The following is a 142,306-nucleotide window of genomic DNA, read 5'->3' as shown; positions in this document are numbered from 1 at the left end:
AACAGTTGAAAACAGTCACAGCAGAATAAAGACCAAAGGAAACACATACAGACATAAATATTGGCAATTAACAAAAAGTACTAAGTACAAGCGACCAAGACATAAACACAGAAACAAGCGAGAGAGGAACAGAGGGGACCGCACTGAGGGAACACAAATTACTCAAAGAAGGAAACAATGCTAAATACAAATCAATAATGAGGACTCGGATGTTCATCTAAGCAGGCATCCAGAGCTCAATAAAAAACTACACATGAAAAAGAACAATAAAACCACTATAAAACTGAAGAATAACAGTGGAAACACGAACCAAAACACGGGTTTGCAAAACAGCTCATTAACAGGAAATCCAGGGGGGAAAAACTCACTTTGAGAATGATAAGCTCCAAATAGGAATCCAAAACTTATAAATATATATATTGGGACATGCCACTGGATGGTGCTGTTTCTTAGGGGGTACCCCTGAGAGCGCAAGGGATGATGGGGATCTACAGAGACATTCACGGAAGTGCTAGCTTGCATTGCTGTAACGTGGGCGTGCAATGCCATGTTTTCGCTGTGTGGTCTGTTTAAGCACGAAGTGTGGAACAGTTAAGACACCAGGTGTTGCTACGACCGACTTCGCCGTTCATCTCATAGGAATCTGTATTCCGTTTTTCTGCTGGATTAAGGCACTGTATGTATTTGAGTTCACACCTGTATTATAATATCTCTGTGTGTAAGAGGGAAAATGTACTGTTGTTAACTGTTTAATTTTGGCTCTGTATTTTAGCAGGAGAAGCCACTACAGTTATTTTTGCACTGCTAAGTTTGTTTTGTTTCTGGATGGGTTTACATCAGTCACGAATTGACACCCTGAAAAGTTGGGATAATAACCTGAAGTAGCAGTGGGTTACCAGTGCACAAAGCTGTTACTGGATAAGAACTGTCTGTACAACTTTTATTTCCTTATTTTTATAACCTTTTTATTTTCTTCTGAACGCTTACTTTATAATTCAGATTAAAAGAACCCCAAAGATAATCTGTGTTCAACGTGGTTTGGTTTTAGGGAAAGGTTCAAGTTTGGCCTGATTAGCCTCTGAACAGCCATCAGGTCACAAAACTGTTTAGGAGTAGGGGTGAGGGTAGGTTAGATTAGCATCTACCACATTTCTATGTCATTTCTTATATTTGGGAATATCAAAATGCAGTCTCCAAAATCTAATGTAATGATAGCTGCGGTGTGCCATTCTTGTTTAGCATTTGCCTGAAATGCAATCCTAACCGTAAGTGGGACACTGATGGATTCAAAGTCATTACGATTCTTCAAGGAATGAGTATTTCCTTCATCAAGTTGTTTCCCATAAATCTCTCTCCCTCACCTGTGGTAGGTTACTGTATAACTGGCATCACATTAGAAAAGTCCAATTAATCATTCAAATCAGTAGCATTTCTGGGCAGCAACGTTTAACCATCTAGTGGTCCCTAGCACCCGTGTAAACAAAAAATATCCACCCCAGCAACACCGTGCTCACCCTGATGCCGTCTGGCAAGTGGCACGTATCTATAACTGCTGTACCAACACACTTTGGAACAGTCAGGTTTGCCTCAGGTTGCAGGGCTACATATCTAATCCTCCACACTTCAAATCAAATTCAAATTCAAATTTTATTTGTCACACACACACAACCATACACAGTATGACATGGGGGTGAAATGCTTGTAGCTGTACAATGCCCGACCATTAAATGACAGAAAAAAAGTTTTACAATATTTACAATTTACAGTAAAGAATGTGCAAATAGCAGAAGAGATTATAAAGATTATAAAGGTTATAAATTATAGGAATTATAGGATTATAGGAAATGTGTGGTGGTGCGTGTGGTGATGTGATGTGTGTGAGAGTCCAGTCTTATAGTGATGTGTGTGGGAGAGTCCAGTCCTACACCTGGTTCAGGGCCCGAATAGCCCGGGGGAAGAAGCTCCTCCTCATTCTCTCTGTTTTGGCCTTAAGGGAGCGGAAGCGCTTCCCAGACCTCAACAGTGAGAAGAGTCCATTGTTGGGATGGGAGAGGTCCATCATAATCTTCCTAGCTTTGGACTTGCACCGCTTGGTGTAGATGGACAGCAGGTCAGGGAGCTCTGATTGAATGATGCGTTCGGCTGAGCGCACCACTCTTTGCAGATCTCGTCTGTCCTGCTTGGTGCTGTTCCCAAACCAGGTGCAGATGTTTGCCGTCAGGACGCTCTCGATGGTGCATGAGTAGAAGTTCTTGAGCACCTTCAGTGGCAGATGGAAGTCTCTAAGTCTTCTGAGGAAGAAGAGACGCTGACGGGCTTTCTTAACCAGGGTGTTGATGTGGCAGGACCATGACAGGTCCTGAGTGATGTGGACACCCAGGTATCGGAAACTGTCCACTCTCTCCACTGGCGTGCCACTGATGATGAGGGGTTTGTAATTCCTCGCCTGCTTTGTAGTGAAGTCCACGATCAGCTCCTTAGTCTTGCTGATGTTTAGGAGGAGGTTATTCTCCTGGCACCAGGTCTCCAGGTTCCTAATCTCCTCCAGGTAGGCCGTCTCGATGTTGTCGGAGATCAGGCCCACAACAGCAGTGTCGTCAGCAAACTTGACAATGGAGGTGGTGTCTGATGTGGCTACACAGTCATAAGTGTACAGTGAGTACAGCAGGGGGCTTAAAACACAGCCCTGAGGCGCTCCAGTGCTGAGTGAGATGGAGGGGGAGACTTGTTTTCCCACCCTCACTGATTGGGGTCTGTCTGTGAGGAAGTTGAGGATCCACTGACACAGTGATGAGCTGAGTCCTAGATCCGTCAACTTGGTGAAAAGCTTAGAGGGAATTATTGTGTTGAATGCTGAACTGTAGTCCACGAACAGCATCCTAACATAATTCCCTCTGCCAGTGTCCAGGTGACTCAGGGATGTGTGGAGCAGGTGAGATATGGCATTGTCTGTGGAACGATTAGTCCGGTAAGCAAACTGAAGTGAGTCGATGGTGGCAGGAAGTGAAGAAGTGATGTGATCTCTCATCAGTCTTTCAAAACACTTCATCACAATTGAAGTCAGTGCTACTGGACGGTAGTCATTGTGGCAAGCGGGCTGTTGTTTCTTTGGAACAAGAACAATAATGGACTGTTTGAAGCACGTGGGAACCACAGCTTGGGCCAGGGAGAGGTTGAAGATCTCCGTGAACACCGGTGCTAGCTGGTCAGCGCAGGCTCTCAGGACCCGGCCAGGGATTGCATCTGGTCCTGCTGCCTTCCTGGTGTTCACCCTCCTGAAGGTGTTCCTCACGGCATGCTCTGTGATGATGAATGCATTTTCTTCACTGGTGCACTCCGAGCGCGCGCAGCTGTTTGTTGTTTTAATTGCTGCGGCATCGAAGCAAGCATAAAACGTGTTCAGCTCATCAGCCAGTGAAGCATCGGCATTCATCACTGAAGAAGGTGGTCGTTTATAGTCCGTTATAGTCCGCAGTCCTTTCCACAGGCTCCTAGAGTCGCACTGTCGTAGCTGTGACTCTAGTTTTTCCCCGTAGCTCCGCTTTGCCTTTCTGACCGCGCTGCGCACGTTGTAGGACGCAGCCTTGTATAGGTCCATATTACCGGAGACGAGCCCTTCATTGTAGGCAGCGGTGCGTGATCTCAGAGCGTCGCAGATGTTTTTATCCACCCACGGCTTCTGGTTGGGAAACGTTCGGATGATAGTTCTTTCTGCTGTGTCGTCCGCTAGTTTCCCGATAAATCCCACAACCACTTCCGTAAACATGTTGATGTCATCAGAGCTGCGCCGAAACATGTCCCAGTCTGCGTCATCCAGTGCGTCCTGCAGCGCGGCCACTGATTGGTCTGTCCAGCGAGTGACCTCCCTCCTGATTGGTGGTTGCTGCTTTAGCCTTTGTTTGTAAGCAGGCATGAGGAAGATGGCGGCATGGTCCGATTTTCCAAATGCCGGCAGGGGCTGAGCCTTGTAACAGTTCTTGAACGGGGTGTAGCAGTGGTCTAATGTCCTAGTGCCCCGGGTGGGGCAGTTGATGTGCTGGTGAAGGTTGTGAAATGTCCGTTTGAGATTCACTCTGTTAAAATCTCCCATAACAATGAGTGCGGCATCTTGGTGAAGATGCCGCACTTCATTCCACTTCATGGAAAATACTTGTTTTTCATGACTAAATTATACATTCTTATTTAGCAGCATAGAGGGAACTATAGCTGCAGCACTGTTGGTCAAGCTTGTGTTGCATAATAATAAATTACCTTGAATGTTTGATGTTGTCCGGTAAGCTTGCTATATAAACCATAAGTGTTTAAAATCAGAGTGAGTGGGAAGTCTTTTCTATCTTTTCCCAATGTAAGGAATCCACAGAGCTCTTTGAAAAAACATTTTTATCAACTCACTGAAAGTGATTGTAGAAAGAAAATAGCACTGACATTCAGGATGATCTAGATATTACTAAAAGACCTCAAGCAAAAACTTCACCCATTGAACCCGTTGCCATAACAACCTTTATTACCTCATCCAAAACCCTAGAGAGCGGTAGCGTGTGCACACACACACACACACTCACACACACGCACATGCGAAGCCTGTGTGTGCACAATTTCATTATCATTCGCATGCTCACGCTCCATCAGTGACATCCGTCCCATTTCTCAGGCACCAGCACCACATCAGTGTTTGAATGTTGCAGAATCCATCATCCAATCAGCTCTGCTGGCCCAGGAAAGATCGGAGCAGCTCTACAGAGAGCCAAATGATGCCATCGCAATGAAAATGACTGCAGTTTATCTAGCAAACGCTCATGAGATAGTCTTTAATGAATAGCTGTGAATGGAGTAAAACAGCCAACAGCTATGACCTCTGGTTTTACTTACAGTGAAGCTGATGTGGTCGATGACATAATAGCATTCTGCTTGTTTCTACTAAATGTTAGCCATTTCTGAATACTAATAAAACAATAATTAAGAAGCAAAATTAACAATTAAAAAACAAACTAATAATTTCTGTTAGTTTAAAACAGAAATTCTGAAACATGCTACTTCAGCAGGTTGCGATGGTTAATGGCAACTGCTTGCTGGATTTCTGAGACGATAGTTTGTGCCTAAGGGGCTTATCCTTGTGATCAAATTCAGTGGTCACATAATGGGATAAAATGAGTGGATATGTAGATTCAAAGTCAGAACAATCAACTCGGCCCTAAAAAGTCATCAAAAAGATAAACTTCTACTACACACAGAGTTTCACGATAGTCTCATTCATTCAAAAACTGTCAGTCCAGTGCAGGTTCACGAATGATATATCTCCAGTCCATGCTAAATCACTGTTTTGTTTTGTTTTTTAAACAGTGCACGTTCACATAAAAGGGAAGGTGATGTTTAAAAGATGTTTAATTAACTCTGAGTTCATTGACTTTGGTTTGGCAGCTCTAAGTTTTCAGTTCTGGAACAGGTGATCAGAGTAAGTTTAATCAACTCTGAGTATGTTCCTCTTGATAACATGTGTGAGTAGCAAAAGAAAGTCATCATCAATGGAAGCCAATACCACAAATCAATATAATGCATAGCAACCACTTTATATGTGTGTATATATATATATATATATATATATATATATATATATATATATATATATATATATATACATATATATATATATATATACACGGAATACTGGAAGAGCATATGGGAGAAGGACACAATCCATAACGGCAATGCTCAGTGGCTAGTGGATCTGAGGGCAGACCACAGCAACCTCCCTGAACATGGTCCAGTAACCATCACAGTGGCAGACATCCAAGAAAGGGTCTCCAGTATGAAGAGTTGGACAGCACCAGGCCCCGACATGGTTCATGCCTACTGGCTGAAGAAGCTGACTGCACTCCATGAGTACCTGGCAGCACATATGAACCAGCTGCTAGTTGACGAGAGACACCCGGAATGGCTAACCGAAGGCTGGACAGTCCTGATCCTCAAGGATCCCCAGAATGGACCAGTCCCATCCAACTACCGGCCAATAACCTGCCTCAGTACCACATGGAAGCTCCTGTCAGGCATTATAGCAGCTAAGATGAACCCACACATGGGTCATGAGTGGGGCACAGAAAGGGATTGGGAAGAATACCAGAGGCGCAAAACACCAGCTACTGGTAGACCAAGCAGTCGCCCAAGACTGCAAGACTAGGCTGACCAGCCTGTGCACTGCATGGAATGATTACAAGAAGGCCTATGACTTATGATTTATGCCCTACACCTGGATCCTGGAATGCCTAGAACTGTACAAGATCAACAGGACATTAAGAGCCTTCATCAGGAACTCAATGGGGATGTGGCGTACAACACTAGAGGCGAACTTCAAGCCCATAGCACAAGTCACCATCAAGTGCATCAAATCCCCACACCACCAGGATATACAGCAATGACATCAGAATGTCGTTCGGACTGGAGAAGTGTAGTCAGATGATAACAAAGCGAGGGCAGAAAGTCAGAACTGAGGGGATTGAACTACCAGAAAGCAACATTGCAGACATAGAGGACAGCTACAAGTACCTGGGGATCCCACAAGCAAATGGAAACCACAAAGAAGCCGCTAGGAAAGCTGCAACATCTAAGTACCTGCAGAGAGTCAGGCAAGTCCTGAGGAGTCAGCTGAACAGTAAGAACAAGATCCGGGCTATCACCACCTACGCCCTCCCCGGGATAATAAACTGGCCAAAGGGGAGATAAAAGCCACTGACATCAAGACCAGGAAGCTCCTGACCATCCATGGAGGGTTTCATCCATACAGCACCCTGAGGCTGTATGCTAAGTAGAAGGAAGGACTGGTGAGTGTCAGCACCGCAGTCAAGGATGAGACAACAGACATCCACAAATGCATCAGGAAGATGGCCCCAACTGACTGCGTGCTCAGTAAATACCTCAGGCAGCAGAAACCCAAGAAAGAGGAGGAACCATCATGGAAGGACAGGCCCCTGCACGGTATGTACCACCGGCAGATAGAGGAGGTGGCTGACATCCAGAAATCCTACCAGTGGCTGGACAAAGTTGGACTGGAAGACAGCACAGAGGCACTAATCATGGCAGCACAGGAACAAGCTCTGAGCACAAGATCCATAGAGGCTGGAGTCTGGAGTAAGACCTCAGGTGCAGGCTGTGTAAAGATGCCCCTGAGACAATCCTGGACATAACAGCAGGGTGTAAGATGCTAGCTGGCAGGGCATGCATGGAACACCATAACCAAGTGGCCGGCATATTATACAGAAACATCTGTGCCAAGTATGGCCTGGAAGTCCCAAGGTCAAAATGGGAGATGCCCCCAAGGGTGATGGAGAATGACCAAGCTAAGATCCTGTGGGACTTCCAGATACAGACGAACAAAATGGTGGTAGCCAACCAACCAGACATATTGGTGGTAGACAAGCAGAAGAAGACGGCCGTAGTGATCGATGTAGCGGTTCCGAATGACAGCAACATCAGGAAGAAGGAACACAAGAAATATCAACGGCTCAGAGAAGAGCTCAAGAATTTGCATTTCAGCTGTTTCACATTCAGCTGAAATACACAGCAGTCTTCTGAGTCTTTAATAAATGTGAAGTTTTATCAGTAATGGTAAATGTATTAAAAGAAAGGACTCAGGATTTATAGAGCTAGCTTATATATATTTAGCTTAATTTTATCTGGAAGAATGAATTGTTTTGAATAAGGAAGACTCGCAGCAGCTGCTTTTAAAAAAGTGACTTTTAAATTGATCCAAATGTACGAGAGACACAAGTCTTTAAGTTATTTCAGCCTCATCATCCCATCATCTCCAAGATCCAGCTGTGACAAATATTTTCCATCAGTGTGACCGACTACAACGCAACACAACAAATGACTGATTAGTAATAGTGTGTTGTTGTCTAAAGCTTTATATAGCTTTATATAGATTAGTTAACTCTATTTCTGGAACAGAAATAGAGTTAACTCTATTTCTGGAACAGAAAATCTGTTTCCTTCATCTCTGGCTTAACAAAATCTGAACTGTTAGCTAAACCTGCTTCTTGAAATAGGTCCCAGAAATTCAGTGTGCATGAAATGAAGTGACAAATTAAATTCATAATAGCCAACACACCAGCAGAGAACACAGATGAACAACAATAGATATTGAGATAAAGACCGAGGGGGAACCAGTGCTATTTATACACCGATGGGTAAATCAGGAAATTGGATGCAAGAAGGTAATGAGACACAGGTGAAGATATTCAACCATCATCATTTCCAAAAATGTCCTTTTCTCTACCTCCAGAATTTAGGGCTACAGTGATTGCATATGATGACCTGAGCTCAGAAGGTTAAAGCATCCATGGCTGTGCTCAGATGGTAGGAAATGTTCATGAGAGCTTCTCTTGACTTCATAAAAATAAACTTTTTGGCAATAAGAGTGAGCCGGTGGATGCAGGAAGCTAAAAGAGTTTGTTCCGCAGGGTGCTGGGGTCAGCCTTAAGGACGGGGTATTAAGTTCAGATATCCTTATTGCCTTCTTCCACACCCTGAAATTGCCTGTTCAGTGACCCAAACCAGAAGGGCCCAGAGTTGTGCTCTTTGATGGCTGTGAAAACACAACGGACCCAATCAGAGGTTTGTAAGAATGAGCAATTTTTGTGCCACAGAGAGAAAAATAGGAAAGGAAAAATGTTCCACGGAAAGTATGAGATGGGGAAGCCACACATGTTGCTGTATATCCGTTTATAGAAATAAGACCTCTGAAATTGATTTTTTTTTTTTATAAAGATGATTAATATGAAGGTGACTCTGTTCCTAGAAACCACACACTGAGCAGGACTACCTGCCTCAGCTCACCACTACTGTTAAGAAACTGATTAGGTATGAATAATTGAGTGATAACCCCGTTACTTAAGTAGATTTGTGTCTTTTCACCACATTTTCATTCCTGAAGCATCAGACTCTGCTGTCTCACCTACAGGGTCCCCTTTGGCGTCTCTATAGCAGCGCACTGGGTTTGCAATCAACCCCGACATTAAACCACCTGCAGCAATATCAGACACTTTGAGCTCTGACATTCCCACTGGGAGGATTTGGTGTCTGGAACTGTAAATTCCACTTTCAGGGGTTTCCTTTGATTATGCCATCAATTCTACTCAAGACAAAAACACAGGCCTGTGACAGGGTTATACTACGGTCACCAGGTGCAAATATTTCAACTGAAATTATAACAGTTTAAAGAAATAAACAATATGTGGAGTCCCCAGTGTTACAGTGGCACCACTCGGCACTTTTATTATAACATTAAACAACAACAACGTATTAAGAATCAATAAAGGTGTAAAATGTAGACTAAATCCAACAGGAAGCTCACCTGATATAAGATTATAAGATATAAGAGTATCTTGGGACATATAAGGAAATATTTTTGGTTAATTCACCAGAGAGACCCTGCATTAGAAGGTCTCGTGTTTTATCATTCACATCCCGATTGTGCAATCATGCATTCAGACATCAATAACAGTGCAGCAGATAACTGAAAAAAAATCTTTCAAAAAGTGGATACAAGTGCCAAAATTTGCAACAGAATGAGTTAAAAAAAAAAATCTTATGCACCACCTCTGGTAGTTGTATCCACTTCTGAGAGACTTACTTGTAATGTTAACTCATCTGCTGCACAGTTCAGCTAAGGAAGAGTTATCGGTTAACATTTTAGACAGCTAAACAAATATCAGCAAGCACACAAAATGTTCCTGTGCAGTTTGGATTAGAGTCATACTGAAAGCTAAAGGCATAGCTGTTGTATTTCTCATAATAAATAAATAACATAGTGATAAAAATGTGTTACAGATTCACTCTTAGAAGTGAGAAAGCAGTAAGAAGGAGAGGCCTGAATGAAATGAATGAAATAATTTTTAAAGGTAAGCAGTGCTCATTTAAAGCTGACGTGTGTTGTCTAAATTCTTGGTAGATCTGTTAAATCTCCACAAAAGAGCAGCACAGTGGTAAAAATTATCTAGTTATTTCATGTTTGTTTGTTTTTTATAAAGTTTTATCCAAATTTTATCCTAATACTGAACAATGCATGCAAGCTAAACTGGGTAGCTGCAGTTTTGTGGTAGAGTTTGCAGTGATGGACGATGTTAGAGTGCTGCAGGGCAGCCTGTGGTCTCCATGCAGCTGACTAATAAAATCCTAGCAGAGCAGAAACTCCTTGAACATGCTGTAGCACACAGCAAGCCAGAGTATTTGTCAGATAAATTCATTAAAAATGCTCCAGAAGGCACCAACGGCACAAACGCCATGCAGAGGTCCAGTTCAGGGACTCCAATTAGTTGAGGTGAAGCCTAGCAGACAGCTACAGCCGTGTCAGTCACAGAGGCTACACACCAGACTTTGTGCACTGACAAAATCCAAATGGGTGAATATAAAAAACATCCCCCATACAGCTGTTATGAAGACCAACACCAGTTTTTGTATCAGGCTCTAAACTTGTTTATTTTGCTGTAAAGTTGGACTTTTCAACATGGAAGTCTATGGGGACTGATTCACTGCCTCAAGTGGGCGTCAGAGGAACTGCAGATTTTTGATTTTCGGCTCTTGAGGTTGCTCTTTGATCTCACCTACGACATTCATATTAAACACATTCAGGTCCTACGTGTATATTCTGATGTTGACAGTTTTTGAAATGTTTACCAAAAAAATGACACAAGAACACAAGGCTACACACAATTTTCCTACAAATGCTTTCCATCAGAGTGTTTTGAAAGATGCTGTAATCACAAGAAAAGTTACTATATAATTGCTAACATTCCCAGACGTCTGCAGACAGCCTTTTACCTACTGTCTGTGCACTGCCTTCTCCCAGAGAGCAGCTATCAGAAACCAAAAGTGAACTCGTCACTCTTTGATCGCAGTGACACTGATCATATGATAATTATTTGTGTACTCAGCTGGTCATGTCATTACGCAGCAGCACTACACTCTCCTGTGTGTCTTCTTTATGTATTCAGTTTGTTTCTTGGTTTTGATGTTTTCTCGTTATTTTCAGGCTTGTTTTAAAGGTTGCAGTGTTTGTTAGAAAAATTCCTCCAACATTCATCCGCCGTCTGCTGTCTTTAGGAGCTGTATTTCTTCTCGGAAAGCTTTAATCATCTGTTTCACTGAACCAAACGCAGGTTAACCGAGTTCCTTTAAGTCAGCGGTCTCCAACCTTTTTTGCGCCACGGACCGATTTATGCCCGACAACATTTTCATGGACCGGCCTTTAAGGTGTCGCGGATAAATACAACAAAATAAAACTAGTACCGGTACCGAAAAAAAGAAAATTTATTCATAACACACGTGAAAAGACCCAGGAAAACCGAGTAAACGCTAAAAACGATAACAAAATAACGCTGAAAACCGATTAAAAACCCTGAAAACTATACATTTCACACCTGAGCCTCAACTCTCGCGGCCCGGTACCAAACGACTCACGGACCGGTACCGGTCCGAGGCCCGGGGGTTGGGGACCGCTGCTTTAAGTCATCTTACATGACATTAATGCACATCTCTTATGCCACATTTTTTAAAGTGCTAAGTGTGATTTAGAAAGAGGAAAGAGGACCCAGCTTTAGGTGTAAATCAACTGTGGTGCAGGGGTGACAGAGGAAACACCAGCTCAAAGAACTATATTTCCCAATGACAGATTGGGAAATGAGGAAGACCGCAGAGAGGATTCATCGATGTGGTGAAGGAGGACATGCAGAGGGTCAGTGTGACGGAAGAGGATGCTAGGGACGGAGTGACATGGAGCAGCTAAAGGAAGAGGAGGATGGTTCTGAATCATCGTCACTGGCATTTTGCCCACCATTGTGTTGTTTTTTGGAGTGAAACCATATTCTGATAAGACACGAGGGTAGTTAGCGAGCTGCATCCATAAATCTGATGGGTGCAAACATACAGATGTGTATGCTAATAACTGCTTAGTAACTGACTAATAAAATCCTGGAACTTCGCTCACTGAGATGGGAGGACAGATTATATCTAATTATTTTTATTCATATATATATTTTTACATTATTAAGCTGTGATTTGGTATTAAGTTCCTGGTGTTTTCTGTCACAATGCATCATGCACATTTATGCCGCTTTGGAATACTTCACATTTTATGAATGCAAATATGATATTAAATTCATGCCAAAGCAGTCAGTCTGACTGTCTGAAGACAACAGCTTAAGCCCCCACTAACCTCCACTTCCTCCTCCTTCTGTATGTGTCCCAGGGTCAGGCTGTCTATTTCAGTATGAAAGTCCTGTTGGTGGCCTGCTGACCCTGGAGGTTCTGCTGCCTCAGAGATACCAACCCTGAAATTAACAACCTGCCCTCCCGTCGTCTTCCTCCCTCCCCTCCTCCTCTCTCACCCCTCACACTTGTTTTTAATCACTCCTTCTTTCCGTTTCTTGCTCATTGTTCTTCATCCTCCACTTCCTTCTCCTTCTAATTCTCTTTATTATTATATTTCTTTTCCCCTGTCTTGTCCAAACCTTCTCACTCCCTCTTTTTTCGTCCTTCATCACTTTTTCTCATCGACCTCCTGGCTTTTGTTCTCCTTTGCCCCTGCAGATGATTCATCCTTAAGCACAAACACAATTGAGTGTCTTTAAACACGGAGCTGTTTGTTGTCTGCAACTGCAAATTTAGCTTGAGATAAAGTGAACAGTTTCTGTTTTTAATGTGCAAGTCATCAGGATCACAGCCATGCTTTTCTGGAACCTCTGTAGTGTTGATGGTAATATAAGGAGGGATTTCTTTTCACTCTTGGCTCTCAGCACCAAGGCAAACCTAAGTGCTGGCAAGCATGTCAAACGCTGATCATGATGTTCATGGCAGGACACCACAGGGGAAGCTACTGCCAGCCCAGGCCGAAGTTTGCCAAAGAGCAGCCTGACACTTCACTACACTGCTGGGAAAATACTTCATGGATTAATGAAGTTAAGGCTGAATTATCTGGAACAAACAAGCAGCACTTCTACATACATACACATTCAGAGAGCTGGAACCCAGAAGCTTTCACAAATACAGACATAAGATAAGATATGCTAAGATGTACTTTAGTCCCAAACATTTGGAAATTAATGTGTCAAATCAACCAAAATACAAAAATAGCCTAAATAAAGTCAAATTGCTCAAAAAAATAAATGTAAATATTTCTGTAAGGTAAAACTAACAAAAAATGAACAAAAAATAAAATGAAATGTATATTTTTTTTAATTATTGAAAGTAAAATAAAAATGATAAAATAATAATAATAAAACTTAAACATCACTGCAGATATTGTGGTGTGAGTTTCATTATGGGGATGTGCTGAAACAAATGTAAGAGAAATTCTGCAGCTGCATGTCCAGTAAGAGAAGCAGAGGGTGGTCAACAGCCATTAATAATCTGTAGCCAGTCACTACAGCCAGATGGAGAAAGCCAAACGGGGTGTTTATCATTCGAACTGGATACAAGCAGCAACAGCATGCAGAGTTCCCCTTACGAATCCACATGGATGCATTCCAGATCAACTCAATATTCAGGCCACAGAAACATTGCTTCATATTAACATGTCTGGGATTACACCACCTTTCAGTCACAGTGCAATCCACCCAAATAGTCCGAAGCTTAGTACAGTCGTGCTGCAGTCCAGTCTCCATTAGAGACATCAAATTGCACTCACTCTCTGGGATTTAATAAGCTCACAGAGCTCTATCTTATTGTCCAAACACCTCACATTCCCCATGATGAGAGTTTAGATTTCCTCCACTTAGCTCCACCTCTAAAACTCCACTGTCTCGGTCTCCACTGTAGTTCCACCAGGATTTCAGGCCTCACTCATATCAGGTATCAGGTGCTGGGAAAAGGCTTGGTTGAAGAAGTTATTGCAGAATCTCAGAGTGCAGTTGGCATTGCAATGCATCATGCACATTTATGCCACTATGGAATACTTCACAGTATTCCATTGTGGCATTGCAAACAATCTGTGTGCAGGAAGGGTGTGGTACTGCATGGTGGCAGCGTGTCTGTGCACAGGCATAGAGTGACGTAGGTGTTCAGAAGGCTTCCACTTCCAGAGTTCCACTGGAGAAGGTGGTGAGGATTAGTGACAGAGGTCTAGCTTTCTTTAGTCTTTACAGGAAGTGGAGCCACGATTATGACTCCTTCGCAACAGAGCTTGAGTTGGTGGATCAGGCGAGCTTGTTAGTGATGTGTACACCAAGGAATGCAGTGTTTCTGATTCTCTGCTGTTCACAGTATAACGAACACAAAAAAATGTTTACCTTTAGATTTTGGTTTCAGGTTTCTCTCACGTGAACTTGAAGAAGTTTCAAAAGTCTGTCTCGGGCACAGCAGATCTCCTACACCTACATCACCCCATCCTTTCTGTCACACCAACCCTCTGCATATCCTCCTTCACTACATCCATGAATCTCCAGCCTGGCAGCTTCATCTACAACATCCTCTGTCTAATATATCCACTCTCCTTCCTCTGCACATGTCCAAACCATCTTAGGCTCGCCAGTTTACATCACAAAAACAAAAAGCAGACTCGTGCACATCACAAGGCATGGTGTTGTCTTGCCATTATGCATAAGCTGTCTTTTGCTTGGGTTCATTGATGTATTGGACACAGCAATATCAGCTGACAAATGTTATCAGTCCTGTTATAGAGACCCTACAAAGACCACCTTAAGAGGTCAGAAGAGTAGAGGTGCCCATTTATCAGCCTGGAGGCCCCCGCTCACTCTCTTTTTGTCATGATGTCTTGGTTTTGTGTTGTTTTTTTGTTTAGTATACCATAATGCCAAAAGTATTCACTCAACTATCCAAATCACTGAATTCAGCTCCATGGCCACATGTGTATAAAATCCAGCACCTAAACATGCAGACTGCTTCTACAAACGATGAATCAGAGGGGAGACTGCGAGACAGACCTGCTCGTCCAACATCAGTGTCTGACCTCACAAACATGCTTCTGGAAGAATGGTCACATATTCCTATAAACACACTCCTTCCCAGAGGAATTGAAACTGTTACAGCGGCAAAGGGTGTGCTGACATCATATTAAAGTCTGTGGGTTGAAAATGTTATGTCACTCGAATTCATTTGTGCGGAAATGCAGATGAACATACTTTTGGAAATATCGTGTTTTATTGAGTCTTTTATTGTTACTGTAGTGATGACTTCCACGTTTAGTGACAGTGGTTTTGCTTTATTGTGTTTTTATTTTGTTCTAGTCTCCTCTGTGTTTTCCTGTCACTGCTTCCTTTTGTCTCGTTTCTGTGTTTCTGCCTCTGTTCCTCTGTCTCTGTGTCGTTACCAGTAAGAGTCGTCTTGTGTCTGATTGTTTCCATCTCTATCTCATCCCAAACCTGTTTCAAATCCACAGTTACTCCTCTAGTCCAACCAACCCAACCAGATGGGGTAAGGAGAAGGAAGGCAGAAAAGAGGAGACCATTAGCAACAAGCAGAACAAAACAAACCACAGGAGCCAGTAACTAAAGCATTTTGGTATTTAGTAGTGACATAATGTGTGGGGAGTGAAAAAGAAGGGAGTGAAGATTCAAAAGATCTTATCACTTCATCACTTCAGGGGTCTTTACATGACTTACCTTAGCGACCAAACTGACACAAACCTGACTCTAACCTCTAAATTAATCCTAAACCCAGTCTAAATCCCCTAAAATCAAATGATTTGCACTGACAGGTTTTGCATTTTCTCTGCATTATGACAGTTTCAGGTGACAGCCGCTGCCCCCAACACCTCTAATACCCACAGAGAAGCTGTGGGAGTTGAATTGCACTTCACTTTTTTCAGCTCAGCCTAGTGGACCAAAACTCATCATCCCTGACATCATTCCTGTCTGGCCTCACTTGCTCTCTGTCTCTCCACCTCCCTCTCCATCCGTTCTACTCCAACCAATCAGTGACACAGAGACAGAGGTCACCGTCTGTGTGCATGCGCGTGTGTGTGTGCGTGTGTTTGTGTGTGCATGCGCGTGCGTGTGTGTGTGTGTGTGTATGTATGTATGTGTGCCAAAAAGCCAGAGTCATTATTGAAACTGTTGGATCTGAACTGAAGTCTGAATTTCCTCACGCATCTGAAAATGAATCACATGTGTCCAGGTTAGAGTTCAGAGGTGTCTCCTCACACTTTCTGTGTCAGTCTTTAATAAATAATTGACTCATTTATCGATTCAGAAGATATTTCACTGTTATAAATCCTACTTGTTGCCGATGTCCTACCTCGCTGTGTTTCTACTTCTGCTTTCTCTTTAGTTAGACTCTCATTTTTTCACTTTCATTTTTTTAAACTATTTTTTCACCAAAACACCAAAAAAATTTAATCACAGAGGGTCTAATCTTTTGTGGATTCTCATAAATATATTTTATTAGTTTGTTATTTTTTATGTAAGGACCTTCATTGCTCTCTTGCTCAGGGTGACGCTTACCTTTCTGTAGAAAAGTCACAACGCATGACCTGAAGCTAAATGTGGACCTACACTCAAATCCAGCTTTAGCAGATTTACTGCTATATTGTGAGTTCATCATGCTTTTACTTTTCTTCAAGACCGAGTGTTAAAATAAGAATCAAAGGTTGTCTGATATTGATATTAAGCCACTGTACAGGCCCCATGTTAATACCAGCATCCATGTTTTAGACCTAATGGCTCCTCTACTGCCCAGTGGATTTATAGAAATCAGTTTAAAGACATTTACTGTCACGATCTGAGGGGACAGACCGTGCGGGGGTGTGTGTGGTGGACCCAGGTGCGAACACAAGAGAGTGGACCGGAGTAAACTTCAACTGAAAGCGAGCCTTTATTGTGGCTGATGACAGGTCTCAACACAAAGCAGAAACACCGTGACTAAACTGAACCTAAACTAAACTGGGAAACAGGTACTGATAAACTAAGGAGACTCAGAAAACCATGACGATGTTGTACAGACTGACCGGGAGGACATAGAGGGTAGGAACACAGACGACGCGACACAGACTACATGAAACACAGAGACTAAATACACATGAGGGATGATCAGGGGAAGTGGCCACACATGGGAGCACAGCTGACACACATGAACCCAACGACAGGACAGGAGAGGTGAAACTAAATACACTGACATTGAATACAGACTTTCAAAGTAAAACAGGAAACATGGAGATTAGACATGACATGAACTAAACATAACCACGCAGACATGACGCATGAACCGGGGAGACTTAGTACAGGGGGAGACAACAAGACTAAACAGCAATCTAGAAATTAACTAGGTGAACTACGCTAGGCACAAATGAATACAAAAGATACATAAAAGTCAAACACTGGGTCGCTCGACCCAGGACCATGACATTTACTGCATATCCTTGATTAAATTCATCATTCATTTTTGGGGTGGTCTGAAAAGTGAACCTGTAACTCCTTGAAATGGTCAGCAGCGGGTGCTCGTCTGATTACAAAACAACAATAAATAAACAAGTAATGATATTTATTATCTTTGGGTTTCGGTTGCACTAATCAACCATGAAAAGTTAGGAGTTTAGTTTAACCAGTAGGTACGTTTAGTTTTAAGCCTGTTTGTTGTTAGTCAGAATGTCACGGTCCAACGTTTGGAGTTTGTTGTGGACTCATGATTCTTTCTGCTGCATTTAAGAATTGAAAGAAAGTGCTAGCTCAGTATTGTTTAGATTTTCCCTGGTGCATCTGAGGTTATTTCTAGTTTCTGTTTTTTTGTTATTCCTAGTCTCATGTCTGTGTCTTGCCATCATTGTTTCCTTTGTAGGCAGCCTTGTATCTGTGTGTTTTGTCGTTCTTTCTGTCTCGTCTGTCTGTTTTCTCTTTCATGTCTCCCATCTCAAACTGGTCCGGACCAAATCATTATGCGTTCCCAGGCCTTGAAGTCCTGCGATTGCTCCTGACAGCAAACCTGACATGAAATTAGCAACCCTATGAAATACAGATGCTAATCAAACTAGTTTTGTAGCATTAACATTAGCTCACCTCAAATTTCTCATATAATCATGGCCATGTCCATGTGTTCACACAGTCTGCTTGATAATCATGCAAGAGCAGGAAGATAAAGGAGAAAGAGGTCAAAACTACAAAAACCAAGTAGGTTTTGCTTTTGAAATTTAAGTGCATTGGGTTTTGTTTTTTTTGTAATTTTCCAACAAATCTTATTATGATCTTGCCTGCCCTTGTTGTGAGTCATCATGAAACCAGGCAAAAATGTGCAGAGTAAATCATGCCTAAAAGTGACTCCCCAGGGAATATTAAATAAAGCTGAGGATAATTATTTGAAAGTAATACAGAATGCCCAGAACCCCCACTGCATTATAATCCAGTATATCTGTAACTGCCACCTGGTGCCTCATTCTTCTATTTTCTTTACATTTTCACTATAATTCGATACTTAAAATTTAAGAGCTGTTACAGCTTTGCTTCTCTTACTATAAAAAAAGAGTAGCATGACTTTGATGTTAACTTGAATCCATGGTAACTATATTTCATAAACCACCAATATTTGGCACCCCAGAGTCCCACACAGGTGTTTCCATCTATTCTGGATAATTAAGTCTGCCCTCAGTTTAAAGCAGAGTGAGCATGTGCAGAGACGTCAGGAACTAAAAGAAAAGACCCACCCTATTTATGGCCAAAGCTAGGAGAAAAAAAAACAAGGAGCCAGTCTATGGACCCCTACACACTTCTAATTGGTTACATTAGGCAACGCAACTGGAGACTTCTGACTACATTTGTGTGTGGGTGCCTTTAGAAATGTCGTAACACAGTACGGGCGATGCTTCAATCAGTTAGAAGCATTAAGGTGTGAGAATATTTTCAAATAGTTTGCGAGTCTGATTACTCTCAGGTCTTATGAAACCAAGACAAACAAAACAATCGATCAGTTTAAAGAATGGCTCAGATGTTCAGCAGGGACTCCCACACACTAAATCTCTCTCTGGATGAGGATTAAATACAAACACATGGACAGGTTTTAGTCGTAGCCAGTATTTGTTTTAGAAACTTTCAGTGTTTGCTTCATCTGTGATTAACAGGACTGTTGGCTCAGTAACCAATCGCAGTCCAGCCTGAAGTGATTGCTGGAAATGTCCTAATTCAGGAAGATAATGGATGAAGGTAAATCAGCTCCATTATTCTCTGTAACGCGATATCTCAGCGTGATTTATCGCTGTCTTTAACCAAGCTCAGAAATTACCATAGGACATCTGGTTTTTTCTACATTTCTTTTAATTAATGTGCCCAAATCCACACAAAAAGTTAACTGGAGATCAAACTGTCTTTGAATGCCATCCACATTTCCATTCAGGACGGGTTTCAAGAAGAATCGCACAACAAAAGGAGCCAGTTGAGGTGCTTTAGACATCTGACTAGTATACTTCCTGGGTGCCTCCAAGGTGAGGTGTTTTGACTTTGAATCTGGACCTTGATAAACAAAATGGATGGATTTTTACTTCCAAGCTAGAGTGCTAAGCAGTACATGGAAATAACCATTGTCTGGTGTGCCCCCGGTGTTAATTAAATGGAACAGTCTTGTTAAAGTCATAAGAAAGGGGTAGGTAGTAACTGGACTGTTAAAACAAGCTGTTCTCAAGATTTTATCGGACACTTTTGGAAATTATAAAACAAGACCAGATGTTTTGCCACCACTGATTGATCATTTTAATTAGATCAAAGTGGCAGACTGAACTGTCAACAGGCTTACACCCCCATTCATAGAGCAATCTGCTAGCAAGGCTAAAAATATACACCTTTCAACAGCAACCTCATTACATGTGACTAGTGATGTGACGTTCTGTATCGAGGCTTCGAAGCTTGTGTCGAGTAATTGAGGGGGCGTTTCCGCGATGCGCGTATCGAGGCTTGCTTCATTTATGGGAGGAGCTGAAAATGATGACGTCCGAAGCCTCGCTGCCCGGCTGTACCACGTGACTGGTTCATGAATTGGTTCGAACTTTGCCGCGAGATATGACAGAGATATATACCCCTCAGACTCCATTCAAAAATGTGGGTGTTTGATGGAGAGTTGCGGTTAGTGAGAGTTTGGAGAGAGTTTGGAGGTTTATGAGAGTGAGGAGAGAAAGTCAGGAGAGAATGGAGCCAGCTAAGAAGAGGAGGATGTCCTCCCCTGTGTGGGAACATTTTGATTTTATTCCTCCCAACAAGGTATGTAAATCTCTACAGAAGATGTATTTTCATAATACTGATGGTGCAATACAATTTATGTTAAACTGTCTGTACTTTTGTACAAGGTGAAGTGTTTGCTATGTGCCAGGGAGCTGGGATATAACAACAACACCTCATCCATGCTTAGGCACTACAGAGCTTTGCATGAGAATAAGGGGAACACCGATTGTGGAGCAAGACCAGGTGAGCCATCAAATGCCATGATAATATAGCATGCAGTAATGTTACTAAATGATATAACAATATTATACAACTGTTATAAGTTACGTGTGTGATATTTATATTTGTGCTTTGTCTTTATTGTCTTTCCTCAGAACAATCTCAAATAGATGAAGACCTGGTTAGCATGGTGATTGAGGACTCCCAGCCATTTAGCATTGTGGAGGATAAAGGATTTAAAAGATTTGTTAAATCATTAAATCCTAGCTATGTTCTCCCCACTAAAAAGGTCATAAAAGCAGTGAAAATTTAGTTTTTACAGAATAAAATGTGAACAGGCAGGACTGAGGCTCAAAGCCTCAGTGTGTAGCTGTCCATACCTCAACGTTACAAAAGCACAACTACTGTCCACACCCCAACCACACCTCACCTCACAGTAAATGATCATTTCCATTTTAAGCATTTCCAAATAATCATTTTCCATACTGCCAGTATAAATATACACAGTATACTGCATCACTACAATATACATGTTTTACACACTCCTTTTGTTGTTGACATTTACAGGCTGTGTGCAAAAGGCCACACTCTTCAAATTCATGCCAACTAATATTTTTACGTCCAGTAGATGTCCTACTAGAGCAAATGAAGCTTCAAGAAGCTTTGTGCTGGGGTGAACCAATTGGATGAAAAGCTTCAGTGCTTCATGAAGCTTCATCTGCCCATCACTACATGTGACCTTAAGAGTTGATGAGGATTGTCTGGATGTGCTATTGAGTGAGTGAGTGCTCCAATTGATCCAGGGATATTGAGGACCTAATGACAGAGTGCTTTTCAATATATTTCACATTAAAAAAAGCTTCATCTCTTTGACCTTGTGAAACAGGATGGACGGCATCATATCATCGTAATACTCTAATTGAACCACAAAAAGCAGAGTACAGAAAATTAACAGCAAACTGATGACCCAGTTAAATAATAAGTACTTGAGTCTCTTTATTTTTATCCATCTATCCATCCATCCATTCCTTTTCCTTCCCTTATCAGTCCAAATTAAGTCTTATATATTAATTTTGGGATTACAGCCAAAAACTATAAAAAGAACTGGATTCATAACTTTAGTCAGGTCATCGGAGACTTGCTGGATCTTAAGAGAGATTATTATTGCAGTGAACAGCAATCTCACTTTTTCCCCTTACCTTCTTCCACATTGGGGTATTTGGGATGATTACCTCTAAATTATGCATGCATTCTGTGTTTTTAACTGACTATACTTGGTGTTGTGTGTACAGGCAAAAAATATGATGAGATTAATTAAATTAGAAAGAAATGTAATACATCAACAGCTTAACAGGAGAAGTGTTTTCTTCAGTGCAGTGCTGGGAAAAATTGTAGAACTTCACAGCTGTGTTAAGATCCCTCTAACATTGTTGTTTACACCTTTTTCAGCTGCCTCTGGGCCTCTCTCTAGCTCTCTCCCTCTCTTTCTCTCTTACTGATAGATCCATTCTCATCTCTCTCCATGTGCAGATTAATTGATCCAACTGCCGTCACTTGGCCTGTTGATTAATTGCACTCTTTACCCGTGTTTCAGGTTTGAGATGAGACATTGAGAGAGGGGCGCAAGCGAGGGTGTTTTGATGAAGAACAGCCTGAAAACACTAAGTGCAGCGAGAGAATTGAGAAAGTTGGTGCGATAAATGGAGTTCAGGAACTCCATTATGACTGTGATTACAGCTCTGTATGATAAAATGCATCAGAATAGAGCTAGCAGAGAGACAGGCAGCTGCTGTTCTTTCCGTAACACAGGGTCTCTTTGAGTAGTGTTAATGGCATTAGACACTCAAGAGAAAGAGCAACGCCACTCATGAAAAATACACAATAAAGAGAAATTGATGCAAGTGCAATTGTGATGACGAATTAGACATATTAAAGGTTCTCGTGTTTAGGTGCAGTACTTGCTCACAGTTAGTGTTCCTGCTGGCCCAGATCCTAAAAGTGAGACTGTATGTATGAGCCTGTCATGACTCATATGTCACGTGTGTTGTACTTCAACTTAGGCCTCAGTGGCATGGGCCTTCACAAGCCACTGGCAGGTTATCGACTGCCAGGAGAAAAATGTCTTTCCCAACCATTTGGCTAGTGCTGGAGGTTTGCTGTGTCACCAGGTTAAATCAAATGCAAAGGGGTGGCAAACCACAAAAATCTTTGCAATTGCTCTGATTGCTAGCCGATTGGCATGGTTGTCCATAGTTTATATGGAAGATGTCTGCAAATACTTGTTAACTATTAGCTGGGCAGCAGTAAACCTTGAAAAATTGTGACAATGGAAACTAAAGCTAATCACCTTCAAAGTCAAAGTTTTCTTACTGCTGCACCCAACCCATTTTAAAAGACATAACTATTATTTTGAAGGCAAACATTCTCTATATCCAGGCTCTGGATTGTGTAACCATGAACCCAGCCTTTTGTTTTATGTAACCCATTATTTGTTGCACATTTGGATCTTCATATCTGAACCTGGAGAGTCACAGCATTTTCAGCTGAGCTTTTTCAACAATAAGAAGGAGATTCAGCAGCAACTGTGAAAATTTTAGACCAGCACAGACATCATCATGAGGGGTGTGTTTGTTTTCTTGCTTTTAATGACTGTGGCCAGCGTTAAATCTTCGAGCGCTGTGACTGGGCCCATAAGCTGAAGGCAAGCAGGATGGACGGCTATCGTGGTGTCAGCCTGGCTGACTGTGAGTACCAGCCTTTTAATTTAAGAACAAGCAAGATGACATGACGCTTAATGTCTAAGTCACCAGTGACCCATATGGTAGAGTCCTTTCTACCAGTGGAATGGTATGGCTAATGCATGGTTCATATCTACCCATTTATATGGGTATTTGGCACAAGTAATTGGAGATTATAAGGCCAACCATGTAAGAGAGCTGGTTTAAAAGCAAAAATCTTTTTTGTTTTTGAAACTATGCTTGTTTAGGTGGGTAAAATGCAACCATAGGTCTATCCCGGAGTGGTTCTCTGGCACCAGTAAGATCACAGTTCATGTCATCTGTGGTGCTGGCTGTCATGAAGTCAGCTTGAAAGAAAAAACAGCAGCAACTATTTCTAAGTTTCTGATAAGACCCTAAAGAGAAATGTCTCACTTTTGCAATCCAAGTTTGCTTATTTAGATTAAATGCTTCATCAATCCTTACATGCTTCTCACAGCTTTCTCCTCTCTTAACCATTAACTTTGATGCCAGCTCTTTCCTTTTTTTTATTCTCGGGTGAATTTCTATTCTACTGCTTTTCACAGAGTTAACATCAGAGTTATAGATATATATCAGAGCTCAGGTAGAGGCAGGATTCATACAGAGGAAGGTTGCTTCATTACACATTACTCCACTCTGTAAACTTGCAGTCTGTGTTACAGCTGACCTGTATGGCGTGCAGAAGAATACACAGTAAAGGTCAAATCCAGAGCCATCCACATACTGAACTTTCATAGTAACTGTGTCACGTACATAAATGCACAAATTGCTCTTTTTTTCCTGTATGCTATACAACGCTAGGAGTGTGTGTGTGAGAGAGAGACCGAGTACGTGAGTTGGGGTAGCTGGTTCTTGCTTTTGGCATCTGTGTGATCTGAGATGGTGACCCTGACCCTGTATTTTGGAACAATGAATAGTTTTTCATGTATGTCAGCTAAGAATGTGTTTAAAACAAATATTACATACTCTGATTGTCTATGCTTAGGATTATTCACAGATGAAAAAAAAGAAATCAGAGGGTTAAAATATGACAAGAAGGGACCCTAACCAAGTGTCAGTATGTGAAAAGTGGTTAGTTGAGGACAGTGTTGGGAAGGTTACTTTTAAAATGTATTCCACTACAGATTACAGAATACATGCCCCAAAATGTATTTTGTAACGTATTCCGTTGCGTTACTCAATGAAAGTAACGTATTCTGAATACTTTGGATTACTTAATATATTATCGTGCTTTTTACAACTACATGAATGTACTATTGCTGCGTGATTTATTACTATTACTGAAGGTCTGCGGCTCCTAACCGTAGTAAAGGGACCTCTGGCTAATACGTCAGCTTTACTTTGTTGTCTGGGTCAACTTTGCTAGCGAGAGACAAAGAGAGGCGTTGAAAGGCTGCTCCAACTGAACTTATTGTTTCGGAGGAAAACACAAACACAATGTACAGTCGAGTCTTAATAGCTTACTTACAACTGGGCTCGTCAGGCACTCTTCTTGGCTGCAGTGGTTATTATTATATTTACATGCATCCAGCTCCCGTTTCTGCTCAATGACAACTCTACTTTTCCACCCTCCTTTTTCTCCCTCCTCGCGCTCACAGACACATAATGGGTATGGCAGTCCATTCTCCCTGCAGCACGGACTACACTGCCCATGAGGCTACATTCTTTAGGGCTATGCCTGTAGCATTCTGCCTATTAGCTTAGCACAACAACAACAACAACAAAAAGGCGCTCTCTCACCCAGGAAGCACAGTCGCAGAGAGAGTGCGTCATCTTGTAACCATGGCAACCGTAACACTGCCGCCTGGAACAACAGAACATAGCTCTCAAACAAAACCCAAACAGTCCTGACCCGTGACAATATGAAACAGGAAAATACCGCCGTGTTATCCATTTATTTCAGCAAAGTAACTGTATTCTAAATGCCACCTTTTTAAACGGTAACTGTAACGGAATACAGTTACTCATATTTTGTATTTTAAATACGTAACGGCGGTACATGTATTCCATTACTCCATCAACACTGGTTGAGGATGTGTGGGTTGACACTTAAAATTTAGCTTTCGGGGATCTGCACGTCCGTCTCTTCTTTTCAGTCTGCAAGGATTAGCCTGACCAGTCAAACTATAACACAAAGGCAACAACTGTAACTCTGATGGATCCACTGACTTCAGCATCTTTCATATAATTAGCCGCTAGTGGTGAAATGACCACAGCATTCATTCAGCAAATGGATGCAACATCGACGGCAACGGTCAGTGATGAAACTCGATTTATTGTTTTAAACAAACTGAGGTTTTCATTGGACTGAATTTTTGGTCTAGTTTTAGGGTTGCCTGGCACAATCGCTGACAGAGCCAGGATCTCAGATCCTATTTGTCTGAATATGATGTTTGAGCAACACATACAAACAGGACGCTATCATCTACAGGCACGTGCTGCGGGGGGGGGGCAGTAGGGGCTTGAGCAGCGGCCCCAAGTTTCCTTTTCTGTTTTTTTTTTTAATAAATGTGTGTGCGCGTGTGGAGTCCTACCTTTGTCCCTCTACAATAATAACAACATTAGCTAGTAAATAACAATTAGTTCATCTTAAATGACCGTTCTGTACAGAAATGAAGCCCAACAATCATGTTTTACAGTCCTGTGGTCTCAGCCTCAGATACTTATCAAATCACACAAAGCTCATGTAGAAACAAACAAACAAATGAACAAAATATGTTGTCCTTCATTTCTGTCAAACAAAGCTGTATGACACGTTTCCAGCGGTTAGTATCATGGTTACTTGGCAACCTGGGCAGCGCGACGGAGGCTAGACTGTCCCATTTCACAAGCCTACAAGCCTCGCACTTCCGGCCTTAGTGGTTTGGATTAGTAGTACTGCTGTGTTTGAGTACGCGACCCTTGTGGACCGTTAAGGCTGCGTACTTTAAGGCTGCAGAACCTGAATTGGGATACAGCCTATAATACCCAAGTAAAGACTATGTGCACCTTAGCATATGCTACTTCCGGTGGGGAAACTCCTGTAGGGCACTTCGTTTCCGGTGTGATATTCGCGTCTTGTTTATGGTCGGGTTTTCCAAAAAAAGTCAACCAAATTGACGAATCAGGCGGCAATTTACATTTCTCAAGATGTCCTGGGCATTTACCGAATATATCTGTAGATGATGTTCATTGACTTGTCGATGTTTTTCCCTCGCACCTCAGAGCAAAAGAGAGAAAGGGTTGAACCAGCGAAGTGAAATCTGCGAAGTAGCCAGCTTTAATTTTTAAAAATATTTTAAGGCTGTAAAACCCGTCACTACACTATACACTTTTCTCAGACAGGCATGAACAGTTTCACGCTTTTCTCTCTTGTTTAAACACTCTCAAAGTTCAAACCTTCGTAAAAAAAAAAAAAAAAGTCCATTATAGAATGAAACCAAAGATCAAACCCTGTTTTCAGTCCCAAACATTTATTTGAGAAATAAACCTACAGCATATTTGTTTTTCTATAAATAATAATGACAGATTTTAGAACTAATGAATTTAACTTTAAGCTTAATTGCTTAATTTAAGCTTAATGCACCTCATAATCCGGTGCGCGGATTAAAAAAAACCCCGTAACTTCTACCTTCCTTTAGTATGTCCAGAAGTCCCACTTTTTCTGCATGGTGCTACCGCAGGTGCCTGCGACGGTGCAAAACGTTTCGTCTGGATTGTTGTGTTTGGTGGGGAGAAAACTTACAAACATACACTGTAAAATCTAATTAGTTCACAGAACTCAAAAAAACTATGTAAACTCGTTGCCTCAAAAAAATTGAGTAATGTTTTACTTAAGATGATTAAGCCAGGGCAACTTACCCATTTTGAGTACACTGTACAGCCTCATTAGTTCCCAGAACTCAAAAAAATGAGTAAAGTTTACTTAAGATGACTAAGTCAAGGCAACTTATTAACTTTGAGTATAGAGTAAAAACCTATGTAGTTTCCAGAACTCAAAAAAAATATGCAAACTCGTTGCCTCAAAAAAAGTAAGGAAAGCTTGATGACTGTTAGGACAACTTATTAATTGCAAGTCTGCAGTATTAAGAATAACTTGATATTTCTGACTGTACAATACTAATTGTTTACTTACTGACAAACATTTTAAGTTCAACTAAATGAAAAAACAATTTGTGGTAACCTGAATGTGATTAAAAATAATTAACAACACTTTTTGTAATGATGTTAAAATGAGCCCAACCTTTATTTTCAAATGCAAAAAAGTATAACAGCCAACATACTGGACACTGTTCTGCTGAACAACAAACAATTATATTGCCATCACTGTTATAATCTTACAATGAAACAAAGTCTCAGATGTAATTATTCTGAAAATAAGTTTAGGCCTACCACAAGTTTGTTTACTTACTTATATAATCAAAATAAAATATTTGTTGTTCTGTCACAAGTGCAGTCTCTGATTTAAACAACACATTTGTTTTGCATTCCAACACAGGAGCTGAAATGTTGTAATGTTTTAAGGATGGCTTGTTTCCAGTCCAGGCATTACTGCCTGAATGACTATCATGGATCGAGGTGATCCAAATGTAGGTGCAGAAGAAAGTCTTTAACTTCCCTTCAGTACAGTGGCAGTGGATGTGGGTTGGAGATGCAATGAGCTTGAACCTGCAGGCAACCATCTTCACTGACCACACCATCTGTGACGGAGGACTCATCTCTCCTGGTGTCCTGCAAGCAAACAATCATATTTTTTGGAACATGAACTTAATTGCTTTCTTAAAACATTTTTTTCTGCATTTGGTATAAAACAGACTCCAATTTAGACAATCTCAGGCTCCGTCCCCACCGGAGAGGTGACATTCAATGTCCTACTTGTCAGTCTGGATAGCCCTGACTACCACCCAACATACAATAATGTCATGAAAGCATCATTTTAAAAAGGGCTATGCAAACATGGCCAATAACTTTCATTCTAATGATGTGCAAAATGATTTGGGAACAAAACAAATTTTGCTGTTAGAAAACTTGCAGACTTCACTATTTACAGTGTAGACCCTCTAAACTAAGTTTGGGGGATGTGATCTTTCAAGAAATGCAGACCAAACTATTGTTTGTTTACTTACACAGCATGTCTTGTAGAATTAACTGGCGTCACCAGCAACAGCATCGTGCAGTCATATCTCAAGTCTAATAACAGAAGACAGGAAAAGATCAGTGAAGAAACAACTTCCCCAAACCAAAGCACAAATAAAACAATAAGTAAAACAGGCTGATCTAAACTATGATTAAAGTTCAGCCTTATTAATATAAATGTTACTGACAGTTGCTAATATATTGGAAAACCAAAATACTTACTGATGTCTTTCTGTCCAACAACAGGAGTGCTGGTCCCGAGCCTCAAAGACAGTAAGAAGCAAGCAGAGGGAGAAAAAACAGAACATTTTTCAGAAACCGATTTGATCCTTAATGGCTGTGTAATCATTGTAACTTACAACACAGAAGGTCAATGTAGACCCCATTAGGGATGGGTATCGAAAACCGGTTCTTGTTGAGAACCGGTTCCCACTGTTTCAATTCCTTGGAATTGTTTGCCATTTTTGCAAACGATTCCCTTATCGATTCCAGTCGCCCCGAATGACATCACCACGTTGCGGAGCGTCATTTACCTGGCAGGAAACACGACGCCTAAGCGGCTCAAACGCTCAAAAGTTTGGTTATACTTTACGAGAACGGATGACAACAGGGCAACTTGCAATACTTGCAAAGTAGATATTTCATTTAAGGGAGGAAACACTACGAATATGCAAAAGCATTTGCTCACAAAACACGCGATAACCTTAAATGGATGTCGTGATTTTAATTCTGCTCCGGACTCGTGAATCTCAACCCGGCAGCAGCGGTAACGTTTGCACGTCCTCTCCCGTTAATGCGGCAGGTAAATAATCAACTAACAGTGCATATTATGTTAGCGCGATCTGCCTTATTACAAAACCTGCCATTACTGTGCATTTAGGTGACCATGATGAGAGAGACAGAGTCTGGCTGGCGCTCGCTGGCAGTTGTCGCTGCAGTCTACTGGTAGCGTCTCTTTTCAGGCCAGGATAGACGAATGTCACCAAGCAGTGACTGAGTTTGTGGTAAAGGCTTGCACCCATTTGCTACAGCAGATGCCCCCGATTTTCGGTAAGTGAATGTGTTTAATTGTAGGCAGGGACATTACTGGATATTCTTGTGTAATTGCTACAGAATAATTGATGTTATACTTTGTTATTGCTACAGAAGAATATTTATTTTATTGTTTTACATTTACAATTTTTTCCCCGGGGACCCTGTGGCACCCCATTGAAGAGCCGTAGGCTGGATCTCTTAAGATCTCACTGTTGGGTTTGTAAGGCCATGTTACTGCTAAATTACTATCTTGTTCAAAGAGAAGATATAAAACAAAGTTCTAAGCTAATCGACCTTAGTGTTCTCCTTTTTTTAAAAAAAGAATCGATAAGAGAATCGATAAAGAATCGAATCGTTAAACAGAATCGAAAATGGAATCGGAATCGTGAAAATCTTATCAATACCCATCCCTAGACCCCATACAACCAAATTAGACTAACACATATAGTATTAAAAGCACCATCTACTACTGTGTCTGAATGTGTGGTATTGGCACTGTCAGTTTAGGCCTAATTTAAATATAATCATTACATGCTTGTTAAAAGTTAACTTCCAATATATAAAGTTTCTAATAAGCAAAATGACCAGATCTAACATAAGGCAGGGTTTATATGTAACATAATGTTTCTTATGATTCAACTGTGGAATTTAACTTAATTCTTTAGAAGGACAAGCTATAATACTTTATTCTCAAGTATAAAGCCAACCTAGACTTTAACCATTTAACAGGCCACTAATCTGGATTATAGCTTTCACAACAAAACTTGTTTTTAAACACATTTTTTAACCAAATAAATACTATTGTTATTATTATTATTATTTAAAATGTAATAAAACAGAAAAGTCGGTTAAATATAAAAGCAGTTTGCTTATGTTGTTAAAGAAAGGCTAGATTTGACATTAATAGATGCCACACATGTTCAAAAGCTGACACAAAGCATGAAAAAAATAGACGTCTCCAAAAACATTGGAGCATTTTTGCAAATGTGATGTCTTGATAAATCGAGCAGATATTTTAACTTTACACAGCTACATTCTCGCCTGAAGATATCTTAAAAGTTTATTTTGTGACCCAGAAAAAGTAATATTTAAAAGTTTTTTAGCCGCGCTCCTCCGCCATTGCTGCGTTTACAAGTATGCACAGGCTCCGACAACTGCGGCCAACAAATGCAATCCTCCTTTTCCCCAGATTACCCTTTCTGGGTCACAAAATAACCTTTTAAGATATTTTCAGGCGAGAATGTAGCTGTGTAATGCTCAAATATCTACTTAATTTATCAAAATATCACATATTTGCAAAAGTGCTTCCACATTTTCGGAGAGCTCTGTTATCCACCAGCGCGATAGCTGACCGGGAGGTCAAGGCTCGATAGAGCCGGCAAGCACAGCTTATTGTTTTCAACCCCCCTGCGGTCTTTTGCTACTCAGGTTAAACATGATATATAGTTAGTTAGTTAGTTATGGCTATGGATTGAAAATACCCCCCACACCCCACCCTACCCCTAACGGCTGCACCTCCCAAAGAATTTTGTCCGGGCTCTTATCTCACTTTTTTATTTCAAACAATCAACAGAAAATTTCACAGACATAGTTTTATGTAAGGTTTTTAAGGCTGTGATGTTAATTTTTAAGTAACATGAGCCCAGCGGCAGCAGCAACGCTAGGCTAACACTAACTAGCTAGCAAGATTATAAACCTGGTGCTAAACTAAGAGAAGCCACAAAATCAGTTTGAATAAGAGTAAACATTTACTCACCAAGTCAGTGTATCAGGTAAAGATCCACAGCAATGACAATAATCTCTTGAGCTGACGCTTCTCCAGATTTGATTAACATATTCCATAACAAATGCTGGCACCATGATATGGGCTCAAATTGTGGTCATAAATATTATGTACTTGTAAATCAGTTTTGTACTTGTAAATCAGGATTTGTATGTGTAAAAAGAATTTGCATTACTGCATTACTGCATGCAGTAGACACGTGTCTTCTGCATGCAGTAATGCAGTTCTGCTTGTGTTGAGTGATGTAAACAAACAATCGATCTACGCTCTTCAAACATCAAAACTGATTATTTGATTTTTTATGACACAGCAATGGTGAGTGTTCCCACCCTCTGCTCTTTATAACTTAACGTAATCTTTCCGTTTTCGTATTTTGGACAAGATTGTTGAGTCCGCCTTCGCAGTAGCAGTTGACATTAGGTTATTACGTACACGTTTATCAGTTATCTTGTGGCAACTGACGAATTGAAACAAATGAGCGTGCTGTGTGTGCCACAGCGCAACAAACATTACCTGTCCTTTTATTAACTGCACAAGTAGTGGTGGTCATTAGCTGCTAGCTAACTGGGTAATGGTGTGATGAGTATGTAGCTTTGCTCACTGTTTTAGGGAAGATATTTCATTTTAAATTAAGTTACAGGGCTTTTCCTGCCTTTCTGGAGAGCTTATATTTCACTAAAAACTATCTAATATGCATATCCACATAATTATGTATTATTATAATTATGATATAAAACATACCCTGTGTTTTAAAGAAAATACATTAAGAAGCAGATTATTATAGATTTATATTTCAAATATGACAAAATGATGATTTTACCACAGCAAAATTATTGTATCTCGACAGTTTAAACATTTAATAAGCTTTCTGCCTGCACAGAGTGGATAGTCAAACAAAATAAATCATCATAAATACATTATTTTATATTTATTACTTTATTTTTATTCTCATTACTTTACAATTATAGGACTAGGACTACACAATAAGGAAAGGATTCTGGATCAACACCATGCTGCAAACTTGTGGCCATAGTATGTACAGTATTCTGGAAAAGGCATAAAATGTCACTGTATGTGTGTGTGTGTATGTGTGTGTGTGTGTGCGCATGTTTTATTTTTATATATATATTTTTTTAATTATTACTCATGTTATAACATTTTCCTGACATGCCCTGTAAGGACATGAGGAGAAAACAGTGACAAAAGGAGCTGTGTGAGAACAGGTAATAACAACATATGTACTGCGTGTGAAATGCAAGACGATTCAACCTACCTCATTTCTGTCTGCCGTTTATTTACTTTCCGGCTCTTCGAAATGTTGCGGCAAAATGTTGAGGAAAAGCACCGGGTATTTTAAAATGGACTAATAATGAGGTGGACAAAAGGAGCTATGTGAGGCTGCTAAAGGCAGTGGATCCCTCACCAGCTGGAATAAAAAGAGCACAGGTAGCAATAACACATGTACCAGTTGTTGGATTGCAGAGTTACTCAAGTACAAAAACAATAATAAACAATGTTTTGGTTCTATGACATTTTTCTATCATTACTTTTTTATGGATTAGGTGCAAGAGTTGTTAAGTGTGGATAATTAAATAATAGATTAATGCAATAGCAAATTGTGCCTTGTTCTCAGATGGACAGCAAGTGGAAAGTGATGGATGAGATGAGGAGATGGAAGGAGAAAGAGAGGCAAAGAGTGATTCACAGGCACAGCCTAGTTTATTTCCCACAGTTTTTTTTTTTTAAATCTGTTGCCTTATGGTTCCAAGCGCTGTCACCAAACTTTGCGTTTTATTATTCTCTCATAACACTTGTTTAATAAGCTACCATTTCTCCTATGGACTTTTGAATGCCTGCAGTCTCAGATCAACACAGCCCTGCCCTCCAGCACTATCAGCAGCAGGAGCAGCAACAACCCCACAACAGCAACATTATGTATTACCTGATTGGGTACAGTCTACGTTTGCTTTGCATTGTCCCCACCTGATGATAATGATATAGTGCAATGTGATTCCATATTATTATTCTTGATGAATGTGGATTGTTGTTATTCAGCCTATGTGTCCCTTCAAACATCTCTGCATGGCCCTGATCATTGACAAAATGTCCCCATCTTTCTCTGCAGCAGATGGAAACATTACAACTGTTTCTCCTTTTAAGGAAACACATTGAAATTAATAATGTTAAACTCAGTTAAAATCTCTAATTTCACTGTTTATTATTTCAAAGATTGAAGAGAGATTTTGATAATTTTCTGTTTTTGTGGTCATTTTAAGGAGCTGATAGATTAATTTAAAATCACTGGTTGAATGTTTAAGGCTACTTTAGGCTTATTGAATCAAACATGATGTTTGTTTGAGGAAAATGTGGTCTCATGTGTTGCAAAAACAAACGGAAAAACTTTCCACAACTCTGGAATCTATCTCAACTTGACCAATATGCTTTGTTTGTCCAGCTGTATTTTTTCATTCATTTCATTTATTTGTTCATTTCAGGCACAACAAAAATACATATATTGAACATAAAGTGCACAAAACAAAAAACAAAAATTACCTGAAAAGGAGTGGGACGAAGAAAACTCATTAAATCCCACCCCTATACTCACTCATCAACAAAAAACAATAAGCTTCCCGCAGCTACGCCCATCGTTGCAACCAAACAAACCATCAACAGCCCCGGGCACATGCAAGCATCTCAACGGCAGCTCGCAAACAACAAATAGAACCTTCATAACTGAATACAGAATATATATTAATTATAAATTGTGTTACCACAGGTAACAGGCAATAATAATTACATAGTGACAAACACACATACATATACATATATATATATATATGTACATACATACGCACACACTTTTTTTTTTGGAATCCATACCAGCAATGGTAAGAGAACAGACATTACAGAGCACACTAAAACCATCATTGAGTATACTGTGACCAGACCAACTGTTTGTAGAGGAATTTAAATCTATGAATATTTTTGCATTGTTTCAGTTGTAAACTCAGACTGTTCCAGATTTTCACACCACATACAGACACACAAAAACCTTTACGGGTTGTTCGAGTTCTGGGTAATTTGAATTCCCCGAAGCCTCTCACATTATAAACCCTTTCTCGAATTTCAAATATAGTTTGTAAATTTGCAGGTAGAAATTTATTAAAGGCTTTGTATAAGATTATGGATGTATTGTAGTTAACCAGATCCTGGAATTTAAGTAACTTTGCCTGAAGAAAGAGTTTGTGAGTATGATCTAGATAACCAGCCTTGTGAATAATACGCAGTGCTCGTTTCTGTACTGTGACTAATGGATTAGTTGTATTTTTATATGCGTTTCCCCACACTTCCACACAATATGTAAAATATGGAAGAACCAGGGTACAGTACAGAGTACGAAGTGCATCTTTATCAAGGTATGGTTTCACTTTGTTCAAAACTGCGAGGCTTCTGGAAATTTTGGTTTTTATGTGTCTGACGTGGGGTTTCCATGAAATTTTGTTATCAATTACGACTCCCAAAAATTTGTTTTCACTCACATTATCAATTGGTACACCTTCAATGATAATTGGTAATTCTATATTATATTTTAAATTACCGAAAAACATTGCTTTAGTTTTATTTATATTTAATGATAATTTATTTATATCCATCCATTTTTTTATTAATTTTAGCTCCCTGTTTACGGTCATTACAAGATCAGTGTAATCATCGCTACTGAAAAATATGTTGGTGTCGTCTGCGAACAGTATGAGTTTAAGTACTTGAGAAACATCAAAAATATCATTTATGTATACATTGAAAAGTTTTGGTCCCAACACTGACCCTTGGTGAACACCACATGTAATACCAAGTTTCTCTGAATGGTAATGCCCTATGTTAACATATTGTTCCCGACCCGTTAGGTAACTTTTTAACCAGTTACCAGCTTTCCCTCGAATACCATATCTTTCCAATTTATCCAATAAAATTGAGTGATTGATTGTGTCGAAGGCCTTTTTGAGATCAACAAAAATACCAACCAAATACCATATTTATTTTTATCCAGTGCATTAGTAATTTCTTCTACTGCCTCAATTATCGCCATTGAAGTGGTTCTTTGCGTTCTGAAACCATACTGACCAACATTTATTATCTGATGTTTTTCAAGGAATTTTTCTAATCTTGAATTAAAAAGTTTTTCTAAAATTTTTGAGAATTGAGGCAGTAGAGAAATAGGCCTATAATTGGTAAAACTGTGTTTGTCATTACTTTTGTATAGTGGTATTACTTTCGCAATTTTCATTTTTTTTGGAAAACAACCGGACTGAAATGATAAATTACAGACATATGTTAAGGGACTAGCAATATTCAGAATAACCTGTTTAACTACAGACATATTTATGTCATGATAATCCATTGAAGACTTACTTTTACATTTTAATGTGATATTTATTACTTCTTGCTCATTTGTAGCTGAGAGGAACAGTGAAAAGGGATTTGATTTTATATTACTGATATTTTCATTTTTTTGACACGGGATGTCCGCTGCTAGTTCAGGGCCAACATTTATAAAAAATTTATTGAACCCATCAACAATGTTACTCATGTTGTGATTTTCACCATTTGCATCAATGAAACATTCAGGATATGATGTTCCAGAAGATCTTTGTTTAATTAAGTTATTTAACACATCCCAAGTTCCCTTTATATTGTTTTTATTTTCATATAATCTTCTTCTATAATGAAGTTGTTTACTCGTTCTTATAATATCAGTCAATTTATTTCTATATGCTTTATATCTTTGTTCCACTTCTTTTGTTTTTACTTTGATGAACTGTTTATACAGATTGTTTTTCTTTTTGCAAGCATTGATAATTCCTTTTGTGAGCCAAGGACTTTTTACCTTATTTTCTTTGTCTTGTGTTTGTTTACAGGACAATGTTTATTGTACAACATAGTGAAAATATCTAGGAAATTGTCATAAGCCTTGTCCACATCTGACTCTTCATACACCGAACTCCAATCTTGTTGTGCTAAATCGAAATTGAAGGCATGAATTGCTTCTTCATTTATTGTTCGCTTTGCTATCGTAATCTTGGTATCTATTTTTTTTAAATCACAGTCACACAAAGTAAAAACTGGTAAGTGGTCAGTTATGTCACAGACAAGCAGGCCACTATTAATTTGGAAATCCATGACATTAGTAAAAATGTTGTCAATAATAGTGGCGCTATGTGATGTTATTCTGCTTGGCTTTGTTATTGTTGGATATAGTGATAAGCTGTACATCGTGTCAGTAAAATCATCAATGGCTTTTAAACTTGTTGGGTTTAGCAAATCAATATTAAAATCACCACAGATGAATAGTAATTTTTGGTTCACCGAAGCAAACATTTTTTCTATCCATTCATAAAAAGTGTCAATACTTGAACTGGGTGTCCGATATATGCAACTTATTATAACATTTCTCTTTTTTTCATTCATGATCTCAATAGTCAAACATTCCAAAATTCCATCAATAGCCATAGACATAGTTGTTACAACATTATATTTTATAGAGTTATGAACATATATAGCAACCCCGCCGCCCGCCTTATTTAATCTATTCATGTATTTTAAATCATATCCATTCAAACAGAAATCTATTCCTTTATTGACATTGAACCAAGTTTCAGTGATGGCTATAACACTGAAGGGGCGAGAAAATTGTTGCAAGTAGTCCTTAATGAAATCAAAATTAGAGTACATACTTCTGCTGTTAAAGTGAATTAATGAGAGCTTCCCGTCTAGGTTGATTTTTTTTTTCATATTGTTCCTGTGTGAAATAATTACAATTTTTAACAAAGGAAGAAAGAAGTTTATTTTCAGATCAATTACTTTCTGTTGGAGAATTGATTTCAACGTGTCCATGTCATTTCCTGGTGTAATTAGAGATGTTGGTGTATTTATCATTTGATTGTCATTAGAGTTATATATTACCTCGATACATTAGTGTCAGTTGTACTTGTCCAGATCCTCCATGTTCCTCACTATCAATACTTTTGCCACTTCTGGTGTCCTGTTTAGCTTAATGAAAATCTTGCAGTTTGTTACCCATGTATGTTGTATTTTACCGTTCTTCTTCAGTTGCCTTGCCTTCCTCGCGATGTCTGCGTTTTTTCGTGTCAGATGCTCATTAATGAAAACGTCCGTGCCTTTCAGTTTGCGTCCTTGTTTCAGCAGTGCGACCTTGTTCTTCCGATTGACGAATCTCATAATGACGGCCGGCGGTCTGTCGCTCCTCCTGGGGAGTGGGTGACATGCTTCTACGTGCTCCAGGTCCATCTCTATCCCCTTGCTTTGGAGGAAGGAGGCCACCTGTTGCTCCACCGAGCGGGTCTCCTCGTCGCTGGGCTCCCCAATGCTCCTGGCCACCGCGCGCGGCTTGATTTTTATACCGCTAATGACCACGTCGTTCGTACGGGTGTACTGCTCCAGCTCATCCACCCGCCGCTCGAGATCCATAATTCGTCTGTCCTTCTCGGCATTTTGGAGGCGTAGCTGTTTTACCTCCTCCAAAAGCCCCAGAAGCAGCTCCTGCTGCGCCCTGACTGCGGCCACGTCTCCGCACAGTGCTCCGAGGGAGGTTTTTATGTCCTCGACCTCCTCTGGTGTTGGGCCTTTCTTGGGTGGCATACTGTCTTTAGTTTGTGTTACTCGTGAAACTCCAATAAAATATTTGTCTTAACCAGCCATTCCAGTCCAGGGGTCCTTTCTTCTTTTATTTAACTGGCGAGCTAGCAGCTGCTGGTAGCTAATGCTACCGTAAACTTGCTAGCTATCTCCCGGTTGTTTATTTGAAAGTACCGCCTCGGGCAGCGAGACCTGCAGACCTTTTAAGAATAAATCCACCATTGCTTGCTTTTCCACTTTCACTTAACCGTTCCCTTGTGGGTATTTGGGTCCTCTTATCTAGTTAGACCTTTTTTTTAAATACACTTTTCAGAGCTTTGGGATCCTTCTCAGATGGATCGATATGCTTTGTTTGTCAAGCTCTATTTTTTAACCATGTACCCACCATTGCTTGCTTTTCTACTTTGATGCAACCCTTCCCTTATGCTGTCCTTTGGGGACCTCTTATCTGAGCCTGGAAATCAACACCATTTGCAACTAAGCATTTGTGGACACATTCGGACAAGGAAAAATACCATCATGAGGAGTCTGTTGGTTTTGCTCTTCTTGGCTGTGGCCAACGCCAAAATCTTCGAGCGCTGTGAATGGGCCCGCACGCTCAAGGCTAACGGCATGGACGGCTATTATGGAGTCAGCCTTGCCGACTGTGAGTACCAGCATGTCAGCTTAGGAAAATGCAAGATAATTCTTAACTTGTACATTGTTACCAATGCCATGTTAAGGGTAAGGTCATGGTTACTCATATGTGGAATTTTCACCTACTTGCTTTTTAATAATATTGGTGCGCAGAGAGTCCAACTTACCGATCTATCTTCCAACTTGTGTAACCTTTGTTTTTAAAATCTGTCAAGAATGTGATTCTGACCAAGCATTAATATATGAAAAACAGGTAAATTTTAGTTTACCTGACACTTAGCTTTCAAGTTGTCTATACCTCCAGCTCTTTTTTTCTGTCTGCAGGGGTTTGCCTCACCCGATGGGAGTCAAACTATAACACCATGGCCAAAAACACCAACAATGACGGATCCACCGACTTTGGCATCTTTCAAATTAACAGCCACTGGTGGTGCAAGGACTACATCATCAACTCGCATAACGGATGCAACATGGACTGCAGTGGTCAGTCATGAGCCTCAATAGGTTTTTAGCTCAGGTCCTCTTGCTGTCTGAGTGATGGCAATCTTTATCCTTGTGAGGTGTTTGTCATCATAGGTCCTAACACTTACCTTATACTTTAAAGAAAAGCTAAATAAATTATTTTGGGGGGAAACAGAATAGTTTCTGATGGGTGTTTCCTGACTGCCAAGGATTAGGAGAACTTGGGAAATTTAATAAAACAAATATTACATTTTCTGCTTGTCTGCATGAGTTAAAGTTGAAAGGGTTTAGGGTTGGGGACACCATCAATGATGACTTAGACCTAGGGCTGGTCATCACTGATTTCTATAACTGATTAAATTCCAATTCGCAAGATCCTGATTCGATTCAATCCCCAATTCGATTCAGTTTTGACTCAGTCAGAAATATTATAATTATGATCATTTATCAGTACATATCCATATTGTATATCTATGTATAAAAACAAAGCTGACACTTGTTAGACTTCATTAGAGGTGTAAGCATCACACCAGATGATATCTGAGCATAAAACACAGAAAAACATGAAGAAGATTTTCCTGGCCTGGCTTTTTATAGCAGATAAACCTTAAAAATATTCTGCAACTGATCAAAAACTGAAGAAAACCATGAATCAACATATAAACATTACCTGATGATGCTGAAATGAAGCAGAACAAAGTTACAGAGGTTTTATTAGAGACACAGCTAAGCATTTTGCAATTTGACATAGTTTGTAAAAGTTTAAATTTGTTCTGTATTGAACATCAGACCGGTTCGTAATAAGCGACTCATGCAGAAAGTAGAGCTTTTTGATGGTAAATGGTTTCTCAGTACACTGAGAGAGAGAGATTTTTATCATGGTGGAAGCAAAACAGCCAAAGTAAGAGGGAATTAATGACAATGTTTTTCAAACATGAAGCGTAGTTTTGATCTTCTTTTGCTGTTGGTTCAGTGAATTTTGGTCAGAGAGTGACGAAACCTGAAGCTGCAGAATCTGTGAGATGTCAGCTTTCAGCACCCAATGGGGTGTCTGCGTGTGCCATCGGGTGAACGATCCACACTTTGTGTTTACATCTTTGTGCGCAATCGTTTTACCTGTTCTCATTGCCTGTTTTAGCCGTTTGGCAGCTGTTGAAACAGTTTGCTGAGCTTCAACCTAAGATTCTGACATTTCTGGCAAAATACATTTATATTTAAAAATCGATTCAGGATTTAATGAATCAATATTGCATTATTCGAACTAAAATAAACCCACCCCTACATAGACCTCAGAGGGTTAAAGCATAAAGCTAATACTTTATAAGTTGCGTATCTGGTAGTTTTAAACTCCTTAAATGTGATGCTTTAAAGATCAGGAGGCAGTCAAGACCCAAACAGAACCAAAACTCCAATGGGATGCTCTGTGTATGCCGGCTACAGAAGTAGACACTTTTGTATACCCTCTATCCCTCCAAAAACGCTCTTACTTCTCAAATACTTACCTCTGTGCATGGGAAATTACTCTTAGTAAAAAGCAGCATGTTAAGTGCAACATTGGTACTGTCCATGATTGGTCCTTTCTGTCACTTGTATCTGCCTCTATCCTTATAGCAGCAGATACAGGTGGTTATAAACTGCTGCACAGGAGATAAAAAATGTTTATGTTAATACTCTATTGGTCTGCGAATACTGGTCTTAAGACCACTTTTGCTTTGTGTTAATTTTTATTTTAGATTTGAAGTTTACTACTGCTGTTGGAACAGCTGAGGGTTACAGGCTTTTGCCCTGATTTCTTCAACATTGCTTTTACAAGAGCAATAACATCGCAATTAAATTAAAATGAGAAGAGTGTACACTTTTCAGAACAGTTTTGCATTCAAGCTAGTTCAACATTGGTTAATTCTTAAATTCTTGACACAGATTATTAGTTATTTAGGTTGAGAATGTAAATGAAACTGTACATGGACATTTCTAAGTTTGGGGTACTCTCCTTAATGGCAGACCAGTGCAGCATTCACAATACTGCAAGAAACTGCTTCAAACCACCTAAAATCCTGTCTCATTATGTCCTAAGTTGACTAAATTTTTAATATTGCACAGACCGGTTCGTAATAAGCGACCAAATTTTTCAGTGGTGCGACTAAAAAAAAATATTTGGTTGCACCTGTGCGACCAACTGTTCGGGTAGCAAAAAAAAAAAAAAAAAAATCTGCAACCTTCCCTGTGGTCAACAACAGACACACGTTATGCCCCTATTGTGGACTAAACCAATCAGAGATAGTAAGGGGCGGGACCTCTCTGATTGGCCGTGGTCCAGTTGAAAGTGCAGGTGGAAGTGGGAGGTGAGTAGCTTGAATAAAGCGATATCAATTCATTAAATCCTGAATCGACTTTTAAATATAACTGTGTTTTGCCAGAAACGCCAGATTCTCAGATCAAAGCTCACAAAACCATTTCAACAACAACCAAACAGCAAATGAGAGCAGGTACATGGATTCCACACAAAGACGTAAACACGGAGCGGAACCGACACATCAGAATCAACTTTGTCTTTCTCGGCTTTCTCACCCGACGGCCCGTAGACGGACACGCTGTCGGAGCTTAGCGATTCTGATGCGCCGGTCCGCGCTGTGATTACGTCTTTTTGCGCTGATTCTGAGCTGCAGGTTTTGTCTCTCTCCAACCAAAATTCACCGAGCCAGCAGCAAAAGAAGCAGCAAACTGCGCTTCACATTTGATCAATGTCGTCATGAATTTTGCTGTTTTGCTTCCACGACTATTAAAATCACACTTCATGCACAGCTAGCTCTCTCTCTATCTCTCTCTGTACTTCAAGAACAGTTTCCCGTCTCCAATCTCTGTTTTCTGTATTACTCATTCGCTTATTACCCACCAGTCTACCGTTGTTTACAGCGCTGTCGGCTGCTGTCTTTTTCTTTTCTTTTTCTTTTTTTCACTTAAATGACCTCGGACAAGAAAGCCTATTTTTTCTGTTGTTCAATACTGAAGAAATTTAAACTTTATATGCAGAACATTGTAGAATATTTTTAAGGTTATCTGCTAATAAAAAGCCAGACCAGGAAAATCTCCTTCATGTTTTTCTGTGTTTTATTCTCAGTTACTTTCACACAAAGGCATCTGCTGTGATGTTCACAATTCTGATGAAGTCAGTACTGATAAATGATCAGAATTATAATATTTCTGACTGTCTGAGGCTAAGTTGAATCGAATCGGGACTTTGAAAACCGGAATCGAATGGATTATAGAAATCAGTGATGATACCCAGCCCTAGTGAGCAGCTCAGGGACGACAGAAGTGGATGTAGCTGTAATAGGAAAAGAACTATTGCTAACTTTTCTGTTAAGTTAAGGCCTGATCCTTCTGAAATTCATAGCCAGTGCTCTGACACGGTGTCATCAATCTTTGAATGCTGAAAAAGCACAGTGTATCCAGAAAAACACATTATATTATATAAATTATTATAAAATTTGTGTGCACCTAACTTTTGTGCCGGTACGCCCATGGCAAAAAGTTAGTCTAGAGCCCTGTATTGTCATTTGACTCACTTTTTTCTCAGTTTCAGCAATGCCAGCTACAATTTTGATGTTTTACACTTTGGATTTTTACGTTGCTGTCCTTTTTTCCCATTTTTGGTCACAGCGTTTTTGAGTGATAATGTCAGTGCAGCAATCACCTGTGCCAAACGTGTCGTGTGGGATCCTCAAGGCATCAGTGCCTGGTAAGAACGAATCACATAACTGACAAACAGTTTCTGACTGACTGACCTCTTACTTGGTTAATCATACTTTTGTCTGGTTTCAGGTATGGCTGGCAATATAACTGTGAGGGTCGTGACCTCAGCTCCTATGTGAGTGGATGTGGTGTTTAATCAGCCCACGGCAACAGGAAGGTCTCGTCCACATAATAAGATGTCCCCGTCTTCTTCTGTTTCTGTAATTTCTCAAATTAATAAATTGAATTAAAATCACAGCTTTCATTCTTTTCATCTACCTTTTTTAGGATTTAACCCTGAAAGTTATCATCAGTCATGACCCCAACCCTAAAGTATTCAATTGAAATATATAATAATCACGGCGGGATACGCCGGTGTGTTTTGTTGAACGGACCGAAGAGCAGACACTGAGAGAGAAGTTGCAGGTGAAACAAAAAGCGAGCCTTTATTCGGCTGGTGGCAGTTGATAAGCATGAAAACTATGAAAAAACTATGACACACTATCAAAACACTATAAAACATTACAACAGACTATGGTGGGGATAACAGACGACCTGACAATGACATACAGAAAACAGAGGACATAAATCCACACAGGAGGTGATCAGGGGAAGTGGGAACACATGGGGAAACAGCCAGCTGACATGAACCTAATGACAGGACAGGGGAAGTGAAACTAAATACAATGAACAAAGAACACAAGATTCCTTCAAAATAAAACAGGAAACATGGAGAAAAATACAATCATCAACGAAATAAAACTAAAATACACACAACACTGGGCCGCAGACCCAGTACCATGACAATAATATTGTATTAGATTGTTCTTCCAAGTCCTTACAATCAGAGAAAAAGAAAATAACATAATTATTATAACTGGAATAAATAAAAATGATTTAGATATTACAATTCTGCTTTCTCAAGTGGGTAGGATTATCACCAGTGATGACTTAATGATTTCTGTCCATGTTTTAGCTACAACTGGAGACCTGTTCATGACACTAACAAGTGAAGAGGTTTGATGGGTGTCTGTTACTTTCTTTGTTCTCTGACTTCCAGGCTTGGGAGAGCTTGAGAAATGTAATAATATTCTAATATTTAACCTCCTAGGACCTGGCGTCCACATATGTGGACATCACATTTTGGGTTATTTAGACCAAAATACTCATTTTTGCTTTACAAGGGCCTGATATCCTTTTACGAGGACATTATACTGCTACTGTTCTATCAAAATTTTAAACGAATATCATCACATGTGGCTCTTATTTTTCTTAAAAACAAAAATAAGGTAAAAAAAAATAATCTGGTAATTCTTTGTTTTTACATTCATATGCCCCAATATGCCCAAATATCAAAGAGAAATTAAAAATGTATGCCGTGGAAGAGTTCGGGTCTTAGGAAGTTAAAGCACACAGTAGTGTTGGTGTCGATACCAATGACGACTAAGATCTCAAAGGGCTAAAGCTGTTATACTCTATGATTCTCTATTCAGAGCAACTTCTTATATACTGGTAGTTTTGACCCTTTTCTCCCTAACTGTGATGCTCTCAGCAGGTTTTGGATACCCAAACAGAATGTAACCTATGTACAAGAGAATTTACTTTTAATTTATAATAGTATGTTTTAGTACAACATCTGCCACTTCTACCTGCAGTATGCTGCTTATATATGGATAAATATGGTGACATACTTGTGAGTGACAGCAGGATGGATAATTGCATTAATGATGCTGGGCACTGATTGGTGGGTAATTCCTGTGAATAGGGGTGTCAAAACTATGGTCTAACAGCCAGAGCCTGATAGATGGTCTAACCTGGCAATCTAAAGGAGCTGGCAAGCTCATTTACACATGCAGCCAAGCTAGACTTGGCTGCATGTGTAAATTGCAAAGAAGGATTTCAGGCTTCTAGACCTTGTTGATAGAACAATTGGAGATTATGTATCGGAATTTCAGGAGCGGGACCACATGTCACGGGTTGCCAGGGCAAGTCGTGTGTGAATTATTTAGGACCCAAGAGGCGGCAGCTCTGGTGCAAGTGAGTTTATTAAACAAATGTAGATACAAACAGAAATGGCAAGGGTGAACATGAAACTAAGAAAACCTAAACTGGAAAAAACTAACCAGATGCAGGGAGGCACAGGGAAATACACAGGATGACGGACGGAGAGACGCAGACGAACCAGCAACGAGGACGCGGGAACACACACTATAAATACACACACCAGCAATCAGGGGATGGGAAACAGGAGGGAAACACACCTGGGAGACATCACAGCTGACGAGGCAGGGGAAACGTAAACAGAATGCACTGACATCAGACAGAGACCTTCAAAGTAAAACAGGAAACGCATACACATAATGACACAGACTCAGAGACGTGGACTAAACACAGAGACCTTACTACACTAAAGGGGATACACAAGCAGGGATGACACCAAACAGAGGGAACACAACTAAACCCTGGGAAACCCAAAACAACAGTCATAATACATAAAACTATTAAAAGTAAAAGTACACAACCAAAAACACTGGGTCACAGACCCAGGACCATGACACCACGCCTCCAAACATGCTCCTTCCGGTTGTCATCTATATGGGTTCCCCCACTTCTGCAAGCTGTTCATTCTCTTTACGTGCCCCGCCCTCCCTCCCTCCTTGTTCTCAATTCTTTAACTTCTTCACTCCTATTTAGTACACGGGGATCTGCCAGGGAGCTGTTGCCAGTCCCCTTCGAGGCCTTCCCCAAACCGCAACTCAATTCATGTCCAAGCATTCACCTTTACCTACTAAAACGCTGTCAAACCTAAAATGAGGACGAGGTGAAATTTTTCATCCTGAAAGTTTTGCCAATGACCTGGTTAAGACAGGATTGTGTCATTAACAGAGGTTGTTAAAATTTCACCCAAAAATAAAGCCTGAAGTGTAATCAGTATTAAAAGCATTTTTACTGATATCTGTAGGTCTTAACTTATACTGATCCAATCCACTGGTGAATACAATAGGATTTATCTGGCCGATGAAGTAAAATGAATTTCATTTTTCTGCCATACAGAGTGTCTTAGCCCTCTAATCTTGGCTAGTTGAGCAGTGTTAACCCTGTGAACTCTGTGAAGCCATCACTGGTGATGACACCAATTCTATCTATCCATTCATTCATTCACTTCTGCTTATCCTTTTCAGGGTCGCGGGGGGTGCTGGAGCCTATCCCAGCTGTCATAGGGCGAGAGGCGGGGTACACCCTGGACAGGTCGCCAGTCTGTCGTAGGGCTAACACACAGAGACAGACAACCATCCGCGCTCACATTCACTCCCACATTCACACCTATGGGCAATTTGGATTAATCGATTAACCTATCCCCACAAACTGCATGTCTTTGGACAGTGGGAGGAAGCCGGAGTACCCGGAGGGAACTCACACAGAAAGACCCCGGCCTGGAAATTGAACTCAGGACCTTCTTGCTGTTCAGCAACAGTGATGACACCATTTCTAACCCTATGTTTTTGGAGAAATATGTAACTGGAGTTAGAGTTGGGATTTTTTGATAATAAAAAATGCAGGTCATGTGATCATTATTAATTTGCCTCTGATTGCCAAGACTTCTCATAACAGAGAGAACAGAGGGTTATCACCACAGTTAACTGAGCTCATGTTTCCTGTTGTACTAGCTTAAGCTATGTAACTTCATTCTAATTATTAATTACTGAATGACTACTGTTTACCAAAACTTCATGTCCTGTACTGGGGACATAAATATGTGTGTTAGTGTTCTTGATTCATTTTATCTTATCTCAAATATCTTGGTTTCTGCATAAAAATCAGATGTTGACCTCTGTTATTTCCCCAGTGTCCAGGTAAGGGTAGGAATATAGCTCAACCTGTAAATGGACAGTTATCAAATTAAGTTCAGCTCACCATTAGCAGTTTATATGGATTCATTTACAGCATCTTCCCTTATTTTTATACTTGTTGTTCTCTCATCTGTACTTTTGAAATTCCTGTCACACTTAACTCTTCCCCAAAGCATACACCACACATGATGTTCGATTTGGGCAGCAGCCCTTTTATTTGCCCCACACAAACACACTGAGGTTTTGCTTGTTCAGCCTGGGACACAGACACTCCCCTGGTGGCTCATTGCTCCCTTCTGTGTCTCTGCTCCTCACTGTCAACATCAAACACAACTCAACGCACTGCGTCACCCTTCCTCTGCAGCAGGCCACAGACCACGCCCCCGCCATAATTCCCTTCATTTTTTTCTTTGTTTGAACAAAGTGCTTTTGAGAGATGTCAACATGGCAATAAACTGTGCCAAGCAAGTTGTTAGGGATCCTCTAGGCATCAGAGCCTGGTAAGAATGGATCATATGATCATCTGATGTGATGTGATGGTGCTGCTTCATCGGACTGATGATCCTTGTGTCTGGTTCCAGGTTGGATGGCGTGATAACTTTGAGGGTCATGATCTCACAAAGTATTTGGCTGGATGTGGTCTTTAACCAGCACATAGAAAAAGGAGGGTGTCATCAACATAATAAAATGCCCCTGTCTTCCTCTGAAGCATTTGGGCTGTTTCTGTGTTTTTGAGCTAACTGGAGTGAAACACACTGAGATACTCAAACTAATAAACTGAATTAAAATCTTGATTTTCAGTTTGTGTGATTTATCGTTTCTAAAATATAACCCTCGATGTCATCATTAATTCATCATCAATTAAAATATGTCATTTTTCATCCATCCATCTTTGACATTTATCCAGTTCAGGGTGACAGTGGGGCTGGGGTCTATCCCACCTCCCAAAGGGCAGAGTACACCCTGGACAGTTCTCCAATCTGTTGCAGTGCTAATACAGAGAGACAGACAACCATTCACCTCTGTGGGTAAGAGAGAAGCCACACAGACACAGAGAGAGTATGCAAACTGCACAAAGAATAGCCACAGAGTGGATCTGAACCTAGAACTGTCTCGGTCATGGGTCGGTGACCTAGTGTTTTGAGTTTTGTACTTTTACATTTGATTTTATCATGGTTTATGACTGTTTGTGTTTTGGTTTCTGTCCTAGTATTTCTAGCTCCCTAGTTCTGTAGTACTTCCTGAGTTCTAGTTCTTAGGTTTTGTTATTTGGTTTCTCTGTGTTAACTCTGTGTCTTTCTGTCCCACATTTCAGGTCTCTATATTCTGTCTCCCGAGTCTCTGTTAAGTTTACGTGTCTAGAGTTCAGTCGGTGTTTCCTGTTTTACTTTGAAGGTCTGTGTCTCATGTCAGTGTTTCTAGGTGCTTCCCTTGTCTCATCCTGCCTAATTACTCCCAGCTGTGCTCTCCTTTTGTGTCTCATTGCCCTTGTTATCCCTCAGTGTATTTAAGCCCTGTGTTTCTCTTTGTCAGTGTTGTGTTCTCCCTCATGCTGTGTGTTCCCTTGTGTGCTGCTCTGTGATGTTTAATTTATATTTTCCCAGTCTAGTTTAGTTTTGTATAATTTCCTTGAGTCAGTAAATAAAGCTGTATTTTGAGTTTATTCCCGTGTGTTGTGAGTCCTGCATTTTAGGTCCAATCTCCTGCCTGCCACACAGCAATCCTTGACAAGAACCTTCTTGTTATGAGGTGACAGTGCTAACCACTCTGTGTATGTAATTTTTGTTGTATTAAATTATCCAAGTCTTTAGAGTCAGAGTTCAAAGAAAATAATCCATCAACTGAATTTTTTTCAAAAAGTTAATTTTCCTTTTCTCCAAACACTTTGGGTTATCACCAGTATGAAAGCCTGTTTCCACCACTTAAAAAAAAAAAAGAGAATTTTGAAATTTCGAGTTAGCGCTGCCAATCAGTAATCTACGTGAATGACGACGTCATTTCCTTGTTACCCCGAAGCTGAAGCCCTCAGCTACAAATGCTACAGCTAAGCTACCGGTATTGCAGCCAGTCATGAACGCACAAATTGCTGAGTAATTTCAACATGGCTTCACAAATGCTGAAATCCTTGTGTTATTAGCTGAATCACATGGTGTTACTATCAGCAAACGTACTCTCGAAATCTCCAATTTGTTGCGATGCGGTTTTTCACTGCGCCATATCCTTCCTAACAAGAAAATGACGTCATTCACATAGATTACTGATTGGCAGAGCTAACTCGAAATTTCGAGTTACTTTTCTCAAAATTTCGAGTTAATAAGTTGAAATTTCGAGTTATGGATACTTTTTTTCTAGTGGCTTAAACGGGCTTCCATACACCAGTGATGACTTAATGATTTCTTTTTTAATTCTTTACATTATTTTTCACTGTTTGAGCTATAACTGGGTAACTACATAAATGCTTGTTATTTTTTGAGAAATATCTGGAAATTTGAATAAAATTTGACTTACATTTGGACTGAAATGTGGCAACTTCAAGTTGTATCCATTATTGTGTTCAATTTTAAAAGCATTTTATATTTTAGTCTTTTTTTAGTGCAATATTATATTCATGGTATGATTCATATGGTCCTGTGGTGTAAAATCAATAATAAAGCTTTGTATGCTTTGTTTCTGCCATTAATTAGAACTGCTTTTTAAAAAAAAAAAAAAAAAAAAACCTTCCTCAAACATCAGTTTGTCTCACTCTGATTGATCTGCTTTGTTGGTCTGTCTGGAATTTGTAACCATGAACCCACCATTGCTTGCTATTTGCTTTTGCGTGACTCATGCTCAGGTCCTCTTATCTGAACCTAGACAGTTACAACTCAGAAAACTCAGCAACAGCTCTGGACAAATTCAGACCAGCAGAGACACCATGATGAAAAGTCTATTCTTTTTGCTCTTGGTGGCTGTAGCGAACGCTAAACGCTTCCAGCGCTGTGAATGGGCCCACAAGTTGAAGGATAGTGGAATGGACGGCTACCGCGATGTCAGTCTGGCTGACTGTGAGTATGACCTGTCAGACTGCCTGGTCTCACACACAAGAGCTAAATGACTTCACATGTGAATCCCATGTTAGGCACTTTACGATCAGCTTGTTATGATACACACACTATGTGTGTGCGAATGGGTGGGTGACTGGATGTGTAAAGCGCTTTGGGGTCCTTAGGGACTAGTAAAGGGCTATACAAATACAGGCCATTTTTACCATACTTGTTACAGCTTGTTACTTTACGTTACGTTCAGTCTGTTGCAAAAACACATCATTTGTTCCCATTTCTTTGGTCGAATTTACAAAAATGCCAGAAATGACCCAATTAGACAGCATAAAATTGAACTTAGTTGTATCATCTAACATTTGCTGACGACCTATCAGAATTGGTCTCAGTGGAAGGGTTGCTGCCATACACAAAACAATTTTTAGAAAGAAAAGCAGGGGAAAAGGCAAAGATATGCCAAATTATAACTGGCCTGAAAAGAAGCGAAAACAGGTCTTATGGATCAGTGTTAATGTAGCTGTAACTAATTAAGTTGCATAGAAGTGCGGGACAAGCTTGGAAGTGATCCAATCAGAAGTTATTTCCTTGTGCAGCAAGGTTAGACCAGTGACAGTTTAAAAGTATATTTGTTGGGTTAGACGTGAACGATTGAGCTGCCCCTGGAAATGGAACAGGTTTGGAATGGGCATCCGTAAAACATGGTAGAGGCTTTGTCATGTTTGATGGTACTTTTCTGCATTCATGATTCCATCCATGTTGACAAACTCTCCAACACCACTGTCCTCAGAGTTTAATCTGCCATTAAATACCATCTGGAAGAACTCTGATTGGTAGGGCTTCAGTTTTCAGCATGATAATAATCCCAAAAAAACTGCCATTGCACTGAAAGTGTACCTAGTTAGAAAAAAACACAGTGGAACACTATTAGTTTGGTCTTCAAATATGATAAAAATGTGATTCTGATGAGAAAAGTGGATAAATGAGAAAGTGTTGGTTTTAACACCTGACGTTTAGATTTCAGGAGTCCATGTCTCCTGTTTTGTCTGCAGGGGTTTGCCTGACCAAATGGGAGTCAGGCTACGACACCATGAAGACGCACCACAACAACGATGGATCCACTGATTTTGGCATCTTTCAGATTAATAATCGCTGGTGGTGCAATGACAAAATCATGTCTTTCAGAAATGGATGCCAAATCAATTGCAAGGGTCAGTGATGAGCCAGGTCTTGTTGTGATCTGAATAATACCAAGGTTTAAGATTGGTTCATGGGATGAGGGGTTGTTAGAACTTCATCCAAGCAAAGAACCTAAAGATCTGCATAAAAAGCATTATTACTGAGAAAATCACATCTTTTATCAGTTATTATGCAAAGGTTATACTGGTCCAGCCCACTAGAGATAAAATTAAAGTTTTTCTTTGTACTTCACTGTTTTCCAAGCTTATACAATAAAACGTGTGTCGAAGTGGATGGATTAATACCTTTTCTCCTGTGTTGTACTTGTTTTACGTCAATCACCACATCTTAATTGCCATCATGTATTTACTTTTTTTAATCACAGACCTTTTAAGTGATGATGTCACCGTGGCAATCAACTGCGCCAAACGTGTTGTTACAGACCCCCAAGGCATCGCAGCCTGGTAAGAATGGATGATGTGATTCTAAAAACTGATGGTCCTGCTTTTTCTGGATAGACAGTCATTTGTGAAAGGATTAACTGTGTGTCTGGTTTCAGGTATGGATGGCGTAATCACTGTCAAGGTCGTGATCTCACACCCTATTTGGATGGATGCGGTCTTTAATCAACACATAGAAACAGGAGGGTGTCATTGGCATAATAAAATGTCCCCATTATCTTCTAAAACATTCAAACTGTTTCCATATTTGATTTTAAAGAAGTAAAATATACTTAGTTACTAAAACCAATAAATTCAGTTTAAATCTTGACTTTCAGTTTGTGTGGCTTACCATTAGAAGATTAGAACTATGTTTTGTTTTGTTTTTTACATTTCATTGTTCTCCTAACTCTTTACAATTAGGTTGTCTTGTTCTAGGCTAGTAACACAGACTGGAAAATTAGCCTTATGAAAACTTAAGTACAGTAGCTTCAGTAGCTTGAATCATTAATCATTCTCTATCTGAGTCTCAGTCTCTCGCATTGTTGTGGAGAAATTTTGGCCCTCTCTTCTTCACAACATTTCTTCCGTTTATTTAGGTTTGTGGATATTCGTTTATGCACTTAAGGTCCCGCCTTTGAATCAGGTTGGACTTTATCCTGGGCAGTGTAACATGTCAATTCTTTTCTTTTTCAGTCATTCTGTTATAGACTGGGTCAGAGGAGTTCATGGTTAATTCAGTGGCTGTAAGTTGCCCATGTACTGTGGCTGCAAAACAACCCCAAATCGTTACTCTTGTATCACCGTAATTCACGCTTTATATTAAGTGTTTGCGCCGATGTGCTGTGTTTGGTTTTCATCAAATGTGGTGTTATGCAATATGGCCAAACATCTCCACATCTAATCTGTCGAAAGAGCATTGTTCCAAAAGTCTCATAGATGGTTCACATGCAGCTTGGCAAGCCTAAGTAGTGCTGCCATGTTCTTTTTAGAGAGAATGGGCTTTTTGCACTGTCTGACCTTGGGATGAATTTAGTGGGATGTCTAGTACTGGGGATGCTACAGACCAGCAATGTGCAAAAACTTTTGCTTTGACAGAGGTGCTCACAAGAGTCTTGTTCAAGGCCACAAAGCATGTTGGGAAATTCTGTGAAATTTGTGTCCAGAAACACAAATCGTTAGATTAACTGTTGAGACTATTTCACACACTGTTGGGTGAGAAGCAGTTGCACCCTGGATGGGTTGGCGGACTGTAGCAGAGCATGTGCTTAAGCAACACCTATCAGCTAAAATCTTTAATAAACAACAACAGTTTTTAAAGTAAATTTAAAGATGTTTCCCATATGGAAAAGATATATATATAAAATCTTATAAAGTTTGTATCTGTCTTGTGTGAAACTTGTATGAAAAGCATACAAGAGTGAAAACAGATATAAGATCCCTAGAAAAATCATATAAATGAAACTTGTATGTTTTGGATACTTACTAAAACAATATATGAAAGTGGGCACTTTCATGAGTAAATCATATAAGCCTTATATGATTCACTATATGAAGTAGGCCACATCTGATGCATCTGATAAGTTTTTTCTATTTCTTTTCCATATGGGAAACAATTAGTGGATTTGATTATTTGGATCTTGCTCAATATGATGGTTCAAAATCAGATTTCACAAACCTATAGTGGAATACTTTCTTCTTTTCCGTCTACAGTCTGCAGATACAGTCAGTAGCGATTTTTGATACGGGCGACACGGGCGGTTGCCCGGGGCGGCATCGTGGTGGGGGGCGGCATCACGGGCATCGGCAGAAAAAAAAAATTGCTCGTACTCATGCTGCCCCGACGTCATGCCAGCGCATACTAGGGATGGCATAGGCACCAATCAGTTTCTATCGCCCATTTGCTGGGAGTAAGGGCGCCCTAGTTTGCGAGGTGCGCCTGCTGCTTGCGGCACAGGGAGGAGAGGGTGGGGCGGCGGGGGATTCTCTGGCTGGCTGGAGCAGCGTCTAATAACCAACTCGCGAAATAAAACAAAATAAAAACAAAACAACAAACACGAAAACACCAGTGTGAAATGCACTACACACAGGTACACACACGCACAGGTCTTTGTCTCCAGATGCCACATTTATTTATAGTTTTCTGTGTTATGACCGACCACAGTCTGACAGCTGTTGGTCTCAGCTGATTTCCCGCTCTCTTCCGCTCCTCTCCCGTCTCACTATAAAAGGGAAGGAAACCATCATCAGTCCAAAACGCCATCAGCTGTTTTCACCTGCGTCTCCAGCACCGCCCCGTTGAGCTCACCGCACCACTCCTCCCCTGCAGCCGCGCCCGGGACCACACCTCCGCCACAACCAGACATTATGATACAGACTTATAATTTGCACCGATGTTTTTTCGAAATTTTATACGTGAAAAGTGAGCACGAGAGCCCTCGGTGCGCCTGCTTGCTGCTGAAGTCAAAGTAAACTTTATTCTCATCTTTGCTACATACAGTCCAGTACAGGGCTTTGGAGCGTGATGTCACGGGAGGGGGCCACGCCCCCTCTCGCCATGGCAGTAGGCCAGACAAAGCACACGGAAGCATCAGCTGTGGTTCGTACGCACTGTGTTGTCGGTTGCAACGGTAGATCACACGATAGGGAAGGCAAGAAGCTGGAAAATGGGCTCTCCTTTCATTGTTTCCCCTCCTGGAGGCAAAAGGAGGGATCTCATGTATCCGATAATACTAAACGAAGACGTCAGGCTTGGATTGCAGCGGTCAGACGAGCAGATATCAAGTTCTCTGCCATCCCCAAACGAGAGCAATTGCCCACCTGAGAATTCATGTTGAGCGAGTAATAGGTAGTTTGCGTAACAAGTTCAAAATGCTACACACTACAATGCCAATCCGATTACTCATATCATGTGAGGGTGAAGACACAGCACTGCTTGATAAGATTGTTAAGGTGTGCTGTGTTTTGGTGAATATGTGCCCCCTGGTCAAACCAGGGCCAAATGAAACTTGCTCTTGTTGAATATTCATAAAACTGCTGTGTTGCATGTACAGTTCATTGTAAATAATTGTACTTTCTGTAAAGTGGTTTCAATGAAACAGAAAGAAAAGTATGTTGTTGTTTTTTTAATTCAAGATCTGTTCACATGTACTTAGCAAGTACATACACATGAAATGCAAACTATTTACATGGCAACACACAGCTGGCATCAATCGTGAATCGTTCATCTAGACCAAATTTTGGGGCAGCTGCTGAGGAGAAGTCAATGTTATGTGCAACCTCTGGCTGTATCTTGGTCATATGGTCAACGTACTCACAACGTGGAGGCTTAAAAACGGCCAAATCTTGTACCCAACAATTTGTGAATCAGATGTGCGCCTCCAGGGATTTATAATTACGAAAATGATTTCCCTTATGCGCTGACTCCACAGACAAGGTACGCGAAGATATCGGGATAGGACAATGGTGGTAGGCTGTCTGGGTTTCTACTCCACTGCCTTATTTCATACAGGTCCACATTACCGATGCACGCTATTTTTTCCAAGTACCGTCTCTTGGCGTCTGGGCGCAATCGGTCGCGATACAGCCCTTTGTCTTTTGCGCTGACTTTAAGCATGGTTTTGGCAGTAACGCTTCCAACACAGTGTGTTTGTTTTGATTTGTTGCCTTCTGACATGGCACATCCCATCCCACAATGCACTACGGCGTGACGTCAACTCCAAAGCCCTATATAGAGAGACGAGACGACGAGGCTCCAGTTACAGCAGTGCAAGTAAACAAATAATAAATATAAGAAGAGTAAGAAAATAAATATACACTTTAGGACCAGTGGTAAAGGGATCAGAGGGACTGTTCGCCCAGGGCGCCAAACAGGCTAGGAGACCGCCACTGGATGCAGTCTTGCCATTTCAACCAATCTGCTTTTCAAAAGTTTTTTTAAAGTTGCAGTAAAAGTCATTGAAAAGATGAATCCCTAACAAGAAAATAGCAGTTTCACAGTGCTGAGGAATAAACCCAGAGTATTTTAAAACATGTGACAGCCAGTTAGCATGTATTGAAAACACATTGGCTTCACTCATTTCAGAAATGCTTGGCTAACAAATACACATGACACTGAATTTATCATGTTGTTTATGTCAAAGCTCTGTAGCGGAAGGAGATTTAGGCACCTTGAGAAGACTAGTGTTGTGATTGGGCACTATGCAAACAAAACTGAATTGAACTGAATTGGAATGGATGGATAATTAAAAAACATAATAGGCCAAAAGACGTTTGAAATTTTTTTAATGCACTCTGCTGCTGCTCATTTGCTTTCCCATAAAGTACACTTAGGCTGTGTGTGTTGTGATGGAAACAATCAGATGTGACATCCAGAAATAACCAGAACAAACGACGACTGCACAAACACGCACACACAAGCTTGTGTTTGTATTGACATAATAGATTCTCTAACCCCTAACCCTATATCCTTAAAGCCGCTCTCATGAATATTCATACATTAAAAACACAAACAATTAATTTGTGTACGTGAAAGGGGTCGCTCGTGGTGACAAATACCCTGATAATTATGCTCTGCAGCTCTCCTCAGCGCTGGAGCCTTTTTCTTCTGCTTGTTATTAATTTTATCTTTTTGTTGCTTTAATTCCAGAGGAAACAGCTGGTTAAAGACTGAAAATGCTGATGAACCCACTGCATACTCATAGATTCAGTTTTATGTTCAGATTCATGAAATATGCAACATGAAAGCTGCAACTTCTCTCCTGTTTATCTTACACTTCTGACTGTTAACATGCAAGAGGAGGAGGGTGACATTTTAAAAACAGGACACAATCGAGTACTTTTATCCACAAACTGTGCAGAATGTTTTTTTTCCATACATCCATCCATGCATCTTCTTCCACTTATCCGGGGCCGGGTCGCGGGAGCAGCAGCGTAACCAGGGAAGCCCAGATCTCTCTCTCCCCGGCAACTTCCTCCAGCTTGTCTGGGAGAACAACAAGGCGTTCCCAGGCCGGCCGAGAGATATGATCTCTCCAGCATGTCCTGGATCTGCTCCGGGGTCTCCTCCCATCGGGACATGCCTGGAACACCTCACCCAGAGGCATCGTTATCAGATGCCCGAACCACCTCAACTGGCTCCTTTCGGTGTGGAGGAGCAGCAGCTCTTTTCTGGCCAAACTCCTCGCCCTTTGAAGGAAGCCCATTTCCGCCACTTGTATCCACAATCTCGTTCTTTCAGTCACTACCCACAGCTCATGACCACAGGTGAGGGTAGGGACGCAGACTGACCAATAAATTGAGAGCTTTGCTTATACACTCAGCTCTCTCTTCAACGCGATGGACCGGTATAGAGTCAGCATCACTGCAGCCGCAGCATCAATCTGTCGATTTCCCGCTCCCTTCTCCCATCACTCATAAACAAGACCCCGAGATAGTTGAACTTCTCCACTTGGGGCAGGAATTTGTTCCTGACCTGGAGTGTGCACTCCACCCTTTTCCGGCTGAGGACCATGGCCTCAGATTTGGAAGTGCTAATTCTCATTCCTATCGCTTCACACTCGGCTGTAAACTGCTCCAGTGCAAGCTGGAGGCCATTACCTGATGAAGCCAACAGAACCACAACTTCCACAAAAAGATGAGATGAGATTCTGAGACAAGCAAAGTGACAGCCTTCTGCCACCTGGCTACGCCTAGAAATTCTGTCCATAAAAATTACCAACAGAATCGATGACAAAGGTAACTCCAAACTCCGAACTCCTCCCACACCAGGGTTTTTCCGTCAGCCACTGCCTGAGCCGCGTTCCGCTTGGTCTGTCAGTACCTATCAGCTGCCTCCGAAGTCCCACAGGCTAACCAAGCCCGATAAGGCTCCTTCTTCAACCTGGTAGCTCCCTTCAACTTTGGTGTCCACCATTTGGTTCAGGGGTTATCACCACAACAGGCACCAACCACCTTGCGGCTGCAGCTCAGTGCAACGGCTTTGGCAATGGAGGTGCTGAACATGGTCCATTCAGACTCAATGGCCCCAGTCTCCCTTGGAATGGTGTTAAAGCTCTGCCGAAGGGTCTGCATTGAAGATCTCGTTAAACCAGGGCCTCTGCCAGGCGTTCCCAGTGCACAGTCACTTTCCAAGTCTGTCCTGCATCTTCCCCCGCTACCTGATCCTGACAGCTCAGTCGCTCTCTTTACACAAGTGTCCAGAAGATATGGCCGCAGGTCTGGCGATACAATTAGAAAATTGATCACTGACCTGCGGCCTAGAATGTCCTAGTGCCACGTGCACTTATGGACTCTCTTATGTTCAAACATGGTATTTGTTATGGACAAACTGTGGTTTGCACAGAAGTCCAACAACAAAACACTGTGAACTTCAGATCCGGGAGGCCGTTCCTCCCAATCACGCCCCTCCAGGTCTCACTGTCGTTGCCCACATAAGCATAGAAGTCTCCCAGTAGGACAACAGAGTCTCCAGGTGGAGCACTCTCAAGCACCCCACATTGGGCCCACATTATGGTTAAGTGATATGGGATATGTGGGGGTTTGCCCTGCCCACACAGCCCCACAGTTTACCCACACTGATCTATTGTTTGCCCGCATGGACATTTCTTTATTTGTTTGTTTCTTGAAGGGCGAGGGGTTGTAGTGGTTTACATGTTTGCCATATGTGACTAACAAGCAAGAGGTCCCTTGTTTGAGCTTGGAAGGAGATCAAATCCCTTGATGGTTGTGTCAGGAAATGTATCTGGTGTTGGCTGTTGAGGCGGGTAAAGTACAAACAAAGAAAGTTTAAGTTTGAAAGCACAGCAAACTGGAGACTCTAACCATTTGGAGATACTTCAGTGTTTTAACAGTTTTAACGGAGTCCTGACAAAGACAAAGGTGAGTGCAACATCACATTAGTTCTCTGGTCTCTACACCAACTTTGAGTTTTTTCAGAGGAAAAAGTTAGAAGTCTGGACTTGCCTCTATAAATTTCCAAATGGCTAAAATCCAAAACTTGTTTCTTTTTCACTGTGTGAACCCTCCTCCAGCCTCTCAGGTTATAAGGTAAAAGGGTTACGGTTCCCAGACATGCAGCAGCAGCATTTACTATAGAGTACAAACATTTCCAGTGGATATCAGAGGTATTCTGACTTTCACCTCCTTTAAATCCACATTAAAAATATTTGCTCTACATTGATTCCATGTACTCAAAGTGAAGATTTTCCACTTTTAAAGAGTTAAAAATTTCATATTTGATATCTGGAAAGGTCAGTGATGGTTTGAATCATTTTGAGGCTCTCACCAGAGACCAGAGTACCTTTATGGAACAGATATTTATACTACTAGGATGTGCTGTAGGTATGAACATGAGACCGGACATTTACAGCACACAGCATTTCCCTCTCAAACATAAAACATAGAAAAAGCTTAACACATCCTCTTTGGATGTGTTAAGCTTTTTCTATTTATGATATGAAGTTTTCATGCTCTCATATTCTTCAAGAGCCCCCTCAAAGACAGAGACTTTTCACAACCTCTCACTGTGCTGTAAGCATCTCTGACTGAAGTGTTCTTGTGCCTGAATAGAAGCAAAAGTCTGCAGCTAGCTTCCTACACATGTAGGAAGCTTTCACAGCAGCAGCATAGTAATGCTCATGGTTTTAAAGTGGCATGCTCACGGTTGTAAAGTTTGAGCATAAATCCAGATTTATCACCTGAAATCATCATTACTGGTGCTGCTTCCTGCCTCCAGTCAAACCTCAGCTGCTGTTTTCTCATGCGGAGCACGGACGGAGCTGCTGTTACAGGATGGAAGCAGGAATCCCTGAACGAGGCAGAGGGAGAGAGGAGCATCTGGCACAGAAGCAGGATTTTAAATGTGTGGTTGCAGTGATCAGAAACCGGCATCATGGAGCCATTAGCAGATGCAAATGAGGGCAGAACTGGCAGGCTGGTTTGTCTCACTCCGTCTTTAACACACAAACACCACGAACACCAATACAATCACACACAGACTCCAACATCTGGACTGGGAGCAGTTTGTGCCAAATGTCTGACAGAACAAACTACCCGCTGATTACTTAACTTTTCTTTGAGCTCCAACAATGACTTCTCATTCCAGGTTTTTCCTCATAATTTATTTCCAGGAGCCTCCTGGTGGCTGTACCTTGATTTACCTGCCACAGCAATAAGCACCAAGAGATAAAGGCCCCAGATCTGCTAACTCCTTACTGTGAAATTAGAGGGATGGCACTAAAATCTACTTGTATAGGTTTACGCCGTCGGTATACACTGAAAACCGCATACAGCTAAAGTGAAATAAAACTTTTTTAAAAATCAGATTCCACATTATTAATTCAGTAGTTGATATAAATCCCTTTGGCAGCAATTACAGCTTTCAGTCTTCTTGGGAACGTCTCTGCTGGCTTTGCACAGCGGGATTTACAGAGGTTTATCCCATCCTTCTTTGCAGATTGTTTCAGAGAAGGAGATTTTCATGTGAGACCAGGTGTGTGACCATTCAGGCAAAACAAATGTTTAGATGCTAGGCGAAAATACCACTACATATCAAGAAGGGCGAGGTCTGCACAGTGTTATTAACTGTAAACCTTCTTCAGCTCCCTTGAATTCCAGATATCTGACCTATTTAGCCTCAGTTTGGGGAAACAGCCTCCATGCTCAGAGAAAAACAAAAAGACAAACATGACTCTGAATATAATTATTTATTCCAGTCCAGTCCAGAAAATGTACACATATGTTCTCAGAAGGTATAAAATTTGTCTTTAAATAAGTAATTGTTCTATTTCATATAATTGTAAATTCTCATTATTTCATTAAAACCCCTGAAGCTGACATATGACACCACAAAGGAACCAAAATCATAAAAGAGCAAAAAATGAAAGTTAGTAGAGTTAGCAAAAGCCGTCCAGCAGTTTGCAACCTGACTTTGGGTCTTTATGAAGGACTTGCTTTTAAGTACATTCTGGTTTTTTTTATTATTATTTTTATCTACTTTATATTAAAAAGAAAAACTGCAATAAAAGAAATGCTTGTAAAGTTTGCACAGAGAGAGGATTAAAGGCTTTGGTTGCTTCAAGCTGGTTCAGGCTCCACTTATTGCTACTGTAGCCTCCGATGTCAGAGGCATTGTTGCTGGTATTGTGTCATTATTGCTGTGGTTGTTGCTCCCACTGTTGCTACTGTGACTCTGGAAAAAAAAAAATTGTTTCCAGATGTTTAGAAATGTCAAGTGCAAAAAAGGCTCCACAACAGGAAGGTTGAAGCAATCATCCACGGAAACAATGGATCAGAACGGGTGACGTTTGGGCTGTGGGAGGTCTGGTTTTTGGTTTGTTGTCTGGATTAAGATGAAGGCGGTGATAACCCTGAGGCTGGTAAACAGAGGAACTCTAGAGAGACACAAAGAAAGAAGAGGAGTTACTATGACAGTTCACGTCTGAGTTTGAAAGATCTTTAAAAGATGGGCTGTTCTGTAAAACAACCTTCAAGTTCAGTTCCTATTTGCTTAAATTAAACTTTAAAAACAAAAAAAAAATTAGCACTTCATAAATTCAAGAAGCATTTGGTTTCAAATTAACTCTACCCCAGCCCTACAGCACGCTTGACCTTAAGTGGGCCAGGCCCTTTCTGTTAGGTGCTTTTCTGCCTGAAATAGAGATGATTAGATCATTAGTCTATATGTCATGTTATATGTCTAATATCTTTCTTTTAAATCACACATTTTATAACCTGTAGTGAGCAACGCTCAATCAGTGAACTGACCGATGTGCCTCATTAAATGTTTATGTGAGAGTGAACAGAGACCAGAAGCCTGGATTACATGAAAAAAAAGTTACCACCATTGTACTAGCCCTTTTCTGTGACTGGGGCTTTAATGTTTGTTCAGCTAACACAAAGAAAACCCAGCTTTGTTGAACGTGTTGCTCAGCACACTCACTGATCCTGAGATTAAAACCTTTGGATCGTGTGTTTCTTAACCTACATTTTTACTTGTGGTTACATGAGATAAGCCTATTTTAGTTTTTATGATAATCAGGCCTCCTTTGTCCATCTTTTTGCACGACAAGACAATGCTCTTGGGAAAAGTGAAGATATTTTAAATCTTGGAATTAGTGTTTGAGTTTGGTAGGGATTATTTAGAAAAACTGTCCTAAAAATATTTAAAAAGCTGCAACTTGTGTGTAGGCATTAATGAAGTGCAAGCAAGCACTGATATCTTCCCAACAAATAGATTGTGAGGCTCTGTGGAGACCTCTGAATAAAACTCCGCCTCCCACTTCCTTCTCTATAAACCCCAAATTGACTCATTAAGTTCATCTTAATAAAATCCCCCAAACTAACTGCCGTGTTTCTCCCTCCTCCTGCAGAATAATAAACATTCGCCTCTGTACACATTGAAATATCCAATTAATGCACTGAGCTTCCATGTTAATTATTAACTCCTCCATTAACCCCACCCCACCTTCTCCTCCTCCTCCCTGGTACAATAACGAGGAGGGTGGAGCTACAATTAGGACAACTAGGACCCTTTTGCCTGTACAGAAAACATTTTAAATATATAAAACATCAGAGTGAAGCGTTCGCTCAGCAGGAGAGAAGAGGTGATATCACACACATCATATGTTCTACTCCTGCTCCTCCTCCTCCTCAGCCTCCCCGTCTTCCTCAGCCTAACAAAGACGTTTGACCACACTGCTGACCATTAAGTTTCCAATTTTCCCAATGTGCCATTGTGAATCCCCATTTTTCTAATACAGAACAAAATCCATTTTTATTCTCATCCTTGAGCTTTCAAATGTGTAATTAAGCCATTGTTAATCCATCATTGTGGCATTTTCAAATCCTTCCTCCTTCATTTCATTTCCATTTTCCATCATAAATCTCTTTTGAATCCATCATCCTGCCGCTTTGAACCCCTATTGATGCTTTCACTTTGCCACTTTGAGCTCTAACTTTAGTCATCCCTGTTAATTACCATCCTGAATTATTTATTTGCCATTGTAGTCGCCCTCTGTACCTTCTGTTTTAAATATTTAATTGTGCCATTTGATTCCCTCCTTCATGCAATTTGTCATTCATTGAGGCCTGTTTGAGTCCTCCCTTGTTTATATACGGAATCACCCCGTTCTTTCAGTTCTCAGCCCTATACTGGTCTCACTATTCCATTTAAGCTTACTTTTCCATTTAATTTAATGATTAATTTGATTACAGATGATTACATTTTTCTCTATTTGAACTCATAATATGCCATTTGGAATCCCACCTTCTTCCCATTTTAGATGTTTCTATTGTATTGAATCCAATTTCTTTCTCCAGTTGGTATTTTCTTTTCACTGTGCAATTTACAATCTTTGGTTTCTAACGATTTTGAATCATCTGTTTTATGACGAGCCTACTTAAAAAGGTTAATTGTGCCATTCAGAATCCTTCCTTCGTCTGTCACGGACCCGGCTCTGGAGGACTCAGGGGTCCGTGAGCAGTGGTTATTATTATTGTTGTTATTATTATTACGACTATTATTTGGGGTCTGTGTCGTCTACTGTTCTGTCCACGTTTGTATGTAGAGTGCGTGTGTCTGCTTCTCTCTCTCTCCCCCCGTCCTCGGGGCTGTTGACGGAAGCGCGCGTCGTGGGAGAGGCGTGTCCGGGCGACTGTCGTCATCGGGAGTCCCTCTTTGCTGTTGCAGCTGATTACCTGACCAGCTGGTGGTAATCATCCCTCCCGGCTAGGAAGAGGTATTTAACCTGGACTCGCGACGACAGTCGACGTGGGATTATTACTCTTGACCGGTATAGTCCGTGCTAGGCGTGTGGTCTTGATAGTTGGCTAGCGTGTGTGGCTAATTGTGGTTTTCCCTTCTTCCTCCAGGAAAGTCGAGCGAAGAAGCGAGCACACAAACTAAGGGAGCGACAGCACGGGACGCACTGGGAGCAAGGGATGAGCACCATTGGCAAATTACATCTCTGAGTTAATTGTTGGACTTACCTGTCTATTCACTGTAAATAAAGTGCACTGTGGCATCGCAGAGTCCTGCGTTTTGGGTCCTACTGTCCTCATCCCCACGGTCTGCCAGCCAGACCGTGACATCGTCTCACTTTGAGTCAATCCATCTGAAGTACTCAACCTCTGTATTTGTATTTTTATTGTGCTGTTTTGAATCCCTACTTTGTATTTCTTTTCAACACTAGTTTATATGTTGACGAATCCTTCATTAGCTTACTTTGAATGTCTCGTCATGACATTTATAATCCCCTCACCTCTTTTTTTGATACGTGTAGTACTGAATTTGCAAACTGTACTCTCTTACTGCACTCGTTTTAACTCCTCAGTTTGACTCCTGTAACTGTAGCTGAGTCTGTAACCTGTAGTCTCTTACTGCATCTAATCTCCTCCTTTAAATGGTTTTAAATTTTAAACAATCCCATCTCTAATTTTATGTTTTTCATTTTTTGATTACACCATTTTTTTTATTCTTAACTATCCTTTTTTATCCTTCGTTAGCCTAATTTAAATTCAAACTGTACTATTAACCTATGCAGTCCAGTAGGCATTTTTATTTCTATTCGTTTACTGAACCATACTGAATCCCAACATCTTTACATTTTTAATAATTTTGTTATTTCACCTTCCCCTTTCTTCCATTTTTTTTAAATCTTTCTTTCTGAATCACTAGCATCTAAATAGTTTTTGAATCGATGGCTATTCCAAGATGAAATTGGCTTGCTTTAAATCTGTCTTTATACCATTTAGAATCCCTCCTTAAAACTGTTATCCGTGTTGCTGTAGTACTGAATATACAAAATCTCAAAATATACAAAATTAAAGCTGCATTATTTTGTTGGTTTTTTTATTGTCATTTATCTTTTTAGTCTTTTTTTCATCCCCAGTTTCTACTTCTTTTGAATCATTGATTACATGATGACAAATCCGTTGAATCACCTAGCAACTCATTCAGACTGCCTCCTTAATTCTGATTTTGGTTCACTTTACCTGTAACTGAACCTACAACCCCACAGTTAAACATTTATTTTTAGACCCTTCCTGTGCCATTGTGCATCCTTCAGATTTGCTAGTGTTTGCCAAATCCAGACTTAATGATGAACTCTTTGTTGTGCTGTGTTAGTGTTTCTTTGTTTTACTGTTTCAGTATTAATGCATGTGAATGTTTTCTTCCTTCACTGTTTCCATGTTTCGGTCTGATAATCCTCAGCTCACTCTTAATTACTCCCTAATAATTAGAAAATCCTGATAATCTGCTGCTTAATCGAGGCAATTCAGCTAACTGACAGCACACGGGCACACACACTCAGCAGTTATCAGCCTCATGAATGACTTTGAAGAAGATAATTCTCTGTGTCTCAACATGCACTAATTACCAGCAGCTGAAAAATGCTGCAGGAGTCTGAATCAGCTCCTCTGGAAATTACAAGATACACAGCTAATATTCACACACACACACAGAGAGAGAGAGAGATGCTGGTGTGTGTTTGTATCAGTCACAGTCTTTCCTCAGTCAGCAGTGTGAATCTTTAGTCTCGATCAGATAAAAACGGCAGTCTGCTCATTTTAAAGGAACAGTTCAATGTTTAGAGAAATCCTCTTCCTTCGTGTCTTCCCCACAGTCACACGAGGAGATGGATATCAGCTTTATGTCTGTGGAAGACCTCTGAGTGGAGAAAGGTGGTGCTGAAAAGGAAGCTCTTTTTGGCTCATATTTGCTCAGAAATGGGATCGAAAGGTCGAAATGAGGATGATAATCGCACATTAATAACACAATTTGACAAATTACACTTCAGCTTAAAAGACATTTTTAAAAAATTAAATATAAATATAACAGCTGATGAACATGCATGGTTCTGCAGTCATGTAAAACTTTGATTACAGTCCTACATCAAAACTCAAAATCAAGGCGGTTGACAGACTGCATCATTGGTAGGTGTTTCAGCCACTGTTTACTTTTTTTTAAAACACCCAAATGGAGAAGTTTTTAACAGAAAAAAACTGTAAAGCCTAAACAAATCTATGACATTTTACTTGAAAGGTAACATTTTCTAATGCCTAAAAATGTGCCAGCATGTAGCTAAAATGGACCCAGGCCTAATTCAAACCCCGACAAGTGCAGAAATGCCAATGAGAAATGTTTCACCTCACACAGAAACTCTTACACTCTTAAAAGCAGTACACAAAAAGCCCACATGAAAAACCAGCGCCGCTTTTCAGTCTTTTCAGGCTATGGACAATAGCTCCTAATGCAATGAGACTGACCTGTTAATATTTGGCCAAATTTGGCTAACAGCTGATCATTGAGCTTAAACATAGAAGCAAGAAGCTATGACCACTGACCAAAGGTTTATTAGCTTTAAAAGGATTGTAGAATAAAGAGTGAGTTAAACCTAAACCCATCTGTTTGCACAAAAACTGCTTCTTTATTTTGTCACCATCTTTAAATTTCCTGCAGACTAACAGCAGACACCCTCTTTCTCTCTTCGTAGCAGAGATGCCAGAATGCAGGAGAGGGTCTAAAGTGGGCCTCTTCCCACCTGTATTTACTATAATTACTTTTTAAGGCTTTTTAAGGTTTTTTGTCAATTTCGATTATTCATATAAAATATACATCTCCACCTAAATCATTCACATTACAATAGATTAAACCACACAATAATGTTTTTCCTGCACATAAAGAATTTTGTGTGGTACCAGTACTAACATAACTCACATCAACACTTCTGGTAATGAAAACTGATGCATTCAAAGAAAAGAATACAGCACCGTTAGACGTGTTTGCCCCCATCGTTCATGGCAGCAGTATTGTAATGTGTTATTGCCACCTAGTGTAGCATGTTTCTGAGTAAGGGCAGAATATAAAGGGTCGCATAAAAGATAGAGAATGGCAGAAGCCAACTCAGCCAGAAAACCAACATAAATAAATTAGCAGGACGCTACAAATAAGAGTCAGAGCAGCAGGAAGCAAAGCAAACAGTGTGAGAACTCGACAAAGATTTAAAAGGGTTGTTTCAACAGCTCCGAAGCAGAAACACACACATATACACACACATGCACACAAAGAGAGAGAGAGAAGCTGCCCACTGCCCCCTCTCTCTGGTCCAGCTATAAAAACCCATTAGTAATCACTCCTCGACTCTCAGTGGCTCTTTTCGCCCAAACGACTTCCATCCAGCCAATCTGCATAAATCTGCATTAATGGACAATTTTCCCTCCACAGAAAACAAATGTGCTTTAAAAAAGCCTCCTTATCTGTCAGCTTTTAGAGGAAGCATCAGCACACACACTCACACAAAGACACACACACATATACGTAACTGCAGCCTCTATTAACAACAGATAAAACCCAACAGACATATCATGACACGCTTACAAAAGCAATATAACACGAGTGCCGGACAGAAGAGCGCCATGATGCTGATGCTTCAGCTGCTGAATCCTCCCACAGACCGTACGGGAAACATGCATATGGCCACGGGAACTCCACTCCAGCTTTACGCCCTTCGCCATGTTGGTTTGTTTTCTGGAGCCAGAGGAGCCGTTAGAAGGTCAAGTGCTACGTTAATGAAAAATGCTAGGAACCTTTGGTTAGTAAGGTGACATTTACAGTTTAGACACATGGACTGCAGTACTGGACTTTTCTAGAGGTGCAGGTGAAAACATGCTGTCAGGTTGGACTTTAGCCAGTCTTTAACCTGCAGCTCCCTCGCAGAAACGTGTGATGTTGGACTGCACCAGTGCAATAATAATCCAGTTAAGAACAGTCTGCAGGGATCGTGGATGGTTTAAAACATGAATGTAGATGCCCTGTCATCACCCACTGGCCTCTGAAGTACGGCTCTGAAGCCACGAGTTGAGCGTTTTCACTGTCGCCACATTTGTGCTTTAAAACTAATATAAACTAATATAACGGATGAGTTGTGGTCATGTCCTCCTCATGTGTTTATGACCCAGAACGACTGAGTCCATAAACTCACCAGGAAAGTGTTTAGAGGTCAAATGCGAGATCAGTTATACTCAAAGCATAATCTTGAGATAAACAGCATAAAGCAAGACTGTCTGTATTTTGAATATGTTTTACAAGGCCAGCAGGCACCAACAGTTCAAACATGTTCATTAGTCCAAACTAACTCAGGTGACACCTGCCTCCAACACCAGCAACCAACAGTCAATCAAAGCGGAAACATCCCAAACTTTAAGTAGTGGTTCAGGTGGCAGAGGGGGCCGTCGACCAATCGGAAGGTTGATGGAATGATTTCCGCTCATGCAGTCCTTGTGTTGAAGCATCCTTGGTATCAGTAAGATACTGATGCCGAGGGCTCAAACTGAGTAGAAAGGCACTGTATAAGTACCGGTCCATTTGATGTACAGAGCAGAAATATGACACAGAGACTCAAACAGGCTGTAAACATTGACACCTCACATCTGTAGCCAGCCTCAAGTGGACATGAGAGGAACTGCAGGTTCATTTTTATGCTCCAGAGGTTGCACCCCACATGATCAACTCGTTTAACTCATTTGCTCTTTAGCACCACCCTCAGGACAAACTGCACTTGAGTTTTACCGACTGACTCAAGAAATCACACCAACGTTTAACCAGCCAGGTCTGTTCTCCTCGAGTTTTCTTTGTGGGTAAAACCCCTTCGAGGTCTGAAACTCTGCAGCGAAAACCTTTTCATTCTGAAAACAGCCTCTGGTCTGCTGTGCCGTCCCGTTGCCACGGCGACCTTGACCTGGATAAGCAGCCGGAAAATGGGCGAGATGATGGATGGCTGTGTGAACTTCTGAAAGTAAATGTTTTTTAATCTGGATTTGTTTACGGGCTCCGCAGAGTGAAACATAGGCAATAACCAAACAAACTGCAATACAACACATGCATTAACCACCGAAACACACACACACACACGCACACAACCCCACGGCCCATCAATCACACACACAGACACACTGCTGCGCTGCTACATAGCTGAGTTTCAATCAGACGCTGAGAATCTCATCAGCATTCACAACAAGTCTCACCAAACACACACACACACACACACACACACACACACACACACACACACACACACACACACACACACACACACACATAAGGTTCTGCATCATTCAAGACATTTAAAGGTTATATATTATTCTATTTATTCCTTGTTCCTGTTTGATTCATGTTGTTTGCTTTGTTTGCTTTTTGATCCTAGGGGTTTGTTTGCCAGGCAGATCATGTGACTTTTATTTACCTATCTTGCATCACAGAGTGAGATAACTTTAAAAAGTCTCTAGCACTTCTTCACGTGGCCACCAGAGGTTATTAAAACTTAACTACACACTGTAACAAGCTGCTCACAGCAGTGACCTGTGACACTGCTTAAAAATCACTCCACAGAAACTTTATTTCCTGTCTTTCACAGATATTTCACCTCCGGCTCTCCTATTCTGGAAAGCACGTTGAGTTACCATGACTACCAGTTAACGTCATCTGTCCAGTCCTATCGGCAGCTCATGTGCACATTGGAGACGACGCCTTTAACCCGTTCATACTCATTTCCCCCACATCTCACCTGTCTTGTCTTCAGGCCTTCTTCCCCTCGAGCAGCTCTTGGGTGTTTTCGGCGGCCCGCGCCAAACTGTCAGCCATCAGTGCTTCCTCCAGACTCCTCCTGGCCTGGTACACTTTCATTTCCTGCTCCCTGCACGCACACACACACACACACACACACGTCTTTTTCTATTAAGATGTCTTTACTATTACTCGTAGTCCACAGTCTGCTGGTTTCTCCTGACAGTTTTAATTTCATATAAAGACCATTTTTATAAAATACAAACCTTAAGCAACTTTATTAATCAGAGCAAATGTATCAAAGCCTGCAGACTAATCCTGCACCTGAAGCACTAAATCTTAATACAACAATGATGAACAGAAAACATAAATCATAAAAAGTGACACCTACATTAAAAATGAATAAAATTAGAGTACACAGTTCTGATTTTGTGTCCAGTCCTACTGGCTGATTGGATGCATGTATCAGCCTACAAGAATTGGTCGCGTCCATCACAGTGTTTTGGTTTTTGTTTTATTTTTTTCAGTTTTTTGCTATTTCAATAGTATCATCTTAACCTTGTATTTTGTGTCATGACTGGATATTACAGTTGCACATAGCTTTTGGATATGGAAACTCGAATTATTTTGCCTCAAATATGCATCCTTTTTATCAGCCAGCAGGGGGCGACTCACAGCGCTGCAGCTGTGTAGAAGTCTGTGAGAAAATGGCTTCAGGTTCACTTGATTTATGAGCACTGCAAGCACTTTCCTGCTGAGTTTATGGTCTCAGTTGCTAGGTCAAGTCTTACTGAACATGACACCAAGTTCATTTTGTAAATTGTGGTCCCTGGTGTGGTGTGCTCACATTAAACACGAAGCAGTTACACTCAAAGTCTATGCAGAAAACTGTAGGACTTCTAGTGAAAAACTGAAAGTAAGTCTGTTCCAGTTGTCGGATATTTAAAAAATGCAACGTGCTTCTAAGTTTATGGGCTTGGTTATGCATTATTCATACTGAATAAAATGCTTTATCCACTTTCTACATTTTGATCATTCTGGTTCAAACAAGAATTATCCAGGACACTTATCCAGAATACTCACTGGTTGTTGTGTTATTATCCAATGATCTTCACTGAAGAAGACAAACTGAGGACATATTTATCACTTTTATATAAAAATACTGTTGTAATTAAATGTATTTGTGCATGTAAACACCAGACTGTAAAACCCATTCTGATGTAATCAAAATGAAGACATTATGTCTCACATGGTCACGGTGATGAATCTCTGGCTGTCCACAAACTTTTGCAGATGAATTCTACTCTTGATTGAGCCATTAATCAGACTGAGTTTAAAATTCAAAGTTACTTTAAAGCAAACGTGGAAGCTTTTCTCTCTGTGCTGAACCATCCTTTACAGAACACAGACTCAGCCTCATGTGTACATCTGAGACTGAATCTGGATCAAGAAAGAAAACACAGTCAAGTCAATCGAAAGATGCTTTTCGTGGGATAAATAAGACTCTTAATTAAAAACTGAGATAAAAAAAATATATAAATTGTGTCAAACAGCGGGAGAAAAATATGAATAAGCTGACCAAAATGAAAACGTGAGATTTCAAAAACAGAGCTGTGTCGGCCTGATGTGCCACAGGAGGAAGAGGTGGTGGAAAGATGAGGAAGAGGAGGGAGAGGAAAGGAATGAGAGCAATTTAAGATGACAAGCACATTCAACTGGAGAGAGAGAGAGAGCGAGGGAGAAGGAAAGAGAGAAAGAGGAGGTAAGAGGGAGAGAATGGGAAATTAATGGAGGGGAGAGATAAGGAAAGGAATACGAGGAGGAGGGATGGAGGAAAACAGAGGAGGAGGAGGGGTGGAAATGGAAATGGGATGAAAGATGAAGGTGGGAAAACAAAGGAAGAGGGGGATGAAACATGGGAAGGATACTTATAAAGTAAGGAAGTAAGGAAGAATGAAACAGTAAAGAAAGGAGAAGTGGATGGAAGAAAAACATCAAGAAATATAAGAAAGGATTACAAGGGGAAAAGGAAAGGAGCACAGAAAAAATGAATGAAAACAAAATAAGATTAGGAAGGAATGAATGGAAAAGAACGAAGGGAAAGGGAGTAAAAGAGGTGAGAAGAAAATAGGAAGAAAAAGGGGGAGGGGAGAAGATGGGAGGGAAGGATCTAGTGAGGTATTCGAGTGATTCTGCTGTAATGGCTTTGGCCAGCTGTTCTCCCCAGTGTTTTCCACTGGACACACACACATACATATATATATATACAGCCAGATGTGTGTCCCCACAGTGCCTCCTGCTGTCAGCATGTATTAATTGAATTCGTGCTTTATAGGGACCCTGGTCTGGCAACACAGACAGCAGGAGCAACAGGATGATACTGGAGAATCAGCTGCTTCACTTTTCAGATAAATTAGACTATATCAAGCCCACAGGCATTCAAAGCAAATAGGAAATAGGAGCCCTGATGTCCTTATAAATCAAGAAATCCTGGTGTCCTATCTATGGTTTTGTGTAGGATAAATATGTACTGAGCACTCAGTTAGCATTAGCCAAGAAGCTAACTAGAAAGAAAACACATCCAGAAGAGTGTTTTATATAAACAAAAGCACTTTTTTTCTCCCATATTACAAAGCTGTGACATCACAACTACCTGACTGGTCAGTTGTTGTTGTTGATCTTGGACCAACATTATTATGATGATGAGCAACAAACCCAGCACAGGGATATCACACCGTTCAGAAATCCAGCTCAGCGCCTCAAAATAGCTGAGTTGACACCTAGCAAACAGCTAGCTGGCAGTTACAGCCGCCTGTGTCGCTAACTTATCCAGACTAATAGATTTCTAAACACCACCATGTATATAGTTGTGGGAGTACAAACAGAGCTATAGAGATCCAACCACTTTTCGTATCAGGCTGTAAGCTTCTACCTACATCTTTGGAGTCAACCTGAAGTGGCCATTAAACAGGCTGTAGCTTTTGGCACGTAGAGGAAGAACCACATACTTCCTGGGAATCATAGTAATAATGGAGGTAATCATGACCTGTAGCTAAAATGCTAATGTCTTCAACCTCTCATATGCAGGTCATTCAGAGCAGATAAGAACAGACTGTGAACATTTTTGGCTCAAGACTTATTTAGCAGTTTGATATTAAATTGAATCATATGTTTCATGTTAATTTCCCAATGTGGCCTCTCCCCCCCCTTGGACTCCCTTCATGCTTCATTTCTCCTCATCTCTCCTTGTCCGTCTCCTATCTCATCACCTTCTCATCCTCCCCTCTCACTACAACTGATTACTCCCCCTACCCAGCATGCATCAGTCATCAACCCTCATCTGTCTCATCCTGGAAGGCGACAGAAATCGTTTTGTGTTTTATCAGAGGCTAGAAGGAATGAGAATTTACATTATTCCATGTCTAACACACAAAACGCAGCTATGCTCAACAAACGCCATCACCGTCTAACAGAGAAAACGCATCACATAATTGTGTTCAATCTCACTGGTTAGCTCATACAGTATTAGCCTACTCACCAAGCATTACTGTACTGATACAGTGGATCCAGAAAATATTCTAGAAAAATGATGTGCTTTTCAAGCAATCTACAATTAATGAGACATTAAGTGGAAACAGCTGCTTTTCACTTTAATAACTCTTCAGATGTGTCCATAACTGACTGAACACCTGGAGAATCTGCCAAAAACATTGATCAGGCCTATACTGTAGAGAGAGCACACCTGTATCTTCTCAAAGAGCATTAAAAGTAAACTGGGATAAACATCCACTTCACGTTCCAGATAAACAACGTCAAGCCCACGAGCATTTAAAATCATTAAAAAACAATAGAGACTAAATAAATAAATCGGAATCTTTGTTGTCCTGGCTTAAATAAAATTATAAGTACACTAATATTAATACACTGGAGCTTAAACCTGCTTAAACTGGTTTGTGGACATCTCCACCACATGTGCTGAAAGTTGGGATATTTGGACAGGAGATTAGCTGTTAGCTAACACTAGCAGACTCAAAGTCACAGACATCTGTTTATTTGTTCAGTATTAGTAATAGACTCATACAATACTAGAATTTCACTCACCAAAACTGGAGCACAAACTTCTTAGATAGTCTGAAACACGTATTTATAAGACCTACTAAATTCCCTTAAAAATGCTTCAAAACATAACAGCACAAACACAGTCGACAGGTCCAGGAAAACAGTCAAAATAGCACATGAACAACTGAAGAACAAGTCTGGTGACCTTGGGAGGCTCGGACAAACCTCAGAACTACCGGAGTGAGATCTGAGGTTGCTCCAGTTCCACTGGAGCTTGAATAGTTATGTCAGGACGAATTGGAAAAAACTGACAAATTCAGGTTTCCAAAGCTTGCCTGAAGAGACACAAAGCTGTAACTACAAACAAATCCCATTTTCTCTTTGTTACGCTATCCCTTAAAGTGTGCAAAAAGTAAAGAGGAGTTTCTAAATCTACAAAACCCGCAGAACGTCAACGCCTTATGTCCATCAAAGGACAATGCTTACAAGCTGAATGGACGCATTCTGTTTAAAACTGGTGATGACAACATCTCTTAAGACGAATTTAGCTGCAGATGCAGGAAAGCCCACTTTGAGGCTCCAGTGAGAAAAAGTGACAATCCATTAGGGGTAAAACCAAGAATTAACGAGGTTTCAGTAAGGCTAGCATGAGTCCATGACTGTTGCTAGCCTTACTGTTAGGTTGGAACTCACATGGCGTTAACTTTAGAAGCTTATAGTCTGCATCTTTATCCTACAATAAGGATCTGTAGCTACTGTCATATTTTGAAATATTTTATTCTGAGTGTATTCTGAGCTTTCTGCTGAGCTGTGTGTGATTTGTCACTTCTGTGTGTGATTCAACTGAGGGCACAATTAGCATTTGAAATACTGATAAATGATAAAAGACGGTCTAAAGAGTCATAAATGTCAGTTATGCAGCCACAATAAGCTGCTGGTCATGCTGAGCCGAATGAGAGTGAAGCAGAAAAATCTGACTGCACTAAATAGAAAAAAGAAGAAAAAACCTTTTTTTAAATTACAGCTTTTCCATTTGTAAGAGGAGAAACATAGTAATAAAAAGAGTGAATCACATAAATCAGCACAAAAGTTACTAGAGAATTTTTAAGAGCACTTGCAGCAATTAAAATTTCTGCAAATATTCACACAAGTACAAAGGTTCAAGGATAACAGTTTTTTTTCAAGTTTAAGTAAATAGAAGTGCAGAATAAATCGCCACTAAAAACAGCTTCATCATTCAGGAGGAAAACCTGCTCAAACACACTGAAGGTGAAGATGAATACAACTTCTCTGAGTCACTGAGTGACAAAAACAAGAAAAGCAGGACTCCTGATTCTTAAACGCAATAATAAAGATCACTTATTTTGGACCAGATGAACAGAACGTCACCGATGTCTTCTTGGATGTTAACCGGCTAAAGAAACATCACCTTTACATTTAAATGCAGTGAAAGAGTTAAAGGTGAAAGTCTGTCTTTTGAGTCTATTGCGAAGACCTTTACTCGGCTCAGGCATTCTCCAATTCATGTTTACCCACTCAGCTATTTTCTGTTGATCTGAGGTCTGAACTGTACACAGCCATCAAATCTAAAATCGTGTTAGACGCGGTGTCCCAGTTACACCTCAGCGCTGCGTTAAATATGCAAACACGTCTCTTTGCCTTTCTTTCACACAACATCTGACATTTTATTTGGTTGTGAAACCGTCTGATCACTCAAGTGCACAGACTACCCTATCAGCTGACAACTTTTTAAATATGTTTTTAAAAAAAACATGTTTATATCATTTATGTTACTGTGTCATGGTGCACGGACTTGCACAAGCCTCAGGATAGTCAGTGCTTAATGTTTACACCAGCATTTGTGTCAATGGCCTTTTTGTACTGATGACCACGAGACGATAAATAAAAACTAATTCACGAGGACAAAAACTATGATGTATGAAATAATAACAACGTGAAAATATTCTGGAAAGATGACGAGATCCACTCAGAACTAATTAAGTTGTGCAGAAAAGCGGCACGAGTTTGGAAGTGATCCAATCAGAAGTAATCTGCTTGTGCAGGAATGTTAGACGCACCCATTTGATCCACCCTCTGACAAGTTAAGCTAACTGCCAGGATCTCTGTTTCACCCTGAATGTGACAAAAAAGCAGACAGGTGGAGACATTTTGCATTTGATGTCAATTAAAGAGATGCTTTGTGAACCATGTGGAGGAACTCGTTGGTACAGCAGTAAAAGAAGGTCTGGATTTAAATCTGCTGGTTGTCTGAGAAGTTCACCAAGCTGCTCAGATGTCCTTTTGCTTTTAAACCAACTTTATACGTAAATGGATGATTTGATTTAACCCCCTCAGATCTAAGTCATCATGGAAAGCATTTATGCTTATACATTGAGGAAATGATTTTTATTGTCTCACTGATGAACCCATAAAGTGCAGCAAAAAAATAGGCAGAAATACACAGGAGCAATCGCTGGTACCGAACAGGTTAATCACCGCAGTTGTTCTACTGAAATGTACGTCAGGTTAGACCGTGGGTTAGGTCACAGGGCTTCAGAGGACTTTGTGGTTACAACGTAGCTGTGGCACAGAATTCCCACTGAAGCATAAATCCTCTGTTTCTCTAACATGTATGTCTTTTTTCTATTGTTCTCCCAACTCATACCAATCAGGAAAGATCATGATTCTCCCTGACACACATCAAAAACTCCTCACTTTTTCCCAAAAAGGTCAGTTTTCCCCGCAAAATCTAAGGTTGAGTTCAGATTTGGATGTGAGGATTTACACGTCAGAGGGTTAAAAGCAAATGACTGGCAGGTCAGATTAAGCCCAGAAAACAGGGTCCATGGATATTTGCTGCTTCGAGGTTAGTTTATCTGTTGAATTAACTGCGAATTCAGCTTTTCTCCTTTCAATTTTAAACAAATCTCAGCATTGTTTAGTTGTCTGGATGAGATGTCTTTAACATCTTTTCAACAGGTTTTTGCTCAAGCGATATGAGAAAGGAGCTTGAACATTCGGAGTAGAGACACTGCTCCTAGGTGTTGAAAGGAGCCAACACAGATGGTTCAGGCAGCTGATCACAATGCCTCCTAGATATCTGCCTTTGGAGGTTTTCTGGGCATACCCAGATGAGAGTAGAGCCCCCCCAGGGACAGAACCTGAACTTGCTGGAAAGGGTTTAAATATCTAATCTGGCCGGGGAGCACCTCATCTCCCCAAATGGGAACTGAAAAGCTCTGCTGGAGAAGCACGTCTGGAATATTCTTCTGAAAGCCGACATAAGAAAAGTGGAGGAAAATAAACGGACGATACAAGAAGCATGCCAAATTTACTATTTGTTAAAAGGTCTGGCTTGCAGTATTCCCACCGAAGCACAGACAGCTACCACCGCATTACTTTGATACTGAAGAAAACTTTTAAACAAGCCCCGGAGCTCTTAGCATGTTTGTGTATGTTTGTTTGCAGTGGACTTCAAAGATAATGATCTCCTTGGAAAGTGTAAGTCACACTGTGTATCATGTCTTTGTACTCTGATTAGTTGTGACTCACAAGAAGCACTAATTACAACTAAAAATGCAGCGACAGGACACTCAAAGCTTTAAAGTACCATAATTGCCTTCTTAAGCTGTGTGTATCTGTGTGTGTGTGTTGATTGTATCTTTAACCTCTCAATATGAAAATCCCTGTTCCAAATTAATCCTCAGAGCTGGGTTCCCAGAGAGCTGGCACAAACATTAGCATTTTAGCACGGCTTCAAGTGCTCATGTCAGAGGGAGAAGCATGCACTTCTCCCTCTTTGGTTACAATCAGCCGAATGCCTTGTAGTGACTGAGAGCTGAGGGGGGACAAAGACTGTTTGAGGACTGCGGGTCTTACCGGATGTGCTCGTCGGTGACGGTGAAGGCCTTGCAGAGCGGCTGGGACGTGTTGAGCCAGATTGCCGGATTCTTCTCAGCCGCTACAGACGTCTGTCCCGTAATCGGAGCCGAGCTCATGTGCAGAGCGCTGGCGATGGCCGACAGCAGGGTGTCGTCACTCGCATCTGGACCGACACCTGTCCAATGAGAGAACGAGATCAAGAGATGGGTCAGAGGTCAAGACAGGCTGAAGGACTGGATTCAAGCTGTTGTTGGAGACCTACTCTGCAATCCTTTGGGCAGGTCCATGGCACGCAGGACCTGCTCTGTGACGTCTGATGACCGCAGACCTTTCAACCTCTTCTCCCAAAACAGCTGCAGACAGACAGACAGACAGCTGTTTATCTGATCATCTCACTGGTTTTTGATTAGTTTTGCTTGTTTATTTTCAAGACATTTTCAAATATAATACTTTAAACTCTTAATGTCCATCAGACCTCAGTAAATTGTTCAGGGTAAGGATTAGAATCAGAAATTCCTGTTTGAAATGCTCAAATGGAAATCTTAGATGAACTACAAAGCAAAGGTAAATCTTTAAAAGATCTTCTAGATTCTCTATATTTGACTCAGCATGCAACCCCCGGGCGGGTTGTGAAAAAGTGGCGCTGAGTTCATTCAATTATCAGGAGAATTTCCTGGTTTGATCCAGGAGTCGAAGCTGCATGACAGCATATTTTTGGATGTCAGTGGGATTGTTTGAGCTGTTGTTGGCAGAGTTGGGATCATATCTGATGAGGCAGAGAGATCGTTTCAGTAAGCCGACTGACCCAGAGCAGAATCTAACTGTGTGGCAGAGGTAAAATAGTATTATTTACTATTTACATATCACTGTATATTCAGTAATGCTGCATATTTTGAGCTACAAGCACAAATGCAAAGATCTGAGTGGCCAGATCAGTTTATTCAAATAACAAATTTAAGAAAATCTGCACACCTGAGTCAATGACAAGTGCATAGAAGGAAAGAAATCTGAGAAATATAGCCTAAACTCCACAGACCATCCTGCTTACCAGATCTGTTTATTCACATCTAAAAACTCAAGCCAGCCCAAAAACATTAATGCTGCACATTCATTCAGAGACTAAGTATATTGACCTTGGAAAGAAAAGCGTCTGGATTTCTTTAAGTTACTTGAAGACGTTTCACCTCTCATCCGAGAAGCTTCTTTAGTTCTAAGGTCAAATTGTGGAAAGTCCCCGATTTAAGCCGTATGGGAGTGTCCCCCTAGAGGGTCATGAACCCCCTGTTGATCCTCTATCTAATCATATTTGTTAAGGTGTGAAAACGGGTGTAGGTCACATTCAGCCGATGTTTCGGGTGAACTCACTGTGAAACCTAGCCCCACCCTATCATGTGATTTCCTGAGGTCAAAATGGTCCAGGATGTGAGTGGGCGTTAAGGCGTCTGGAAATGGATCTCAAAACTGGATTATAATGGCAGACAGTTGGTGTCGTAAACCACCACCTCTGTTCAAAGATGGTCGTTCACAGTGGACATAGATGGCTTCTTTCACTCCTCTTTCAAACCATCACTCACACATTAATGTTAGCCTCATGGTTTGTTTCTGTTTAAGGTTTTAAACAGGGCTGGATGTAGATGGGTCAGCAGGGACCTGGAGGATGTTAACAGGATAATGGAACCAGGTTCCTTTCCTGCTGCTCTGCTTTAACTGGACAGAGTTAGAAGACAACAGTACTGTTGTTAAAAACTTTTATAGTGAAGAGTTCCAACAAGGTAAAAATTCGATACTGAGGGGTAAGTTGGACTCTAGCTCTAAAGATGTTGCAGGCAGTCTGATGGATGCTAACCTCTTACTGTTCAGTGGCAGAGAAAGAGCTCATTTTCATCTAGTCTGTGAACCCAAATGAATGTCTTAGAATAGAAGAACTGTGGGGCTTAAATGCATATTTTATCACCTTTCATTAACAGTATCATTCTACCCAACATATTTCTCTCCCTCCAATCATCATTCAGTCCTCCGTGTGCTGCTTTTCCCATGATGCTTCAGCACCCTCTAGTGGTTCCAGCTGTAATTACACTCTTCTCCTCCTCACAGCCGTCTCTTATGTAAGAGCCTGACCTCGCCCTCCTGAATTACCTGTATGTGTATTTGTGTGTGTGTGTTTCAGCGTCTCACCTGTTTGGGCTGCTCGATCGCTCGCTGCAGGTCTGTCTTCACCTTGTTTCCGGGGTGACTCGTAACCTTGGTAACGGGCTGTTTAAAGATGGAGGCCGTCTGTCTGATGGGCAGAGCTGTGTTCAGGTCTGGTTTCCCTCCCTGCATAAGACAGACACGAATCTGAATGTTGGTGTTTGGTTTCTTTTGCTCCCTGACTTCCTACGTTTCTTCCCTCCCACCTTCTTGTCCTTCCTCCCTTTTATCCTTCTTTTACTTTAGCTTTCTCCTGTTCTTTTCTTCCTTACAGGTCACATTTACCTTCCTATACATGAGACAGAAATATTAAACCTGTGGTTGTTTCTGTGAGTGTTTGATGTAAGCTTAAAGGGTTAACTCTAAGCTGAGACAACAACAGGAAGTGCGTGTTTGTGTGTCTCTGTGCCCATAAGTAATGAAGTGTGAAGAGCAGCAGTACAGGGTTGCGAACCGTGTCAATACAGCACACACACAAACACATACATGCTGAAATTAACACTGAGGATGTGTAGATTATCCGTTTAGCATCAAATCTTGCTAAGGCTCGCCTCTCTCCGCAGGCGCTATTTTTTCCCATTTCAGCTCACCCTACTCCACCTCTGATTGGTCCACACTTTATCCACTTAAACAACCATACACAGTCTATGTTTGATTACAGTCAGTGATCACAGTAAATGTTGAATGGATTGATACTTATAAAGCACTTTTTACTCTAACTGAGCACAATGTGTTTTTGCCCAGACACATTTAATACACATTTCACACCTTCAATCTACAGTCTCTACAGAGGCCGATCTGGAGGATTTATCTAGTCTGAAGCTGTTTCATACATGCACTGCAGCTCTGAACTCTTCTAGCCAAAACCAGACATTCACCGCCAGCGAGTAGGCGTCATCTCCCAGTCATTTCCAGCAGTTAGAACACGTCTGAAGCTGACTATTTCCTGCTGTGCTTCATGTATGAAAGGACAACTGTGGGAAAAAATCCCACCCTAATTCTCCTTAACTTCTCCACAGTTTACATGTGAGCTTACCAGGTCTGTAGTCAGGACCACCTAAGTGGTTCCCCTATTTGTGTGCCGCAGAGAAAAGGCAAAGAGAGCAGATCTAACACCCACAATTTAAAACGCAGATGACCATGGCACATTTTAGATCATAACATTGACAAGATCAACGAGACAAGAAATAAATGAGACAAACAACCGACACCAGTCAGAGCCAAAATGATGATGCAGATTGGTCTTGAAGAAGAGAAGTCATCCAGAGCAAAACAAATCAAAAGCAGCGTGTCGATTCTGAGCGAAAACACCCTGAAGGTCGAGACAAGCTCGGGCCGGGCCCAGCGCAAACTACCATTCAGATTATCCTGAACTAGGACAAGTGTTAATTAAGACACCAGAGTGGAAGCAGACAAGTAGACTTTGAATACATATCTCCTTTTTGTGTTTTCAAAGTATTAGAAGAAAATCAACTTTAAAAAGATCCACTGAGGGAGTCCGATGTTTCCTCAAAGCTCTAGAATCCCTGTAGCCCATAAATTCATTAGGATTCATAATTTATGTGTTTGCTTGTAACGTTTGTATGTTTATGGACTTTTGAAGAAGCCGTTACTAGGTTTTGTGCTTTCATCTAAAGCCATCAACGTGCTCCCAGTTGTCTTCATTGTTATCATTATGTTGTTATTTATGGGGCTATAAACCAAGTTTTAACCTCTTATAACATCCAACAACTCCTTTTATTTGGAATTTTCACCCATTTGACATATCCAGATGGGAGTCTGTGAGTCCAAACTGCATGTGAGACAGCTGATTGGTTGATTTATGATGTCATTTCACTCTGTTTGGGTTTCCCTCCTCTTGATTTTCTTCTTTTATTTTTACATCATGGTTTAAGAAGCATCTGTTTAACTGTACCCCACTTACTTCATCCTTAACTACTGACTAACTATTTTAACTAATCATCCACTTCTCCCACTTTCACAATGCCCAAACAAATCTCAGGCAAAATAAGGAGAAGGCTCAAAGACAGTAATTTATGAATAAAGGGGTTATGACCAGCTTTTTCAGTGTGAACATTAGGCTTGTTCTACATTTCCAGAACTAAAAATCCTTACCTGACTTTAAATTTAGCCCTCCCAGGGTTAAGATCTGAGTCTAAATATCCATGAGATGGAGGTAAAAAAGACTTAAAATACGCAAAAGGGAAAAATAAAGTGACAACAGTGCGCAAACCAAGGAAGCTCAAGGCTGTAAAACCGAGGAGGGCAAGATACATCCAGGTCAATATACCCAGGAGACGGGGCTGTCCCTGATAACAGGACTGCTGGGATTACACTTCCATGTGGACATGCACACAGTCAGCTTTTGAGTCGACATGGATAATTTGGAGCGTAAATGAAGCCTATGAGGTCTAAGTCATCATCCAAGTACCCCACTGGTGTATATTTCAGAAAGGATGCAAGCCCTATTCTCCCCCAATACATAGAAATCATGTATTTGAGCATGTGGAGAAACAGGTCTGAGCTTAATCAGGAATCTGATGTTTGTTATGCACATGTGACCAGGTTACTTCCTCAAACAGAGGACACAAAATCACCCTGCTATCAAACAGAATATCATCTCAATCCGCTCTCACTCTCTCTGACTCTCCAATAACATGAGGTTCAGCTGCTGGGTTTTTATCTATGCAAATAAGTCTGTGTGACTCAGGTATATTCACATGATGGATAAACAAGGACAAAGTTCTTGTTAGCTGACCCTGTGACCTTTCGACCTGTTGCCGGAAGAGTTTTGTTAATCTGATAATCTGTTAAAGCACAATACACACACAGTCATTCACACACAGGTGTGATCCATCTGGGTTACCTTGGCCATGCTCAGCGGGTCATGTCGGAATCTCTGTTTGTTTTTCTGCAGTTTTCCGGGCATCATCTTGCCCGTGCGAAAGTCAAAACATGCCAGATCCACTGTATTTCCAAGGTAACGGGACAGCTGGGGCTTACTCCGGAACTTCTTTCCTGAAGGACTGGAGGATAAAATGGAAAGGACGCTATCATTAAAAAGTCATACTTATAACATCATAAAGAGAACCTATACTACATTACCAATGATGAGTGCCTAACATGGCCTGGGGTCAGTGTGTGTACAGGTAATCCCTGTGAGCTGGAAGCTAAGACTTATTCCTTATTCCACTCTTCGCTCAGTATTATGTCAAATAGAGGGGATATACATAATATAGTCATCTCAGAAAGTGAGTACAAACGCCCCTCCCACCTGCGGAGTATTTATTTATTGTTTGTTTGTTTGTTTGTAAGGTAGAGTCAACGAGAGGAAAGCTGAATTAAAGGGATAAAAAAATTCAGACGGAACATGAACTGAGAGGCTGTATACATCTTGCATCATTATGCAAATGTACTGTTTATAAGATTGGGGAAACCTGCAGTCAGCTGAGACTGAAGAAGTCACTTGGATGAGTGACGAAACGTTTCTCCCACTGAAAACGCTAAGTCCAGATGAACAGAATCAGCCTTTTGGAGATGAGAGGCTGTAACATAAATATGGATTATTATGAGCTGTAAATCATGCAAAGCGATACTAAACAGAACTTTTTGTTTGTAGCTGAGTGAAAAACCCTGATCCTTTGGTTATAATCCCATTTCCAAACAATCTGAAGTCCTTCATTCTACCGTGAGAAAGCTTATTCACAAGTGGAAAACATTCAAGACAGTCGCCAGTATTGAGTGGACATCCCAGCAAATTCACCTGAAAGTCAAACTGAAAGTGCAAAAAAAAAACCCAAGAGCTACATCTCAGACTCCGCAGGCCTCAGTCAGCATGTTAAATGTTAAAGTTCATAACAGCACAATCAGAAAAAAAGAGAACGAGTAGGACTTGTTTGGGATGGGTTGCCAGGGGAGAAGGCTCTTCTCTCTAAAAGAACACAGCAGCACAGTTAAGCTTTGCAAAGCTGCTTCTGAACAAACCACCAAACGAGACCAAAGGGGAGCTGGTTGGCCATAGCGCACAACACCATATTTGGAGAAAAGCAAACACAGCATATCAGTACAAACACCTCAGACCAACTGTCAGCACGGCGGCGGAGTGCTGAGGATTTGGGCACCTTACAGTCACTGAGTGGACCATGAACTCCTCTCTATACAAAGGGAATCTAGAATCAAATGTGTCCATCTATTCTGCGGCTACAGCTTGGCCCCAAACTGGGTCATGCAACAGGCAATGATCCCAAGAACAGCAGCTAATCTATAACTGAATGACTGAAAAGAAAGAAATAGAGGTGCTACAATGGTCCTGGGAGAGTCCTGAACTCAACCTGACTTACATGCTTTAATAGAGGACTTTAAGAGAGCTGTGCATCAATGAATGCCAGCAAACCTCATATACGCATGTGAGTGTGTCCTCAGGGTATTCAAAGGTGTAGAGGTCCAGTGCGTAACAGCACAGACACATTCACTTAGGTGTCACACAGTGGAAATTTGTATTTGTCTTTTATAATTAATTTATAATAATGTTTTGATTTTAGTGTTTATTTGTGAGTGTAGTTTTTATTTGCATGATTTTATTCTAATGTTTGTATTGCATGTTTTAGTGGTTTTCTAATAACAACAATAATAATAATACATTTTATTTATAAAGCCCCTGTCAAGACACCCAAGGGCACTTAACTATAGAATAGAACACATAATAGGACAATGACAAAATGAAGAACAATAAAAACAAAAGCACAGGATAAAATGAACAAACAGTGGGTTGGTATGAATATGCAGCTTTGAACTGATGGGTTTTGAGTTGAGATTTAAACTGGAGGAGAGAACCAATGTTTCTTATATCGGGGGGTAGAGTTCCACAGCCTGGGAGCAGAGCAGCTAAAAGCTCTGCTTCCCATGGCGGTGAGGTGGAAAGGAGGCACAGCAAGCTGGATAGAAAAAGAGGATCGAAGTGAGCAGGCAGAAGAGGTAGTGCTTAACAGATTAGAAATGTGAGGAGCAAGATTATGGCCTTGAAGGTGAGCAGAAGAAGCTTGTTTTTATCTGGAATTTCACTGGGAGCCAGTGAAACATTGGGGAAACATTGTTCAATCCACTGTGGACTGGCTGGCCATGGGATAAAAGTGGTGGCATCGAGTGACAGACTCCAGTGCACAGTGTAAGCTGGGCTGGGACGTGACGAACCCAGTGGAGGGAAGAGACAGGGACAGGAGGCGTCTCCTCGTCTGCCTAGGAATAAACCTTTTCTGATTATACCTGTACCATCTCTTACCCTGGGTTTCTGGTGCACCAGCTTTAGTGTCTACATAGGCAGCAGCAACAGAAGCGAGAGTTAGTTTTACTCTTCTTCCAGCATTTCACCGAGTGTCTCTAGTGTTAGTCAGGATAATATTATACGGTCTATAACTGAAAGACTCTGTGTTTCCTTATGGCCTGAAATTATTCTGTGTGGGTGTGGAAGGTAAAAAAAGGGTCCTGATAAACATGAGTTTGTGAAACCGGTAGAGGCCTCAGCAGGGCGTTGCTGCTCTTCCAGTAAACTGACCTGTTGTGACTGGTTTTCTTACTGGAAGTGATGAGTCACTTCAAACCAAACTGAAAGTGAGCCTTCAGGATGTGACGGAGCTCAGACGTCTCTGAGCTGCTACAGTGACAGGCCCAAGCTGTGCAGATCAACAGGAAGTAAAGAACAGCCACCGGCTCTGCGGCAAGGCTACGATGCCGCAGAGCTGCACCAGGAGCGACTTCCTCTGCGATCTGACGCATAGTGCTGAGCAAAAAGGAAAAACGTAACAAGCAGCGCTCCAAACTCAACTTTAATCTGCTCTGGAGAAGAGCTGAGGCAGGAGTATTTCTGAGGCAGAGAGACACAGACGCTGAGGTTTTCCTGCCTGAATGCACATTACTGGATAAAAGAAGCGCAGGGGGCAAGAAAAGTGCAGAAACAGTGAAATAGAAGTGACCCTGCATCTCACTCTCAACTGATTTTTTTTTTCTTCATAATTTACTGCAACACAGAGATGTTGTGATTAGGGTGCATGGACATGTCCTCCTTCATATGTCAATCACATGCATTTGCAAAATGATGCCTGATTTGTGTGTTTTGTGACCATATGATTCCAGCTAACATGACCTTTAGCTATGTTCAAAATCATTCTAAAGATCCAAAAATTCTCAAAGGATATCACTAGAATTTAAAGAAACTGCCACCAAATATCCATAACATCAATACATATGCTGGTATTGATATTGGATCAATATTAGCCCAATACGGTCGATACTTGCTTTCTATCCTCTATGTTCCGTATGCAGCAAATAAAGTATTTTATTTAGGAAATGAATATGCAGTATGAAAAATGTCCGACCTTTTCTTATCGACTGTTACGTCTTTGTTATTTAGAGCCTACAGCACATTAAAACAACTGAAGGTGACCCAAAGTGCTTTAGAGACAGACACTTTTATATCCCAGATGTCCAAAAAACATAGTTTGAAAACAAACGAAAAGCTAAAAAGTGTGTTCTGTTTTGTTTTATTAACTGATTCCTGTGGAAAGTCAGAATAACAGTGATTTAGTGATCAGATACCTTTTATAGCTTAAAAGTAACACTATCAGTATTGGTATTGGCAAGAACAGCCCTGTATTTACTTGACAATACAGTAAATACAGCGACAGTAAAATTTGCAGTGTCATAGAGCACTGCTAGTAGTAGTAGCAGTAGTAAAAAGCATGATAGAAATACTTTATGCAACGCATTTTTGGTAACTCTTTTATGTCCCACTCATTTATGTGTTGTGCTAAAAGAGATATAAACTCAAGCTGAACTGTGGCTGAACTGTACTTTGATGTAATACAAACTTGTACCACAAGATGGTGCAATGAGTCATCCATCCATTCTCTTCTGCTTGGTCAATGGGATTGCGGGAGGGGCTGGAGCCTATCTCAGTGGGCCTAAGGCGAGAGGCGGGTCACACCCCGGACAGGTCGCCAGTCTGTCGCACGGCACAAGAATTCGTTTTAACTTCTAATTAACCAGGTAAAAGAGTGCACTCTTGCGTCATGGGAAAAAAGCCAGGCCTCTTGAGGTCTGGCCCCTGGTGGTGAAAGATTTACATTTGGATAATTACAGAAAATACCTTTAATGTACGCCCTCTTCAAAATAAATCTACACTAATGAGAGCAAACGAAAAACTAACAACGAAACGAAAACAAAATTTAATAAACTGAAATTACAAATTAGGAAAAAAAATTGAAACCTAAGTGACAGGGGAAATGCAGAGATTTGTGCTCTGTAAGATAACACAGAGCCGTTGCCTTTAAATGTATGTGATCCTACTCACCCCTAAAGACCCACTTTGAGCCAGGAAAACCCGAGATCACCTACTGATTTCTTCTAAAGCCCCACTTCACCAGCCTCATTCATTTACATTCAAGTCCTCTGATTTTTCAGATCCACTGGTAAAGATCGCTTACATGTCCCAAGGTCACACCTCAAATAAAACGGTGACAGAGCTTTGGCAGGCACTGCTCCACGTTTGTGGAATCAGTTATTACCTCCATCTCTGCTTTGAAGTCAGGTCAGAATCCACCTTTACTCCCAGACCTCCCCAGCTCAGTAAACTCCCGTTTGCTGTTGTGTCTGTAACTGCTGGGTGCTGGTGCTTGATAATTCTGTATTCTGTGTCCATTTTTACTTTTTTATGTAATTACATGAGTGTGTATATGAATGTGCATACTTCATACAACACTATGGTCCATGAAAGCTGTGTTTAAATGTGCTTTACACAAAACACAGAAAGTAAAATTCATCTTGCAGTCTATTATTTGAACAGGACACAGTTCCGTCACAGCTGCTGTGCTTGTCTTCAAGGCTATTTAAAAAGCTATTATAGAAAGTTGAAGTGAAACTTCCACAGTCTCTTCCAGCTAACTCAGGCAACAGCAGCACAAATGGCACACCCAGCTTCACGTTTCCCAGCTTTATGAAGCAAACTGTCTGGGCGCAGGGACGGGATCTTCAGTGTTATAGACATTTTCAACAGTAGTTTGCCTCTGACAACATCAGGAGAGAGGCCTAACCCAGCTAGAATGAGTGGTTATCTTACTGTACAGCATTTGGAGATAATAGCTTTACACGATACCCGCTGGTATCAGTGCAACATGCTGTTTTTTACCCAGCATATGTCAGTAAGGGAGTCATGTGGCTGTCAGGAGACGTTAAATAGATGTACAAGTGGCACTGAAATGAGACACCATGATACATTTTCAGATTCAGACTCTCCTTAAGGTCGATAAAGAAACAGTTACAAAAACAATTTACACATAGACTGTATATCAAAGGTGACCACTATAGCCCCTTTTCCATTAGTTTCTACTCGAATAGACCTGCTCGGCCGGGGTTCCAAGGCGAACCAAGTAGGTACTGAAATGTGATGTCGTCAAACTGCAGGCCAACGATTGGCTAGTCTGTGCCGACACTCAATGAGTTATGAGAGTGTCTCATTCACTGAAATCAAAATGGAAATTTCTCATATAAAAAATCCCCAGAGAAACCAGCAACAACGGAAATGGCTACAAAATGCAACGCCGTGGTCCCAGAGTCTGACAGAAAGTCAACTACTGAGCACCAGGCATATCGTCCACCTTTGTTGTAACATTCGTGATGCATACTAATTCCATCAATGTAAATGTAAATGTTTGACAGAAAGCACTTACATAAAAAACAGCATAGATTTATGGGTGTGAATGGGTAAATGAGGGTCCTCAAGTAGAGTAGAAATGTGCTATATAAGAACAGATCCATTTACCATTTTGGATGACATATTTTGCAGGTTCAGTGTTAGAATTTTGTCCACCGCCATTTGGGTTTTTTGGAGCTACACATGTCAAGGAGTGGAGTGCTAACTTACCAGCTAATGTTAACTTGGTTACACTGTTTGAACCCAACAGTTTCAGTGGGAGAAACTTGTTCTTCCAAGTGACTCCAGGCTCAGCATTCTGCAGGTTTCCCCCAGTTTAAAAACGGTACAACTGCATAACGGTCTAAACCAGCACCATTGCATAACAATGAGCAGATCAGATCAGTTTCATGCTCATTCATATGCAAATTGTCACAGCAGTTAATCAATGACCACGAGTACTACTCACTGAGAGTTGGAGAATGGCTGCAATCACAGCACTAAACGATACTGAAAGATGTCCTCTTAGATTCCCTCTTTGGCTCAAAGATGGTCATCCCCTTTTTTTACTTAAGGAGGTCAAGAAGGCAGCTTATGTGAAAAGGTAACGGCCACCTCTGTGAATAGTACTCAGGGCCATTAACGGTCATGACAATTCATTGTTAAGCAATGGTGGTTATGCAAATGTATTGTTAATAAAGTCAGACTAAATTAATCAACATTCTGGGATTTAGATAGCAGATGCTTACTATTTCTATTTAACTGACTAAAAACTACAATGTCACTCGTCAAAACTAGAGTATAGGGGTTTTTTGTGTGTGTGTGTGGATGGTCTGTCACTACAATTAACCACACAAAAAGCCATTTTATTTGTCATTTAATGGCATTAATGGGATCAAAAAAATAAATAGAGAGGTTCAATTTAAAGAGTCAAATGAGCTGACAAACGTGAGGCCTTGAAACCTATATTTAAGTAAGTTCTAAAAACGAAAACTGTGAACACGTTCAAGTCAGACATTTTAATATTGGAGTCTATGGAAATTGACTTACTCTGAAAGTCTGCCTCAGGTGGACTTTAGAGAAACTGCAGGGTTTCTTTTAGCTTTCGTTACTGGTTTCATTTTTGCTCTTATTGCACATTTATGGAGGTATGAGGTGTGTCCACTGTAATCTCAATATCTGGATGAACTTCCCACCAATGTTCAAGCACTTTGGTTTGGCTTGCTTCGGTCACCCAGCTGTTCTTGGCCCCCTGCTGCCACAACTCTGGTCATACAGACATTGTTACATTGTTGTAATGCTGTTATTAAGAATGAATTCTGATTGGCTACTTTGCTACTGTGCACTACATTGTAACTTCTCAGACTGAAGCCGAGCCTCTGGTTGGTCCACTGAGTGTGAACAGAGGTGAGCGCACAAACAGTCCAGAGTCAGCATTGGTACCACAGCCGAACTGCTGACTGATTATCGGTTTGCTGTGTAACCACTGATCGATTAGTGTGATGGGCTACCTGTAGTAGTAGACGTCGCTCTTTCCGGCGCTCAGCCCGGACTTCCTGATCACTTCTTCTTTCTTCCAACCGGGCGGCAGAGCGGGACAGTCCGTCCTCTTTCTCTCCATCATAGCACGCGTACCGATCCCACGGTTCAGGCTCCTGTCGGATTAATCGATCACTTGGTAAATCCCGGCGTGGACCCCCCAGACGCGCGGCGTGCTGGTGAAAAACCAGCGGAGCGACGTCACGGACGTTACGTTAACGGTGGCTCTCCCACTCCCTCCGCCCTGCTTGTTTATGCTGCTTATTTTGGGTCGAACAGAAACAAACAGAGTGTTCGGGCTGTCCCGGGTTAAACCGCCTCCAAGTCCGGGTTTACTTCAGTTGACCTCCTGAGAGAAGCAACGGCTCATCCGGGGATCCGATCGGATCTAAAGTGAACTGAACTGAACTGGACCAACGGCAGGCTGTGACGTCTGAGATATCACACACACACACACACACACACACCCCGCGATTAAACTCAGACGCGCACGCTCACACGCACAGACACACTCCCCCAGAGATCGTCTTGAGATCAAAACACTCACTCGGTGTTAGTTTAGGTGAAACAGACTCAATCATCTATAATCTGAGGTATGAATAAACCTGTAAAAGTTTGCATAATAATAATAATAATAAATTGTTGTTTTCAAAATAAAATTGAATATTATTTGAAAGTCATATTTTTTTTGCAAAAATAGATAAATAAATAAACAACCATGAACTGAATTCGTCATGGAAACATATAACCCAATATTTGCAAGGTCTGATCATCTTAATCAACCATGACACTATGGGAGTACAATAGACTGCATATTAAAGATGGAGGTAGCCACTGATTTTTGATTCCACATTTTAGACTATAGACATTCACTTTCCCAGATGGCCTTATATTTTCGTCTATGCGATAAGCGTGTGTCGACATGTTATGCTGGTGCTTTCTGGTGCCTGCAGTTTCAGGGGGAGTGATCCCTCTTTCTGTGTTATTCAACATCCCCACACCTCCTGGCTCACTGACGTCACAAACTCTGGGTTAAAGGGGCCTGCAGCAGAGACAGGAACCCCGGAAAAATACTTGGTCGTCCCAACATGGCTAGCCTACAGCTCTCTCTGGGAAAGAAGTGAAAGCGGGTTTTTTTGTAAAAAACGTTTTTTACAATGTAAGTAAACCAGTAGTGATGAAAAGGAAGACGTGCCCTTCTGCTTATGAAGTTATCACAGGACAGAACAAACAGGGTGTTAAATATGCAGCCTTTTAGTATAAATTAATGGTGCCCCCCGAAATAAATACACAAATAAATAAATAAATTGGTGAATTTCAACAAAATAGTTTTTGAACAAAAAATGAGCATGATGTTTTTAAAATGTAGATGTACTTTAATTAGTCCAGTAAATTAACATCACATTAATAAGTTATCTGAAGGAATTAAGTCCTGCTACCAGTGATATTCGAAAGCTTTATTAGTTTATTATTTTTTTATTACTCTTCTTGTGTCTGTTAATATTGTCTTTTCAACTCTTGTGTGTGTGTGTGTGGGTGGGTGGGTGGTGGGTAGATTATCACAATTATCTCAATTTAATAATTTAATCCCAACACTAAACTGTATATAATGCCCCCCCCCCCCCCCCCCCCCCCATTTCTGCTCTGTGTGGGAGTCTTGACTGCTGTTTTTCCAGTCTCAAAAGTTTCTCCTCTCCTTTCCCTGCTCTCACTAACACCTCCTCAGACACTGTGGCGCACTCAGAGACGGAAGAAGGGAAATAATAATAATTCCGGTGATACCAAATCATTATACTGTCGTCAGTGCAATAATTGCTTACAATTGAATTTTAGAAATAAAACAAGACAATTTTTTCTCTCTTTTTTGGGGGCATTTACGTGGACTTTAATGTTTTCATAACTCAACGGAGTTCATCTTTAAATTCGGCATACCTTACACACACAAACGATTATGCGTTCTAATATAATGTAAACTTTATTTGCTCTTTCACTCATGTATACCATGTTTCTGCATCACGATAAGCCACTGATGGCGGTAGTTAAACATATTAATCTGTCTGTAACAGACGCCGAAACTTTCTTAAGATCATAACACACCTTAACTGTGTAAACCGTACTTATATATGAAGCGTGTGTGTACCGATACTATGATTATTATTAATGACCAGATTCTTTTAACGGAGTTTGGTTGCAGCGTCTGCCGGAAGTGGCTCCGGCTAACTGTGAGCTAGCTTTACCCGGGATCCTTTGAATTTGCAAGCGTCAGTGTACGCAAAAGGGTTGGGCACGGAGTACAGTGAAAAGGAGGCATTTCGGAGTAGAAGTATGAGTGTTTTATATTTGTTTTATTTGATAAAGATTCAGGAAGTTTGAGGAAGTGCCTGGTTCAGATTTCCGTTTACACCCTAGCAGCGCTGCTAAGTTGAACTTTAACATCAGTGAGAAAACTTTTGCGACGTTTGTGAGTACGTTGAGCCAGAAACATTTGTGTATCACGTTATAAACTCTGTATAAACACTAAACTGTTGCTGTACGTATGGGGTTTAAATCTGCCATGTAACGGTCTGTTTAGTTTATTTTTTGTTCGATGTTTTTTTTTTTTTTGCTGCATAGCTCAGAGCTCGGCTAAAGGCAAGCTAGCAAACAAACGCAGTCTAAAGAAAACCCTTTACTGTCCCGTTTAAAGCGAAAACCGGCAAAGCTATCACTGACAACAACCTGACACATACTCTGCAAGGTGGTTAGCTTTCTAACGTCTCAAACAGCTGCTTTTGCACAGGTAGCTCCACGCCTACTTGTGGAAGGTTTAAATCACAGCTGGCATGGCTCTGATTGGGCATGTCAGCTGTGAATAAACAAATGTTGATAATAGTTTTAACACCACTGTAAACATTTTAACCATTATTCCCTTGACGTTTAGCGATTTAAAATGTACTCTTCTTGTTTTTTGACAGCATGGAGTACAGCGGTCCGTTGGGCCACTCTCTGTCACCAGAGTCCACGGTGACCTCCCTACTGTCCAGTTCAGGTTACCTGAGGAGCAGCCTGCTGCCTCCTCAACACGACACCAGCTTCAGATACAAAGACAGAGTGGGTGGGATTACTTTCCACAGCAGAAATGGACAGAATGAGGAAATCTCCCTTTGTTATTTTATCTGTCTCTGGGTTCTGTTCTGGGTGTTATCAGGAGAGCTTCTCTCCTGACAAATGATGATGTTCTCTTTTTGATTGTGACAGAGTTTAAAATTGTTTCATTTTCCAGTAAAACACTGAGGAAAAACTGGTAAATTCAGAAAAAAATATGTGAATTTGTTTTAAAAGAAAAGAGTAAATTCATGTGAAGTTCATGAGGAAGTGTGTGAGAGGTGTATGAGAGATAACTCAAACATTTATGTGAGAGGGAAAACATTTTTAAAAAGTCTGAAATTTGTTGTTCTTTTCTTATCAAAAACTTTAGTGATGAGGATTTTAAAACAGGAAGCCTACACTACTGTCTGATTGCAGGAGTATGACTCGGCTTCGGCGGCTCTGGACGCTTACATCAAAGACTTTGAGAGGAGTCGTCAGAACCGCGACTCGTCATTGACTGGAAAGCTGGTTCTGCCACAGAACCTACCCTCCACTCCGTGCAGGCACAGAGTGGGCACGCTCAGAAACAAAGATGGTAGGTCCTGCTCAGGGTCAGGTATCTTATAACGTTGATATATCTTGGTGCTTTTTATGTCTTCTGTGGTTTTATGTTATCTGAGTGATTCATCTACATTGCATTTTTCTCTTTTTGTTTCAGTTCTTAGGGAGCGTTTGACCGAGAGAGAGCTAGACTTCCTGAACCTCCCCGTGAGCCCCCTCCATCACCGCGTTAACTGGGACAGACACTCCATGACAACAGATGAACTGCTGTCCGTCCCTTTCGACGGCTCGATGCCCGTCACCCACACCACCGCCTTCATCCAAGGTTTTTATACATGTCATACTCAACCTTTAAACTCTTAAACACGTGTTTGTACATTTTTTTTTAGTTTTCTTTGATCTGTATGATGTCAGTAAGAGGAGAGATCTGTGATTTAGTAGAGTCCAAGACTGAAAATGTGGAGCTGGAAGTAAATGCATCCCTCACCATTTTTCTCAGTCTGAAGTTTTTCAATGTGACAATCAAGAATCTGCTCTTATACCAGTTCATTAAAAACATCTACAATGTAGTCTTCATCCATGTCATTAAATCCACCACTTTTACCTAAAAAACATCCTGGCATCTGCCTTTAAACGCATCACTTCTGCAGCTCAGACTCTATAATCAACGTTAAATAATCCATAGATGATTCAGTAATAACAGAAGTGATGACTTTTGCCTCACTCCTCTCCTCTGCTGGTCCAGACCTCCTGTCCTGGCCTGCAGCCTCCCAGCCCTGCCCTGCAGCCTCCCAGCCCTGCCCCTCATCTACCTGTAGACTCCTCCACCATCACTCTCTTCCACCCACGACGTCCAGGAGCTCCAGGTTTGAACTGCTTCCTTTCTTGTTCAGATCGACCAGGCATATTTCCTGGTCGATCTGAGTTACAGGTTATTACTTTCCCCTCCTCCCTAGGTGCAGAGACAGGCCGAGGGCCGCCACGTTTAAACCAGGTGCTCACATCAGCAGTTTTAAGGTGACCCTCACTGCCTTTTCTGGATTATTCTGAGACTGTAGCAGTGTCATAAACACAGTTGCTTCCCCTTTTCAGAGATCAGAGCAGGCCCCGGTATCCTCGTCGCTCCACCTCCCTCACTGGTTCACCAGTAACAAGGCTGACTTGGACTGTTCGGGAATCACCAGTGTGCCCGACCTGAAGTACCCAGCCTGGCTCCAGGGGTGTGACCTCAGCGAGCCGCCTGCACAGTCAGATCTGTGGGATGACCACGGTAGCTTCCTCGACTACATATGCACAAACCTTCCAAGATGTCATAGTATTTCATCCTCATTTAACAGATTGTGATTATTAATGTTAAAGATAAATCTATTAATAGGTTATTCTTTATTATTTTATATTAAGCAGCCCATCAGTGTGTAGAGTCATAAATATGAGCTTTTCTTGGAGGTCAGTAAAACTGATCTAGTGAGGGGAAATGTTGAATTTGATATTGAGCTATTGTAAAGGACTGGGTGGGTGGAGTCTATCCCAGGGAAGTAATTTCACCATTAAACTATGACTATTTTCTGTTTATTTGAAAGGGTCATGTTTGTTTTTTCCAGACGTTCTTCCACTTGGAGCTCCCAGAACCAGAGCTCCATCCTGGGTAGCAGACCTGGAGAAAGATGAAGATCCTGACCAGACACCTCCAGAGGTGAGAGAAGCAGCTGCAGCGCAACTGTCAGTTGTATGGTCCTGCTGCTCTCATTGTTCATGAAGACTGTAGAGCTTCTGTGGAACTGTGCTTTCCTCTGGACTCTTTGTGTGTTAAAGAACGCCTTATGATGTGGTCAAGTGCTCTAAATAAACCACATTCTGTCACATGTGTGTCCCAAAGGCAGAAAAAGAGCTTCATTGGTCAGTTGATGAAGTAATAGGTTTTCTCTGTGTGTGCTTAGGTTGGCAGCCAGCAGGCGCTCAGAGACCTGAGGCTTCAGTTTGCTGAACAGATTTCTTTGCTCACTACAGAGAGGAAGAGCTCAGACGTTGTGATGAACATGTACCAAGGTAAAAACACAAGTGTTTGAGTATGTAATGTTAAAAATTCGAGGTGTAAACAAAATAGGTCCGGAATTGTTCTCTGTAAATCACCACAAACATAACTTTCAGATCTCTATTCGTGTGACTTTCAGAAAATATAAATTAAAGTTAAAGTACAGTTAAAGGTTTACTGCTTTGACGCACAAAAGAGACCCAGTGACCATCACAGAGGCAAAACAGGGTTCCTGCAGGTCATTAAAAAGTTTAAAATCATGTAAAGCAAAGAGTTAAAATGACTGGGCTTCTTTGCTTGGGCTGATGGATAGATGGACTAATAACAGACAATACTCAGCTCTGAAAAACAAACTAATCCTAGAGTCGTCAAAAAAAATACATTACATTAGATTATTGCACTGTTGAATATTGTTTAGTCATTCTTTACTCATTGATTGCATATCACGGAAGGCCATAATCACAATGACATCACTAACTGGTTTTGGATTCTGGATTCTGAAGGTGTTATTGCCTCAGATGCCAACATATTGTCTTTAGAGCCTGAAGTCACCACATTTCAGATATCAGCACTGTATGAGTGCATCACACACACTGACGGAGATGGCTGCTAATTAGTGCCAAGTAACACCCAAATACAATCCTTCACTCACCTTCACTAGACCCCAGTGTTCTTAGACAATCTGTTCATACAATTAACTGCACAGCAGCCAAATTAGATGCTCCAAAAGGCTCCAGCAGCACAAACAGGGTTCAGATGTCCAGTTCAGAGAACTGTTGGGGACTGACTCAATTCTGGAACTTGGGACTAAACAGAGATCTAAAACTAGCAGCTGTACAGAAAGTGGTCGAGAGGTACAAGAGAAGATCCTCTTGAACATGAGACTGGCCAAATTCAATTCATATAGTCTTATTTTCTTATTTTTCCCCTTTCAACCACACCTCCTATGACAACCTTTCACTCTTTTAAACTTTTCTCTTTTTTGTTGTTGTTTTTGTTTTTTGCTAAACTTGTTTCTGATGTGTGTTCCCACCTGTCAGACAACAGGATCGAGTCTCTGATCCAGAAGGCGGACCAGGTGTTAAACTCTCTGTCTCGGAGTTCTGGACAAGCAGAGAGTCCTGCAGATCCAGGTAAAACCGGGATTCATTCAAAGGAGCAGGAAGTCTTTTACACTGAATAACACTTATACCAAAGTTTTTGTTGTTTTTTTAAAGCACAGCTGTGTCTGGTTCTCGTTGTGACTGTTTAAGCAGACTTTAACTTATTACCAACACGCTGGAAATGAAGCAGGTATCCGATCAGTTCTTTGTTTCTGTTGTTGTCAGTGAGTCCTGTGAAAACTGAGGAGCTGCTGCACCATTCTCCCTCACACTGTCCTCTGTGAGTAAGACTCATTTACACTTCTGGTGTGTTATGATCTGCTGCAACTCCACACATACTCATATATGTGGTGGCATTTTAACCCTGCAGAGACTCAGCAGCAGGAGGCTGCACAGAGGAGCTGACTGACAGGGGAGCAGAGGTAGGTTTACTGTCATGTTCTACAATGTCAGCTAATTGTGTGATTTTCATTTATTCTCGTCTCCTGAGTGATGCCCAGATGTGAAACACATTAACCTTTCAGGTCAGTGGACAAGGCCTCCTACTGCAGTGAGCCTGTTTGACTCACTACAGTAGCTTTTCTTTGTATTCACATTAGACTGGCTGAATTTAAAGGCTTTTTAGGCAATATTTGTTTTTTCTTTTTAAACACAATAATTTACCTATTAAATATACATTTAGCACTGGGAGTCTTATAAAGTAAATTCTGAATTTCTGTTTTGGATGGGTTGTAAATATTTTTCGTCACATAACTATGAGAACTTATTCATATTCCATCATTGGCACAATTTGTGTCTCTAAATATGTGATTTTTTTTCTACCAAATTAAACTGTAATATTTCAAAAGTTGTGGCCCTTCTCATGTAAAAAGTAGTTGTGTTGATTGCTTCGGTTTTATTGTAATAACTTGAGCTAACTTGTGTAATTTTGTAATAAACAAGTATCACATCATCTGTATACAGTATTAGCTTGTGCTCATTGTGTCCCACTGTTATTCAGTAGATTCGCTGGTGTGATCATACATGTGTTGCAGAATGTTTGCGATAGCCTATTGGGTTTTTACAAACCAGATCAGCCCACGTTGTCAGGTTTTTTTTTCCTAAGGCTGAACAAATGAGTGCTATTCAACTCAGTTGAAGGCCTTCTCTACATCTACTGGCAAAACAGTTGTTTCTGAAGCTAGTGTTGTTTGTAATATCCCCCTCTTGTTTGTGCTCTCCCAGGATTTGAGTCATGAAAACAGCATCTGGAAGCAGCCTGGTCCGGTGGAGGCTCTGAAACAGATGCTGTTCAGACTGCAGGCTGTGGAGGCGGAGCTTCAGCGACAACAACAGCCACCAGCAGCTCTGACTCTCTCAGAGTGGCTGCTGACATCAGCAACACAGGTACAAGGAGCCAGGCAGGCTTGATACAGATCTTTAGAAAAAGTGGATAATAAAATGCAAATCTGTGTCTGAGTTTAACGTTTAAGGAAACAAGATTTAAATTATTAAAAGTCTGTTTGTGTTGCAGTGGTCTGGTGGTAACGCAGAGCTGCAGGAGCTGCAAGAGCTTCAGAGTTTTCCTGGTAGACCATCACTAGAGAGGTAACTGACTCCGATCAAGTTATTTATCCCTTTAGAAAGAATGTGGAGACTGGACTGATAACCTGTGCTTACAGTTTAAAGACAACTGCATCAAAGACACCACTTTTGCTTCAGGCAAAAATTAAAAGCATTATTTTACTCAAAACGTCACTAGAAACTATGTCAAGAAATCAAATGCCATCCTGTCTTGTAAGGCAAAGGGGGGTCCACACAGGAAGCAACTAGCAATGATGTGGCAGCCAGCAACTACAAACTCAGTGACATTTAGTAACTCATAGTGAGTATGGGCCGAATAACCACTGGTGATGCAAAGCAATACTACTACTAATGATAATAATAATAATAATAATAAATTAAAATGTATTTTTGAAAACTCCAAGATAAGTCCTTTTGTTCTACTTTCAGATTTTAGATAAAAGACAGAGTCAGCTTCTGGGTGTGAAGCCTGCTTTTTTCTGATGGCCAGCAGGGGGCAACATCTATGGCTGTTGAAACAAGTCAGAGTCTGTAGAAGTCTATGAGAAAGTGACCCAACATCTTACTTGACCTGTTACCTTAAGCTGGGCAAACACTGTGCGATTTTGCGTTATTCAGCTTCTGCTCAAACTGCACGACTGACTCGCAGGGGTTAGAAGTTCGTAGGTCATGTTGCAGGGTCTCACACTATACGGCCCGATGCTCTGATGCGACCTGAGTGTTCACACTGTGCGTCCATAATATGACGGTTATAATAGAAAATCTGTCGCTCACTCTCCCTCTCTGTCTTTCACTCACACAGACACTCACACCGCCACCGTCAACTTTGCTAAATTGCTAATGAAAAACATTGATCAGGCAGCTGTGATTGATCAGCAATGTCCATCCATATTTTCACGGTTGTTGTGGTCGTGATAATTTTGTGAGGCCACATCGAAAAGGCTCGGATGAGCTTGCCAAAGTTCTACAAGTTGTACCCCATCGCTTGTGTCCAGATCACACGCTGCACTGCTGTGCTACTCTGTCTTTTCACTTTCATTTCTGTGTTTGTGCGTGCGCAGTGTGAGAGGCTGCGGTGACACCCTCACGACGGCCGACAGGATTTCAAACAGGTTTGATTTTCTTACAACCAAGCGATTGATTATTTGGGAGCTGGTTGTGAGGTGTTAATCGCTTCTGTTACCCCACGTATACTACACGATGCATGACACACGATGAAGGTGAAACTCGGGCCGATCCCCAAAACGGTCGCACAACTGAAAAATCGTCTCAAAATGAGCCAAAAATCGCACCGTGTATGCCCAGCATTAGTAAACACTTTCACGATGAGTTTATGGTCTCTGTTGCTAGTTTAAAGTCTTACTGAGTCAAATGTGATTATTAGGGCTGTGTGATATGACCAAAATCTCATATCCCGATATAAGACATCTATCATCCCGATAATGATATAAATCACAAAAATGTAAAATTTTCTGTAAATTCTGTGAATCTCGGGCAGCTCGACTTGCATGAAGTGTTTTCAGCTGGGCGTCATGTACCTGGAGTTATGACTTTTAGCCGATGCATGAATCTATACATTTTTAGACATAAGTTGTAACGGCCGCCGTTTTCTTTGTGAATATTTATTACATGCTGCGGGGAAAAGCCTGTTCTAACGTTTGAGTCTAAGGTTTATTTTTTAGCACCTAACGCCTCTTTTTTGCTTCTCATCCGTAAACACTCCATACTCTTTCACGGGATTTAGTTTATTTTGAAAAGTCTCAACAGGATCTTGAGCTTTATTGTGAAAGGTTAATATGCAAAACAAACAAGCGGACGGCGGAGCCACGCCATTGTTTTACCGTCGTGGTTGCTAACGACAACGTGTAAAAACAGTCGCTTGTCCGTAGTGTGGTTATATTAAATATAAGGGAAAGAGAGAACTTTAACAAATTAATATAACCACTACAATGACCATCAAAACGATGAAAAAATATTGCTGTAAACATTATATTTTGCCGCAATATGAAACGATAGACGTTTTTATATCGTCACCCGATATATATCGTTATATCGAACAGCCCTAGTGATTATTACATTTGAAGTAAAAGTCCTCATCCTAAAGAGTCCTCATCCATGGAGAACACACCTGCACTTTCATTCCCATAGGGTCTCCTCTTCCTCATCCTCTTCTTCTAAGCCCAATAGTTCAAAAACAAGATTTCAAAAACTTGTGTGACATTAAACGCATCTTCATCCACCACCACAGTATGTACATCAGTTTGACTCCAGTTTAGGGTGAGTAAAGCATGCATGTGTTTCCTCCTCAGAGCTCTGCATCATCTGAACCGCCTGAAGATGCTGGTGGAAGAACCCAGACAGAAACACAGAGCGACAGAGGAAGAGAAGGACGACGACGAGGGGCGCTACTCGTCCTCATCTGTTGACAGACTGGTCTGTTCTCAGCAGGAACCCTCCAGAAACTGAACATTCAAAGGAAGCTCGCTGTGCCAAAAGCCTCAATAGTATCTGCACTGTGTTTGTGTATTTTTTATAAGAAAGTGCAATTTTTTAAACACTAATACAACTCAGTTTAAACTATACCCTAAACCTTTAGAGTCAGGAAGTTTCCTGGACTGTTCTCTTTCTCAGACTCTGAGGAAGAGTCAGAACACAGCGATAATTTAAAAGAAGAGAAGAAAACGTGAAGGACAGACTCCGAGACGAGAAAAACATGCCACATCTTTTATATTTTGAATGTGTCTCAGTGATTTGTGGATGCAACAGTATGGATGGATGGGCTTGATGCTTGTTGGTGCACAGACCGTATTGTATTGATGGGTTTCATTCTGTTTGTAGACAGACTGTTGGTGCCATAAAGATTTACACACACTCATTCCTGTTGAAAATGAAGAGGTTACCGGGCAGTGTTCAGCCAGAGGGAAGAAAGATCATCAGTGCTGTTGTCAGTGATAGCTTTTCAGTTCCTTGCAGGTAAAACTACAATAAATTGCCTTCACTGTAGAAAAGATGTACATGTGGAAGCACAACGTGTACTACTGTGACAATCCAGTCCAATTTTCTGAATTTCTGAAGACTCAAGACTCGTGGATTGAAAATTGAAGTATTGAGCCATGGGTTGGGGGAACCAGGGTGTTCAGATGTCTATCTTTATCTGGGACTGCACAGCATTTTTTATCAGGGAACGTTAAAAGTCACCAAAATTAACAACCTTTGCTGATTTTGTCGAATATCATAGAAACTAACAAAAAAAGAAGCAGAAAGATTTGAAGAAATGGTTTTTGTCTCTTTTGCTTGAGTTGTTGTTTTTTTTGTTTTGTTTTTTTTGCAGAGGGGGGAAAAAGTTTGTGACACGGTAAATGTGTGTCGTAACTAAATAAAAATTACAATTGTCAGATATGGCTTTAAAAAAAAGGATGCCAATTTGTAGATCCACCCAAATGGAAACCCAAAAACTGTTAGCAGACAGAAGAAGAGCTGGGAAAAAAAAGCATAAATGAAGACTGTCACATGAGACCATGAGACTTACTCTCTCTATATATATACATGCTAAATGATACTCACTCAGAGTTGTTCTTCATACATCTTCAGGTTCAGGTTACCATAAGTAGATTTGTTCTGCAGCTGTGAGTCAGGGATGATCATTTAGACAATTATAATTTTTCAACTAAAGGATGAAACCATCAGGAAAGACGCAAAGGTCAGAGCAGGAGTAAGGCAATTTTCCCATGGACTAACAATCAGACTTTATTTATTGATCAGAGGAGTTGCCCCCTGCTGGGTCATTAGAAAGAATGCAGGTTCATAGTACTGCATCAGTTTCACTTTTCAAACATCAAAGACATGAAACCAGATGGTGTTTCCTCCTCCTCCATCCTCAGGATGACAGGACTCATACTAGCACAGAGGAACTTTAACCCTCTGATGCAGGAAGTATTGTTATTCACCTCCGGGTGAAGAAGACACTTGATGTTAAATGTTTAATGTGTGCTTCTAGCTGCTTGGCTTGGCTTTGCACAGCTCTCATTAAACATGTTTTGGTTTACGACCTCCATGGTGTCACTTCTTTAATTAATACAACTAAAAGTTCACGTCAATCTCAGATATCGATCACTACTCAATCAGAAATCTTATGTTACGACCAGATGTTAATCCTCCCATCACTCCCTGCCGAGATCACAGTCTCCCCCTTGTGGTCAAAGGTCACACTCTGCACACTGTCCCTGTGGCCCTCCAAGCTGCTCACACTGCCAGAGTCTACCTCCACCAGTTTCACCAAACCGTCGCTGCTGGCAACCGCCAGCATCTTCCCTGAGTGGTTGAACGCCACTTGGTTGGCACTAAGCGGCCCGGTGTCTCCAGCGGCCATCGGCGATGTGGGTTTTCTCGTGTCCCACGTGTTGACGATGCCGGAAGAGTCACAGGAGGCCACCATGCTGGTCGCTGAGCTGAAGGCAGCATGGTTGCAGGGGTGATAATGTCCGAGAAAGGTGGTGGTGCAGACACCTAGCCTGGCATCCCACAGGGCGATGGTTTTGTCAGCGGAGCAGGTGAGGAGGAGGTTGGAGGAAGATAGGAAGCAGACGCTGTTGACGGAGGCGGTGTGTTGGCGCAGTGTGAGGCGACAGCGCTGGCTGTTCAGGTCCCACAGCTTGGCGGTTCTGTCAGCGGAGCAGGAGGCCAGGAAGTGACCACATGAGTGAAAGGAGCATGCCCAGGTGGGCTGGGCATGGCCAGAGAGCATCAGTACACAGCAGCCACGAGAGAAGTCCCAGAGCCGCACCTGCAGGAAGAAGTACACATCTGTAACCAATGAGGTGGGTTTATTCTGTGTTGTCATCAGGACCAACTTACTGTCGTGTCTCCGCTGGTTGTCGCTAATTTTGATCCATCAGGGTGAAAGCTACAACCGGACAGCCAATCAGAGTGACCCTCACCGGTCAGCAGCATCTCACCCACCTGGCAACACAGTAAGTGACATCACACGTCAGTGCATCATCCAATCAGAGTGACCCTCACATGTCACCTCCCCACCTCCTCTTAGAGCTTTCACCTCCTCTCACCTTTTCTCTATCTTCTGGGAGAACCCACAATCTCCAGGTGCTGTCGTCACTGGCCGAGACAAGGATCAGTTTTCTTGGATGCAGGTCGATGCAGCTGACTGGCTGCTGATGCGCTCTTATAGAGCATGCGAGGCTGAAAGATGCGAAGCTTTTCCCTGTGTGAGAGTTCATTTGTTCCAGGTAGGCCCTTGGGAGCCCACTGCAGGGGGGGAACTCCGAGTCCTTCAGGTGTGCAGTGGTCTTTGCTGGTGGTTTCTCCTTCCTCCTCTCCTCCTTCACCTGCGCTGGTGTAGGGTCTGTGCTGCTTTGCAGTCTCTCTCTGTGGAAGCTGAGGAGCATCTTCTGCCTGACAGCTGTTTGGTATTTCTCCTCCAGCTGCCTGAGCACGGGGTCGTACGACTGCAGATGTTTCTTCAGTTTTTTGAAGTCCTCTGTGAGCCTCCTTTTGTCCTCGGAGACTCGCTGGTGCTGCAGCCGGTGAAAGTCCCGCTCCCTCTGTATCCTCACCAGGCTCGCTCCTGCACCCAGCACCTCCTCCCTGAGCAGCTCCGTCTCTGCGCGCACCGCCTCAAGCTCGCTCTGGAGGAGGCGTCGGTGTGTGAGAGCATCGGGGATGAAGTAGACCCCCGGGGCCGCCGTGGCTACGGTCTTCAGGGTGTCTGTGAGGCGCCTGAGCGCCGAGCCGTACCACTCCACCTCGAAGCGGCTCAGAGTCCGCGTCAGGCCGGCTCTGCGCAAGAAGTTCCTCAGGAAGTCGTCCACTGCCTCGGGGATGTTAGACAGAGTTTGCGCTTGTGGCGGTTCAGAATTTCTCTTGGGAGTTGCTGAGGAGGAGAGAGCCTCCTCAGACTTCTCCTCCTCTTCGTCCTCCTCAGCACTGCTCCTCTCCTCCACTTCCTCCGCTCCTCGTCTTCTGTCTGACATTTTCTCCCCTTCGCCTCGGAGCTTATTGTTTACGCGTTGCTATGGTATTAGCTCTGCGTTGCTTAGCGTGTTACCACGGTAACCGCGTGACCCCCTGCGTATGCGTTTGTTTAATAGGTTTTGTGGTTATTAAAATGCATACATATTTTACATTTTAAATGTTTTTAATTATTTGTTTTCATGCTTTCGTTTTTATTTCCTGTTTTTCCTTCAAGTGTTCGCTCTCTCTCTCTCTCTCTCTGTCTCTCTATCTATCTATCTATAATTTTTTAAATATATATATTTTTAAATATTGTAAAATATTGATTATACAAATATTACTCTATCATCATAACAAATATTACTCTCTCATCATAATGGTGTACATTTAAGAGGAAAAAAAATGTAACTTACAGAGGTTATAAAGAAAAAGTCCTTTGTCTAAATTTTCACTTTAAAGTCATACGTTTGTAGTAATTTTCGGATATTAAAGACACATATATACAAGACGAAATAACTGTGATTTTATTTTTCAGTTGCTTTTAACACTTTTAACAGCTGTCTTTTTACTCCAGCACGTACACCAATGCTAGTTCACTTTTAACTACTAGAAGGGGTGACATTTAGAGAGGAAAACACACACAAAAATGCTACACTCTTTGTAACATTTTTGCAGGTAACAGCTGGTATATCCGGCACAGGTGTATTGAGACGTGCTGACCGATAGAGGGCGCGCAGGTCGCGCAGTGTGCGGCTGCGTTATACGTTAGCTCATCACATGACTGTCAGGAGGAAAACTAGAGCAGGAAGAGAGTTTTCTTTCTCTTTGTTGTTGTAAACATTTAATTTTCACAATAAGACGGAAGAGCAGTTTTGTGCTCTGAAGATTCATGGATCTAAAAAAGCGCAATTCTGTTTCTGGGTGGTGACGGTTCACTTTCATGGTGCTGAAACCAAAAAAAAAACCAAGCCAAACTTCGCCTTAAATTTGCTTCATTTAAAATAATCTGGAATATCCTCCGAGGTACGTAAATGTTAAGACGTGATTTTATGATTTATTATGTTATAGCATAATGAATGTTAATTCTGCCTGCATTTGGCCTGTTTAATGTGAGAGATTTTGTGTAATAGTGATTGTAACGTGTTCCAGTCGATTGTTCTGGTGGCACACTTGATGCTAAAATGAAGCTAACTGCAGTTCCTGTGTCTCTTCAGATTTACAATAATACATTTTCTGAAATCAGTCAATGTTGACATCGTTTGATCTTTGCTGGGATGGATTGTGAATCTGAGTTTAACCTTACATTTGCCGTGTGTACCAATTAAAGAGATTTTCTGGCCGAAGTGTTTTTAGCAACAAAAAGCGGTGGAGGACATCCAAATAAAACCGTTACATTTACAAAAATGATACTTTATATTCTGCTTCAGACTTTTAAGGATCTAAAGTACACTTTCTTTTTTTCTTTTTTGTAACTATCAACGTCCCGCTGTGGATGCATAACGGTGATCTAATGTTTTAAGTTAGCGGTCAGTGCATGAAGAGGAAGTGTTTTAGGGGAATTATTGCTAATGGAGTGAACGCTACTAAAGTTTAAAAAGAAATTGAGCAATATTACCTCTTACCTTCTTCATCCTTTAGTTGAGAAAAATGACATTAAGTGGGTTAGATTGTCATGTTAATATTGTGATGTCAGTGTTTTGAAGTCTGTTAAATAATCGCTGACATACAGTAACTAAATACATTTACTCAAGTAGCTCTGCCTGTTTCACAGCTCAAAATAATCCTTTTTTAATTTTACTGTCTACAGTTTCATGTCACTTGTCTCAAACAACCTGCTTTAGCTCCTCCTACTTTAAGCCACCTTTCTTCTGATTGGCTGTCTTCTGTAAACAGAAATTCTGTGGCGAGATGACTAGAAATAAGGAAAATAGGTCCACTTAATCTACTAAAATGTGTAGGAACTTTATACTGAGTAGCGGTGAAAAAGAGAACATTCTGTCTGCTTAAAATAATGTGTGGAAACTTTAAGGTGGTCTGAATCCTTTCTTCATCTACCTTATTTCTAAACATTTTCATGCAGTGATGTTTATAGATTTTTATTCTGAAGAAAATGTATCCGCACACTTAGTAACCTCAGTATTAGCAGAGGTTGTAAACTAATGTACCAAAAATAGCCCCCTCCAGACCCCCCCCTCCAAAAAAAAAAAAAAAATCCCTGTGCAGGTGCATGATCAGTTTCCTGGCTGGCTGGCAGGCCACAAATGGTTCCTTCCTCTCACCCTCAGCACTGGAGCTCCATAAAATTAAGGAGAGCAACTTTGAGCTGAACTCAGGAAACCAAGGGGACCATGAAAAAACAGCAGAGTATTATTCTACCCTCTCAGTATAAATCGGGCCTAGGTAGAGAAGGTGGATAACTTCAAGTAACACCCTGCTGAAGAAATCCCATCAAGGCTTCTACAACCTCAGGCGATTAAAGTACTTCAAACTCCTGCTCAGGGCGCTCAGGAATCTCTGCACTTCTGAGAAGGGTGCATCATTCCCTGGGCATGACCACTTATCCATCAGGAGAGTAGTTGATTCAGCTGAGAGAAGAGGATGTGTACTTCAGATGATGCAGATCTAGAGCCGAGAGGATCGCGGGAGATTCTTCCAGCCACCCTAACAGCTGACTGCCATTGGGGAGACACTACTGTGTGCTGTTTATGTGCTGCCAGCACAGAAACAATATGGAGAAGCTTTGATCTTCATGCCATCAGACTGCTAAATGAGACTGCAGCTTAAGCCCACACCACCCACTACCCACACATTACTCAGCTACCCAGTGAGATCAATGGTTTGAATGTCTGTCAGCTAATATTAAAAGAAAAAGTTGATTGGAATTCTTGTGTTTATGTCTTCTTCTTTATTTGTGTACAGCCAGAGTGCTGGATATTATACTTGTATAAATGTGTATGTAAGAAATAATATTAAAACCTGAAGTTAAATGTCTCTGTCTTTAAATTTTCAAAGAACCAAATGACTACAGTAGACACAAACTGAATAATCATAATAAACGCTGACTTGTTCCCTGTAGGGTCAGAGGTCACCATGGGCTCTGCAGTAGAAAGGACAGATGAGCATGTGAGGGAGTATCTGATCTACCGTGGCTTCACCAACACGCTGAAACATCTGGACAACGACATAAAAGCCGACAAGGAGAAAGGCTTCAGGGTATGGCTGGCAGAAACGTTGTTGGATGTATTTCTGTTTCCTCACAGCCTCACAGTAAAATAGTCACATCATCTGGAAGTTGGAGAAAGGAGCTAGCAATGGTGTGAAGGGTTAACGAAAAAAGCTGCTATTTCAGGTTTTTGAAGAAGTTTCTTCTTTCAGCAGAAAAAAGACACTGAATAACTTTTCATTATTTTTGTGCTGTGCAGGTGGATAAAATCATCGATCAGCTGCAGCAGTTTGTCCAGAGCTTTGACCTGGCTGGTCTGAAGGAATACTGGCTCTACCTGGATAAACGTCTGTTCAGCAGACTCGAGGATGTTTACAGATCCACCGTCAACAAGCTGAGGATCAGCCTGTACAGATACTACATCATCAACACCGTGCAGGTATCACCTCGTGGAGAAATCAGACATCCTGCTGCGTGTTTCTGAAACAAAGATTTAAAAATCTATCTCGTCCTTCCAGAAAGGAAACCTGGAGAAGACTCAGGAGTTTTTCCAGAAGCAGGCGTCAGAGCTGCAGGGTCAGGCTGAGTGGCGTGATTGGTTCATCCTGCCATTCATCTCCTCCCCTGAGCAGAACCCCGCCTTCTGTCAGTACTTCTCCCGCCAGTGGTCTGACACCTTCCTGGTTTCACTGCATAACTTCCTGTCGGTGCTCTTCCAGTGTATGCATATCCTTGAGTTTGAAACACACAGCCAGCCATAATATTCAACATGCTCTGACAATTTAGAGGCGGCCACACTGATCTGCTGGAATTCAGTTTTCAGTCCTTAACTTGTTTCCCACCTCAGCCTGTCCTCCTCAGCTTCGATGCTGAAGTCCAGAAGATGACCTGCCTGATGGAGGAGAACGAACAGCTCCGTCAGCTGGTGAGAGAGTGCATTTCATTTTAAATTAAATCAATTTTGCATGAATAATGCAAATGTAGATTTGTTCAAAAAAGCTACAACTGATCCCGTCGTTTACTTTTAATCACCCGTCATGTAAATTAAGTCTCATTATTTAGCTTAAAAATTAATTTCAATGGGTTTCCAAAAGTTCTGTTTACTAATTAAAATCAAATCAAATCCTATTAATTCTCACTGTATTAATCCCATGATTTGGCCACCACTCCGTGCCACTTTATTAGGTACACCGTACTCCATTGAACCCCCTTTTGCCTTCAGAATCACTTAAATTCTTCATGGAATATTTGACAAATGTCCTCTGTTAGGTGGATATCAAGTGACTGTGGAGGCCATTTAGTATAGTGAACTCATTGTCCCGTTAAAGAAATCAGTTTGAGATGATTTGAACTTTGGAACATATCAAATTGTCCCAAAAACATCCATTGTAAAATGTTACATTGTGCTTGCGGAAATGGTTGACAGCAATGCTCAGGTAGGCTGTGGCATTTAGTTGTTACTCATTGGGCCAAAAGTGTGCCTAGAAAATAAATTCCACACCTTCCTATCAGCTTGAAGTAGCTGAGGCACTGACCTCAGCAAGACATTTCGATTGAGAAAAGCCACTCAGAGGATATTTTCTACTCTTCATCCCATTCTCTGTAAACCCTAGAGATAGAGGTTGCGTGGGAAAATCGCAGTAGATCAACCTGGCACCACCAACCACGCCACATTCAGAGTCAGTTAAATCCCATTTGTTCCTGATTCTGATGCTTTGTTTGAACTTCTGCCGGTCGTCTTGACCGTGTCTACGTGCTTAATTGCACTGAGTCGCTGCCATGTGATTGGTTGATTCCATTTTTGAACTAACAAAAAGTTGGACACTAGTACTTAAAAACATAGACTAAGTGTAAAAGTTTTTTCATGAAACAAAGTTTTAAAATGTGATGTGCTCCATGCTGAGCTGTAGTCAGGGTAGACGTTACGTCTGACCTGTCTGCTGTATCTTCGCCAGCTGTTCGCCCTGCAGACGGAGAGCCGGGATCAGAGGGATAGAGATGAGATGATCCACCACAAGCTGCCGACATACGTCCAGAACATGGACCGACTGGGAGACACTGAGCTGTGAGAGACTAACATCACTGTCTTTACTGATGACTAACCACAGCAAAGATGGCTGCCATTCTGTCCATTTTTAAACACTGCCAACATCATGATGTTTTTAACCATCAATAGTCAGCTCATTTCTAAAATGAATGCCATGCTTTACAAATTACAAAGTATTTTTATGGAAAAACTGGCGTATTGTTCTTGTATTTATCACTTTGAAACTCTTAATGTGTTTTGTGCTGTGAGTTGCAGATGGCAGCCATCTTAAACCTTAAAATATTAATCAAGATTTTTATCCATTGCAGCTTTGTGGTTTCGTTTGTTTTTATTTTGTTTTCTTAAGTTACATTTTAACACAAAGCACAGAACGAACATGGACTGATGTTAGCATGGTTCAGGCCTAAATGAGAACTAAGGTTGTTGCACTTTTTGTGACAGTATTTATTTAATAAATGACGTAACCTCATATCTTCATATTCAGGCACTTTAAATCAAACAAAACTGAGTTATTTTATATTTATTCATATAAAAAAACTATTTAAAACCATATTTTAGCTAACGTATTGTTGCCAAAAATGCCAAAATATTTATGCTGTTGCAGTATTTAAACTGTGTGCTGTAATGCGGTTGATGTTTCACAATAAACAATTCACCTGATGAATTGTTCCATTGAGCCATTTTTATTTATTTATTTTTGTTAAACTTCCAGGCGATCGATAGACCGGGCCAGCAAATACAGTTCCCCAATAAACTTTAAAATACTCTAAAAAAATAAATGTGATTGACAGAAGTATCTTTTAAGAAGTTAGTTAAAGCTCCTCATCTGGATCGTTGAGGTGGCTTGAATGGATGTGGGACCCGATCTGAAATGGACCCAGAAAAAACCCAAACTCAACACACTTTTTTTTTTTTAATGGATGCTAAGGGATTAGTTGGCTGATGATGGCTGATGATAAGGCAACCTAACTTTTGCAGTAAGTGTTCTTAGACTTGTCAATTACACATTCATTATTTCCTCTTCAAATGAATAATTCAATGCATGATGGTGATAAACCACACCCACCAAGTATTGTACACAAAAATGGTCTTGACAACAAACACATGGTGACCCATTTGGTTCTGAAGTGGACTGAAGAAGACCTCTAACAAGAAGCCCTTGGATCCATTCATTTTCTTCTGCTTATCCAGTTCAGGGTCGTGGCTGTGCTAAAGCCTGTCCCAGCTGCCATAGTGCCATAGGGCAAGAGGTGGGGTTAACTCTAGAAAGGCAGCCAGACTGTCCCAGGACCAACACAGAGAGACGGACAACAATTCATACTCACATTCATACCTAAGGTTTTTGCATTACCAATTAACCTAATTCCATGCATGTTTTTGGACTCCAGGAGGAAGCCAGAATTCCTGGAGAAAACCCACGCAGATACTGGAAGAACATATAAACTCCGCACAGAAAGCCTGCAACCAGATGGTGGATTTGAACCCAGGGCGTTCTTGCTGTGAGGCAGCAGTGCTAACCGGTGAAGCAAAATCCTTGTGGTTCTGAAGTGGGTTTATGAAGACTTTTACCAGGGAGCACTGACTTGATTTCCTACTTTTTTGGAGTAACTAAAATACAGTAGACCCAAAAAGATCTTGACCAGAGATCACTGATAACAAAGCCACGATACCCCACTTGATTCTGAGTAACTGAGAAGCCTGGGGACCAATAAAGATCTCTACCAGGAAGTAAAGGAGCCCTGGCAACAAAGACTATTTCTCCCACCTATTCACAGGAAGAAGCAACACATCTTTGGCTGAGGATCTCAGACTGCACATAGGTTTTTGGGCCAACACCCCCCCCCTCCTCAAAAAAAGCTACTTTCGTCTGTGCCCTTGTCACAAGAGGTCACCACAGCTCTGCATCTTTGATTTGGCAGAGTTTTATGTTGGATTCCCTTACTGAAACAACCCCAAAGGGGATTTGTGTCTCAATACAGTAAAATCTCAAGCACGGTTATGAAGAAAAAATCTTCAAAATTGAAAAACCAACTGGTAAGCATAGTAGTCAGGGTAGAAAAAAATAAGTTTTTTAGGCAGTCAAAAGTCTAACCTTATTTTTTACTTACTGAAAATATACAAGTTTTAATGACCTAAGTATCTTTGATAGTGATTGGTCCATTTATAGAGGTCTCTGTTGGAAGGTCATAGCAAGACTGGACAGAAATGGCCTGTCACACCTTGGTTTTGATATTGTGCAAACAGTGTTGTTGCTTCATAGTGAGAACTGCTCTATAAGTCCAATAAACAGCAACCGGCGAACCAGCAGCACGGTCATTGAAACCCCACGAACTATTGATGCTCATGGGGTCGAAAGGCTTGCTGGCAAAGAGCTACAAATCATTGAAGACCTTGATGCTACTTTTTGTCAGAAAGTGTCAGAACACACATAGTACAGCTCTACTTGTTGCAAATGGACGTGTATAGCTGTAGACCAGTCAGTTTACACATGTGGACACCTGTCCACCAACGAATGTTCACCCAACTGGACAAGTGAGCAGCGCAAAAGGATAAATGCCAGATGCATGTTCATCATGTGCTTACAAAGGAAGAGATGGCAATTATGTGATCAAGACAAGTCGGCATAGCCAGTATATCTTGGGTTCTGGTGTTTATTGTGCTCACTTTAACTAACTATCCAAAAATTGTCGCAAAACTCATACCCTTTCATGGCAATGGCATTTGCTGATAGCTGTGGTCTCTTTGCTTGGATTCAGTGTAGTAGTATGCTGTTTTAAAACTTCCTTTCTTTTTTTCTCTTTGTAGGGACTTAGTGACGAGCCAGCGAGCTGTCAGCACTGCCACCACCCCTACCAGAAACTTCTTCTCAACATTCCTACCACAAGGCAGACGTACCCCAGGGAAACCAATGCAAGCCATCTCTGGGTCCTCACCAAGCCAGGCAGCAATGGGCAGGAAGGACCCACTGAGTAATCAGGTGAGCACAAGGAATTGCCAAATTCACAGATTTAAAAAAGACCTTGACTCACAGACTGGATGGTTGTTTATTTAGCAAAATTGGGTTTTTTGCAACTAGTGAGTCAGAGACAGGTCATCTTATGTTCAAAAGCTGATGATTGTATATGGAAAGTGAAAGACCCTTTACTTTAGAAATTTGGTACTTGGGACAGTATACCTTCTTCTGAGTTACCATCTCATCAGGAAGATGATAAAGACTAACAAACCCTAATAAAGAAATGTCTCCAACTAGTTGGACTTTGATGCTAGTTTCTAATGTTGCCCTAGCAGTCTACATAGTCAAATGTATGGGGTATCTGGTTGTTGTTATGGGCTATTTGGCAACAAGTACAACTGTTGTAAGACCTTGGATTGTATTGTCAGTAACAAGTCAGACTTGTTCCTGTTGGAACTTAGTTGGGGAGATCTGTTATGTGAGGTGTGTCGGGCATGTGCAACCAGAAGGAGACTCCCAACACAGATCCAGGACACACCAGAGAGGTCAAGTCTTTTAATTGGCTTGGGAAGATACAAAAAAGCTGAAGTCAGGAGTAAGGGAGGCCTAGGCATCTTTGCTTATACTACCAATGTGATCTGGACCCAGATTAGTGATAGAAAATGGATAGGAAATGGCAAAGATTCATGATGTACAATGGGCGGTAACCAACCTGTCCAATAAGAGATGTCTGTTAAGGACTCTGCAGCAGACTAAACTTCACACTGATTCAGGATCGAGGCTTGATTGGGTTCATTGGGTGCGTCCATTAGTATAATAAATATTGGGTAATGAATTTGATATTTTAATTATTTTCTACCACAAAGTTTGAAAATCATTCCCTCAGAGAGTAATAGCAAGCTGCACTGGTGTTCCAGTTTTCTACATTTACGGTTGTAATCATTTCCATCTTTTTTAGCCTGTGAAATCTAAAGAAGCAGGCCAAGTTAAGGAGGTGAAGCCAGCATCTACCCAGTCATCAACCAGTGAACCAGTGAGCTCCCAGTCCCAGCTGTCTACAAACCAGTCAGGGAACCAGAATTCGAGACACAAAAGAATCCAGGATCATGAGAAGGAGAGGAAGGAGCTTTTCTCCAAACCACCACCGCAGGTATAGTTGCATCCTTTAGATATGCAACAAATGCGATGCCCTTAGTCTTACCTTACCTGTGGAGGTAAAGGTCAGCTATGTTCAAACAGTTTTGCGAGTGGTCAACCTGCACTTTGAATTAGTATGCCGGAAGACAATAATCTTTTGGTCTGGTGAGCCCTTTCATGTGTTATCTTCAGACATCAGAGAAGAAAGGGGAGCTGGGGGAGGTGGAGCCTCCCATGGAGTCCTCAAGTGAACCTACCGATTCCTCAAACAGCAGAAGCTGCGGTGCAAGCCAAGAGGAACCTCCCTTCATTAAACTCAGCCAGGAGGAGTACGGAGAACACCACTCATCCATCATGCACTGCAGGTCTGTCTGTAACATTTTCACAATTCACCCACTTTAAGGATAAAAACAAAAACTCAGCCTTAATCAGTCTTTTTTTTTTCTTTCTGTTGCCCTTCGCTTGTTTTCAAGGGTTGACTGTTCTGGTCGCCGTGTCGCTAGCTTGGATGTTGACGGAGTCATCAAGGTAAACCTGCATTTCATAGTCTTCAAGCTACGGTATTCTAACGGCATATACTGACAGAAAAACTCATGAAAGACTTCTTCCTCTGCCCCTCCTACTCCGTCAGGTGTGGTCTTTCAACCCCATCATGCAGACCAAAGCCACCATCATGTCCAAATCTCCTCTAATGTCTCTGGAGTGGGCCACCAAACCAGACCGACTGGTAGCAGTGTTTACTTTCAGATACATTGATTTTATAAATATTCTGATAAGGTAACATTTTACCATGCACTAGGTCACCAATGATCCACCTAAGACTAGGGTTAGGATTTCGTTACTTGTTTTCAGACAGTTGTCTCTAGTGCAATGCATACAGAACAATTGCACTGCCAAAATTAATTTACAAGACTTAATTTGAAAGGTAAAATCTCTTAGTTCCTTGATATTTGCCTATTTAGCACTAGTTAAAACAAAAACCCAACCCTAAGCCTAAACCCCAAGGTTGCTTGTGACCTAGTTGATACACCAAACACATCTGTCCAACAGTAAAATGTGTGTTTGCATGTGTGTGTGATCAGTTGTTATTAGGCAGCGGCGTTGGCACAGTACGGTTGTACGATACGGAAGCCAAGAAGAATCTCTATGAGATGAACATCGACGAGGCTCATCCACGGTAAACCTGCATCCTGGAGCTCCTCACTAACATAATTAGGACCAATTTCTGCCTCTTTGTTGGCTTTGTATTGCATGAAAGTGCCTCCTTGCTGAGACAAAAAAAGTGTCTAAAAGCTGCAGCTCAGGAACTCAGAGGTTTTTATGGAGCGCTAAACTGAAAATCTGATCCAAATGTGGTTATGTTTCAGTATCAGTAATGTTGTTATGTGCCAAAATTAATGTCAACCCATCCGATAGTGATGGAGCTAAAATGGGCGGTGCTCTTTTATTTTATTGCATTATAATTTGACCAAATTGAATGGAACTACGTCCATAAACTAGATTTACTGTGTCTTCAACAGTCGAGGTCATCTCCATATGAGAATGTATTTTTCTGCCTTTCAGTATCTTGTCTTTAGCCTGCAGCCCCAGCGGTTCATCATTCGTCTGTTCAGCTGCAGCTCACAGTCGATCTGGAAGTGGCGAGTCTGCTCCTCGACTTCCCATAACGGTGTCTGGTCAGCTGCTGCTATGGGACACCAAGACTGTCAAACAGCAGGTGGTTAACTGATCATTTAGCTAATATGTCTGCACATCAGTCCAAGACCAGGAACAGAAACCACTGGGTTTAAAGAATGTGTATTTAAAACCCCAGCTGTAGCAGAAAACTGGAGCAATATAAACTCCAACTGCACAGACTGAGTCAAGGCGTCCAGTTCAGGTAGCTGACGTGAAGCCTCAGGGAGCTAGCAGCTCAGAGGGCAACCATGTGTCAATCAAAGTGGCCACACCCTTAATTTTATGCTGCAATGGGGGTCAAAATGGTTTATGTATAAACACATTCATAAACAGTAGTGTTATGACCTTTAGAGGGCAAAACTGCTTTTTAGCAGGCTGTAAATGTATTTATTTCTCCTGTAAAGCTGGACGTTTTACGCCGAATAAGTCTATGGCAGGGGTGGCAAACTCCAGGCCTCGAGAGCCGGTGTCCTGCAGGTTTTAGATGTGTCCTTGATCCATCTGATCCAGCTGATTTAAATTGCTAAATTACCTCCCCAACATTTCTTGAAGTTTTCCAGAAGCCCGGTAATTAACTAATCATTTGATTCAGGTGTGTTGACCCAGGGTGTTATCTAAAACCTGCGGGACATTGGCTCTCGAGGCCTGGAGTTTGCCACCCCTGGTCTATGGGACTGATTCACTGCTAGAGTGAGCCTCCAGTGGGCATGATTAGAGCTGCAGTTTTTGGCACTTCAGCCCTATAGGTGCTGCTTAAACTGTGTTTGCACATTTTAAACAGGCTACCTGACTGCTCTAGCAAACCTGAAACCTGTTTCCAAGAAAGGTTTGGGTATTAACTCAACTTTTCCTCTGTTATGTGCCTGACTGTGAGCTCCAATTCAGTTGCCTGACAGTTTCAGTTAAACTAGTTAAACTGCTCTTTTTATTTCCTGCCTGTAGCATAATCAAAGTTCTGACTTTCTGTCTTTCAGCTCCAGTTCTCTTTGGAGCCAGAACCAGTAGCCATAAACTGCACAGCCTTCAATCACAATGGAAACCTGCTGGTGACTGGAGCCGCTGACGGAGTCATCAGACTGTTTGGTCTGCGTTCATACTCGATTCATCCAAAGATTATTTTCAAAGAGGATTAATCTGTGGCCTCTTTGCTGTCACTTACCAAAACCCAAGTAAGTTAAATACATTTCTGTCCTCTGTCTTCTGTAGATATGCAGCGGTATGAGAGCGCGATGAGCTGGAGAGCTCATGATGGGGAAGTTTACAGTGTGGAGTTCAGCTATGATGAAAATACCGTCTTCAGCATCGGAGAAGATGGCAAGGTGCGTGAAAGCCAGAACTAGTGTAGCTCCGTCTGTTCTCCTTATGTTACTCAGGAAAGTCAAGAAAATATGTGTGTGTGTGTGTGTGTGTGTGTGTGTGTGCACGTGTGCACGCGCGCATGCAGTTTATCCAGTGGAACATCCATCGCTGTGGGGTTAAGCAGTCGGAGCAGATTTTACCTCAGGACGCCACTGGGCCCTTCGTCCTGTCGGGGTACAGCGGCTACAAACAAGTAAGCAGACCTGCTGGTTAATTTTCAAGACAGCACTTCATTTGATTTCATGACCAAAGCTCAGTAGAAAGCATTGAATTCTACAAAGTAAATTAAACTCTGTTCATAAGAAAACATTTTTTATAGTTCAAAGAAGTAAAATCACCAAAGTGAACAATTTGGGGTGCTTTTTTCTAACTTGGTGATATAATTCTTGTTCAGGTTCAAGTCCCTCGAGGTCGACTCTTCACGTTTGACTCTGAAGGTCAACACGTCCTGACCTGTTCTAGCTCCGGTGGACTTATATACAGAGTGAGTACACCTTCATGTCTGTCTGTCTGTAAGTATAAGTATAAGTAAGCAAGCATTCTTTAATGCTTTAAATGTGTTTTGTATTTTAAAAAAATTCCTGGTCCCTTCTCTTCCAGCTGGCCAGTGGGGAGTCAGCTCTGGAGAGGGTGCTGTCACTGGGGGGGCATAAAGCACCAGTGGTGACCGTCGACTGGTGCTCAGCAGTGGACTGCGGCACCTGCCTGACAGCCTCCATGGACGGGAAAATCAAACTGAGCACGCTTCTAGCACAGAAGTCCTGACTGGGGACCTAACGGAGGTCCTCTGTTCTTGTGTGTCTGTGCAGTTTCAGAGATGAAAGGAAGACTCGAGGAATGTTTCATGATACAAACAAACCTGTTTTTAAATCAAATTAGGATTAAAATCTCACTGAAGGTTCCACCGTAGAGCTCGATTCTTTTGTTAAAGCTGTATTTGTTGGTGTTTTCAGGCCTTTGGGGAAAAGAAAAACTCCTCAGCAGTCTCACAGACACTCAGCAGCATTTGAAGTGTTTGAGTCAACAGCACCTCGACCTCTTTCAGGTACTTGAAGTCGTTTCATGGAGAATTGAATACACCTTTCTAAAATGTCTTCAAGAACCTAAACAAGAAGTCCAGTTGCTTTCATCTCAAGACCTTTAGACTGCAATGATCTGGATGAGTGAGAGACGCCACTTGGATTGATCGGAATAAGAATCGTCCAAGTTTTTCTTATACGAGACAAAATGTTACAAGTAAATATTTGGAGGACCACTCTGGGTTTTTATTCCCTTAACCTAAACCAAATAAATAAAATAATAATAGAATAAAATAAAAAAGGTAATAAAGTAAAAGGAAAAGACCTATCACAAGAGAAACTGTACACTGAATTTGTTTATAAGTTTTATCCTGTATTATGTTTGATTTCATTCTTACAGATGTGTAGTGTAAATAACATAATCATAACAGTTTTGTACTTTTCTTTTCTTTTTGTTTCCAATCAGTAAATTTTCACTTTAGCTCTTTTATTTTGTTTGTTTTGGGCTTTTTTTTAGTTTCAGTGTTGTTTTTATAATGAGGGCAAAGGCATGTGAACTAGCTACATGTACCAAAAACACCACTTTAAAAAGGTGGTGTCTGAATGACTCACAGTGACATCCGAAACGCTCCCAGCCTTCCAAATGTTTGTGTTTACAAATGTGACCTATATGACTGAAGCCTAATTAATCTCTTATTCAGTTTAGATGTAATGAAATGTGGCTCCAGCGCCCCTGAAAAGGATAAGCGGAAGCAGATGGATGGATGGACTTTAAAAAACAAGAACTGGGTGCACACGTCTGAACTTATTTTGGGTTTTCTCTGATCCCAACAGGGTCAAAAGTAAACATACAGACTCAAATATTTACATACACCCCCACTAATATTTGGTAAAATGTGCTTTAGACTAGAAGGTGGGTTACAACTAACGTGAGGAGTGTATTTAAACACCTGACCACACCTATAAATAAAATTAACATCGATGTTAGCCACAGTCACTTCCTGTAGATTTAGATTTTATTCATTTTCATAGATTCATATTATTATTTTTATTAGTATACATTTTTCTTTCCCCAGACTATTTTTTTTTATTTAGTGGAAAGTGTTAGGAGTGCTAGGATAATTTCTGCTCAGTTTGCAGGTGTAGCGCCTGCTCTTCGCCGTAGGGGGCGCTGTGTACGAATGCGTGCTGTAGTTATTTTTAGAGAAGAAGCAGAAGCCACAACAATAACACACAGGCATTTTCAAGGGCTGAAAATCCTTTAAATGCGACCTTTTCAGCGCGGATTTTCTCAGTGTAACGTTTGCAAACGGTCCGTTTATGTGAAAAGACTCCAAAATAATTCCGCACGAAGGTGAATTCAGGCGCCATGTTGCGTGTTTCAGCGAATAAATAGCATGTCGTTAATGCGAGGCTAGCTGCGCCGTTAGCCTGCGTGCACCGAGCCCGGTTCTGCTGTCGCTTTTCCGTTTCATGTCACTACTGTCCGGTACCGCGTGCAGACATGGAGAGTTTGTACAAGCGGAAAATGTTCGCGTCCATGCGGAAAACCAAAGTAGCCGCATCGAAGAAGCGGCAGATCGGTCTGCCCGCCTCCATCCTGGACGACAGTGACGAAGGGTCCTTCTCGTCGTCCTCCTCCTCCGGATCACAGTCCGACTTCCAGAGCTCTCCTGAGGACGACAGCGAGCAGGAGGACCGGGACCGGAGCGAGTCCGGGGGGACCTCCAGCGACGACAGCCGCTCTGTCACCCGCAGGAAGCGCTCCTTCCTGGGAGGCGACGACAGCTCTTCGTCGTCCAGCCGCGGCGACGAGGATGAAGAGGACGACGATGACGACGACGATGAGGAGGATGACGACGGAAGTCACACGAAGAGGATGGTCCAGCCGAGGAAGAGGAGCCGGCTGCAGCGGCAGGATGAGTCGGACTCGGACCGCGCGGAGGAGAAGCGGAGAGAGGACGCGGAGAAGGCGAAGAGGAGGCAGAGACACAACAAGCTGCTGGCGCTGTCCCGGAGGATGAAGGCCCGCATCCCGAGCCGGAGGAGGAGCCGCGTGAAGCAGGTACACCTGAGCGCCTGCGTCATACACAGGAGCGCAGGTGCTTCTGCAGAAACACGGAAAGACGAGCAAAAACCAAACAGGGCTTCACCTCTGGGTAAAAGCGCAGGTATATGAGACAAAGTTGAAAGAATTCATATAAGAGCGGTGTTGTGCCAAAACGTGACCGCCTGCCAAAAACTAATTTCCAATGTTTCCGTGTGTTTTTTATGTGTAATATCTTTACGTATGTTGGTAAATAGACTTCGGTGAACAGGGTTTACAAAGGGGTTATATATAAACTTTTAAAATTACTTTTTTTTTTAAGTATCTTTATAAATCTGTGTTATTGTACTTAGATTATAACCAATCCGGTCCTTTTTGTCCACTTAAAATATGTTTACAGATCTATTGTTATATTTGTTGCAATATCTGCTGTCCTCTTGGACAGATTACTCTTACAAAAGACATTTTTAATGTCAACGAGATTTTTGTTTTTAACTGGATAAATAAAGAATATATAAAAGTCACTGCCAAAAACTGATTGCAGCTTCTACCTTGTTACAGGAATGTTGTTAGTGGCTCAGGATGACTTGATATCATTCATTGTGGTATTCATTTGACATATATTTAACATATTATAGACCAGCAAGTTATTTATACGAGCAATCACTTTTTTGGCAAATACCGGAAAAAAATAAATTTTTTTGCAGACGATCATTTTTTGGCACAAATGTATTCACATCAAAGAAAAATGTGCTTTCAAAACTTGAACAGGAAAAATCTACACGTTAATCTGCAAGACGGAATAAAAGTTTGCTAAAGCTGGCAAATTTACAGTAAACTACAAACATTTGCCAAAAAAAGAGAGAGAAAATATTTTTAAAAATGTGCAAATTTACAACACAACAAAAGGTAGATTTATGAAAAAAACCTTGGTGCATAAAAAAGCTAGAAAATGTATTTAAATTAAAGGACTGGCAAGTTTAAGAGGAAAAAATCACTTGTGTGAAGTGTAAAAAAAATGTACAAGATAAAGACTGCGAATGTGTTTCATTTCCAAATGTGTTTGAAAAAATTATTTATTGTTAATAATAATTAATAACAAATAAATGTTCATTATTAATTTTGTTAGATTTTAGAATAAAAATTAAATGGCCAATTTATAAGAAAGAAATTACAGAATTTGTACAACAATTAGAAAATGTATTTACATTAACAAAAACTGGCAAGTCTAATGAAAAAATTCACTTTTTTGGAGGCAAAAAAGGTAAATTTACAAGAGAAAACAAACAGATTTATGAGGGAAAAAAAGGGGTCCAGGAGAAAATTAGCAAATTTATAATAACCTTAGAATGAATAAAAGTTGAGAAAGAAAATGCAAACAACAAAAAGAAACATGCATTTTACTGAAAAGAAAACTGAGAAGGTTGCAAGGAACACTAATTTATACTAATGGATTGGCTCATTTCCAATAGATTTCCAATTTTATAAGAATATATTGCACTTCATAACCCAATAAAGCTTTATACCTCTGTGTGACGAGTAAAATGGGTTTTATTAAATTGTTTAAGGGCTCAGGAGACAAGGAAGAGTCTAAAAAAGCAGAGGATGAGGCAGATGGTGATGGAGATGGAGGAGGTGAAGAAGAAGAGGACGGAAAGAAAGAAGTGTCACGGGGAGACAAAGGAGGAAAAGAGGAAGAAGAAGAAGAGGAGGAGGAGGAGGAGAAGTAAGCCTGAGAGAAATAATAGCATTTGAAAATGACGCAAAAGTGTTTATCTGTACAGGACTAATGGTTATATATGTTGTTGCTGTGACAACGAACACTTGTAACAAGCAACAAAATGAAGAAAAGAGGAGGTGGACAGCATCTCTGACCCCAGTGTGAGGTACTTTTTTGCTTCAGATTGAAAATATAAACATTTGCTGATCTGCTGAGTGCTCAGTTTTATTTACATGCTGCAGATGTTTCCATGTTAATCCGCCAACAGCTGGAGGCTCCAAGCACTGCTGACCTGTATGACGTCACAAGCAAAACCATATAATGGTTAAGTTGGATTCAACCAGGTGGCCTGCACTATCAGCGTGACTTACGATTAGAGCAACATCTTTATTATAATTTATTAGCTTTTTTTGGTTTGTTGTTGTAACACTAAAAGGTTTTATCTGGGAGTGGTAGTCACAGCTTTCCTGCAGCTGTCCATCTGAAACTCACAGCCCACCAGTGAAAGGAGCAAAAACAAGTCGCCAGCATTGAATTGTCTGTGGAAAAGTTTATTTTGGTTGTATTCGGGCCATTGAAAGAAAAAAAAATGAAAGGGCCTAGTTACGTGATGTAAAATTCAGGAAAAAAAAAAATTACAATAAAAACAGCAATAACACATAAGAAGTGTTATTAGAAAACAGCACTTATTTGCAATCAGACAACAAATTACAAGCTTATTTTCACTGAAATGAGTCCTGGAGTAATACACAGGCCACTACATGCAGCTGGCTGTGAGGTGTGTGTAACGCGTGATTAAAATAACCAAAAACGTACATATTCAATATAAACTTTGCTCGCATGAAATTAGCTTTCTTATAAGATGTGATTTTTTTTTTTTTTTTTTTCCTTTTTCCTTTTGAACTAAAAAAAAAAAAATCAGCTTTTTTTCTGGCCCACGTTTGGCCCTCTTGTCGCTCAGTTCTGGCATTTGGCAATCACCAGATGTGGCCCAGAAGTCATCAACACAGCTGGCAGCTGGCACAGGTGGACCTCGGCAGCCACTGAGTCACAGGCACACATCTGGGTTATATTTTGCATATTTGAACCAGCAGATGTTTTGCTACTTTAGCCTTAAAAAATACAAAAATGTGCTCATATCCTGTTGTTTTAGTCAGAGCTCTGCTTGCAAGTCCAACAAAAAGCCAGTAAGCGGTTCTCGAGTTCAGCTAGATGAAATTTGTGGCAGCAGATCAGCTGGTGAAGCTAAAACCAGAGCGAAAGCTTTCCTGGATGTGGAGCACAGAAGCTGCTTTCTTTCCTGCAAAAAGGAAGAGCCGCTTAGTGGGCGGGGCTTCCACATCACATCACTGAGTGTAATCGTTGCATTATGACTGCGTGTGATCTTTAAGACAGAAGCCGACTGCATCTCCCAGAAGGCACTGCTGTGAGTCTTTATTGAATTCTTGATGGCAGTGTTGTGAATATGCAAAAAACTCTGATTTCACGACCCCGGAGGATTCTGGGTATTGCAGTATTTAGAGACATTCAGTAACCGACAGCACTCTGACTCGTTTCTGTTGCACTTTCCTTCTTCTTCTTTCACTCTTTTTTTTTTTTCCCTGAAGTTGAGTTTGATTGTTTGCCAATCTTTTCTAAGTAAGTGTGAAGGCCTCGCAGACCGATTGATTTTTTTTTTTTTCTTGTACAGCAGCTTTTTAATCTGTTGCTTTATTTTTGAAAAAATATTTACATATTTTGATAGTTTTGTCCGTCTGTTATCTCCAGCTGTCTCTGTTTCTGTTATTACATTGTCAGCTAAATACCTTTGAATGTTGAACCACACTAGAGTTTTGAAGACTTCCTGCAAGTTCACTTTGCTGACATAATAACATCGTTATACTTACTTCCTGGTACACTTGCAGTATAGTGGTTGCCCATAATAAATCACAGAGAAAACCAAATTATTTGTCAGTAACTGCATTAAAAATTCCTGCATAGGTTCTCAGTTGTGCAGGTCATGGTAGTCTTGAGTGCTTAAAAATAAAATAGTTGACAGTACTTGTCTTAGACAGGTGCCACCTTTTGGCCTCAGTGACGGTAATGACACACGCCATTTCTCATAATTTGAACTGGAAAAGCCTCCTGGATGAAAAATGAAATGGCTAAAGAAACCTAAAGAAGTCCTGTTGCCCTTTTTTTAACCACTCAAGTCTGCGTTAAAAAAAGCTCCAATTAGCCAAGGTGATGGTTGTGCATTTGTTATGAAGGTTGAAAAACTCGACAGATACTAAAACAGTTTTCTTGTATCAGACTCCAAAACATGTTTATTTCTGCTGTAAAATTGGGCATTTAACATGAGAGTCTGGGGGAGATTGACTTGCTTTTGGAGCCTCAAGTCGACATTAGAGGAGCTGCAATTTTGGCATTTGAGCACTGGCTTCCTGGAGTTACCAGGGGTCATCACTTGGTATGTCATCATGAATGTTTAAGTTGGCACTCTGTTGTTGTTAGATTAACAGTGTTTAAAAGGCCCAAATATATGAGCTCGTTGTGATGTAAGAAGTCAATGAGGTTGTTCTTATGCTACTTTCTGGTACATCTGGAATTCTTTGATAAATCTCACATACATCCTCTGATGATCGATTGGGCTTATCATCATGTTTGTGTGCTAAACTGCCAATTATCAGTTTGGCAGAACTTACTGCATTTAAATCAGAAGTATTATGCGATATTCAGTGGCAGCTGTTTAAACCCAAACAACTTTCAAATGACCAAGACTGGTTGTGATGACATGTTGCCTGTACCTCTCAGTGGTCACTTGTTGTTGTGTATTTACTATTTTAAGACTGGTACACTCAACTTTATGGTAGCTTTTTGCCATACAATTCAACACTAAGTAATTAGTAACATGTGCTTAGTCATAGTCATCAAACAGGCTTTTGGCGTCACCTTATGATGGTAGGGCTGCATTATAAAAGTTGTGTAAAATACTTTTTTTTTTTTTCCTTCCTTTTCTTACAATTTCTCTTAGAGCTGACAGTTGATAAGTCATGACCTTTAATTTTTAGTTTCCTTGTTTAAAAAAGGCTTTTTTGGGCTTTTTGACAGATAGCACATGGTGCTCGTCCAGGATTTTAACCTGTAGTCCAACAGCTACTGGATCACTCCGGTGACCTGTTGATATGTTTGTGCATTGTTTAAAGAAACGTGACGACTGTGGCAGTGAATTTCATACAACTGACAGGAAGTATGGACAGAACTATCAAAATAAGATTCTAACTGTGTAAAATAAAGTAAAACGTCTTTGATTTTTGACTATGTTTGATCTGAAATTATGGACATTTCTCCATCAGTAAATTTTGTTTGCAAAAATCAAATGATCCCACCTGGTTCATTTTTTTTGGTGGGGGGTTCCTGTACATAGAAATGTGGGTGAATTATCCCAAAACTATTTTGTATTTTTCTATTTATTTCTTCCTTTGTAAAGTCTTCTAAAGGCCACAGGCATGTGCTAAAACAAAAAATGGACAAATGATGAGAAATTTCTCTTTCCATCCTTCTTCTTAAATCCTTGCTTCTCCTGTTTGTAAAGGTGCATTCATGTGCAGTCGTAATAATAGGAAAAAAACACATGATGTGTCTGAACCTCAGCAGCCTCCGTCAAAGTTGGTGAGAAACTCTGAATGTTTTTAAGTTGAGTTTCCAGCTGCTAAAGTTGAACCCACAGACTGTTTGAGAGCCTTGTGACTCTTGTTTCTTTTGAGATAAGGACTCAGTATGATATACAGTGTAGTGATAATACACACACACATTATAGGTACTTATCAGTGCTGTGTATTTACCTGTTTTCAGTGTATTCCTGGTCTTTTGTTGCTGTATAAAGCTCTTTAGACCAACTCACGGTGTTGAAAATACCTGTTTTAATAATAAAGTTTCTTCTTTTTTGACCAAGAGATTATGTGTTGAAAGTCTTTATTTATCTAACACATTATGCATGAATCTACAGGTCTGAGCTATGAAATAAAACATTACGTCTTATGGTAATTTCTGCAATAATAAATAAAAGAGGACAAATGCACGTTCCTATATTTGTGAAATTCTTTTGTTACAGCAGTTAAACTAATAATGAAAAATTATAATACAAAATTTATATTTAATTTGGTAAAATGTACTTAAATTGTGCTTTTTCTAATAGTTTATAGTCCTTCACATTTATTCTATACTGAACAGAAAATAATTGAAATTAGCACTTTGTGTCAGCTTCTTTTATTTCAAAATGTGCTAGTGAAATAAAAAGACTCGATTTGATTAAAAATTTAGTATTTAAATTAAGGCTCGTAAAAAATAGAGTAAATATAATTTTTCTATCCATCTATCTATCCATCGATCGATCGAGAGAGAGAGAGAGAGAGAGAGAGAGAGATAAATTTTTAGGGTATGAGTCCTTTTCTGCCACTTTTCAGTTTGGGGTCCCACAGGGCTCAGTTTTAGGGCCTTTGCTTTTTGCATTATACTTACAGCCCTTGGGTACCATCCTAAGAAGGCATGGAATGCCTTCCACTGCTATGCTGACGACTGTCAGATTTATTTGCCTCTGGGACAGAAAGATGCCTCCTCCATTCAACCACTTTTGACATGTCTAGATGATATTAAAACTTGGATGGCCCAAAATTTTCTAAGACTCAATTCAAGCAAAACTGAGGTGATTGTGTTTGGTCCTAGTGGACCTTGTTACCCCTCCACTATTGATTTGGGACCCCTGGCAGAGTATTTTAAACCTGTTGTCACTAACTTGGGTTTTAAGATGTATAGTGATTTTAAATTGAACACTCAAATTAGGGTTACTGTCAAGTCCAGTTTTCATCAGCTAAGGCGATTGGCAAAGCTAAGACCTGTTTTATCTCGGCCACATTTTGAAACAGTAATCCATGCTTTTATTTCATCTCGTTTGGATTACTGTAATGCACTGTATTTTGGAGTTAGTCAGTGTCTTCTCTCTCAACTGCAGCTGGACCAAAATGCTGCTGCATGACTTTTAACCAGAACCCGTAAGAGAGAGCATATAACTCCTATCCTGGCTTCACTCCATTGGCTGCCTGTTCATTGTAAAATTTTAATGTTTGTTTTTAAATCTTTAAATGGTCTTGCTCCACTTTATCTTTTTGAGCTTCTTCGTGCTTATTCCCCTCCTAGGTCTCTCAGGTCAGCTGACAAGCTGCTCCTGGAGGTACCCAGGTTTGAGAGGAAGCTCAGAGGAAACAGGGCCTTCTCTATTGTTGCTCCAAACCTCTGGAACAATTTGCCTCAGCACATAAGAGAGGCTCTATCATTGTCCACCTTTAAAGCCCGTCTTAAAACTCACTTTCACTCCCTGGCTTATGACACAGTCTGATGTGGACTTTTTGTATGTTTTTAGTCTAATTAAATTTGCATTTATTTTTTTTATTGTTTTTTATTTTCTTACATATACTATTTCACTATTGTTATTTGTTATGTCATGTGTACAGCACTTTGTTTTCAGCTGAGAGTTGTTTTGAAAGTGCTATATAAATAAATTGCTTGCTTGCTTGCATATATATGTGTGTGTGTGTGTGTGTGTGTGTAATTGATGTTCTTTTTCAAATTTGTCTCCCCCTGGTGGACTTCCTGAGATATTATAGGAAAGTAACGACAGAAAGCTCCACCAATTAGAGGCGGGGATGCCGGTCAGGTGACTAATTCTTCGCCGCCATCATTGTTAGTGGCAGTGAAGCTTGCGTGGAGGGTGACAAGAAGCACCAGCGGAGCTTCGTGGAGTTCTGGTCCGGCTGTGAGTGAGTGTTGTCCGGATATTCAGCCATGGTTCAGACGTGCTCAGCGTACGGCTGTAAGAACCGCTACCACAAAGACAAAGAGATTTCATTCCACAAGTGAGTTAAGTGCCAATGTGTGTTTCAGCGAGCTGGGTAGCATTAGCAGTCCTGACATGGTGGTTGAGCAACGTCCACCAGCCTGCGTTCACTAATCTGCCTCATTAAAGATTAACTGCTCTTCCTCAACAGTACGAAACATGTGGAGTAGGACACGGAACATTTTACGTGTTTGCAGGTTTCATTGCTAAAATCCGGCTACATAAAAGTCAACAGATGCTATTTTTATTTGATGAAATCAAATGTTTTTATCAAGTCTAAAGTCACAAGTTTCTCTATAGTGGCTATACCGAGGCACAAACATTTAGATATTACTAGAACTTTACGGCTATTTCGCTTTTTTACAAGCCGAATTTATCATCACGGAACACATTTACTTATAAAGTCTTGCAGTTATATTCTTAAATATGTTTGACTTTCCGTAAATAAGGGGATAGTGAATTCCTCCAAATTTAACTGGAGTTTGGATTAATGTGTTTATGCTTACTGCCGGGAGTTAATGCGCATTTCTTTAGTCCCCAACTTTAGTCTCCAAACAAGTAACAGAAAGGGTTAACGCTTCAGTTTTTTTTTTGGTTTTTTTTGTTCTGTTTTTTTTATCAAAGACATAAAGTGTACTTCATAAGCAACTTCAACTAATTATTACATTAAACTGATAACAGAAAATAATTCCCAAATCATACAGAAGCGTTTTGACGTTTCTGTGTATTATTATCACTTGTTTGCCAGGTTTCCTCTGGCCCGTCCAGATATCTGCTGTAAATGGGTGGCTGCAATGAGGAGAAACAACTTCAAGCCAACAAAGTACAGCAACATTTGCTCCCAGCACTTCACCGAAGACTCCTTCAAGAGGGAGTGCAACAACCGTGTGCTGAAGGAGAGCGCTGTGCCGTCGCTGTTCACCTTCAACCTCAGCATCAAGGTGACCTGACTAAGGCCGGCAGGGCTTTTTTTTCCAGGAGTCTCCCAAGAGTTTCCAGTCACATTTTCTTTATTTCAAGATAAGAGCACAGATCTGAGAGACAGCTCAAATTAAGCAGATAGTTTAGGTAAGCTAGATAAGTAGATCAGGTTAACTTCAGTTAGGTAGCAATTAGTTAACTCGTGTTTTTCTCTCTAGCAGTCAGAGTCCCTGGAGGATCCCTTCCCCTCTGAGAACCTCTTCCCGCTTTCTCTGCCTCTGACATCTGAACCAGCGGAGGAGGAGGAGCCTGAGAGCAACCCGCTCGACACCTGCAGCGTCACGATGACAACGACCTCAACGACGACGGCGGTCTCCTGCGACCACAACTACACGGTAGAGGACTCGGCGCAGCAGAAGAGGCGCATCGAGCTGCTGGAGGAGCAGGTGGAACATCTGAGGAAGAAGCTGAAGACGACGCAGCAGAAGTGTCGGCGGCAGGAGAGGCAGCTCAAGAGGCTGAAGACCGCCCGGGAGGCGGCACCCAGGATGGCCCGTCAGTCGGCGCCGGAGCCAGGCTTCAGTGAGGGATATGTGATTTTGCCGAAACACATCTACCACAGTTTGAAAGGCATCGAGTGAGGCGGAGTGGAGAAGTTTCATCGCTGCTGAACTGAAGGACACAAATATTCACATATCTTTCTATTTTTCTTTTTGTTTTCTAGAGCTCGGGCTGCACTTAAATGACTTCTTAAAGCTTTAGGTTTCTGTTTGGTTTCAAGAGCCAACAGCTCTTCATACTTGATGCACACAGACTGATGGTTCTTGTCACTGTGAGGAAAACAAAGCACAGTTATGCCCCCCCTCTCAAAAAAAAAAAAAGAAAACTGTTGAACTATTCCTTTAAAGAGTGCTTTTTATGTTCTGTCACATATACGAGGTGTTACCACGTAAGCTGAGGTGAGATCGTCATCTCTGGATTTTCTTGACCGATTTCGTTGTGCCTTGCAGGAGCAAACAACAGCTTCTGTTTTACACTGTGCTGAATTTCTCTAGGAGGATCATCCCAGTGAGGAGAGCTGGGTCTGCAGCCACAACTGAGCAGTTTTCATCTGAAGAGCCCACGGTGTCGAAGCTCAAAGGTGAGAGCCGAGGCCGTTATGAACCATGATGTTCGGAGGCATCTGAGGTAGATCGTTAGAAGAATCGATCTGAGCCTTTAGGTTTTGAGTTTTGCAAATTAAAGAGGAAAAAAAGCTGGTAAACCTGAGAAGAAATAACAAATTTATAAGAGAAAGAAATGGCAAATTTATGAGAGAAAAAATTGACACATTCATCAGGAAAATAAACCCTTTTTTTCTACTCTTTGATCTGTATGATGCCACGGAGAGATGATATCCTGATATGGTCATGTTGGGCACAGAAGCAATACCCAGCTAATCAGAAAGAAAGACGGCTCAAAGTCGGAGAGGCTAAAATGCCTCATTTCAGACAGAGGATGAACTGAAAACCCGGTATCAAAAAAAGAGATTATTTTGAACTATGTCTCATGCAAAGCTGCTCAGAGAGTTTATGAATTAAAAACACGATGCTGGAAATGTGCTGGATAGAGCCCCATTAAACATTCTGCTGTTTAATATGGAAATAAAATTTGACAGTATGAAATGAACTCACTTGAGCTTCTCTGCTTTTGTTTTCAGAGTTTTGTTTTTTACTTAAAGGCTGATTGAAGTACATTTGCTGCAAAAGCTTTACATTTTTCAGTGTTTCTTGGGATGCAAAAACACTGCTTGTTACTGCTGATGTGCAATAAACTGAAGCCATACGAGCAGCTTCTTTGGCTCTTTGTGCTTCCTTCACTGAGGAGGTCATGTGACTGGTTTTGCATGAAATTAGCAGAAGTGAAGCTCGGCCGTTGTTGTGTCATCACAAATGAAATTAAAGTGAATAAAAGAAAAACCAGCAGACATCGTCTTCGTGTTCCCATGAAAATATCAGAAAATGAAACGGATCCAAATCTCCTCCTAGATCCAGGGACTCGGTTCATGTTTAGTGTGGAGGGATTTTCCACCTTTTGTAGATGTTTGCAGTCATTCCCATGATGGAAGGCTAAAAGATCCAAACCCAGAAGGTGGTGTTCCTGATGTTTGAACGTCCTACTTTTTTTTTTTCCCAACATGGAAGACTATCTTTACATTGTTACTGTGGGATATTTTATTTTCTCCCCTGCCCCTGCTTAGCTCGGCGGGTCAGCCCAGCAGACAGCAGGATTGCCCCGACAGCCGTTTTAATGTCATGCAGTACAAAAAAATCAAACAGAAAAACTACAAAACACAAACAAATTCAAGCATCCTTTTTAATCATTAGAAAGCGATTTTGACCCAGAATGGATCAGCCTGGTATCCAAATGTGGGTCAAATGGAAACCTTTCATATGCTCAAATTTGTTTTGAGCAGTCACCTGTTCCACACTGAGATATGAACCATCAAAGTTTAGCAAAGAGTGTAATTTTGAAGTTTTCTCCAGTGAATCAGATCTGCAAATGTGTACATTTGTAGCTGGAAACTCACACACACATATCAAGGGTGTGAATATCATGGACTTTTAATGATTTCTTTAAATTGTTCATTTTTCAGGCTGGAATGATCATGCAGCATACATTGTTAATGATTTAAAAAAAAAAACTTCAATAAATTGGAACCACCAATTAAAATTTCATCTAGATTGGATGATGATTATAACCTACTGTCTACTTTCTGTGTCCACTAGGTGGCACCACAAGTGTGACCTAATACTGGCACGTAGATTTCTCCAGACTGGACAATGTACAGCTGAGATACACAATATCCTGTCTTGTGGGGAATATTCGAAAGTTGGCGTGCTACCATGACCGCGCCCTTTCACATAAACTCAAAAGCTTCGCAATTTAACATCACCAAAGATCACACTCACTAAAGATCACGTTGCTCTGATGAAATCCCTGTAGAAGAATAAAACCTGACATTTCCTGTTGCCACTAGGTGGTGCTTTAACTATTGCTGACAATGGGCATACCAGGGTGAGACTCTCATCCTGCCTGTGAGTTTGGGAGAGACTGGAAAACATGTCTTTGAGTTACATCAATTTGGTGCCTTGTGGCGAAACATTAAAATTCGCTGCAGCTTTTGACAAAAACTGACAGTTTTCAAAGCACCCAAAGACCAACTCCTTAAGCCTATCCTGGACAAATTTGAGGTTGCCTGAGTAGCCACCTTGAAACTGTAGCCCAAAGTGAAGCCCAAAGGTTAAAACATGACATTTCATCTGTTCCCACTAGGTGGTGCTGTCACTATTTTAAAATATTACAATTGAAATGGGTTCAGGGGCAGAGCTTTATCACATCGAGAAGTTTGGTCCAGGTTTGGAGCTCAGGCCCTGACCTAAACCTTTAAACTCAATTATTCTTTCTGAATATTTGAGCCATTGTTTGTGGAAAGAGATGTTACACAATTTTTTTAAAGTGTAACTTTCCAGGTTCGTGACCCCAGAGATTTATATTCATACTCAAAATTATATTGACTTAAAACTAAAATGTTTTCTGTAATTTGAGTGATGATGCATTCAAGCATAAAATAAAATAAAGGTAACTTTTTTTGTTACAATTAAGTAATTAGCATAAAATTATTATGACTAAACTTAGACTTTCAAGACTGCTGAGTTTTAAATTCCTAAAATCATTGGTCAGTACCAGTACAACATTCAACTTTTATGGTGTCCTATAATAAAAAAAACCACAACATAAAAAACTAGTATAAAACTAGTATATGTTTTTCAATGCACATATTAAACAAATATGTAAGGCTGTTTTCTTCCATTTGCACAATATCTCTAAAATTAGAAATATCCTGTTTGAGAGTGATACCGAAAAACTAGTTCATGCATTTATTACTTCTAGGCTGGACTACTGTAATTCATTATTATCAGCATGTCCTAAAAACTCCCTGATTCCCATGATGCATTGAGTATTTCTTCTTCAGTCACCTTTCTCACTCAGTATGTGTTAATAGACCTCTCTGCACTGAATCATACTTAATGTCTGTCTCTCTTCCACAGCATGTCTTTATCCTGTCTTCCTTCTCTCACCCCAACCGGTCGCAGCAGATGGCCGCCCCTCCCTGAGCCTGGTTCTGCCAGAGGTTTCTTCCTGTTAAAAGGGAGTTTTTCCTTCCCACTGTTGCCAAAGTGCTTGCTCATAGGGGGTCATATGATTGTTGGGGTTTTTTTCTCTGTATGTATTATTGTGAGGTCTAGTTTTCAATATAAAGCTCCTTGAGGCGTCTGTCGTTGTGGTTTAGCGCTATATAAATAAAATTGAATTGAAAAAACTGAACTGAATTTCGTTAATCAATGAAATTCCTCAATCATGCAGATACTTCACAATCACAGTGTTTTTGTTATTTTTGTTTTTGTTGTTGTTTGTTTGTGTGTTTAATCCTCTCCCCTGCCTTTACCCTAATTATCTTGTATTTATTGTTCCCATGAATGGAAATGATAAATAAAATTTTTAGAAAGCCCCCAAAAACAATGGCATTCATGCCCACAGTGAGTTTATTTACCCATGTACTCGTCTCACACGTTAGAAAACAGATTTTAATGATTTATAGAGCATTTCCCACCATCAGAGATCCTTGCTTTTTTCAAATACATCTTCCATATTCACTTGACTCCAGTTATATTTATGTCGTGTCAAATCACAACAAAAGTCACCTACATCCATTCTCACATAGAGACAAAAAGACCCACTTGCACTCACTCCTATGGCCAATTTTGAATCAACAGCTAACCTAACTCCTCCTTTAAGTCCAATTATCTGTATGATCAACTCGGTCAGCTATAACATCTCTAAGTTTCTGGCTTCGATCCTCAACCCGTCGGTCGGCAGTTCTGAGCACCACATCCAGAACACCTTGAATTGTGTTGAGAATGTGAGATGTCATTATGGAGGCAGATGAAACCATGGTCTCATACAATGTTACCTCTCTCTTCACTTGCATCCCAGTCACAGAAGCGTTGGAGGTAGTTCGTAAGAGATTACAGGATGATGTTCGCTTTTGGAACGGTATCTTAATTCCTCCTATTTCACATACAAGGGTCAGTACTACAGGCAGAAACATGGGCGTGCCATGGGTTCCCCAGTTTCACCCATTGTGGCCAACTTGTACTTCTTCTTGGAAGAAGTGGAAAAGAGGGCTTTGCTATCCTACCCTGGAACACCACCAAGCCACTGGTTCAGATATGTGGACGACACCTGGGTGAAAATCAAATCTCAGGACGTACCACAATTCACGGATCACATTAACTCGGTGGACCAACACATCAAATTCACCAGGGAGGATATGAAAAGTGGCAGGCTAGCCTAGACTGTGGGATTTCTATCAGTAATGGGGGACATCTAAAAGCTGATGTGTACCATAAACCTATGCATACGGATCAGTATTTAAGGTTTGACTCCCATCATCCACTGGAGCATAAACTGGGTTTCATCAGGATGCTATAACACAGAGCGAACACCATCCCCACAGACACATCGGCCAGGGAGGCAGAAGAACATCACATCAAGAAGGCCCTGAGTAAATGTGGTTATCCCAGCTGGACATTTGTCAGCTGGAATAACCAGCTGCCTGGGAAGGCACCTAAAGAAAGCTCCAGCCGATCTAGGAGAGAAGGACAACCACTGCCCAAGCAAAACAGTTGAGCTGCATTTTTTCTAAATACCAGGTCTCTGTAGCTTTTAAACCCCCAAAACACGCTGCGCCAAAAATTGGTCCACCCCAAGGATCAGGTCCCACGACACAAACAGAGTAACATAGTGTACGTTGTTAAGTGCCAGGAGGATTGCCAGGATTTATACATCGGGGAAACCAAACAACCTCTGGCGAAGTGGATGACACAACACAGAAGAGCTACCTCGTCAGGCCAGGACTCTGCAGTCTATTTACACCAACAGGCCAGTGGACACTCTTTCAAGGATGAGGATGTTCACATCCTGGACAGGAGAAAGACCATCTCTTAATCGAGGAGGGGGCCTAAGAGTACATATTTCGCCATCTTACAATGCTGTGTTTGCAGCCATTCTCCAACTCTCTGTGAATGTTACTCATGGCCATTGATCAGTGGGCTTTGATCAGTGGTTGCTGATCAATGGTTATGAGAATTTGCATATTAATGATCAAGGAACTGACCTCACAGCCCATTGGTTTCAGTCATTATGCAAATGTACTGTTTATAAGATTGGGGAAACCTGCAGTCAGCTGAGACTGAAGAAGTCACTTGGATGAGTGGTTAAATGTTTCTCCCACTGAAAACACTACGTCCAGATGAACAGAATCAACTTTTGGGAACTAGCTCCACTAACCGCATGTCTTTGGACTCTGGGAGGAAGCCAGAATACCCGGAGAGATCCCACACAAACAAGGGGAGATGGTAGAATTGAACTCAGGACCTTCTTTCTGTGCCATTTTTCCTCTAAATTGTTTTCTTGTATGAGACTTTTCCAATTTGCTAAAATTGCTGGCAGTTTAACCCACCGCTACAACTCGATTACAGCTAATGTGAGGACGAGTATAATGAAGTATAAGCTAGGTAATATTATTATTAGTATTCTTCTTCTTATTATTATTATTATCATTATTATTATTATTATTATTATTATTACATAAATTAAGGTAACAAAACCTTTTTCACTTTGGACGCAGTGATACTTTTGCCCAGCAGGTGGTGGTACAGAGCTACATGTCCGAGGTCTGAGTAACTCAGTGTCCCATGTGAGGCTGCTGGTTGATGTCATGTGTTTATATTCTTTACGATTGCAGCGAGGCCTAAAGGGGTGATGATGATGTCATGTGTCCAGGATTTCACTACAAGAAGCATGCAAAGTAACACGGGTGCTTCGAGGATTTTTTTTCTCTATAGGGTTACAGAGAAGCCTTGAGACATCACATATTCTATCATAAATAAACACCAAAGCAATTTTACTTTTATAAATGTGGTGTAGACAGGCCTCCTGCCTCCATAAAGATGCAGAAGTAAAGATCAAATGTCTCACACATCCTTTGTTTTAAGATTGCAGAGTAATAGAGTCAGGGCATGGCTCACTGTTTTGCTTTGCAAAGTGTGAAAACTGTAAAGAAATCTGTCTCTGTGTGAAGATGGCAGCACAGGTGTGGATAGTTTATAGTTTAGTAAATAGTTGGGATACTTACTGAAATGTATCTGAAGTCTGGCAGGATTATTATTCAGTGATTTTACAGGTGGTTACCATCCTGTTTGCCCCTTGGGGGTAAATAAAGTCTCTCCGATTCTGATTCTGATCTGATTCTGTTGTACCCTAAATTGGACTCAGTATGACCACTGACATAGCATGAGTTTGACCCCTGAGTTAGGGAAAGCAGTGGATCAAACCACTGAAGCATATGGAGGTGAATCTGCTTTCCAAAACTTAAAACTGTTGTTTGGCACTTATATTAGCACAAGAGCTTTCACTGGATATTATTATATTATATGACATAAAAAAGGTTATATTTACTTTTTTCCACACACACACACACAAAGCTTCCAGTGGGATTCCAACCCTTCATCACTCTGATAATTTCAACAGTTCTGGATTTGGAGTGGGTAGAACGTTAGTGGTTGAATGTTCAAGCTGTGGCCAGCTCCCCAGCCAATAATTGGTGAAAAGCTCACCAATTATTGGCAGATGCAGACCACAGAAGCTATCTGCCATGACATTTCAGGCACTGAAATTATCCCAACTTCTTCTACGCTGGTTTTCAAAAGGTACCGAGACAGAACTGACAGTGTACCCGCAGCTTATCAGTAGAAAAGTGACATTTAAGGGCTGATATGGTGTAAGTATTCTGTTGCACGGAGGTGCTCCTCTGACAGTGAGACTCCTCCATCAGGCCTCGGGAAACGCTAACAGTTTAGTTTTGCTCTGGTATCAGTTTCTCCTCACGACCTCGACCCTCCTCAGGTGAACAGCCCTCTGCAGGGCTGAATCTGATCCAGGTGGACGTGCTTGGTCTGAAGCTCCGCCCCCAGGCATAGCATCAAGGTCGCCCTGTCTGAACAGTAACGCTCCTCGGGCTGCAGCCTGACCGCTCTCATTAGATAACACCTGGATGACCTGCTGCTCCCAGCATGCTCTGCTCATGGCACTGAAAGCCGGAGGCAGGAACACAAAGACACTTTCAACTAAATTAATAATATGAACTATAGTACAGTGCATTATTCTCGTGAGCACAAGGGCACATTTACGGCTACATTTAAGAGGTAAAGTTGAGCTCCTAAGGTGAAAGATGAACAGCATGTGCACGTCATGTCTTCTTCTTCTTCTATCGGCTGTTTTTCTTCTGTTCAGTCTCCTCTCATGTGAATGTGCTGCTGATGAATATGTTCATCCTCTGACCCAGATACAAACTCCCCGGCTTCACTTTTCATTCTCTTCAGTCTGGACTCAGTGAATTCAGCCTGCAGCAGCGAGCCAAACGCTCGGAGTAAATGGAGGTTAGCGGGACGGTGCTGCACCACGATAATGATGTATATAAATATAAAACACTGTCATCATTTTTAAAATCTGCCCGGCAGCATGCATTCGATCTGTACCGCGGTATGATCTCACTGCCAATAATCTGCTCTTTCCTCAAAAACTCTGAAGAGACGCCTGAGGGGAAGAAGCAGAGCGGGGGAGGAAGACAAGGGGAGCGAGGGCTGTAACTGTGAGAGGAGAAGAAAGAGATCAGAGGAGGGAAAGGATGAACCGAGAGGCTGCTGAGGAGACCGAAAAATAACTAATAAGGCACAAAAGCAGATACACAAATGAATTACTTTTAAAACGAAGTTATTTTATAACATGAATAAAAGAGGTGCAGTGTACAAACGGAGTTTTCTGGGGTAGAGATGGTAGATTTCTCACATTTTAATGTCATTAAGCTAGTCATCTTGATCAGGGGTGGGCACTTAATTTTCCCAAGGGACCACGTGAGAAACTGGCGCTGTTTTGAGGGCCTAACCAACAACCATATAAAGAGATAAATGTATTCATGATGTAGAGTGAGCACCCAGCTTTACAGCAGGAATGATCAGACTCACAGCACAGATAAAGGAAGGCACAAAATGAAATTCAGTAATTATGCCCCAAATAATTTTAGAGCCTGAATTATTTCAAATAAATTAACTTCATGTTTAATTCAGCCTAAAGTTATTGTAGAGCTTGCGCTAATGCTTCTAGAGCAAATTTAAAATTTTATATTATTATTATAATATTAAATTTGTGCAGAATGCTTCTTACTCTAGATGTATTTTAGTGATTGATGAGCCATCCTGAAATTTCACTGCAGCCCATTTGCTTTATCCATATTTAATTTAAGTTCTTCAATCTCTTTAATGTTGCATTATAAGCATTGATTTGTTGTTGACTTAATATTTGATTTAGGCTCTAGGATTTGTGCTCTGTAATAACTGAATCTATCTTGAAGGTATTATCAGTTAGCTGAAACACTCTAGAGTTCATGTTTTAGGATTATTTAATTAATAGGAGGATCACACTCCTCAGCTTCCCTGGGAAAGTTCCATCCAGGATATGTTTTCGTTCTGGCTTTGGGACAGTGGACCAGCTCTTTATCATCTCAAGGATATTCAAATGTGCCTCTGCCCAACCAGTCTGCATGTGTTTTGTGGACTTTTTGTGGAAGACATTTGACTGCATCCCTCAGGATATTGTGTGGAGGTTGATTTGATAGTATATGATCCATTTTTACAGGCCATTCAGGCCACTTACAACTGCAGCAAAAGCTTGATCTCTCAACTGGTTTGGAAACAACTTGGTGTTCCCCTGGATGAGCGGGAAGAGGTGGCCCAGTTGAGGGACGTCTGGGCTTCTCTGCTTAGACTGCTGCCCCTGAGATCCGAACCCAGATGGATGGAAATCTTTGCTGTAGAAGCATTAAAACAGATCTACAGTTACTTTAAGCTGTGCTTTGATTGTTTAATTCACTTTTTACATTGAAGTTCATATATTCAAAATAATTAATGCTCTATAATTACTTACTACTCTAAATTGACAGAATTAATTTTCCACATAAATAGTTTAAAATGTCTAAACAAATGCTCTGGAAGTTATTTATTTTTTTACTCTAGAATATGTCATGTGTTTACTAGAATGGCTTTACTCATGGGGTAGTTAATGCTGCAGAATTACTTCATTCATGCTTTATATTCTAGGACTGCTTACTTGTACTCTTGAAGTATTTAACATCTGCTCTGTGAGCTTTAATGAATATATTTGCAGTCTTGAGTTGTGTCACAACAGGTTATATTTCATTTTGAAACCACAATTTCATGGGATTATGAAACGTCATCATTTGTCCACTAGCATTAGTCTGTGAGTTAATGAAAAAACAATGAACTGTTGATAGTAACAACAATAATAATAATAAGAAACTACTGCTAATAATAATCATAATAAGATTCATACTTTTTATTGTTAATGTTTTTTTTTTTAAAATAAATGTTTGTAGTTTTGCTCATCTTTGGGTATAATCTTGCTAATTTGCACTAACATGTTGTGAACATTAGTGCGTGCACTAAAGTAACTTTACTGCATGAATTAATATGTGCAAATAAATAGTTTTGTGCTAATGGATCTGAAGGCAGCGAACAAAAATGACTCAGAGAGGAGAAGCTGTGAGATGGAGAGGAGTGAAGGGAGCAAAAAGGAGGAGGATGATGATCAAAGTGTGACCTGTTGCAGCTGTTTGCGTTTCAGCGGATGGAAATATTTAATTTAAACTCTGAAAAGGTCATCTGAGGTTCAAAATGATTCAACCTGCTGAGAGCTGACCGGAGAGGTGTTTAACACATCATCAGGGAGGCTGTTACAGACTCTCAGCTGCACACATGATGGAAGCACCTTCACCTCAAGACTTGGGGATGTTTATTTTTATGTTGCTGAACTTTAAGGTCTAAATCTCGGAGAAAAGCTCTTTAAAGATATTTATTAATGTCTGCGACACTTACGCAAGCATACTCAGGGAGAACAGCTAAGTGTTTGTAGTGCACCCTGACGCCTCCTCAGACCAGTGATGGCTGGACTTTTTGGACGAGTCAGCAGTAAGTTTTTGATTCTCCGTGGCTCTGACAAACATGAGACAGCCCTGATCTCATACTCACTGATTAAGAGGAGATTCTTTATTTACATTCTTATTTCTTAATATTTGACCAATGACTCCTCTTGTTTCTTTTGACAGCATAACTGGTTGAGGACCAATAGCATAGCTTTCCTGTGAGGTATTTGATTTATCTGTTTCTGGCTCAAAGTTTGGGCCTAGTGGTGACCTTTGGGGCTGGCATACTGTATTACAACAAAACCTGCAGTTCTTATAATGTCCACTAGAGGCACCCTCCAAAAGTGAGTCATTCCCCATAGACTCCCATGTTAACATGTCCAGCTTCACACAAAAATAAACACGTTTACATCCTGGTACAGAAAGCAGCTTCAGTCTCTATAGCTAATTTGATCTCTCATGGCAGCTGGACAGGTGGTGAATTTTTATACAGCTTTTGATTTTTATTAAGGCTTGAATTGATTACAGTTAGGATTGTGTGTGCTCTGATTGGCAGATGCTAGCTGCCTGTTCTGCCTGTTCTCATTCCTGGAGAGTTAATTGATGCCATTTTGTTGGTTTTACCTGGTGACTTTTATCTGGTTACAGCATTACAAAGTCATTCTCACTGTTTCTTTTTTAAATGGAGAGGGTTACTGATGCAAAGACGTGTGTTTTAACCCAAACACCAATGAACTCCTGAGCCTAATGAAGTAGTTTTTAGCGTGTAAACCAAAGCGAAAACAGAAAATAGTGAAAACAGAGCTGAACAGGTTACAATTACTTGGGGAAAAATGTGTATTCCTTGGTGGAATGGTGAGTGGTTGCTGGCTGTGTGAAATTGACTGCACAGTGCTGCAAAAAAGCCTCCTTGCAGTTGCTTTGGTCACTAGCAGATTCCTGTGGTCACAAGTAGATTGCATGGAAGACACTGATCAGGACTCAACAACTACAACTGTACTGACACTCTAACACAAACTGGAAGCTGGAAACCTTCACCTTAAAAGTAAAAGTCATGTTTTAAAGTGCAACCAACATGTTTCAAATGTGCAAACCCCAGTGACTACCAGTGACCAAAGCAATCACGGAGAGGTTTGCTGTGCAGCACCCTGTTTGTGACCTACTTTACAGAGACTGCCAGCAACCTACAGAAACCACTTGGCAACCAGTTGGGAAATATACATTTTTCCTTAGCAGCTGAATGTTGCCAGAGGGTCACTAACTGGTTCACAGACTAGTGTGGCTGGAATCTTACATACAGTCAATGGTTTTGGCTCATTATTTCGCTGCACATTGAATTTTGGACCAATCAGATGCTGCCACCTTGGAACTCTGCAACAGGAAGAATCTAAACTGGAATTACAACCCCCTCCGCTACTCTTCCTGGAGCAAACTCAGCAGGACTTGAAGCCTAAAACTTTTTCCCTGCTCACTCCTGAACCTGTGCTCACAGATCCGTCAGTCCTGGCTGGACACCACACTGTGTTCTGCTGTAGCAGATGAATGGTGCTCTCCAGTGGGAGTTAAAGTTTATTTATCAGCTCCACAAACAGAAGCCCGTGTGTGTGTGTGCGTGTGTGTCTGACTTTGTGTCTGTCAGCGTCACTCTGACGCACAGCAGGGTGGGGACCATGTGACATCACTCCTGTGGGGTTAAAGGGCGTCACTATGACAAAACAGTAACCATAACGACGTGGTTTCACCTCCTGTTTGTGTGTGTGTGTGTGCGTATGTGTGTGTGGTTCGGTTTAACACAGCAGAGGTGTGTTTTCAGCTTGAGTCACGTCTGACAGTTTAATTCCTGCCTGATGTCATGAGAGAGTTTGTAACGTCTGACTTTTGCACTCAAATATTCACCGCTTCAGTGCCCGTCACTCAGCGCTTTCCTTTTTTAATACACCCACATTACAGCTGTATTCACACATTCTACACCTGAAAAAAATTTACACTGTAATCTTAAATATTTTCTGTTCTACAATTTCTTAAATCATGTTCTAACAGTAAAACGTTTCAATGCTGAAAACACGATTAAATATTTTTTTTAGTGAAGTCAAGCTGTAGAATCACTGAATACTTGAAGATTTTGTCAAGTGTAATAGCCCAACATGGGATGTTCATTGCAAACCAAATTCAGCTGTAAATGCTGTGTTGTGAGGTTTACATTAAAGCATTAAAATATAATTCTAGAATTTAATTCAGACAACAAATAAAAGTTACTGCTGCAGGATCCGCTAAAATTTAATTTGTACTTTCTAGTTTCCTAATTTTCACTTGAATCTTTTTAATGTAAAGTCCCTAAAGCCTAACAGGACTTGATTCGTAAACCAGGGGTGATTCTACGTTCATACTTTTAGGAAGGCTCCGCTCCCAATCATAATGTCATGCATACAGTGGCTTGTAATTAATATTAATGCAATATGCTGTTTGCAAATGTCATCAACCCTTTTCACATTTGCAAACCTCAGTTCAGTTGGATAAACACAACTGGATGATCTAATATAGTGTCTCAGAATAATTCCGAGCGAATAATCAGAGATTTCAGTAATATACACATGTTTTAGGGCGGAGCCTTTAGTTATCAAACCTGAGGCAAAGTCTCAGTCGTTAAAGAAGTTAAAAAAACCATTTGTGGCAAAGCAGATGTAAAATATGCCCAACATTATTTCACTCTCATAATCAAATAGAAGCAGTCCACCCAATCACTCAGCACTTAAAGCAACATTATCAGTACAGACACCGGAAAATCAGCCACTCCAAAGACCTGTACATGAAGCAAACTGCTAATAAAGTTGTTTTATATTAAGGTTTCTTAATTCATACAAACCCTCCCTGTATTCTGCAGACTCAGCACAGAGCATCATGTACCGCAGAACAGATTTGTAGTTCGTCACATCGATGGTAGTGGCAGCCATCCTGGTCAGCCATGTTTCGAGGGAATCCTGTAAAATGATATTGTTCATGGAAATATGCCCCTGTTTACGATGTTCACTGGTGTTTTTAAAGTGTGGTGCAGGGAAAAATGCAAACCCTCCATGAAATACATGAAAAACTACTGTTTGAATAGTTTAGAAAATATTTTAACCATTTAAAATAATAAAGCATATAAGGTTAAAATTAGCTAATAATCTCTAGTAATTTAATTCCCATTAGACAATGTTTTTTATGCTATTTAGAAAACAAATAAAAATAAGCAGACACTTTAATTATCAGAACAGTTTGAACTTTTCTGTATTTCAGTTCAAGTTAAATCTGCATCACTGATGTGGTGTTAAATTACCTCTTTTATTTTCTTTCTGCCACAGAAACAAAAGTCTGAAGCAGCAACGCCTCTGTGTGAGAGACTGTAACATCATGATGTCGACAACACTGGACATAAATCCTGTTTTCTTTCTATCCTGTACTGTCTGTCATCAATAGACAAATTAGGAAAATATAACACTTGGCAATACCAGAAAGTAATACTAAAATACACTATCATTACTACCATTAATATAGTAGTAATAGTATCTTCAGGAGTGCTCTGATGAAATTTGGGGTACTCTAAACTCGCCTATGTCATGCATGAAACTGACTCTATAAGTGCTTAATTTAAAGAATGAAAGCATGCTGTAGTTTAAATGGATTTGTGTTCTCAAAATTTCTTCATTTCTGCTCTAAATGACCAAATTAATTGTTTCCAAATGCTCAATTTGTCTTCAACAGCAAACGTCATAGAGTAATATTAAACAGAATTAGAGGGAGGGTTAGTTTCTGTTTTCAGAGCCAGTATTGGTGGTATCAGCTGTAATGCAGACTGACGAGACTGATATTATTAAAATTAACTGAAGGTTCTGCAACTCCATTCTGGACTGTTTAATTCCTCTTTAACCCCCCGATCATAGGTCTCCCTGTCCTGGTGCTGGAGGACAGCACAGTTTCAAGTAATGAGGTCAGTGCATGAACAGACCATCTGTGAGGTAAAAGCTCTAAACGCTCAGTTTATCGCAGTTTTTTTCCCAC

General features: G+C 40.9%; 9 protein-coding genes, 2 long non-coding RNA genes and 1 pseudogene across 22 annotated transcripts in view; 8 read left to right on the top strand and 4 right to left on the bottom strand.

The window, feature by feature from the left end:
• Positions 1–25,067, bottom strand: part of LOC146383364 (G2/M phase-specific E3 ubiquitin-protein ligase-like) — a 38,685-nt gene extending 13,618 nt beyond the window's left edge. For all 3 annotated transcript variants that reach the window (XM_084934566.1, XM_084934568.1, XM_084934567.1), the window contains exon 1: positions 24,588–25,067. The gene's annotated coding sequence lies outside the window, so the exon portion shown is untranslated. The remainder of the gene's footprint in view (positions 1–24,587) is intronic.
• On the top strand, positions 20,027–21,013 carry LOC146383365 (uncharacterized). Its single transcript, XR_014800748.1, has 3 exons — positions 20,027–20,180; positions 20,267–20,384; positions 20,516–21,013. It is a non-coding gene; the product is annotated as an uncharacterized LOC146383365 (long non-coding RNA).
• Positions 22,850–25,381, top strand: LOC146383363 (lysozyme C-like; annotated as a pseudogene).
• Positions 25,382–27,192: 1,811 nt separating this feature from the next.
• LOC146383362 (uncharacterized) lies at positions 27,193–30,252 on the bottom strand. Its single transcript, XR_014800744.1, has 3 exons — positions 28,457–30,252; positions 28,225–28,288; positions 27,193–27,829 (listed from the first exon to the last, which is right to left on the bottom strand). It is a non-coding gene; the product is annotated as an uncharacterized LOC146383362 (long non-coding RNA).
• A 6,869-nt stretch (positions 30,253–37,121) lies between these two features.
• LOC146383361 (lysozyme C-like) lies at positions 37,122–42,918 on the top strand. Its single transcript, XM_084934586.1, has 4 exons — positions 37,122–38,352; positions 38,667–38,825; positions 42,465–42,543; positions 42,627–42,918. The coding sequence occupies exons 1-4, from the start codon at positions 38,130–38,132 to the stop codon at positions 42,691–42,693; spliced, it is 528 nt and encodes a 175-aa protein (XP_084790712.1). The 5' UTR covers positions 37,122–38,129; the 3' UTR covers positions 42,694–42,918.
• A 6,265-nt stretch (positions 42,919–49,183) lies between these two features.
• On the top strand, positions 49,184–51,372 carry LOC146383360 (lysozyme C-like). Its single transcript, XM_084934585.1, has 4 exons — positions 49,184–49,431; positions 50,475–50,633; positions 50,987–51,065; positions 51,161–51,372. Exons 1-4 carry the CDS (start codon positions 49,302–49,304, stop codon positions 51,225–51,227), a joined length of 435 nt encoding a protein of 144 aa, XP_084790711.1. The 5' UTR covers positions 49,184–49,301; the 3' UTR covers positions 51,228–51,372.
• Positions 51,373–59,731: 8,359 nt separating this feature from the next.
• mbd2 (methyl-CpG binding domain protein 2) lies at positions 59,732–89,402 on the bottom strand. Its single transcript, XM_084934579.1, has 7 exons — positions 88,930–89,402; positions 81,602–81,761; positions 78,721–78,861; positions 76,808–76,898; positions 76,543–76,720; positions 68,606–68,734; positions 59,732–60,433 (listed from the first exon to the last, which is right to left on the bottom strand). Exons 1-6 carry the CDS (start codon positions 89,040–89,042, stop codon positions 68,617–68,619), a joined length of 801 nt encoding a protein of 266 aa, XP_084790705.1. The 5' UTR covers positions 89,043–89,402; the 3' UTR covers positions 59,732–60,433; positions 68,606–68,616.
• Positions 89,403–89,605: 203 nt separating this feature from the next.
• On the top strand, positions 89,606–101,330 carry c7h18orf54 (chromosome 7 C18orf54 homolog). 6 transcript variants are annotated; one of them, XM_084934577.1, is made up of 15 exons: positions 89,606–90,116; positions 91,912–92,047; positions 92,462–92,621; positions 92,745–92,912; positions 93,333–93,453; positions 93,544–93,604; positions 93,680–93,857; positions 94,189–94,280; positions 94,525–94,633; positions 95,660–95,752; positions 95,948–96,002; positions 96,093–96,144; positions 96,947–97,108; positions 97,236–97,309; positions 99,595–101,330. In XM_084934577.1, exons 2-15 carry the CDS (start codon positions 91,913–91,915, stop codon positions 99,749–99,751), a joined length of 1,617 nt encoding a protein of 538 aa, XP_084790703.1. In that variant the 5' UTR covers positions 89,606–90,116; position 91,912; the 3' UTR covers positions 99,752–101,330. The 6 variants fall into 6 exon arrangements, with proteins under 6 accessions (XP_084790703.1, XP_084790701.1, XP_084790700.1 ...); XM_084934575.1 differs by lacking the exon at positions 89,606–90,116 and adding an exon at positions 90,598–91,418; XM_084934574.1 differs by lacking the exon at positions 89,606–90,116 and adding an exon at positions 90,598–91,422.
• Positions 101,007–103,384, bottom strand: spag16 (sperm associated antigen 16). The gene is made up of 3 exons (XM_084934572.1): positions 102,349–103,384; positions 102,140–102,244; positions 101,007–102,068 (listed from the first exon to the last, which is right to left on the bottom strand). Exons 1-3 carry the CDS (start codon positions 103,270–103,272, stop codon positions 101,421–101,423), a joined length of 1,677 nt encoding a protein of 558 aa, XP_084790698.1. The 5' UTR covers positions 103,273–103,384; the 3' UTR covers positions 101,007–101,420.
• A 605-nt stretch (positions 103,385–103,989) lies between these two features.
• Positions 103,990–116,490, top strand: wdr91 (WD repeat domain 91). Its single transcript, XM_084934565.1, has 18 exons — positions 103,990–104,275; positions 106,329–106,465; positions 106,675–106,854; positions 106,934–107,141; positions 107,258–107,340; positions 108,371–108,480; positions 111,268–111,439; positions 112,374–112,565; positions 112,745–112,917; positions 113,026–113,080; positions 113,184–113,279; positions 113,635–113,729; positions 114,116–114,269; positions 115,204–115,312; positions 115,436–115,548; positions 115,674–115,781; positions 115,983–116,072; positions 116,189–116,490. Exons 2-18 carry the CDS (start codon positions 106,343–106,345, stop codon positions 116,351–116,353), a joined length of 2,226 nt encoding a protein of 741 aa, XP_084790691.1. The 5' UTR covers positions 103,990–104,275; positions 106,329–106,342; the 3' UTR covers positions 116,354–116,490.
• A 116-nt stretch (positions 116,491–116,606) lies between these two features.
• Positions 116,607–124,309, top strand: LOC146383355 (uncharacterized). Of its 2 annotated transcripts, none has more exons than XM_084934580.1 (2): positions 116,607–118,672; positions 120,223–124,309. In XM_084934580.1, exons 1-2 carry the CDS (start codon positions 118,112–118,114, stop codon positions 120,382–120,384), a joined length of 723 nt encoding a protein of 240 aa, XP_084790706.1. In that variant the 5' UTR covers positions 116,607–118,111; the 3' UTR covers positions 120,385–124,309. The 2 variants fall into 2 exon arrangements, with proteins under 2 accessions (XP_084790706.1, XP_084790707.1); XM_084934581.1 differs by having other exon boundaries at positions 116,607–118,778; positions 120,223–120,347.
• Positions 124,310–124,612: 303 nt separating this feature from the next.
• On the top strand, positions 124,613–131,698 carry thap1 (THAP domain containing, apoptosis associated protein 1). 4 transcript variants are annotated; one of them, XR_014800746.1, is made up of 4 exons: positions 124,613–126,265; positions 126,995–127,187; positions 127,386–128,308; positions 131,259–131,698. XR_014800746.1 is itself a non-coding variant. In XM_084934582.1 (3 exons), the coding sequence occupies exons 1-3, from the start codon at positions 126,195–126,197 to the stop codon at positions 127,806–127,808; spliced, it is 687 nt and encodes a 228-aa protein (XP_084790708.1). In that variant the 5' UTR covers positions 124,613–126,194; the 3' UTR covers positions 127,809–128,997. The 4 variants fall into 4 exon arrangements, 2 of the variants coding, with proteins under 2 accessions (XP_084790708.1, XP_084790709.1); XR_014800747.1 differs by lacking the exon at positions 131,259–131,698 and having other exon boundaries at positions 127,386–128,126; positions 128,223–128,997; XM_084934582.1 differs by lacking the exon at positions 131,259–131,698 and having other exon boundaries at positions 127,386–128,997.
• Positions 131,699–142,306: the final 10,608 nt, after the last annotated feature.

The sequence above is a fragment of the Perissodus microlepis genome, chromosome 7 (genome assembly GCF_051167445.1).
Source record: "Perissodus microlepis isolate ML-2025 ecotype Zambia chromosome 7, ASM5116744v1, whole genome shotgun sequence".
NCBI classification, from domain to species: domain Eukaryota; kingdom Metazoa; phylum Chordata; class Actinopteri; order Cichliformes; family Cichlidae; genus Perissodus; species Perissodus microlepis.
The sequence above is the reverse complement of the archived record's forward strand: the minus strand, read 5'-3'. Positions and strand labels throughout refer to the sequence as shown.

Excerpts from the sequence above, each read along its gene's own strand:
- LOC146383360 (XM_084934585.1), top strand. The coding sequence starts at position 49,302 with ATGATGAAAAGTCTATTCTTTTTGCTCTTGGTGGCTGTAGCGAACGCT. Across the intron at positions 50,634-50,986 it reads ATGCCAAATCAATTGCAAGG|ACCTTTTAAGTGATGATGTC; the intron begins GTCAGTGATGAG and ends TTTTAATCACAG. Across the intron at positions 51,066-51,160 it reads CCCCAAGGCATCGCAGCCTG|GTATGGATGGCGTAATCACT; the intron begins GTAAGAATGGAT and ends GTCTGGTTTCAG.
- c7h18orf54 (XM_084934577.1), top strand. The coding sequence starts at position 91,913 with ATGGAGTACAGCGGTCCGTTGGGCCACTCTCTGTCACCAGAGTCCACG. Across the intron at positions 93,858-94,188 it reads AGATCTGTGGGATGACCACG|ACGTTCTTCCACTTGGAGCT; the intron begins GTAGCTTCCTCG and ends TGTTTTTTCCAG. Across the intron at positions 95,753-95,947 it reads AGAGAGTCCTGCAGATCCAG|TGAGTCCTGTGAAAACTGAG; the intron begins GTAAAACCGGGA and ends TGTTGTTGTCAG.
- wdr91 (XM_084934565.1), top strand. The coding sequence starts at position 106,343 with ATGGGCTCTGCAGTAGAAAGGACAGATGAGCATGTGAGGGAGTATCTG. Across the intron at positions 106,466-106,674 it reads ACAAGGAGAAAGGCTTCAGG|GTGGATAAAATCATCGATCA; the intron begins GTATGGCTGGCA and ends TGTGCTGTGCAG. Across the intron at positions 112,918-113,025 it reads TCATCCATCATGCACTGCAG|GGTTGACTGTTCTGGTCGCC; the intron begins GTCTGTCTGTAA and ends CTTGTTTTCAAG.
- thap1 (XM_084934582.1), top strand. The coding sequence starts at position 126,195 with ATGGTTCAGACGTGCTCAGCGTACGGCTGTAAGAACCGCTACCACAAA. Across the intron at positions 126,266-126,994 it reads AAAGAGATTTCATTCCACAA|GTTTCCTCTGGCCCGTCCAG; the intron begins GTGAGTTAAGTG and ends CTTGTTTGCCAG. Across the intron at positions 127,188-127,385 it reads CCTTCAACCTCAGCATCAAG|CAGTCAGAGTCCCTGGAGGA; the intron begins GTGACCTGACTA and ends TTTTCTCTCTAG.
- spag16 (XM_084934572.1), bottom strand. The coding sequence starts at position 103,272 with ATGTCAGACAGAAGACGAGGAGCGGAGGAAGTGGAGGAGAGGAGCAGT. Across the intron at positions 102,245-102,348 it reads TCCCAGAAGATAGAGAAAAG|GTGGGTGAGATGCTGCTGAC; the intron begins GTGAGAGGAGGT and ends CTGTGTTGCCAG. Across the intron at positions 102,069-102,139 it reads CAACCAGCGGAGACACGACA|GTGCGGCTCTGGGACTTCTC; the intron begins GTAAGTTGGTCC and ends TTCTTCCTGCAG.
- mbd2 (XM_084934579.1), bottom strand. The coding sequence starts at position 89,042 with ATGATGGAGAGAAAGAGGACGGACTGTCCCGCTCTGCCGCCCGGTTGG. Across the intron at positions 81,762-88,929 it reads AGCGACGTCTACTACTACAG|TCCTTCAGGAAAGAAGTTCC; the intron begins GTAGCCCATCAC and ends TTTATCCTCCAG. Across the intron at positions 68,735-76,542 it reads GTCACCGACGAGCACATCCG|GGAGCAGGAAATGAAAGTGT; the intron begins GTAAGACCCGCA and ends GTGTGCGTGCAG.
- LOC146383355 (XM_084934580.1), top strand. The coding sequence starts at position 118,112 with ATGGAGAGTTTGTACAAGCGGAAAATGTTCGCGTCCATGCGGAAAACC. Across the intron at positions 118,673-120,222 it reads GGAGGAGCCGCGTGAAGCAG|GGCTCAGGAGACAAGGAAGA; the intron begins GTACACCTGAGC and ends AAATTGTTTAAG.
- LOC146383361 (XM_084934586.1), top strand. The coding sequence starts at position 38,130 with ATGCTGTCCTTTGGGGACCTCTTATCTGAGCCTGGAAATCAACACCAT. Across the intron at positions 38,353-38,666 it reads TGGAGTCAGCCTTGCCGACT|GGGTTTGCCTCACCCGATGG; the intron begins GTGAGTACCAGC and ends TTCTGTCTGCAG. Across the intron at positions 42,544-42,626 it reads CCTCAAGGCATCAGTGCCTG|GTATGGCTGGCAATATAACT; the intron begins GTAAGAACGAAT and ends GTCTGGTTTCAG.